The following is a 121,896-nucleotide window of genomic DNA, read 5'->3' on the forward strand; positions in this document are numbered from 1 at the left end:
TAGATCAACTGTCTCTATTATGTTATGACAGACCAGCTAGATCTACTGTGTCTATTATAATATGACACACCAACTAGATCTACTGTCTATATTATAATATGACAGACCAGCTAGATCTACTGTCTCTGTATCTCTATTATATCATGACAGACCAGCTAGATCGACTGTCTCTATTATATTATGACAGACCAGCTAGATCTACTGTCTCTATTATGTTATGACAGACCAGCTAGATCTACTGTGTCTATTATAATATGACAGACCAACTAGATCTACTGTCTATATTATAATATGACAGACCAGCTAGATCTACTGTCTCTGTATCTCTATTATATTATGACAGACCAGCTAGATCGACTGTCTCTATTATATTATGACAGACCAGCTAGATCTACTGTCTCTATTATAATATGACAGACCAGCTAGATCTACCAGCTCTATTATAATTTGACAGACCAGCTAGATCGACTGTCTCTATTATATTATGACAGACCAGGTAGATCTACTGTCTCTATTAAATTATGATAGACCAGCTAGATCTACTGTCTCTGTATCTCTATTATATTATGACAGACCACCTATATCGACTGTCTCTATTATATTATGACAGACCAGCTAGATATACTGTGTATATTATATTATGACAGACCAGCTAGATCTACTGTCCCTATTATAATATGACAGACCAGCTAGATCTACTGTCTCTGTATCTCTATTAAATTATGACAGACCAGCTAGATCTACTGTCTCTATTGTATTATGATAGACCAGCTAGATCTACTGTCTCTAATATATTATGACAGACCAGCTCGATCTGCTGTCTCTATTATATTATGACAGACCACCTAGATCAACTGTTTCTATTATATTATGACAGACCAGCTAGATCTACCGTGTCTATTATAATATGACAGACCAGCTAGATCTACTGTGTCTAATATTTTTTTACAGACCAGCTAGATCTACTGTGTCTATTATATTCTGACAGACCAGCTAGATCTGCTGTGTCTATTATAATATGACAGACCAGCTAGATCTACTGTGTCTATTATATTTTGACAGACCAGCTAGATCTACTGTCTCTATTATATAATGACAGACCAGCTAGATCTAATGTATCTATTATAATACGACATACCAGCTAGATCTACTGTCTATATTATATTATGACAGACCAGCTAGATATACTGTCTCTATTATATTATGACAGACCAGCTAGATCTACTGTCTCTGTGTCTCTATTATATTATGACAGACCACCTAGATCGACTGTCTCTATTATATTATGACAGACCAGCTAGATCTACTGTCTCTATTATAATATGACAGACCAGCTAGATCTACCAGCTCTATTATAATTTGACAGACCAGCTAGATCGACTGTCTCTATTATATTATGACAGACCAGGTAGATCTACTGTCTCTATTAAATTATGATAGACCAGCTAGATCTACTGTCTCTGTATCTCTATTATATTATGACAGACCACCTATATCGACTGTCTCTATTATATTATGACAGACCAGCTAGATATACTGTGTATATTATATTATGACAGACCAGCTAGATCTACTGTCCCTATTATAATATGACAGACCAGCTAGATCTACTGTCTCTGTATCTCTATTAAATTATGACAGACCAGCTAGATCTACTGTCTCTATTGTATTATGATAGACCAGCTAGATCTACTGTCTCTAATATATTATGACAGACCAGCTCGATCTGCTGTCTCTATTATATTATGACAGACCACCTAGATCAACTGTTTCTATTATATTATGACAGACCAGCTAGATCTACCGTGTCTATTATAATATGACAGACCAGCTAGATCTACTGTGTCTAATATTTTTTTACAGACCAGCTAGATCTACTGTGTCTATTATATTCTGACAGACCAGCTAGATCTGCTGTGTCTATTATAATATGACAGACCAGCTAGATCTACTGTGTCTATTATATTTTGACAGACCAGCTAGATCTACTGTCTCTATTATATAATGACAGACCAGCTAGATCTAATGTATCTATTATAATACGACATACCAGCTAGATCTACTGTCTATATTATATTATGACAGACCAGCTAGATATACTGTCTCTATTATATTATGACAGACCAGCTAGATCTACTGTCTCTGTGTCTCTATTATATTATGACAGACCACCTAGATCGACTGTCTCTATTATATTATGACAGACCAGCTAGATCTACTGTCTCTATTATAATATGACAGACCAGCTAGATCTACCAGCTCTATTATAATTTGACAGACCAGCTAGATCGACTGTCTCTATTATATTATGACAGACCAGGTAGATCTACTGTCTCTATTAAATTATGATAGACCAGCTAGATCTACTGTCTCTGTATCTCTATTATATTATGACAGACCACCTATATCGACTGTCTCTATTATATTATGACAGACCAGCTAGATATACTGTGTATATTATATTATGACAGACCAGCTAGATCTACTGTCCCTATTATAATATGACAGACCAGCTAGATCTACTGTCTCTGTATCTCTATTAAATTATGACAGACCAGCTAGATCTACTGTCTCTATTGTATTATGATAGACCAGCTAGATCTACTGTCTCTAATATATTATGACAGACCAGCTCGATCTGCTGTCTCTATTATATTATGACAGACCACCTAGATCAACTGTTTCTATTATATTATGACAGACCAGCTAGATCTACCGTGTCTATTATAATATGACAGACCAGCTAGATCTACTGTGTCTAATATTTTTTTACAGACCAGCTAGGTCTACTGTGTCTATTATATTCTGACAGACCAGCTAGATCTGCTGTGTCTATTATAATATGACAGACCAGCTAGATCTACTGTGTCTATTATATTTTGACAGACCAGCTAGATCTACTGTCTCTATTATATAATGACAGACCAGCTAGATCTAATGTATCTATTATAATACGACATACCAGCTAGATTTACTGTCTATATTATATTATGACAGACCAGCTAGATATACTGTCTCTATTATATTATGACAGACCAGCTAGATCTACTGTCTCTGTGTCTCTATTATATTATGACAGACCACCTAGATCGACTGTCTCTATTATATTATGACAGACCAGCTAGATCTACTGTCTCTATTATGTTATGACAGACCAGCTAGATCTACTGTGTCTATTATAATATGACAGACCAACTAGATCTACTGTCTATATTATAATATGACAGACCAGCTAGATATACTGTCTCTGTATCTCTATTATATTATGACAGACCAGCTAGATCGACTGTCTCTATTATATTATGACAGACCAGCTAGATCTACTGTCTCTATTATAATATGACAGACCAGCTAGATCTACCAGCTCTATTATAATTTGACAGACCAGCTAGATCTACTGTCTCTATTAAATTATGATAGACCAGCTAGATCTACTGTCTCTGTATCTCTATTATATTATGACAGACCACCTAGATCGACTGTCTCTCCTATATTATGACAGACCAGCTAGATATACTGTGTATATTATATTATGACAGACCAGCTAGATCTACTGTCCCCATTATAATATGACAGACCAGCTAGATCTACTGTCTCTGTATCTCTATTAAATTATGACAGACCAGCTAGATCTACTGTCTCTATTGTATTATGATAGACCAGCTAGATCTACTGTCTCTAATATATTATGACAGACCAGCTCGATCTGCTGTCTCTATTATATTATGACAGACCACCTAGATCAACTGTTTCTATTATATTATGACAGACCAGCTAGATCTACCGTGTCTATTATAATATGACAGACCAACTAGATCTACTGTCTATATTATAATATGACAGACCAGCTAGATCTACTGTCTCTGTATCTCTATTATATTATGACAGACCAGCTAGATCGACTGTCTCTATTATATTATGACAGACCAGCTAGATCTACTGTCTCTATTATAATATGACAGACCAGCTAGATCTACCATCTCTATTATAATTTGACAGACCAGCTAGATCGACTGTCTCTATTATATTATGACAGACCAGGTAGATCTACTGTCTCTATTAAATTATGATAGACCAGCTAGATCTACTGTCTCTGTGTCTCTATTATATTATGACAGACCACCTAGATCGACTGTCTCTATTATATTATGACAGACCAGCTAGATATACTGTGTATATTATATTATGACAGACCAGCTAGATCTACTGTCTCTATTATAATATGACAGACCAGCTAGATCTACTGTCTCTGTATCTCTATTAAATTATGACATACCAGCTAGATCTACTGTCTCTATTGTATTATGATAGACCAGCTAGATCTACTGTCTCTATTATAGTATGAAAGACCAGGTAGATCTACTATCTCTAGTATATTATGACAGACCATCTAGATATACTGTCTCTATTATATTTTGACAGACCAGCTAGATCTATTGTCTCTATTATATAATGACAGACGAGATAGATCTACTGTCTCTATTATATTATGACAGACCAGCTCGATCTGTTGTCTCTATTATATTATGACAGACCACCTAGATCAACTGTTTCTATTATATTATGACAGACCAGCTAGATCTACCGTGTCTATTATAATATGACAGACCAGCTAGATCTACTGTGTATAATATTTTTTTACAGACCAGCTAGATCTACTGTGTCTATTATATTCTGACAGACCAGCTAGATCTGCTGTGTCTATTATAATATGACAGACCAGCTAGATCTACTGTGTCTATTATATTTTGACAGACCAGCTAGATCTGCTGTGTCTATTATAATATGACAGACCAGCTAGATCTACTGTGTCTATTATATTTTGACAGACCAGCTAGATCTACTGTCTATATTATATTATGACAGACCAGCTAGATCTACTGTCTATATTATATTATGACAGACCACCTAGATCGACTGTCTCTATTATATTATGACAGACCAGCTAGATCTACTGTCTCTATTATGTTATGACAGACCAGCTAGATCTACTGTGTCTATTATAATATGACACACCAACTAGATCTACTGTCTATATTATAATATGACAGACCAGCTAGATCTACTGTCTCTGTATCTCTATTATATCATGACAGACCAGCTAGATCGACTGTCTCTATTATATTATGACAGACCAGCTAGATCTACTGTCTCTATTATGTTATGACAGACCAGCTAGATCTACTGTGTATATTATAATATGACAGACCAACTAGATCTACTGTCTATATTATAATATGACAGACTAGTATCTCTATTAAATTATGATAGACCAGCTAGATCTACTGTCTCTGTATCTCTATTATATTATGACAGACCACCTATATCGACTGTCTCTATTATATTATGACAGACCAGCTAGATATACTGTGTATATTATATTATGACAGACCAGCTAGATCTACTGTCTCTATTATATAATGACAGACCAGCTAGATCTAATGTATCTATTATAATACGACATACCAGCTAGATCTACTGTCTATATTATATTATGACAGACCAGCTAGATATACTGTCTCTATTATATTATGACAGACCAGCTAGATCTACTGTCTCTTTGTCTCTATTATATTATGACAGACCACCTAGATCGACTGTCTCTATTATATTATGACAGACCAGCTAGATCTACTGTCTCTATTATGTTATGACAGACCAGCTAGATCTACTGTGTCTATTATAATATGACAGACCAGCTAGATCTACCAGCTCTATTATAATTTGACAGACCAGCTAGATCGAATGTCTCTATTATATTATGACAGACCAGGTAGATCTACTGTCTCTATTAAATTATGATAGACCAGCTAGATCTACTGTCTCTGTATCTCTATTATATTATGACAGACCACCTATATCGACTGTCTCTATTATATTATGACAGACCAGCTAGATATACTGTGTATATTATATTTTGACAGACCAGCTAGATCTACTGTCTCTATTATATAATGACAGACCAGCTAGATCTAATGTATCTATTATAATACGACATACCAGCTAGATCTACTGTCTATATTATATTATGACAGACCAGCTAGATCTACTGTCTCTTTGTCTCTATTATATTATGACAGACCACCTAGATCGACTGTCTCTATTATATTATGACAGACCAGCTAGATCTACTGTCTCTATTATGTTATGACAGACCAGCTAGATCTACTGTGTCTATTATAATATGACACACCAACTAGATCTACTGTCTATATTATAATATGACAGACCAGCTAGATCTACTGTCTCTGTATCTCTATTATATCATGACAGACCAGCTAGATCGACTGTCTCTATTATATTATGACAGACCAGCTAGATCTACTGTCTCTATTATGTTATGACAGACCAGCTAGATCTACTGTGTCTATTATAATATGACAGACCAACTAGATCTACTGTCTATATTATAATATGACAGACCAGCTAGATCTACTGTCTCTGTATCTCTATTATATTATGACAGACCAGCTAGATCGACTGTCTCTATTATATTATGACAGACCAGCTAGATCTACTGTCTCTATTATAATATGACAGACCAGCTAGATCTACCAGCTCTATTATAATTTGACAGACCAGCTAGATCGACTGTCTCTATTATATTATGACAGGCCAGGTAGATCTACTGTCTCTATTAAATTATGATAGACCAGCTAGATCTACTGTCTCTGTATCTCTATTATATTATGACAGACCACCTATATCGACTGTCTCTATTATATTATGACAGACCAGCTAGATATACTGTGTATATTATATTATGACTGACCAGCTAGATCTACTGTCCCTATTATAATATGGCAGACCAGCTAGATGTACTGTCTCTGTATCTCTATTAAATTATGACAGACCAGCTAGATCTACTGTCTCTATTGTATTATGATAGACCAGCTAGATCTACTGTCTCTAATATATTATGACAGACCAGCTCGATCTGCTGTCTCTATTATATTATGACAGACCACCTAGATCAACTGTTTCTATTATATTATGACAGACCAGCTAGATCTACCGTGTCTATTATAATATGACAGACCAGCTAGATCTACTGTGTCTAATATTTTTTTACAGACCAGCTAGATCTACTGTGTCTATTATATTCTGACAGACCAGCTAGATCTGCTGTGTCTATTATAATATGACAGACCAGCTAGATCTACTGTGTCTATTATATTTTGACAGACCAGCTAGATCTACTGTCTCTATTATATAATGACAGACCAGCTAGATCTAATGTATCTATTATAATACGACATACCAGCTAGATCTACTGTCTATATTATATTATGACAGACCAGCTAGATCTACTGTCTCTATTGTATTATGATAGACCAGCTAGATCTACTGTCTCTATTATAGTGTGACAGACCAGGTAGATCTACTATCTCTAGTATATTATGACAGACCATCTAGATCTACTGTCTCTATTATATTTTGACAGACCAGCTAGATCTATTGTCTCTATTATATAATGACAGACAAGATAGATCTACTGTCTCTATTATATTATGACAGACCAGCTCGATCTGCTCTCTCTATTATATTATGACAGACCAGCTAGATCGACTGTTTCTATTATATTATGACAGACCAGCTAGATATACTATGTATATTATATTATGACAGACCAGCTAGATCTACTGTCTCTGTATCTCTATTAGATTATGACAGACCAGCTAGATATACTGTGTATATTGTATTATGATAGACCAGCTAGATCTACTGTCTCTATTATATTATGACAGACCAGGTAGATCTACTATCTCTAGTATATTATGTCAGACCAGCTAGATCTACTGTCTCTATTATAGTATGACAGACCAGGTAGATCTACTATCTCTAGTATATTATGACAGACCATCTAGATCTACTGTCTCTATTATATTTTGACAGACCAGCTAGATCTATTGTCTCTATTATATTATGACAGACAAGCTAGATCTAGTGTCTGTATTACATTTTGACAGACCAGCCAGGTCTACTGCTTCTATTATATTAAGACAGACCAGCTAGATCTACTGTCTCTATTACGATTTGTCAGACCAGCTAGATCTACTGTCTCTATTATATTATGAAAGACCAGCTAGATCTACTGTCTCTATTACGATTTGTCAGACCAGCTAGATCTACTGTCTCTATTATATTATGACAGACAAGCAAGATCTACTGTCTATATTACAACATGATATTCCAGCTAGATCTACTGTCTCTATTATAATATGACAATTCAGCTAGATCTACTGTCTCTATTATAATATGACAGGCCAGGTAGATCTACTGGCTCTATTATAATTTGACAGACCAGCTAGATCTACTGGCTCTATTATATTATGACAGACCAGCTATATCTGCTGTCTCTATTATATTATGACATCCCAGCTAGAACTACTGTCTCTATTATATTATGACAGACCAGCTAGATCTACTGTCTCTGTGTCTCTATTATATTATGACAGACCATCTAGATCGACTGTCTCTATTATATTATGACAGACCAGATAGATCTACTGTCTCTATTATATTATGACAGACCAGCTAGATCTACTGTCTCTATTATATTATGACAGACCAGCTAGATCTACTGTCTCTATTGTATTATGATAGACCAGCTAGATCTACTGTCTCTATTATAGTATGACAGTCCAGCTAGATCTACTATCTCTAGTATATTATGACAGACCATCTAGATCTACTGTCTCTATTATAGTATGACAGACCAGCTCGATCTGCTGTCTCTATTATATTATGTCAGACCAGCTAGATCTACTGTCTCTATTATATTATGACAGACCACCTATATCGACTGTTTCTATTATATTATGACAGACCAGCTAGATATACTGTGTATATTATATTATGACAGACCAGCTCGATCTACTGTCCCTATTATAATATGACAGACCAGCTAGATCTACTGTCTCTGTATCTCTATTATATTATGACAGAACAGCTAGATCGACTGTCTCTATTATATTATGACAGACCAGGTAGATCTACTGTCTCTATTAAATGATGATAGACCAGCTAGATCTACTGTCTCTGTGTCTCTATTATATTATGACAGACCACCTAGATCGACTGTCTCTATTATATTATGACAGACCAGCTAGATATACTGTGTATATTATATTATGACAGACCAGCTAGATCTACTGTCTCTATTATATTATGACAGACCAGCTAGATCTACTGTCTCTATTATATTATTACAGACCAGCTGGAGCTACTGTCTTTATTATAATATGACAGACTGTTACGGTTTTCTTTCGGTGAAGGAGAGGCGGATCAAACGCAGCGTGGTAATATTCATACATCTTTAATAATGATGAAAAACGAACAATACAAAAACAATAAACGTAACACGAAAACCTAACAGCCTATACTGGTGCAAAACAAACACAGAGACAGGAACAATCACCCACCAAACACTCAAAGAATATGGCTGCCTAAATATGGTTCCCAATCAGAGACAACGATAAACACCTGCCTCTGATTGAGAACCACTCCAGACAGCCAAAGACTATGCTAGAACACCCCACTAAGCCACAATCCCAATACCTACGAAAACCCCAAGACAAAACACACCACATAAATAAACCCATGTCACACCCTGGCCTGACCAAAATAATAAAGAAAACACAAAATACTAAGACCAGGGCGTGACACAGACCAGCTAGATATACTGTCTCTATTATACAATGACAGACCAGCTAGATCTACTGTCTCTATTATATTATGACAGACCAGCTAGATCTACTGTCTCTATTGTATTATGATAGACCAGCTAGATCTACTGTCTCTATTATATTATGACAGACCAGCTAGATCTACTGTCTCTATTACATTATGACAGACCAGCTAGATCTACTGTCTCTATTATATTATGACAGACCAGCTAGATCTATTGTCTCTATTGTATTATGATAGACCAGCTAGATCTACTGTCTCTATTATAGTATGACAGACCAGGTAGATCTACTATCTCTAGTATCTTATGACAGACCATCTAGATATACTGTCTCTATTTTATTTTGACAGACCTGGTACTCCCTGTATATAGCCATGTTATTACCTGGTACTCCCTGTGTATAGCCAAGTTATTATCTGGCACTCCCTGTATATAGCCATGTTATTACCTGGGACTCCCTGTATATAGCCATGTTATTACCTGGTACTACCTGTAAATAACCATGTTATTACCTGGTACTCCCTGTATATAATCATGTTATTACCTGGTACTCCCTGTATATAACCATGTTATTACCTGGTACTCCCTGTATATAACCATGTTATTACCTGGTACTTCCTGTATACAGCCATGTTATTACCTAATAATCCCTGTATATAGTCATGTAATTACCTCCCTGTATATAGCCATGTTATTACCTCCCTGTATATAGCCATGTTATTACCTCCCTGTATATAGCCATGTTATTACCTCCCTGTATATAGCCATGTTATTACCTCCCTGTATATAGCCATGTTATTACCTGGTACTACCTGTAAATAACCATGTTATTACCTGGTACTCCCTGTATATAATCATGTTATTACCTGGTACTCCCAGTATATAACCATGTTATTACCTGGTACTCCCTGTATATAACCATGTTATTACCTCCCTGTAAATAACCACGTTATTACCTCCCGGTATATATCCATGTTATTACCTCCCTGTATATAGTCATGTTATTACCTGGTACTCCCTGTATATAACCATGTTATTACCTGGTACTTTCTGTATACAGCCATGTTATTACCTAATAATCCCTGTATATAGTCATGTAATTACCTCCCTGTATATAGCCATGTTATTACCTCCCTGTATATAGCCATGTTATTACCTCCCTGTATATAGCCATGTTATTACCTCCCTGTATATAGCCATGTTATTACCTCCCTGTATATGGCCATGTCATTACCTGGTCCTCCCTGTATATGGCCATGTTATTACCTGGTACTCTCTGTATATAGCCATGTTTATACCCGGTACTGGTACTCCCTGTATATAGCCATGTTATTACCTGGTACTCCCTGTATATAACCATGTTATTACCTGGTACTCCCTGTATATAACCATGCTATCACCTCCCTGTATATAACCACGTTATTACCTCCCTGTATATAGCCATGTTATTACCTCCCTGTATATAGTCATGTTATTACCTGGTACTCCCTGTATGTAACCATGTTATTACCTGGTACTTCCTGTATATAGCCATGTTATTACCTGGTACTTCCTGTATATAGTCATGTTATTACCTGGTACTCCCTGTATGTAACAATGTTATTACCTGGTACTCTCTGTATATAGCCATGTTATTACCTAGTAATCCCTGTATATAGTAATGTTATTACCTCCCTGTATATAGCCATGTTATTACCTCCCTGTATATAGCCATGTTATTACCTCCCTGTATATAGCCATGTTATTACCTCCCTGTATATAGCCATGTTATTACCTCCCTGTATATAGCCATGTCATTACCTCCCTGTATATAGCCATGTCATTACCTGGTCCTCCCTGTATATGGCCATGTTATTACCTGGTACTCTCTGTATATAGCCATGTTTATACCCGGTACTGGTACTCCCTGTAAATAGCCATGTTATTACCTGGTACTCCCTGTATATAACCATGTTATTACCTGGTACTCCCTGTATATATGTTATATGTTATATGTTATTACCTCCCTGTATATAACCATGTTATTACCTCCCTGTATATAGCCATGTTATTACCTGGTACTCCCTATATATAACCATGTTTATACCCGGTACTGGTACTCCCTATAGCCATGTTATTACCTGGTACTCCCTGTATATAACCATGTTATTACCTGGTACTTCCTGTATATATGTTATATGTTATATGTTATTACCTCCTTGTATATAACCACGTTATTACCTCCCTGTATATAGCCATGTTATTACCTTCCTGTATATAGCCATGTTATTACCTGGTACTCCCTGTATATAGCCATGTTATTACCTGGTACTCCCTGTATATAGCCATGTTATTACCCGCTACTCCCTGTATACAGCCATGTTATTACGTAGTAATCCCTGTATATAGTAAAGTTATTACCTCCCTGTACATAGCCATGTTATTACCTCCCTGTATATAGCCATGTTATTACCTCCCTGTATATAGCCATGTTATTACCTCCCTGTATATAGCCATGTTATTACCTGGTACTTCCTGTATATAGTCATGTTATTACCTGGTACTCCCTGTATATAGCCATGTTATTACCCGCTACTCCCTGTATACAGCCATGTTATTACGTAGTAATCCCTGTATATAGTAAAGTTATTACCTCCCTGTACATAGCCATGTTATTACCTCCCTGTATATAGCCATGTTATTACCTCCCTGTATATAGCCATGTTATTACCTCCCTGTATATAGCCATGTTATTACCTCCCTGTATACAGCCATGTTATTACGTAGTAATCCCTGTATATAGTAAAGTTATTACCTCCCTGTATATAGCCATGTTATTACCTCCCTGTATATAGCCATGTTATTACCTCCCTGTATATAGCCATGTTATTATCTGGTACTCCCTGTATATAACCATGTTATTACCTGGTACTCCCTATATATAACCATGTTATTACCTCCCTGTATATAGCCATGTTATTACCTCCCTGTATTACCTGGTACTCCCTGTATATAACCATGTTATTACCTGGTACGCCATGTATATAGCCATGTTGTTATCTGGTACTCCCTGTATGTAGCCATGTTATTACCTGGTACTCCCTGTATATAGCCATGTTATTACCTGGTACTCCCTGTATATAGCCATGTTATTACCTGGTACTCCCTGTATATAACCATGTTATTACCTGGTACTCCCTGTATATAACCATGTTATTACCTGATACTCCCTGTATATAGCAATGTTATTACCTGGTACTTCCTGTATATTACCATGTTTTTACCTGGTACTTCCTGTATATAGCCATGTTATTACCTGATACTCCCTGTATATAGCAATGTTATTACCTGGTACTTCCTGTATATTACCATGTTTTTACCTGGTACTCCCTGTATACAGCCATGTTATTACCTAGTAATCCATGTATATAGTCATGTTATTACCTCCATGTATATAGCCATATTATTACCTCCCTGTATATAGTAAAGTTCTTACCTCCCTGTACATAGCCATGTTATTACCTCCCTGTATATAGCCATGTTATTACCTTCCTGTATATAGCCATGTTATTACCTGGTACTCCCTGTATATAGCCATGTTATTACCTGGTACTCCCTGTATATAGCCATGTTATTACCTGGTACTCCCTGTATATAGCCATGTTATTACCTGGTACTCCCTGTATATAACCATGTTATTACCTGGTACTCCCTGTATATAACCATGTTATTACCTGATACTCCCTGTATATAGCAATGTTATTACCTGGTACTTCCTGTATATTACCATGTTTTTACCTGGTACTTCCTGTATATAGCCATGTTATTACCTGGTACTCCCTGTATATAGCCATGTTATTACCCGGTACTCCCTGTATGTAGCCATGTTATTACCCGCAACTCCCTGTATACAGCCATGTTATTACCTAGTAATCCCTGTATATAGTCATGCTATTACCTCCATGTATATAGCCATGTTATTATCTCCATGTATATAGCCATGTTATTACCTCCCTGTATATAGCCATGTTATTACCTCCCTGTATATAGCCATGTTATTACCTCCCTGTATATAGCCATGTCATTACCTGGTACTCTCTGTATATAGCCATGTTATACCCGGTACTGGTACTCCCTGTATATAGCCATGTTATTACCTGGTACTCCCTGTATATAACCATGTTATTACCTGGTACTCCCTATATATAACCATGTTATTACCTCCCTGTATATAGCCATGTTATTACCTCCCTGTATATAGTCATGTTATTACCTGGTACTCCCTGTATATAACCATGTTATTATCTGGTACGCCATGTATATAGCCATGTTATTACCTGGTACTCCCTGTATATAGCCATGTTATTACCTGGTACTCCCTGTATATAGCCATGTTATTACCTGGTACTCCCTGTATATAGCCATGTTATTACCTGGTACTCCCTGTATATAGCCATGTTATTACCTGGTACTCCCTGTATATAACCATGTTATTACCTGGTACTCCCTGTATATAACCATGTTATTACCTCCCTATATATAGCCATGTTATTAATTCCCTGTATATAGTCATGTTATTACCTGGTACTCCCTGTATATAACCATGTTATTACCTGGTACTCCCTGTATGTAGCCATGTTATTATCTGGTACTCCCTGTACATAGCCATGTTATTACCTGGTACTCCCTGTATATAACCATGTTATTACCTGGTACTCCCTGTATATAGTCATATTATTACCTGGTACTCCCTGTATATAACCATGTTATTACCTCCCTGTATATAGCCATGTTATTACCTACCTGTATATAGTCATGTTATTACCTGGTACTCCCTGTATATAGCCATGTTATTACCTGGTACTCCCTGTGTATAACCATGTTATTACCTGGTACTCCCTGTATATAACCATGTTATTACCTCCCTATATATAGCCATGTTATTACCTCCCTGTATATAGCCATGTTATTACCTCCCTGTATATAGCCATGTTATTACCTGGTACTCCCTGTATATAACCATGTTATTACCTCCCTGTATATAGCCATGTTATTACCTGGTACTCCCTGTATATAACCATGTTATTACCTGGTACTCCCTATATATAGCCATGTTATTACCTCCCTGTATATAGCCATGTTATTACCTGGTACTCCCTGTATAGCCATGTTATTACCTCCCTGTATATAGCCATGTTATTACCTGGTACTCCCTGTATATAACCATGTTATTACCTGGTACTCCCTATATATAGCCATGTTATTACCTCCCTGTATATAACCATGTTATTACCTGGTACTCCCTATATATAGCCATGTTATTACCTCCCTGTATATAACCATGTTATTACCTCCCTATATATAGCCATGTTATTACCTCCCTGTATATAGCCATGTTATTACCTGGTACTCCCTGTATAGCCATGTTATTACCTCCCTGTATATAACCATGTTATTACCTCCCTATATATAACCATGTTATTACCTCCCTGTATATAGCCATGTTATTACCTGGTACTCCCTGTATATAACCATATAACCTCTTCTTCAAGAATGGATATTCTGTAGTGGTCATTTCCGAGCTTCATTGTGACTGAATGAAATCACTTCTCCTCTCCACTGGGATAAAGCCACATTTAAAATAGGTAATTTCATTCACAGACAGTCTGGTCATACTATATTTCATTTTTTTTACTTAACCTTTATTTAACTAGGCAAGTCAGTTAAGAACAAATTTTTATTTTACAATGACGGCCAAACACTCCCTTAACCCGGACAAAGATGGGCCAATTGTGCGCCGCCCTATTGGACTCCCGATCACGGCCGATTGTGATTCATGTACAGTAGTCAAAGGAATTTCTCCTAATACCAACCAGTCATCACTCTGCATTATCTAAAGCCACATCAGTGGTATAAAATAACATAGACACTTATATACTGTTGCAGAACGTTAATTCAGCCTGCAGGCTATGACTGGAAGCCCATCTATTTTACAATGACAATACCGCCCTCTGCTGATACAGTTTGGATATAACATTGACCCAGTCATACCAAACATTACTATACAGTAGTGGTTTTCATTTAAGGGGCATTATGAGGTGTTTCGTAGTATGTTACTGGAATCTAATTTACAATTGACCAGTTGGTTTAGTTTTGATAGACTGTTAATCAGTCAGTGAATAAATCCGACCAACTGCTTGTGTCATACAGGATAGGTTGGAAAGCCATAGAAGGCTATTCTAATCTGGGGAATGATATTAATTCTATTAAATAATAATAAACTAATCAAATATATTATAATTATAATACAATTTATTCTCTTCTTTAGTAATGCCATGATACCCTACTGGGTTATATTGGACAAATAAATTGACCTTGAGAAAATATTTAATTAGAAACCAGATAAGTAGAAGATACTAATGTCAACACTGCTTAGATACTTATCTAATTAGATGATTAACCCGTCTGCATTATTATATGAACGCCTGCAGTACATTATTTATCGTAGAGCATGGAGGTACAGTGCCTTGCGAAAGTATTCGCCCCCCTTGAACTTTGCGACCTTTTGCCACATTTCAGGCTTCAAACATAAAGATATAAAACTGTATTTTTTTGTGAAGAATCAACAACGAGTGGGACACAATCATGAAGTGGAACGACATTTATTGGATATTTCAAACTTTTTTAACAAATCAAAAACTGAAAAATCGGGCGTGCAAAATTATTCAGCCCCCTTAAGTTAATACTTTGTAGCGCCACCTTTTGCTGCGATTACAGCTGTAAGTCGCTTGGGATATGTCTCTATCAGTTTTGCACATCGAGAGACTGACATTTTTTCCCATTCCTTCTTGCAAAACAGCTCGAGCTCAGTGAGGTTGGATGGAGAGCATTTGTGAACAGCAGTTTTCAGTTCGTTCCACAGATTCTCGATTGGATTCAGGTCTGGACTTTGACTTGGCCATTCTAACACCTGGATATGTTTATTTTTGAACCATTCCATTGTAGATTTTGCTTTATGTTTTGGATCATTGTCTTGTTGGAAGACAAATCTCCGTCCCAGTCTCAGGTCTTTTGCAGACTCCATCAGGTTTTCTTCCAGAATGGTCCTGTATTTGGCTCCATCCATCTTCCCATCAATTTTAACCATCTTCCCTGTCCCTGCTGAAGAAAAGCAGGCCCAAACCATGATGCTGCCACCACCATGTTTGACAGTGGGGATGGTGTGTTCAGAGTGATGAGCTGTGTTGCTTTTACGCCAAACATAACGTTTTGCATTGTTGCCAAAAAGTTCAATTTTGGTTTCATCTGACCAGAGCACCTTCTTCCACATGTTTGGTGTGTCTCCCAGGTGGCTTGTGGCAAACTTTAAACGACACTTTTTATGGATATCTTTAAGAAATGGCTTTCTTCTTGCCACACTTCCATAAATGCCAGATTTGTGCAATATACGACTGATTGTTGTCCTATGGACAGGGTCTCCCACCTCAGCTGTAGATCTCTGCAGTTCATCCAGAGTGATCATGGGCCTCTTGGCTGCATCTCTGATCAGTCTTCTCCTTGTATGAGCTGAAAGTTTAGAGGGACGGCCAGGTCTTGGTAGATTTGCAGTGGTCTGATACTCCTTAAATTTCAATATTATCGCTTGCACAGTGCTCCTTGGGATGTTTAAAGCTTGGGAAATCTTTTTGTATCCAAATCCGGCTTTAAACTTCTTCACAACAGTATCTCGGACCTGCCTGGTGTGTTCCTTGTTCTTCATGATGCTCTCTGCGCTTTTAACGGACCTCTGAGACTATCACAGTGCAGGTGCATTTATACGGAGACTTGATTACACACAGGTGGATTGTATTTATCATCATTAGTAATTTAGGTCAACATTGGATCATTCAGAGATCCTCACTGAACTTCTGGAGAGAGTTTGCTTCACTGAAAGTAAAGGTGCTGAATAATTTTGCACGCTCAGTTTTTGATTGGTTAAAAAAGTTTGAAATATCCAATAAATGTCGTTCCACTTCATGATTGTGTCCCACTTGTTGTTGATTCTTCTCAAAAAAATACAGTTTTATATCTTTATGTTTGAAGCCTGAAATGTGGCAAAAGGTCGCAGAAGTTCAAGGGGGACGAATACTTTCGCAAGGCACTGTATATTGTCTATCTGCCACCCAATCAAATCAAGATAGGGCTCTAGTGAGAGGATTCTAATAGATACAAGGACAACCATGCACACACGGCAGCAGGTAGCCTAGTGGTTAGAGTATTGGGCCGAAAGGTTGCTGGCTCGAATCCCCGAGCTGACAAGGTAAAAGTCTTGGTTCTGCCACTGAACAAGGTGGTCATGGTAAATAAGAATGTGTTCTTTATTTTTTTTCACCTTTATTTAACCAGGTGAACAAGTTCTCATTTACAAATGCAACCTGGCCAAGATAAAGCAAAGCAGTTCGACACGTATAACAACACACATGGAGTAAAACAAACAAAAGTCAATAATACAGTAGAAAAATAAGTCTATATACAATGTGAGCAAATGAGGTGAGATAAGGGAGGTAAAGGCAACAAATAGGTCATGGTGGCAAAGTAAATACAATATAGCAATTAAAACACTGGGATGGTAGATTTGAAGAATGTGAAAAGTAGAAATAAAAATAATAGGTGCAAAGGAGCAAAATAAATAAATAAATACAGTAGGGGAAAGGGTAGTTGTTTTGGCTATTTATAAGATTAACTATGTACATGTGCAGTGATCTGTGAGCTGCTCTGACAGCTGGTGCTTAAAGCTAGTGAGGGAGAAAAGTGTTTCCAGTTTCAGAGATTTTTGTAGTTTGTTCTAGTCAATGGCAGCAGAGAACTGGAAGGAGAGGCGGCCAAAGGAGGAATTGGCTTCGGGGGTGACAAGTGAGATATACCTGCTGGAACGCGTGCTACGGGTAGGTGCTGCTATGGTGACCAGTGAGCAGAGATAAGGCGGGACTTTACCTAGCAGGGTCTTGTAGATGACCTGGAGCCAGTGGGTTTGGCGACGAGTATGAAGCAAGGGCCAGCCAACGAGAGTGTACAGGTCGCAGTGGTGGGTAGTATATGGGGCATTGGTGACATAACGGATGGCACTGTGATAGACTGTATCCAGTTTGTTGAGTAGGGTATTGGAGGCTATTTTGTAAATGACATCGCCGAAGTCGAGGATCGGTAAGATGGTCAATTTTACGAGGGTATGTTTGGCAGCATGGGTGAAGGATGCTTTGTTGCGAAATAGGAAGCCAATTCTAGATTTAACTTTGGATTGGAGATGTTTTATGTGAGTCTGGAAGGAGAGTTAACAGTCTAACCAGACACCTAGGTATTTGTAGTTGTCCACATTTTCCAAGTCAGAACCGTCCAGAGTAGTGATGCTGGACGGGCGGGCAGGTGCAGGCAGAGATCGGTTGAAGAGCATGCATTTAGTTTTACTTGTATTTAAGAGCAGTTGGAGGCCACGGAGAAGGAGAGTTGTATGGCATTGAAGCTCGTCTGGAGGGTTGTTAACACAGTGTCCAAAGAAGGGCCAGAAGTATACAGAATGGTGTTGTCTGCGTAGAGGTGGATCAGAGACTCACCAGCAGCAAGAGCGACATCATTGATGTATACAGAGAAGAGAGTCGGCCCAAGAATTGAACCCTCTGGCACACCCATAGAGACTGCCAGAGGCCCGGACAACAGGCCCTCAGATTTGACACACTGAACTCTGTCGGAGAAGTAGTTGGTGAACCAGACGAGGCAATAATTTGAGAAACCAAGGCTGTTGAGTCTGCCAATGAGGATGTGGTGATTGACAGAGTCGAAAGCCTTGGCCAGGTCAATGAATACGGCTGCTCAGTATTGTTTCTTACCGATGGCGGTTAAGATATCGTTTAGGACCTTGAGAGTGGCTGAGGTGCACCCATGACCAGCTCTGAAACCAGATTGTATAGCGGAGAAGGTGCGGTTGGATTCTAAATGGTCGGTGATCAGGCAGGGTAGGATAGATATGTCTGTAGCAGTTTGTTTCTGAACTGACTTGCCTAGTTTAAAAAATATATATATGTTTTGATCAACCATGATTCATGCTTTCACATTTTATTTGTTGATCATGAGAGTCTAAAGTTTTTCAACCAATCAGCATCATAGTTGTTGAGACGCGGCAGTACAGAAACACCTCGACGTTTTTCTTAACCACATGTGACGTATGTAAGGGTATAAGTAAGACCATATTTCATATTTCCCTCCTCTAAACCCCAGTTGATAGTGCTGTGTGAACGCCAGCGCTTCCTCGCCACTTATTCCTAGAAAAAATATATATATAAAAAATATATATATTTTTTAAACCTTAACATATATATTTTTTAACCAACTCGTTGAAGCAGGAGTTGATATTCGAACTGAAGTGGAACGACGAGAATGTTACGCTGCGTTTCTCTGGTTACTGTTACCATCTGCAACGGGAAAAGCAAGCAAGGACATGTTGATTTCAAGCTCTATTTTGTCAATTATATAGACATTTTAAACAACATATACGTAACGTACTGGTCGTATTTTAAACGTTTCAAATATTTATCTTCTAAATTGAAACTTCATTAGAACTTGTCAAGCTTGTTAAACTTTGCTAGCCAGCTGGTTTAGATTCAACCCTCGAGTTAGCGTAACCAGACCCTTTTTAAATTACGAACAATTTCGTCTGAAAGGTAACATTTTTTTTGTCGGATTTCGTTACGAAAATGAACCCCGGTGCTCCTACTTACCCCATGGCATCCCTGTATGTCGGTGATCTTCATCAAGATGTGACCGAAGCTCTGCTATACGAAAAATTCAGCCCCGCCGGGGCCATCCTTTCCATCCGGGTCTGCAGGGATATGATCACCCGTCGTTCCCTCGGGTACGCCTATGTCAACTTCCAACAGCCAGCTGATGGTATGTAGCGAACTGTCATGTAAATATTGTATCTATTTTAAAGGTTGTCAAAGCCAGGAAAGATGACACGGCTAGTCTGTTTCTCCTCCATGTGACAGTGAGACAGACATTGTACACGGGCATCGCTGGCTTGGCTAGTCTAGTCACAAACAACTCGCTACCTACACACAGCTGTCTGTATGACTGTTCTACACTCTGATTCCACGTACATTTATCACTAGTCATTGAATCATAATCGAGATGATTAGCTGCCATTCTAGAGACAGGACAATAGTTGGATTGTCCTGTTTGTTTTGGGTGGGGCATCGTGTTTAAACCATATCCCTGGATGGATTTAATATCTGACCAAATGAACTGGCTGTAGTATATATTATAAACCATATCCCTGGATGGATTTAATATCTGACCAAATGAACTGGCTATAGTATAAACCATATCCCTGGATGGATTTAATATCTGACCAAATGAACTGGCTGTAGTATAAACCATATCCCTGGATGGATTTAATATCTGACCAAATGAACTGGCTGTAGTATATATTATAAACCATATCCCTGGATGGATTTAATATCTGACCAAATGAACTGGCTATAGTATAAACCATATCCCTGGATGGATTTAATATCTGACCAAATGAACTGGCTGTAGTATAAACCATATCCCTGGATGGATTTAATATCTGACCAAATGAACTGGCTGTAGTATAAACCATATCCCTGGATGGATTTAATATCTGACCAAATGAACTGGCTGTAGTATAAACCATATCCCTGGATGGATTTAATATCTGACCAAATGAACTGGCTATAGTATAAACCATATCCCTGGATGGATTTTAAGGTCATTTTCAGTTAATTTGGTCAGATATTAAATCCATCCAGGGATATGGTTTATACTACAGCCAGTTCATTTGGTCAGATATTAAATCCATCCAGGGATATGGTTTATACTACAGCCAGTTCATTTGGTCAGATATTAAATCCATCCAGGGATATGGTTTATACTACAGCCAGTTCATTTGGTCAGATCTAAACCAGTTATTTGAAGAAATAGGGAAGTAAATCTAGTATGGGGTCGAAATGTAGCTATCACTGGAGTGGGGGGGCTTATCACTGGAGTGGGGGCTATCACAGGAGGCATAATGTGTTAATATAATTCCTCTTCTCAGCTGAGAGGGCTCTAGACACCATGAACTTTGACGTGATCAAGGGTCGTCCTGTCCGCATCATGTGGTCTCAGCGTGACCCATCCCTGAGGAAGAGCGGGGTGGGCAACATCTTCATCAAGAACCTAGACAAATCTATTGACAACAAGGCCCTCTACGACACCTTTTCTGCCTTCGGCAACATCCTGTCCTGCAAGGTAATAACTCACACAACCTTTCAGCCCCAAGGAGGGTGTTGTATTGGTTAGAAATGTGTTGCATGATGGGATAGTTTTTATCCTCAAGTTGACCTTAATTGTATTGCATATCTAAAACTCGTGCCAACCCTCCTTTCTCCAAGGTGGTTTGTGATGAGAATGGCTCAAAGGGGTATGGCTTTGTGCATTTTGAGACCCAGGAGGCGGCTGAAAGAGCCATTGAGAAAATGAACGGCATGCTGCTCAATGACAGGAAAGTGTAAGTGTGATCAGTAAAGGTTTCTTCTGTCGTGGCTCTTTAATGGTACTAATACAATTGTTTTAATAATAGTGTGGTTGTTTGTTTTTTACAACTTGCGTCTCTGACTGTGAACTTGGTTTCTTGCTGCAATGCCACAGTTCTACCTGGAAGTGTACATTCTGGTAACGAGGTTGTGTCGTACAGGGTTTCCCACACTCGGTCCTGGGGCCCCTGTTTGGTGCACGTTTTGTTTTTTGCCTGATGATGAGATGGTTATTTGAATCATCTGTGTAGTGCTAGGGCAAAAAATGAAACGTGCACCCGGGTGGGGGGGTGGGGGGATAGGACACGACTCAGTAACCAGCTCGTAGCCTACAGCTATGTGACTTGGTTGTAAACGTGTTTCTACGCCTGCATTGCTTGCTGTTTGTGGGTTTAGGCTGGGTTTCTGTACAGCACTTTGAGATATCAGCTGATGTAAGAAGGGCTTATAAATCAATTTGATTTGACAGAGTTTGGGAAAGGGGGGAGGGGTGGTAGGACAGTGTTTGGGAAGTAGGTGGGGGGGGGGGGTTAGGACAGAGTTTGGGAAAGCCTTGTGTAGTAGGCTACGGGGAGCAGGTCTGGACATTTTGGTGAGGGTTTTGTCTGCCAGCTCCAACTAGTTTTTCTATCGCAGGTTTGTGGGACGATTCAAATCTCGCAAAGAACGTGAGGCTGAGCTTGGTGCCCGGGCCAAAGAGTTCACCAACGTTTACATCAAGAACTTTGGTGAAGATATGGATGATGAGAAACTGAGGGAGATCTTCAGCAAGTATGCCGAGTATGGTATGGTTATTACTTTCCACCCACACTCAGAAACCAAGTCACATAGCTGTAGGCCACGAGCTGGTTACTGGGTCGTGTCTCTAACATCTAGGCAGTGCCAGGAGTATCTGAACTGTCTCCTGTAACATCTAGGCAGTGCCATGAGCATTTGAACTGTTTCCTCTAGAGGTCGACCGATTAATCGGAATGGCCGATTTAATTAGGGCCGATTTCAAGTTTTCATAACAATCGGAAATGTGTATTTTTGGGCGCCGATTTCCATTTATTTAAAAAAAGAAAATTATACCTTTTATTTAACTAGGCAAGTCAGTTAAGAACACATTCTTATTTTCAATGACGGCCTAGGAACTGTGGGTTAACTGCCTTGTTCAGGGGCAGAATGACACATTTTCACCTTGTCAGCCTAGGGGTTCCAATCTTGCAACCGCACAGTTAACTAGTCCAACGCTCTAACCATTGCACTCCACGAGTAGCCTGCCTGTTAAGCGAACGCAGTAGAAGCCAAGGTAAATTGCTAGCTAGCATTAAACTTATCTTATAAAAAAACAATCAATCATAATCACTAGTTAGTTATAACTACTAATCCAGTTTAGCAGGCAATATTAACCAGGTGAAATGGTCATTTCTCTTGCGTTCATTGCACGCAGAGTCAGGGTATATGCAACAGTTTGGGCCGCCTGGCTCATTGCAAACTAATTTGCCAGAATTTTACGTTATTATGACGTAACATTGAAGGTTGTGCAATGTAACAAGAATATTTAGACTTAGGGATGCAAACCCGTTAGATAAAATACCGAACGGTTCCGTATTTCACTGAAATAATTAACGTTTTGTTTTCGAAATGATAGTTTCCGGATTCGATCATATTAATGACCAAAGGCTCGTATTTCTGTGTGCTATTATGTTATAATTAAGTCTGATTTGATAGAGCAGTCTGACTGAGCAGCAGCAGGCCCGTAATCATTCATTCAAACAGCACTTTCGTGCGTTTTGCCAGCAGCTCTTCGCAAGCGCAGCGCTGTTTATGACTTCAAGCCTATCAGCCTAATGGCTGGTGTAACCAATGTGAAATGGCTAGCTAGTTAGCTGGGTGTGCGCTAATACTGTTTCAAACATCACTCGCTTTTATATTTGGAGTAGTTATTCCCCTTGCGCTGCAAGGGCTGTGGCTTTTGTGGAGCGATGGGTAACGATGCTTCGAGTGTGGCTGTTGTCGATGTGTTCCTGGTTCGAGCCCAGGTAGGGGCGAGGAGAGGGACTGAAGCTATACTATAGTGCCTATAAAAACATCCAATAGTCAAAGGTATATGAAATACAAATGGTATAGAGAGAAATAGTCCTATAAATACTATATTAACTACAACCTAAAACCTATTACCTTGGAATATTGAAGACTCATGTTAAAAGGAACCAACAACTTTCATATGTTCTCATGTTCTGATCAAGGAACTGAAACGTTAGCTTTTTTACATGGCACACATTTTTACATGGCACACATTACTTTCTTCTCAACACTTTGTTTTTGCATTATTTAAACCAAATTGAACATGTTTAATTTTTTATTTGAGGCTAATTTATATTAAGTTAAAATAAGTGTTACTTCATTATTGTTGTAATTGTCATTGTTACAAATAAATACATTTTTTAAAATTGGCCGATCAATCGGTATCGGCTTTTTTGGTCCTCCAATAATCAGTATCGGCGTTGAAAAATCATAATCTGTCGACCTCTAGTCTCTAACATCTAGGCAGTGCCATGAGTATCTGAACTGTCTCCTGTAACATCTAGGCAGTGCCATGAGTATCTGAACTGGCTCCTGTAACATCTAGGCAGTGCCATGAGTATCTGAACTGTCTCCTGTAACATCTAGGCAGTGCCATGAGTATCTGAACTGGCTCCTCTATCATCTAGGCAGTGCCATGAGTATCTGAACTGTCTCATCTAACATCTAGGCAGTGCCATGAGTATCTGAACTGTCTGCTGTAACATCTAGGCAGTGCCATGAGTATCTGAACTGTCTCATCTAACATCTAGGCAGTGCCATGAGTATCTGAACTGTCTCCTCTAACATCTAGGCAGTGCCATGAGTATCTGAACTGTCTCCTCTAACATCTAGGCAGTGCCATGAGTATCTGAACTGGCTCCTGTAACATGTAGGCAGTGCCATGAGTATCTGAACTGGCTCCTCTATCATCTAGGCAGTGCCATGAGTATCTGAACTGGCTCCTCTATCATCTAGGCAGTGCCATGAGTATCTGAACTGTCTCATCTAACATCTAGGCAGTGCCATGAGTATCTGAACTGTCTGCTGTAACATCTAGGCAGTGCCATGAGTATCTGAACTGGCTCCTCTATCATCTAGGCAGTGCCATGAGTATCTGAACTGGCTCCTCTAACATCTAGGCAGTGCCATGAGTATCTGAACTGTCTCATCTAACATCTAGGCAGTGCCATGAGTATCTGAACTGTCTCCTCTAACATCTAGGCAGTGCCATGAGTATCTGAACTGGCTCCTGTAACATGTAGGCAGTGCCATGAGTATCTGAACTGTCTCATCTAACATCTATGCAGTGCCATGAGTATCTGAACTGTCTCCTCTAACATCTAGGCAGTGCCATGAGTATCTGAACTGGCTCCTCTATCATCTAGGCAGTGCCATGAGTATCTGAACTGGCTCCTCTATCATCTAGGCAGTGCCATGAGTATCTGAACTGGCTCCTCTATCATCTAGGCAGTGCCATGAGTATCTGAACTGGCTCCTCTATCATCTAGGCAGTGCCATGAGTATCTGAACTGGCTCCTGTAACATCTAGGCAGTGCCATGAGTATCTGAACGGTCTCATCTAACATCTAGGCAGTGCCATGAGTATCTGAACTGTCTCCTCTAACATCTAGGCAGTGCCATGAGTATCTGAACTGGCTTCTCTATCTAGGCAGTGCCATGAGTATCTGAAATGTCTCTTGTAACATCTAGGCAGTGCCATGAGTATCTGAACTGTCTCCTCTATCATCTAGGCAGTGCCATGAGTATCCGTGTCATGACTGATGACAGTGGCAAATCCAGAGGCTTTGGCTTTGTGAGCTTCGAGAGGCACGAGGACGCCCAAAAGGTGAGCTTAATGTGTTTGAAATGGTTGGTGGCGTTTCATACGGAGGGTCTCAATCAAGGATGGGAAGGCTGATGGCCATATTGTAAAAGAGGATGTCTGTTCCAGGCTGTTGATGAGATGAATGGGAAGGAGCTGAATGGAAAGCTCATCTACGTGGGCCGCGCCCAGAAGAAGGTGGAGCGTCAGACGGAGCTGAAACGCAAGTTTGAACAGATGAAACAGGATCGCATGACGCGCTACCAGGTCACAGTGAATCAGCACTTTGTGATGTTGTGCAGTTTTTGTTGCAGCATTGTCAAATTCCATGTTTTCTCTACAATGGACTGTACTGGCCAAAATGGCTGCCACAGTGCGTAATTCATGAGCCCCACATCCCTCTGGCATGATTGCTGGGGATAAATGTGTTCTACAGACAATTACCAGTTCATCGACGGTTAATATCTGGTCTATCAATGCAAGGTCAGAATCAAAAGGAATGTTGAATAGTATTGTTTTGTAAAAGTATGTTCTACATGTCTTCTCCAGGGTGTCAATCTCTACGTGAAGAATCTTGACGATGGAATTGATGACGAGCGCTTGCGTAAAGAATTCTCCCCATTCGGCACCATCACCAGTGCCAAGGTAAGGACCAACCTCCTGGCTGTTGGTGTGTTAAAGAGAACCAACCTCCTGGCTGTTGGCGTGTCAAAGAGAACCAACCTCCTGGCTGTTGACGTGTTAAAGAGAACCAACCTCCTGGCTGTTGGCGTGTTAAAGAGAACCAACCTATTGGCTGTTGGCGTGTTAAAGAGAACCAACCTATTGGCTGTTGGCATGTTAAAGAGAACCAACCTCCTGGCTGTTGGCGTGTTAAAGAGAACCAACCTCCTGGCTGTTGGCGTGTTAAAGAGAACCAGCCTATTAGCTGTTGACGTGTTAAAGAGAACCAGCCTATTGGCGTGTTGAAGAGAACCAGCCTATTGGCTGTTGGCGTGTTGAAGAGAACCAGCCTATTGGCTGTTGGCGTGTTGAAGAGAACCAGCCTATTGGCTGTTGGCGTGTTGAAGAGAACCAGCCTATTGGCTGTTGGCGTGTTGAAGAGAACCAGCCTATTGGCTGTTGGCGTGTTGAAGAGAACCAACCTCCTGGCTGTTGACGTTTTAAAGAGAACCAGCCTATTGGCTGTTGACGTGTTAAAGAAAACCAGCCTATTTTTTTATTTTTTATTTCACCTTTATTTAACCAGGTAGGCTAGTTGAGAACAAGTTCTCATTTGCAACTGCGACCTGGCCAAGATAAAGCATAGCAGTGTGAACAGACAACACAGAGTTACACATGGAGTAAACAATAAACAAGTCAGTAACACAGAAAAAAAGGGGAGTCTATATACATTGTGTGCAAAAGGCATGAGGAGGTAGGCAAATAATTAAAATTTTGCAGATTAACACTGGAGTGATAAATGATCAGATGGTCATGTACAGGTTGGTGTGCAAAAGAGCAGAAAAGTAAATAAATAAAAACAGTATGGGGATGAGGTAGGTAAAAATGGGTGGGCTGTTAACTGATAAGACTATGTACAGCTGCAGCGCTCGGTTAGCTGCTCAGATAGCAGATGTTTGAAGTTGGTGAGGGAGATAAAAGTCTCCAACTTCAGCGATTTTTGCAATTCGTTCCAGTCACAGGCAGCAGAGAACTGGAACGAAAGGCGGCCAAATTAGGTGTTGGCTTTAGGGATGATCAGTGAGATACACCTGCTGGAGCGCGTGCTACGGATGGGTGCTGCCATCGTGACCAGTGAACTGAGATAAGGCGGAGCTTTACCTAGCATGGACTTGTAGATGACCTGGAGCTGGATGTCTGGCGACGAATATGTAGCGAGGGCCAGCCGACTAGAGCATACAAGTCGCAGTGGTGGGTGGTATAAAGGTGCTTTAGTGACAAAACGGATGGCACTGTGATAAACTGCATCCAGTTTGCTGAGTAGAGTGTTGGAAGCAATTTTGTAGATGACATCGCCGAAGTCGAGGATCGGTAGGATAGTCAATTTTACTAGGGTAAGTTTGGCGGTGTGAGTGAAGGAGGCTTTGTTGCGGAATAGAAAGCCGACTCTTGATTTGATTTTCGATTGGAGATGTTTGATATGAGTCTGGAAGGAGAGTTTGCAGTCTAGCCAGACACCTAGGTACTTATAGATGTCCACATATTCAAGGTCGGAACCATCCAGGGTGGTGATGCTGGTCAGGCGTGCGGGTGCAGGCAGCGAACGGTTGAAAAGCATGCATTTGGTTTTACTAGCGTTTAAGAGCAGTTGGAGGCCACGGAAGGAGTGTTGTATGGCATTGAAGCTCGTTTGGAGGTTAGATAGCACAGTGTCCAAGGACGGGCCGGAAGTATATAGAATGGTGTCGTCTGCGTAGAGGTGGATCAGGGAATCGCCCGCAGCAAGAGCAATATCATTGATATATACAGAGAAAAGAGTCGGCCCGAGGATTGAACCCTGTGGCACCCCCATAGACTGCCAGAGGACCGGACAGCATGCCCTCCGATTTGACACACTGAACTCTGTCTGCAAAGTAATTGGTGAACCAGGCAAGGCAGTCATCTGAAAAACCGGGGCTACTGAGTCTGCCGATGAGAATATGGTGATTGACAGAGTCGAAAGCCTTGGCGAGGTCGATGAAGATGGCTGCACAGTACTGTCTTTTATCGATGGCGGGTATGATATCGTTTAGTACCTTGAGCGTGGCTGAGGTGCACCCGTGACCGGCTCGGAAACCAGATTGCACAGCAGCGAAGGTACGGTGGGATTCGAGATGGTCAGTGACCTGTTTGTTGACTTGGCTTTCGAAGACCTTAGATAGGCAGGGCAGGATGGATATAGGTCTGTAACAGTTTGGGTCCAGGGTGTCTCCCCCTTTGAAGAGGGGGATGACTGCGGCAGCTTTCCAATCCTTGGGGATCTCAGACGATATGAAAGAGGGGTTGAACAGGCTGGTAATAGGGGTTGCGACAATGGCGGCGGATAGTTTCAGAAATAGAGGGTCCAGATTGTCAAGCCCAGCTGATTTGTACGGGTCCAGGTTTTGCAGCTCTTTCAGAACATCTGCTATCTGGATTTGGGTAAAGGAGAACCTGGAGAGGCTTGAGCGAGTAGCTGCGGGGGGGCGGAGCTGTTGGCCGAGGTTGGAGTAGCCAGGCGGAAGGCATGGCCAGCCGTTGAGAAATGCTTGTTGAAGTTTTCGATAATCATGGATTTATCGGTGGTGACCGTGTTACCTAGCCTCAGTGCAGTGGGCAGCTGGGAGGTGGTGCTCTTTTTCTCCATGGACTTCAGTGTCCCATAACTTTTTGGAGTTGGAGCTACAGGATGCAAACTTCTGTCTGAAGAAGCTGGCCTTAGCTTTCCTGACTGACTGCGTGTATTGGTTCCTGACTTCCCTGAACAGTTGCATATCGCGGGGACTATTCGATGCTATTGCAGTCCGCCACAGGATGTTTTTGTGCTGGTCGAGGGCAGTCAGGTCTGGAGTGAACCAAGGGCTATATCTGTTCTTAGTTCTGCATTTTTTGAACAGAGCATACTTATCTAAAATGGTTAAGAAGTTACTTTAAAAAAATGACCAGGCATCCTTAACTGACGGGATGAGGTCAATGTCCTTCCAGGATACCCGGGCCAGGGTGAGTAAAACAAACTTAGGGAGGAGGCTTCTGATGTTGATATGCATGAAACCAAGGCTTTTTCGATCACAGAAGTCAACAAATGAGGGTGCCTGGGGACATGCAGGGCCTGGGTTTACCTCCACATCACCCGCGGAACAGAGGAGGAGTAGAATGAGGGTGCGGCTAAAGGCTATCAAAACTGGTCGCCTAGAGTGTTGGGGACAGAGAATAAAAGGAGCAGATTTCTGGGCATGGTAGAATATATTCAGGACATAATGCGCAGACGGGTATGGTGGGGTGCGGGTACAGCGGAGGTAAGCCCAGGCACTGGGTGATGATGAGAGAGGTTGTATCACTGGACATGCTGGTTGTAATGGGTGAGGTCACCGCATGTGTGGGAGGTGGGACAAAGGCGGTATCAGGGGTATGAAGAGTGGAACTAGGGGCTCCATTGTGAACTAAAACAATAACTAACCTGAACAACATTATACAAGGCATATTGACATTTGAGAGAGACATACAGTAATCACAGGTGTTGAATTGGGAGAGCTAGCTAAAACAGTAGGTGAGACATCAACCGCTAATCAGCTAGCACAACAACAGCAGGTAAAATGGCGTTGACTAGGCAGGGAGGGTCGGATTAACTACACACAGAGCCTGAGTGCGGCTGGGGCCGACAGATAAAACATAAACAAGCAGAATGGAGTACCGTGATTAATGGACAGTCCAGCATGCATCAGCTATGTAGCCAAGTGATCAGTGTCCAGGGGGCAGCGGTGGATGGGGCAGGGAAGCTGGAATGGCGAATATTATCCAGGTTAAAAAACTGGCTGGCTGTGCAGAAGGTAAAAGGTAAAAGCCGCTAGCAGTGGCTAACAATGACTAAATAGCTTGTAGCTAGTTAGCTGGTTGACGTGTTAAAGAGAACCAACCTCCTGGCTGTTGACGTGTTAAAGAGAACCAGCCTATTGGCTGTTGGCGCGTTAAAGAGAACCAGCCTATTGGCTGTTGGCGTGTTGAAGAGAACCAACCTCCTGGCTGTTGACGTGTTAAAGAGAACCAGCCTATTGGCTGTTGGCGTGTTAGAGAACCAGCCTATTGGCTGTTGGCGTGTTGAAGAGAACCAACCTCCTGGCTGTTGGCATGTTGAAGAGAACCAACCTCCTGGCTGTTGGCGTGTTAAACAGAACCAGCCTATTGGCTGTTGACACATGTTAAAGAGAACTGCTTTGTTCTGTTCAGCTGTGTGCTAAGAACCGTTTCCTCCCCCCTCTCCTCCATTAGGTGATGATGGAGGGTGGTCGCAGCAAGGGCTTCGGCTTTGTGTGCTTCTCCTCCCCGGAGGAGGCCACCAAGGCCGTGACGGAGATGAACGGGCGCATCGTGGCCACCAAGCCGCTGTACGTGGCGCTGGCTCAGAGGAAAGAGGAGCGTCAGGCTCACCTCACCAACCAGTACATGCAGAGGATGGCCACCGTCCGGCCCGTACCCAACCCAGTCCTCAACCCCTACCAGCCTGCCCCTCCTTCTGGGTACTTCATGGCTGCCATCCCACAGGTCACCACTTGGTCAATTCAGTTCATGTCAATCAAACAATCACATTTATGTCAATCAATCGATCTAGCCATTGATATTCATGGTGTTCACAGGATCACAGTTCAGTCCATGGACAAAGTGGAAGTGTGTCAGACTGGATGCTGTTGTATGTAGATAATACCTGCACTGTGTTCTCCATCCCTATAGGCTCATAACAGAGCTGCTTACTACCCTGCCAACCAGATAGCCCAGCTGAGACCCAGCCCTCGCTGGGCCACCCAGGGTGTGAGACCTCAACGTGAGTAGTACGTCCTCATAACCTCTACTACTTTACGATATGACCACTGACTTCTGCAATCATAGTTTAGTGTTAAAAGTATTCCTAAATGACATTGTTGGGACTTCAGACTTCCAGAACATGCCAGGCTCCATACGTCCTTCCACACCCAGACAGCCCAGCTTCAGCCCTATGAGGCCAACCAACCAGGTGCCTCGCATGATGTCCACGCGAAGCGTGGGTGAGTAACCTGGAGAGAAACTCATTTGTGCCCGTCTTTGTAATATGTAGTAGTGCTTCTGCATTATGTACATGCTAATGCAGGATTTATATTGGATTTAGGTGCTTTATGACGTTACATTTGAAATAACGTCAAAATGATCTCTTCTTGCCCCTCTGCAGGCCCCCAGACCATGGGGCCCCGCGCCCCTTCGGCCCCAGTGGGTGGAGCCCCGGTGCGTGGCGTGCCTCAGTATAAGTACGCCACCGGAGTCCGCAACCCACAGAACCACGTTAACTCACAGCCCCAAGTCACTATGCAGCAGGTATGCCTCCTCTCTCCTATCAAATGTCAACTGAAGGCAGTATTAGAAAATAATGTGCCATTTATCAGATATTTTTATCCAAAGTTACTTACATATGTGCATACATTTTGTTTATGGGTGGTCCCGGGATTCGAACCCACTACAAGCACCATGCTCTACCAACTCCGTTAAGGGACCGCGTGGCTTTACAGGGGACCACAAAAATATGATCTACCGTGTCAATATTACCTTGGTGTGTTCTCTCTAACCCTGTGTCTGTGTAGCCTGCTGTCCATGTGCAGGGCCAGGACCCTCTGACTGCCTCCATGCTGGCCGCTGCACCACCTCAGGAACAGAAGCAGATGTTGGGTGAGAGTAAACTCAACCCCAGACTGAACACCAAGCATTCATATCAACACCACTGTTTCCACGGTCATGGGGCCTCAACAATGACGTGCTGAAACATAGTTGTCACTTTATGTAGCATGGTGTTGTAGCAAACGACTTTCATGACATGTTTATTTAACTAGGCAAGTCCAATTAGGAACAAAGTTTTATTTACAATGACGGCCTACCGGGGAACAGTGGGCTAACTGCCTTGTTCAGGGGCAGAACCATTTTTACCTTGTTAGGTCAGGGATTCGATCCAGCAACCTTTCGGTTACTGTCCCAACGCTCTAACCACTAGGCTACCTGCCACCCCTACATGCACCAGAAACAGGGTACGCTTTGTGACTTTCCAGAGAAATATCAGCAAGCTAGGCTAGCTATTACTCAGTGGTAGAAAAAGTACCCAATTGTCATACTTGAGTATAAAAGTAAAGATACCTTAATAGAAAATGACTCAAGTAAAAGTGAGTCACCCAGGAAAATCTGACTTCAGTAAAATTATCTAAAGGAAATGTAATTGCTCAAATATACTTTATCAAAAGTAAAAGTATAAATCATTTCAAATTCCTTATATTAAGCAAACCAGACGGCACCATTTAGTTTTTTTATACATTGCCAGGGCACGCTCCAACACTCAGACGTCATTTAGAAACGAAATATCTGTTTAGTGAGTCCGCTAGATCAGAGGCAGTAGGGACGACCAGGGATGTTCTCTGTTTAGTGAGTCCGCTAGATCAGAGGCAGTAGAGATGACCAGGGATCCCTACTGGGGGACAGATGTTCTCTGTTTAGTGAGTCTGTCAGATCAGAGGCAGTAGGGATGACCAGGCATGTTCTCTGTTTAGTGAGTCCGCTAGATCAGAGGCAGTAGGGATGACCAGGGATGTTCTCTGTTTAGTGAGTCCTCCAGATCAGAGGCAGTAGGGATGACCAGGGATGTTCTCTGTTTAGTGAGTCCTCCAGATCAGAGGCAGTAGGGATGACCAGGGATGTTCTCTGTTTAGTGAGTCTGTCAGATCAGAGGCAGTAGAGATGACCAGGGATCCCTACTGGGGGACAGATGTTCTCTGTTTAGTGAGTCTGTCAGATCAGAGGCAGTAGGGATGACCAGGGATGTTCTCTGTTTAGTGAGTCCTCCAGATCAGAAGCAGTAGGGATGACCAGGGATGTTCTCTTAGGTGTGTGAATTAGACCATTTTCCTGTCCTGCTAAGCATTCAAAATGTACTTTTGAGTGTCATGGAAAAAGTATGGAGTAAAAAGTACATACTTTACTACATTCATAAAGAAAGTTAAAAGTTGTCAAAAATATAAATAGTAAAGTACAGATACCTCAACTACTTCAGTACTTACAAGTATTTTTACTTAACAACTTTACACCACTGCTATTACTGCAGAAAACACAGAATGTCAGCGCACTGTTCTCTTATTGGCTAACGGAATCCGTCTCGTCGCAAGTCTTTCACTAAGATTTGACATGCAGACATTTTAAAGCCGTTCAGATCAAGCAAACTGCGTTATAAAATTGCATAAAATTGGGCTTAACATCCATTCAACCCACCACACTGTCAATCTTCCCTCCTGTTTCTGAGCCAGGACACTAAAACCCTGTTTGTCCCCAGGTGAGCGCTTGTTCCCGTGCATCCAGAACATGCACCCCAGCCTGGCTGGGAAGATCACTGGCATGCTGCTAGAGATAGACAACTCTGAACTGCTTCACATGCTGGAGTCTCCCGAGTCTCTCCGCTCTAAGGTCAGTTCTGCTCCCTGACCAGAATGTGTCATCAGGAGAAATTCCTTGAAGCCAGGCGAGCCCAAGTAGTCAGAGCATTTGAGGAAACTGTGTAACCCTCTGACGGATTTTAAATGTTGTAGTGTACAGATGAGTTTGTAGCTGTGGTAATAGGTGATGCTGTTATTAACCTGGTTGATGTTGCTGGTAGGTGGATGAGGCTGTGGCTGTGCTGCAGGCCCACCAGGCCAAGGAATTAGTCCAGAAGACTGTCCCCAACTCTGCTGGTGGTCCGAGTGTCTGAGCCCAGGTAGGCCGAGTGTCTGAGCCCAGGTAGGCCGGGTGTCTGAGCCCAGGTAGGCCGGGTGTCTGAGCCCAGGTAGGCCTGTTTCAGGTCTAGCATTACACTCAGCATTATACATTGGTCATCTGATGCGCAGATACTTGTTGTATACCTACGATCATGACTGAATGCTTTTTCTGTCTTCACAGGGATGGGGAACCTTGGAACTTCATCTTTTAAAAAATGATAATTCTGATGAAACTTTGGAAAAAGTTAACACCAAAACAATGCAAAAAGAGAACCTGTTCTAAAAAGGCAAGTCTTCTTTCAGCCAGGCCTAGAGAAGAGCACACTGGCTTTAGAAAAAGTTTCAAAATAAACATTTAAAGTGTTTTAGAAGAGAATTCCATATGATGGAATGAGGGCTTCCAGAAAGTGTTCCCTTCTGGTGTTTTATTCCTTTTAGATGTATCAATGTTTGGGGTGTACGTGGCCAGGATGTTGAATAACCAGCGTTGTGAAATGTACCTTTACCTTTGTTTGCTTGAATTAAACTTCTTAAAGGATTGGATGTTGTCATATTGGTTGAAGTTATAAACAATCTAAATAAAGTCACACACTCCGTGTGTAATCTTCCAGCAATGTAATGGGTATTTACCAATGTGTAAATACAGTAAATAGTGCATTTTATTAAGGGAACAATGTTCATCTGTTCCCCACAACATATAAGAGCATGAGAACGGGAACTTGCACTGTAATAAAAAAAAAAAATGTGGAGACCCCTTCAAATTAGTGGATTTGGCTATTTCAGCCATACCTGTTGCTGACGGGTGTATAAATTTGAGCACACAGCCATACAATTTCCATAGACAAACATTGCCAGTAGAATGGCCTTACTGAAGAGCTCAGTGACTTTCAATGTGGCACCGTCATAGGACGCCACCTTTCCAACAAGTCAGTTTGTCAAATTTATGCCCTGCTAGATCTTCCCCGGGTCAACTATAAGTGCTGTTATTGTGAAGTGGAAATGTCTAGGAGAGCAACAGCTCAGCCGTGAAGTGGTAGGCCACACAAGCTCATAGAACGGGACTGCAGAGTGCTGAAGCTCGTAAAAACTTCTGTCCTCGATTGCAACACTCACTACAGAGTTCCAAACTGCCTCTGGACGCAACGTCAGCACAATAACTAACTGTTCATCGGGAGCGTCATGATTTCCATGGCTGAGCAGCCGCACACAAGCCTAAGATCACCGCACAGATCCCTGACCTCAACCCCCATTGAACACCTTTGGGATGAATTGGAACGCCGACTGCGAGCCAGGCCTTATCGCCCAACATCAGTGCCCAAGTCCATGATTTTGGAATTAGATGTTCGTGCAGGTGTCCACATTATTTTGGCTGTGTAGTTTAGTGAACATGCTTGGGCACAGTGGAAGTTACCTGCTGCAGTATGTCTCCTAGTTCTGTGCTCAGTTCTTTTGCTGCCAGTTGTTCTCGGTGTATCATCCAACGTGTCCATATGGCAGAAAGAAACACATTCAGAACTAGTGCAGAGGCCTAATCATCCCCTGTGCCGTTTCCTGCTCCCGAATCGTGAGACAGAACAATATGTCCTCATGAATAGCATCCGGTGACCTGTTTAGCCAACAATAGTCAATGCATGGTCATCTGGGCCCTCACAGCTAATGTCCATTTGGAGAGTATAATCTGGGGAGTTTGAGTCGTTCCGTCCGTTTTCTCTTGATTGCTTTGTGTTTTCTGACAAAGGTATTGGTGTGAGTTTGTCCCTCTGCCTCCACACACATTGTTTTCACCATATCAATTGCAGCCGGTAATATCAAAGTCTCTGCAATAGTGTGTGGTTTCATAGTGTATCATGCCTAGTCATTCAATGATTCAACGTTTCAAGTGCAATGGTCAAGTGCAGCCGTTCCCCATGATCTAAGGGCGCTCATATTTTGGGGCCGCGACCCCTAGCTGCAACAAACACTCAAACTGGACAGTTTTATCTCACTCTCTTAATTCAAAGACATAGACACTCTTACTGACAGTTGTGGCTGCTTTGCGTGATGTATTGTTGTCTCTACCTTCTTGACCTTTGTGCTGTTGTCTGGGCCCAACAATGTTTAACCTGAGCTGCTACCATGTTGTTTTGCTGCCATGTTGTTGTCTTAGGTCTCTCTTTCCTGTGTATCCTGTGCTAATCGTCCTCTGGAATAACAGACATTCTGGAGTAATAATTCCATAACCAACTAGTCCTGTGCGAAATAGGGCTCCTGTCTAATCTGAAATGTAGCAAAGTAGAGCTGCAATATGTCATTAGTTAGTTTTAAAGGGCAACTACACTTCCTGATTTTGAAATGCTCGTAGCCATGACTACATTCAAACACGAGTTGATATCGGTGTGGTTTGATGTGGGTGTCTCCTGTATTTGCAGGTGGGAAGAGTTGGTCAAATTTATTTTGCCATTTAGCTTGAGCCTGGCTGGTTTGTGACCTGACTTTGAACCCTAGCTCAGGGGCTAGTTAGGGACTGTCAATAAATTACACAATGTAAATGTGACAATATTTTCATGTTGCACACCTTTTAGTTCTAATGCTTTTGATATCTGTGTATTAATTTTGGTTGGTTTGAGGTTTTTAAGTCATTGTAATTTGGAGCTATTGGATTTTTAACATATTGTCCCATATACATTGTGTAATTTACAGATGGTCCCTAAATCACGCCATAGGGATATCCAAAGTCAACCCAAGTAATGCCTGTAGTAAATTATCAGGTCATATGCAGCTGCACTCTGAATTGATGAATACTGTCCTGCCAGCTGTGGTCCTGTGGGCAGAATTTATGAATACTGTCCTGCCAGCTGTGACCATGAGGGCAGAATTGATGAATACTGTCCTGCCAGCTGTGACCATGTGGGCAGAATTGATGAATACTGTCCTGCCAGCTGTGATCATGTGGGTAGAATTGATGAATACTGTCCTGCCAGCTGTGATCATGTGGGCAGAATTGATGAATACTGTCCTGCCAGCTGTGACCATGTGGGCAGAATTGATGAATACTGTCCTGCCAGCTGTGACCATGTGGGCAGAATTGATGAATACTGTGCTGCCAGCTGTGACCATGTGGGCAGAATTGATGAATACTGTCCTGCCAGCTGTGGGCAGAATTTATGAATACTGTCCTGCCAGCTGTGGTCATGTGGGCATAATTGATGAATACTGTCCTGCCAGCTGTGATCGTGTGGGCAGAATTGAAACAAACCCAACCTTCATTTACGTTATGATGCAGTCAAGGTCACACGTTTTGAACGAGACTGACTTTATTACCAAAATGATCCTATTTACACTTTGTAGGCAATTTTGACAGTAGAATAGATGTTTCTGGTTCATATCGATGCCACATGGTCCATTTTCTAAATGAAAGTTGATTTTTAGGGGCAGTTGTTCTTTAAAGTTACTGTATACCGACACAAACGGGGCAACTGTAAAGAGAAATTCAAGTGTCCACATAACAGAGCAGCACAACTCCAAATATAACAGATGAGAAGCTACATAGCCCCGAGTCGTCTATATGAATATAAAGAGACATGAGCCCAATAAAAATTACCTGTAGAATGTAATGATTCATTTCATCAGTTCTACCAGCTGTGAGATTTTTACATTACATAACATTTGAGGATTTTTTATTTTCTTTCACCTTTATTTAACCAGGTAGGCTAGTTGAGAACAAGTTCTCATTTGCAACTGCGACTTGGCCAAGATAAAGCATAGCAGTGTGAACAGACAACACAGAGTTACACATGGAGTAAACAATAAACAAGTCAGTAACACAGTAGGGAAAAAAATGATTTACTTATGATTTTTTTTACCTTCGATTTTTCAAAGTTTTGTTCACTTCCAATCTAAGTACAAAGCTGACCCTTTTCCCCGGTCTTTCTGGCTGCCCTGTCCCTTCTAAGTTGAATTTGGTTTGTCATATACACATGAAGTAGATAAATTAATAAAAAGAGTAATACAAATAAAAGCTCAATTAAATAATTTAATCAATTTAATAATGGGCAGTTTTTTTTATTTTTACAAATAGTTTTAATATTTCCTATATGGAAATAACAGACATGATCCAAACATATTGACCTGCAGAATGGATTAGGTTATGACCTCTATAATGAATTGAATGTTGTCAGTTCTCCCACCTCAACACTGGTAATTTGAAACAGGGTTAAATATGTTGTAGTAAAGTTCAGTCCACAGGGGGGCACTGTGTCCCTGTCAGAAAAACTTCTCTCTTTTGGTGCCAGCCAGCCAGTAGAAACGAATCCCATCAAATACACTCGCTAGAAGTAAACACTTGACCTAATATCAACATCCTTAGCTTGCCAATTCACTAAATATATTGTTAAATAACTCTGACACCCAATAGCTTAAGGATGCTGATCGCTAACGCTAGTTTATTTGCGTTATGTTGAGGCAGGCTAGATAAAGTAGTTCTGCCCTCCACCGAATTCACTGCTGCCTCAACCAGCATGCATTTTTTTTGTTGCCTTTCTTTCGTAAGAAGTTGCGTAAGAAATGTGTTTATTTGCTCTGTGCTATACTGCAGACGGAGTCACAGACGTTTTGTTGAGTGAGGACATTGACGTCTAAACGGTGGGAAGGGGTCAAGGGACGTGAGCGGTCCCGTGCGGTGTGAAATTACGACAAATCACAGCAGGCACCGGTCCCGCCAGGGGCTTCTTGCAGCACTGTCACGACTTCCGCCGAAGTAGGGTCCTCTCCTTGTTCGGGCGGTGGTCGGCGTCGCCGGACTTCTAGCCATCATCGATCCACTTTTCATTTTCCATGTGTTGTCTCGTTTTTCTTCACACCTGGTTTCAATCCCCTCAATCACTTGTGTATTTAACCCCCGTCTCCCCCCATGTCTTTGTGTGGGATTGTTTATTGTACGTGATGGGTTTTTGTACCCAATATTTTGATATTTTTATGCTGTTGGTTTTGCTATTAAACTGCTCCGGCTATTACCATGTTCTGCTCTCCTGCGTCTGACTTCCCTGCCACTGGTTACACACCCCTTACAGAATCCCACACCAAGACAGGGGGGTAACAGAGGGTTAAATACACAAGTGATTGAGGGAATTGAAACCAGGTGTGAGGAAAAACAAGACAAAACACATGGAAAATTAAGTGGATCGATGATGGCCGAACAAGGAGACGCCCGAACAAGGAGAGGACCCAATGGAAGTCGTGACGAGCACGCTATATTGTATTGTACATTTTTTTTAAATACTGCATAGCTCAAGTGATGTGTGGTTATGGAAACTAATATTTGACCATCAAAACGTTCAGGGCTGGCCTAATGATGCCACTGTCCCACACCAAGCCCACGCCAGTCCAACACGGCTTAGCCCAAGCCAGTCCAACGCGGCTTAGCCCAAGCCAGTCCAACGTGGATATATGATAGTAACAACTTTGTATCAAAAAATATAATGTAACAGGCAGCTGATCCAAAAGAGTGGACTATATCAGGAGAAGTGAGGGCTGACCATGGGGCCTGATGTACAAAGGCACATCGGCCCAATGTTGGCAGCCTACGTGGTGCCCGTGTGGACATGTTTACTGAGAAGATACACTCAGCATAACATACACACTGAAGTCATGCTTCTGAGGTTTGATTAATGAAATAGAATCAGAAGTAGATGAGGATGCTATAATAATATAATAGTTAGGATTTAGAACATACTGCATTACTGTAGTGGCCTACTGTGCCTTTGGCAGGAATGTCATCATGTGAGTGGTCTTATGTCATAATAAAATAAACATTTCCTGTGTGCTTTGATAAAGTAGAGAGCTGACACGCATTATAGTGTTGTCCATTGCATGCCTGTCATGGACTACTTCAAAACAACAAATCAAGAGTCAAGGTTAGTCGATATTTCTTTATAGCAAAAATTAGAATAGGTCAATTTGTTTTGAACCATAACGATAAGTTAGTTAAACAACACAGACCAGTCCAGTCCAGATTGTACTCAACAGCGAGCAGAAATGGAGCTTTTAGTGCTTTCCACATGAGGGCCAAAATATTTGAGGCAAAACTGGTCCTGCCAAGGCTAGGGCCAGTCTGACATCTTGTAAATGTATTGGCTTAAAAATAGATCTTGGTTAAAAAAAGTCCCTTGTGAATTCCAGGTCAATCCAGGATAGTTAATCCACCGCCTGTGTGGAACTCGATACATGCGGAGAATCTCAAATGTATACTCCTCGCGTTCTCTCGCCTATCCTTCTCAAAACCCATTGGATGAGAAAGCCAAAGATCCATCCCCTCTGACCTCCTCCAATTGGTTTTGAGAAGGAGGCGAGGAAGAAAGGACGCGAGAAGTATTCAATTGAGATTCTCCCAAATTACAACCTATTTCCATTATAGTGAACTTCCTTCTGGTCAAAGGCAGTGCTCTCCAGTGTTTCCAGAAAGTGTTCACACCTTTCCACATTTTGTTGTTACAAAGTGGGATTCAAATGGATTGTTGACAAAAAATGACAATTCAATCTACACAAATACTCTGTCAAAGTGGGAGGACAGTTGTAACATTTGTAAATAAATGAAACAGGAATATATCTTGATTTGACAAGTTTTCAACCCCCTGACTCAATACATGTTAGAAACACCTTTGCTATTCACCTGCTATTCGTTGGGGGTGGAGATCTAATAAATGAAGGTGGGGTGGAGGTGGGTCTACAAACACCACATTAATGAATGTGTGTCGACAGATATGCTTTGTTCTCTTGCACTGCCCTTTCCCACCTGGACAAAAGGAACACCTTCGTGAGAATGCTATTCATTGACTACAGCTCAGCGTTCAACACCATAGTGCCCTCAACGCTCATCACTAAGCTAAGGACCCTGGGACTAAACACCTCCCTCTGCAACTGGATCCTGGACATCCTGACGGGCCACCCCCAGGGGGTAAGAGTAGGCAACAACACGTCTGCCAAGCTGATCCTCAACACGGGAGCCCCTCGGGTACGTGCTTAGTCCCCTCCTGTACTCCCTGTTCACCCATGACTGCGTGGCCAAGCATGACTCCAACATCATTAAGTTTGCAGACAACACAACGGTGGTAGGCCTGATCACCAACAAGAATGCGACAGCCTATGGGAGGAGGGCAGAGACAACAACCTCTCCCTCACCGTGATCAAGACAAAGAAGATGATCTACTGCAGGAAAAAGAGAACTGAGCACGCCCACATTCTCATCGACGGGGCTGCAATGGAGCAGGTTGAGAGCTTCAAGTTCCTTGGTGTCCACATCAACAACAAACTAACATGGTCCAAGCACACCAAGACAGTCGTGAAGAGGGCACGACAAAACCTATTCCCCCTCAGGAGACTGAAAAGATTTGGCATGAGTCCTCAGATCATCAAAAGATTCTACAGCTGCACCATCAAGAGCATCCTGACTGGTTGCATCACTGCCTGGTATGACAACTTCTCGGCCTCCGACTGTAAGGCACTACAGAGGGTAGTGCGTACAGCCCAGTACATCACTGGGGCCAAGCTTCCTGCCATCCAGGACCTCTATATCAGGCAGTGTCAGAGGAAGGCCCTAAATTGGCCAAAGACTCCAGCCACCCTAGTCATAGACTGTTTTCTCTGCAACCGCACGGCAAGCGGTACCACAGCGCCATGTCTAGGTCCAAAAGGCTTCTTCTTAACAGCTTCTACCCCCAAGCCATAAGACTCCTGAACATCTAATCAGATGGCTACCTGGGATATTTGCATTGACCCCCTCCTCCCTTTTTCTTACGCTGATGCTACTCTCGCTGTTAATTATCTATGCATAGGCACTTCATCCCTACCTACATGTACAAATTACCTCAACTAACATGTACCTCCACACATTGACTCAGTACCGGTACCCCCTGTATACAGTGGGGCAAAAAAGTATTTAGTCAGCCACCAATTGTGCAAGTTCTCCCACTTAAAAGATGAGAGGCCTGTAATTTTCATCATAGGTACACTTCAACTATGACAGACAAAATGAGGGGAGAAAATCCAGAAAATCACATTATAGGATTTTTTATGAATTTATTTGCAAATTATGGTGGAAAATAAGTATTTGGTCAATAACAAAAGTTTATCTCAATACTTTGTTATATACCCTTTGTTGGCAATGACAGAGGTCAAATGTTTTCTGCAAGTCTTCACAAGGTTTTCACACACTGTTGCTGGTATTTTGGCCCATTCCTCCATGCAGATCTTACTGACAGCTGTGGATGCTTCGGGTGATGTATTGTTGTTTCTACTGTTACATCCTAAGATGCTGGGTTCTTTTACTGAAGACTCCAAAGCGTACTGATAATAAACAGAACAGATTTATTTAATGTTCTCCTTAACATATTTCAGTCTACTGCTCTCTACAGCCTCTTCAGCCCAACAGTCTACTGCTCTCTACAGCCTCTTCAGCCCAACAGTCTACTGCTCTCTAAAGCCTCTTCAGCCCAACAGTCTACTGCTCTCTACAGCCTCTTCAGCCCAACAGTCTACTGCTCTCTATAGCCTCTTTAGCCCAACAGTCTACTGCTCTCTACAGCCTCTTCAGCCCAACAGTCTACTGCTCTCTACAGCCTCTTCAGCCCAACAGTCTACTGCTCTCTATAGCCTCTTTAGCCCAACAGTCTACTGCTCTCTATAGCCTCTTTAGCCCAACAGTCTACTGCTCTCTACAGCCTCTTCAGCCCAACAGTCTACTGCTCTCTACAGCATCTTCAGCCCAACAGTCTACTGCTCTCTACAGCCTCTTCAGCCCAACAGTCTACTGCTCTCTACAGCGTCTTCAGCCCAACAGTCTACTGCTCTCTACAGCGTCTTCAGCCCAACAGTCTACTGCTCTCTACAGCCTCTTCAGCCCAACAGTCTACTGCTCTCTACAGCCTCTTCAGCCCAACAGTCTACTGCTCTCTACAGCCTCTTCAGCCCAACAGTCTACTGCTCTCTACAGCCTCTTCAGCCCAACAGTCTACTGCTCTCTACAGCCTCTTCAGCCCAACAGTCTACTGCTCTCTACAGCCTCTTCAGCCCAACAGTCTACTGCTCTCTACAGCCTCTTCAGCCCAACAGTCTACTGCTCTCTACAGCGTCTTCATCCCAACAGTCTACTGCTCTCTACAGCCTCTTCAGCCCAACAGTCTACTGCTCTCTACAGCGTCTTCAGCCCAACAGTCTACTGCTCTCTACAGCGTCTTCAGCCCAACAGTCTACTGCTCTCTACAGCCTCTTCAGCCCAACAGTCTACTGCTCTCTACAGCCTCTTCAGCCCAACAGTCTACTGCTCTCTACAACCTCTTCAGCCCAACAGTCTACTGCTCTCTACAGTGTCTTCAGCCCAACAGTCTACTGCTCTCTACAGTGTCTTCAGCCCAACAGTCTACTGCTCTCTACAGACTCTTCAGCCCAACACTCGACTGCTCTCTACAGAGTCTTCAGCCCAACAGTCAACTGCTCTCTACAGCCTCTTCAGCCCAACACTCGACTGCTCTCTACAGTGTCTTCAGCCCAACACTTGACTGCTCTCTACAGCCTCTTCAGCCCAACAGTCTACAGCCTCTTCAGCCCAACAGTCTACAGCCTCTTCAGCCCAACAGTCGACTGCTCTCTACAGCCTCTTCAGCCCAACAGTATACTGCTCTCTACAGCGTCTTCAGCCCAACAGTCGACTGCTCTCTACAGCCTCTTCAGCCCAACACTCGACTGCTCTCTTCAGCCTCTTCAGCCCAACAGTCTACTGCTCTCCACAGCCTTTTCAGCCCAACACTCGACTGCTCTCTACAGCCTCTTCAGCCCAACTCTCCAAAACATTATTGATATTTTCCCTACCTTGCATCTCGTAATCCAATCACTTCAATGCAAGAACGGAAACCCCATTATCATTTGTTAATTCAAATAACTCAACCCCTGCATTTCAAATCCCATTGGCTATTTCTAACCATTTTACAACTAAACTCGTTAGAACATAATACATTTCACAATACACCCTATCTACCTTTGTGCTGATGTCTGTGCCTTGTAGTGCTGCTACCATGTTGTGCTGCTACCATGTTGTGTTGCTACCATGTTGTCATGTTGTGTTGCTGCCATGCTATGTTGTTGTCTTAGGTCTCTCTTTTTGTAGTGTTGTGGTGTCTGTCTTGTCGTGTGTTTTGTCCTATATTTTTAGCCCCCATCTCCGCAGGAGGCCTTTTGCCTTTTGGTAGGCCGTCATTGTAAATAAGAATTTGTTCTTAACTGACTTGCCTAGTTAAATAAAAACATAACATGTATTGCAGCCCCTTTTCCACTGTGAAATAGGCTATAAATAGCTGTGCCATTATTAAAAATTGTAATTGTGTGCCCTCGTAATTGGAGTGGACGAAACTGTGGACACCCAAGCTATAGGCCACTGTAATTGATATATGCACTTTAGAATGTCTCAAATTTAGCCTACTCCCAATTTTTTCTCCGTTTTCTTTTCAATTTGTATCATGTTAAATATTACCCACCATCGGGAGCCACCGTCAGTAATACCCACATACATTTATAACTGTCACTTTAGTGTTTGTTTTCTTCCATTTGTAGCTTAGGTTTTGCATCGTGCCATTCCGTTTACCTTTATTTCCTCTGTCATGTCAGTGTAGTTGTTCCTGAGGGTAGCTAGCATTAGTGGATCACATTCGGCTAACGCAATAATTTGTGACATGTCGTCTATCATCGTTTATTGTGAATCATTATGGGACTCAGACCACATGTAGCAGGTTAAACTTGTTCACGACTGGACCGTTGTCAAACAGTTCCATGATTAGTGAGGATCAGGGGTGAGTGGATGGTAGCGGGGTGAAGAGGTAGTGGCTCGGGTGGTTGTTGTCCTTGATTATCTTGTTGACCTTCCTGTGACATCGGGTGCTGTAGGTGTCCTGGAGGGCCCCGGTGATGCCCCCGGTGATGTATTGTGCAGACCTCACTACCCTCTGGAGAGCCTTGTGGTTGTGCGCGGTGCAGTTGCCGTATTAGGCAGTGATACAGCCCTACAGGATGCTCTCAATTGTGCATCTGTAAAACTTTGTCAGGGTTTTAGGTGCTAAGCCAAATGTCTTCAACCTCTTGAGGTTGAAGAGGCGCTGTTGCGTCTTCACCACATGTTTATGTGGGTGGACCAATTCAGTTTGTCTGTGATGTGTACACCCAGGAATTTAAATCTTTCCACCTTCTCCACTGCAGTCCCGTCGATGTGGATAGGGGGGTGCTCCCTCTGCTGTTTCCACGATCATCTCATTTGGTTGACGTTGAGTGAGAGGTTGTTTTCCTGGGTTCCTCACCTCCTCCCTGTAGGCTGTCTTGTTGTTGGTAATCAGGACAACTACTGTTGTGTCGTATGCAAACTTGATGATTGAGTTGGAGGCGTGCATGGACACGCAGTCATGGATGATCAGGGACTACAGGAGGGGGCTGAGCACACACCCTTGTGGGGCCCCACTGTTGAGGATCAGCCAAGTGGAGATGTTGTTTCCTACCTTCACCAGCTGGGGGCGGCCCATCAGGAAGTCCAGGACCCAATCGCACAGGATGGGGTTCAAACCCAGGGCTTCAAGCTTACTGATGAGCTTGGAGGGTACTATAGTGTTGAATGCTGAGCTGTAGTCAATGAACAGCATTCTTACATAGGTATTCCTCTTGTCCAGATGGGATAGGGCAGTGTGTAGTGTGCATCTGTACCTATTGGGGCGGTATTCAAATTGAGGTGGGTCTTGGGTGGCAGGTAAGGTGGAGGTGATATGATCCTTGACTTGTCTCTCAAAGCACTTCATGATGACAGAAGTGAGTGCTACTAGTCATTTAGTTCAGTTACCTTTGCCTTCTTGGGTACAGGAACAATTGTGGCCATCTTGAAGCATGTGGGGACAGCATGGGATAGGGAGAGATTGAATTTGTCCCCAAACACACCAGCCAGCTGGTCTGTGCATGATCTGAGGACATGGCTAGGAATGATGTCTGGTCCGGCAGCTTGCGAGGGTTAACATGTTTAAATGTATTACTCATGTCAGCCACAGAGAAGGAGAGGGGGGGGCCGCAGTCCTTGTTAGCGGGCCACGTTGGTAGCTCTGTATTATCCTCAAAGTGGGCAAAGAAGGTGTTTATTTTGTCTGGAAGCAAGACGTCGGTGTCCGTGACGGGGCTGGTTTTCTTTTTGTTGTCCATGATTGTCTATAGACCCTGCCACATACGTTGTGTGTCTGAGCCGTTGAATTGCGACTCCACTTTGTCCCTATACCGACATTTCTCTTGTTTGATTGCCTTGCGGAGGGAATAACTACACTTTTTGTATTCCACCATATTCCAAGTCACCTTACCTTGGTTAAACACGGTTCGTGCTTTTCGTTTTGCGCGAATTCCGCCATCTATCCACGGTTTCTGTTTAGGGTAGGTTTTAATAGTGACAGTGGTTACAACATCTCCAATGCACTTCCTTATAAACTCACTCACCGGATCAGCGTATAAATCGATATCCAGCGCAGACAGAGATGGCTGTCTCGCTTCGCGTTCCTAGGAAACTATGCAGTATTTTGTTATTTCTTACATTGTTACCCCAGGAAATCTTAGGTTTTATTACATACAGCCGGGAGGAACTATTGAATATAAGAGCAACGTCAACTCACCAACATTACGACCAGGAAAACAACCTTCCCGAAGTGGATCCTCTGTTTGGCCCACCACCCAGGACAATGGATCGGATCCCAGCCAGCGGCACAAAACAAGGGAGCAGCAGAAGGGGCAGACGGAGCGGTCTTCTGGACGGGCACATCGCGCACTGCTCCCGAGCATACTACTCGCCAATGTCCAGTCTCTTGACAACAAGGTATTCAAAATCCGAACAAGGGTTGCCTTCCAGAGAGACATCAGAGATTGTAACGTTCTTTGTTTCACGGAAACATGGATCACTCGAGACACGCTATTTGGAGTCGGTACAGCCACCTGGTTTCTTCACGCATCGCGCTGACAGAAACAAACATCTCTCTGGAAATAAGAATGGCGGGAGTGTATGCCTTATGATTAACCAGACTTGGTGTGATCATAACAACATACAGGAACTCATGTCCTTTTGTTCACCTGACTTAGAATTCCTCACAATCAAATGCAGACCGCATTATCTACCTAGAGAATTCTCTTCGATCATAATCACAGTCGTGTATATTCCCTAACCAAGCAGACACTTCGACGGCCCTGAATGAACTTCATTTGACTCTATGTAAACTGGAAACCACATACCCTGAGGGTGCATTTATTGTAGCTGGGGATTTTAACAAAGCTAATTTTAGAACAAGGCTACCTAAATTCTACCAGATATCGATTGCGCAACCCGGGCTGGCAAAACCCTGGATCATTGTTATTCTAACTTCCGCGACGCATATAAGGCCCTCCCCTGCCCTCCTTTCGGAAAAGCTGACCACGACTCCATTTTGTTGCTCCTAGCCTATAAACTGAAACTAAAACAGGAAGCACCCGTGCTCAGGTCTGTTCAACGCTGGTCCGACCAATCGGATTCCACGCTTCAAGATTGCTTCGATCACGTTCCGCATAGCGTCGAACAACAACATTGATGAAGCGTGGATTGGGATTACTCAGACCAGCGTGAATGGTTCTTGTCACGGGTACATCCTGTTTGTGTTTCTGCCTATAGGAAGGGAGGAGCAACATGGAGTCGTGGTCAGATTTGCCGAAGGGAGGGCCTTGTATGCATCTCGGAAGTTAGAGAAGCAGTGATCCAGTGTATTACCCACATGAGAGCTGCAATCAATATGCTGATAGAATTTAGGTAGCCTTGTTCTCAAATTTGCTTTGTTAAAATCCCCAGCTACAATAAATGCAGCCTCAGGATATATGGTCTCTAGTTTGCATAGAGTCCAGTGAAGTTAATTGAGGGCCGTTGTGGTATCTGCTTGAGGGGGGGTGGTGTACGCAGCTGTGAGAATAACTGATGCAAATTCTCTTCGGAGATAATATGGTCAGCATTTGATTGTGAGGAATTCTAGGTCAGGTGAACAAAAGGACTTGAGTTCCTATATGTTGTTACGATTACACCATGAGTTGTTAATCATGAAACATACACCCCCGTCCTTCTTCTTCCCGGAGAGATGTTTATTCCTGTAGGTGCGACGCATAAAGAATCCAGGTGGCTGTACCGACTCTGGGTCGGCCTTTGGATTCAGATCAAATGCCCTGGGTGGTGATGTGAACAGAGGATCAGTTTCGGGAAAGTCGTATTCCTGGTCGTAATGTTGGTAAGCTAACGTCGCTCTGATATCTAATAGTTCTTCCCGGCTGTATGTAATAACACTTAAGATTTTCTGGGCTAACAATGTAAGAAATAATACATTTAAAAAAAAACATTGCATAGTTTCCTAAGGACAAGAAGTAAGGTGACCCTCTCTATGAATAAGCCTGTGCTTAGCTCTATTCTGTTTATTTTTATCCTAATAAACTCCCCAGTCCTTAAAAATTACAAGCATACCCATAACATGATGCAGCCACCAGTATGCTTGAAAATATGGAGAGTGTGTAACATGTACTCCGGGAGTCAGAAAGCAGGGACAGAAGGGGACTTTAATACTGAACAGATACAAAATAACAAACATGGGCCGCATACTGAACATGAGACACGAGCAATAACACCTAAGGACTGATGACAAATGAGGGCTAAATAAATGGGGTGTAATCAGGGTAATGATAAAGTCCAGGTGTGCCTAATGATGGGGTGTGAGTAATGATAGGCTGCCAGGACCGGTGGTTAGTAAACCAGTGATGTTGAACGCCGGAGCGGGAGTAGACGTGACAGAAGGGTACTCAGTAATGTGTTGTATTGGATTTGTCCCAAACATAACATTTTGCATTCAGGACAAAAAGTTCATTTCTTTGCCACATTTTTTGCAGTATGACTTTAGTGCCTTGTTGCAAACATGATGCATGTTTTGGAATATTTTTATTCTGTACAGGTTTCCTTATTTTCACTCTGTCATTTAGGTTAGTATTGTGGAGTAACTACAATGTTGTTGATCCATCCTCAGTTTTCTCCTATCACAGCTATTAGACTCTGTAACTGTTTTAAAGTCACCGTTGGCCTTATGGTGAAATCCCTGAGCGGTTTCCTTCCTCTCCGGCAACTGAGTTAGGAGGACGCCTGTATCTTTGTAATTAATAACTTCACCATGCTCAAAGGGATATTCAATGTCTATTTATTTGTGTACCCATCTACCAATAGGTGCCCTTTGAGAGGCATTGTAAAACCTCCCTGGTCTTTGTGGTTTAATCTGTGTTTGAAATTCACTGCTTGACTGAGGGAGCTTACAGATAATTGTATGTGTGGGGTACAGAGATGAGGTCATTCAAAAATCAAGTTAAACACTATTATTGCACACAGAGTGAGTACATGCAACTTATTATGTGACTTGTTAATTACATTTTTACTCCTGAACTTGCTATATCAAAGTGGTGAATACTTAATGACTCAAGAAATTTCAACTTCTCATTTTAAATTACTTTGTATAAGATTCCAAAACCATAATTCCACTTTGACATTATGGGGTATTGTGTGTAGACTAGCGACAAAACAATCTCAATTTAATCCATTTTAAATTCAGGCTGTAACACAACTTTTTTAGGGGGAAAAAGTCAGGGGGTGTGAATACCATCTGAAGGCACTGTAAAAAAAAAATTGATGCACCCATGGACTAATCAGTGCTCAAACTGTGGCAGAATCAGTCCTCATTGGACCTCACCATGTGTTCCAAGTGGGAGAAGGAGAGAGAGCGCCGCCTATGAGGTCTCCACTATAGGTTATTGACCGAGTTGTGACCGAATCCCCATCCATTCAATCACAACTGATGTACTTTAGAATTTCCAAATCTTCTTTTCCTCCTGGTGGCCCCAGCTGACATTCCAGGCTTCCACTGATGAAGGAATGGGGTGAATTCCTCCCTCCTTCAAGCAACCAAAACATCTGTTCAGTTTAGTCATCACAGAACTACAGTCAATCATTTTAAAAGGTGAGTCATTCCTACAATTCATTGGAAGCTTAGTGACATCTTGACGTCACACACAGAGACACTTGTCGTGACGTTGTATTGATTAATGTGACGACTGCTGCTCATCGAGTGATTAACGGTTAAAACAAAGTGATTAAATGAATGAGGTAATTATTAACTCATTAACCTGGGGCACCATGGTAAAGTTTGGTTTTATTGAGTTTCTATTTCCCAAATTAACTCAAAGAATATCAGAATATCGATTTTGCAACTGTTGCTAATCAATCAATTTCCTCTACAGTCTCATTCTGAACTTTGCATAATCTGGGAATCTGCACAAACCCAAGTCTCAACAAATAAGTCCGTACAACACCAATTGAGTTGATGATTTATTTACTAACAAGCTAAAATGATAATATAAGATACAAACACACAGTCTAGGCTATTGATTAGAGCTTAGTACAACGAAACAGCTCCCTAGTGGGCCAACACAATATGACACGTGTTACACAAGATGGGGATTTAAAAGAGAGAAAGCACATTTGGAAACTAGGCCTAGTTTAACCCTAACCTTGAACCGGACTGCCGTCTCTTATGGGTCAGAATATAATAATGTAATTACGTGTCGAAAGTCTCAGACGGGGTGTCTCTTCGTGGACGAGTTTCAGCTTCTCTGATGACACACTTCTCTGGTTACAGGGTGTAACTCTCTGGTTGTCCTCACAATGTCAGTGTCCTTTGTCTTAGTGGTCTATTTCCTCGCCCTTGTTCTGAATGGGGTCTTTTGAGAACAGCCAACCCTGTAGCTCAGGGCTCACAGCGTAGGAATAAAAGCAGTGTAGACACACGATTCGATGGAGAGTGGTGACCGGGTGGTCCCTCTTAAACGCAACTACTCATCCGTAGCATGGATAGATAAAAGGTTCCTTTGTCTTCAACCTCGTGTTGTGTTTTGGGGTTGTTGACTACTCAGACCTTGGCTGAAGCTCAGGTCACTTATTTTAACAGTACTCGTCTTGCGTTGTGTACAATCAGTCATCGACACGGAACTCCAACATGTAGCACCAGTCATGTAGCTTTATTCTGTTAGGAACGGCACAAAGTTGCACGTCATGCAATGCACGTCTCACCATCCAACTCTGCACTCACACACGCTGGTTTGGTGCTTGTTCACTGGGGTAGTTACCAAAATAATACAATTACAATATACAATATAATATATTTAACAATGTACCTGTTAGGAACGGCACAAAGTTGCACGTCATGCAATGCACGTCTCACCATCCAACTCTGCACTCACACACGCTGGTTTGGTGCTTGTTCACTGGGGTAGTTACCAAAATAATACAATTACAATATACAATATAATATATTTAACAATGTACCTGTTAGGAACGGCACAAAGTTGCACGTCATGCAATGCACGTCTCACCATCCAACTCTGCACTCACACACTGTACAAAATATATGAACCCCCCCACCAGACACAGTAAGTTGCTAGCTAATACTGGCGGGAATTCTTTACAACAAATATTCTCCAAAAACCGCTGCATCTTATGTGTGATGTTCGAATAACATTTACAAACAATTTGATATAAATTGTACATTTAAATCATCACTTGAGAGTATAAAAATCACTTGATGTACAGTGCTTTGCAACCAACAACTTACCGCTGGTTTGGTGCTTGTTCACTGGGACGATTCTAACTGGAACATCCCCCCTCGTAAGCAAGCTACGCAAACCAGCCAATAAGATGCCATGTTGAGTAGGTGAAGGCAAGACAAACTCAAACCAAAAACCCATTGGCTTAACAATAAAGTGGCAAGGGGAATCACCAATATAACCCTGTTACACTTAGTCTGCAAGTTTTATACCCTCGGGTCATAAATAGGCGTTTCCGCTTTTATGGCAAGATCGTCTGGGCGTCCCTAGTCACGAGGCAAGGTCTGGATTTGACTCAGATTCGATTTAGACAACTACCTTCACATTTCATCTTTACAGAAACATTCTCTTTGATCTGGACAACGTACAATATGCAAACATCAAGCATATACTGTACTAGGAAAATTCTTAAAATTACAATGTTTTCATTATAACGTTGTCCTTTAACTTGTAATAACATAACAAAAACAACATTAATTTTCCTATATCGTCATTACCACCATTGTGGCTGATGAATCCTATTGTAGGCTATACTCGGCCTTGTCTCAGGATGGTAAGTCGGTGGTTGAAGATATCCCTCTAGTGGTGTGGGGGCTGTGCTTTAGCAAAATGGGTGGGGTTATATCCTGCCTGTTTGGCCCTGTCCGGGGATATCATCGGATGGGGCCACAGTGTCTCCTGACCCCTCCTGTCTCAGCCTCCAGTATTTAAGCTGCAATAGTTTGTGTCGGGAGGCTAGGGTCAGTCTGTTATATCTGGAGTATTTCTCCTGTCTTATCCGGTGTCCTGTGTGAATTTAAGTATGCTCTCTCTAATTCTCTCTTTTGTTCTCTCTCTCAGAGGACCTGAGCCCTAGGACCATGCCTCAGGACTACCTGGCATGATGACTCCTTGCTGTCCCCAATCCACCTGGCCGTGCTGCTGCTCCAGTTTCAACTGTTCTGCCTGCGGCAATGGAACCCTGACCTGTTCACCGGACGTGCTATCTGTCCCAGACCTGCTGTTTTCAACTGTCTAGAGACAGCCGGAGCGGTAGAGATACTCTTAATGATCGGCTATGAAAAGCCAACTGACATTTACTCCTGAGGTGCTGACCTGTTGCACCCTCGACAACCACTGTGATTATTATTATTTGACCATGCTGGTCATTTATGAACATTTGAACATGTTCTGTTATAATCTCCACCCAGCACAGCCAGAAGAGGACTGGCCAACCCTCATAGCCTGGTTCCTCTCTAGGTTTCTTCCTAGGTTCTGGCCTTTCTAGGGAGTTTTTCCTAGGCACCGTGCTTCTACACCTGCATTGCTTGCTGTTTGGGGTTTTAGGCTGCGTTTCTGTACAGCACTTTGAGATTTCAGCTGATGTAAGAAGGGCTTTATAAAGAAATGTGATTTTGTCCCAAAGTCCATTTATTGCATGTTAATGTTCTGAGCCCCGTTCTCCATAGTGAGAGGACAAAGGAATATTGTCTGCTGCCTTAGATTTAAAATGGGCGTGAGGTGTCATAAAACCCCCCATCTCCATCTCTTCCCCTCTGGTGTGAGAGATCTCTCTGTAGGTTTGTGGTCCACGGTAACTTGGCCCAAGCAGGCCAGTCATGACACATTGCTTTATTTAACTAGGCAAGTCAGTTCAGAACAAATTCATATTAACAATGACAGCCTACCCCGGCCACACCCTAACCTGGACGACTCTGGGCCAATTGTGTGCCACCCAATGTGATACAGCCTGGAATTGAACCAGGGTCTGCAGTGACACCTCTAACACTGAAATGCAGTGCCTTAGACTGCTGGGCCACTTGGGAGCACAGCTTTAGGTGGCATATTGAACCGTGTAGTGTTTCCTGCTTTTGGAGGCATATTGAACTGTAATGTTTCCTGCTTTAGGAGAAATATTGAACCTTGTAGTGTGTCCTGCTTTAGGAGGCATATCTCACTGCAATGTTTCCTGCTTTAGGAGAAATATTGAACTATGTAGTGCGTCCTGCTTTAGGAGGCATTGAGCCGTGTAGTGTTTCCTTCTTTAGGAGACACATTGAACTGTAATGTTTCCTGAAAAGGTTTCACTTAATGTTTTCTTGATGGGGCAGCCTGGTCCGTGACCACAATGCAACTTTTGCCTGTACCACAAGGGCCTGTCCAAAGACTTGAACAACTGTGTACGTGTCCTCGCGAGATTCCGTAGTGATCGTTTGAATCCCATCCACAAGGAACCGGTCGGTCGGTGTTTCCAATGGGAAGGGCAGAAGTCTGGAACGGAGAAGTAACCCGTTACAACGAAGAACACAAATGCCATTTTGTGATCAATCCATTTTTATACCGAAGTGACATCGGTGAATCGTTGTAGTTCCATTTCCCCCCCTTTACGGGACAAACCGTGAGGTGGATCTTTGTTTTTGAAACGGTAAGTCGGAATGAAGTAGCTTCCTAAATCAATGCAACGACGGCCTGCAAGCTAACTAGTTAGCTTAGGAAAGACAATACGCTTTCAATATAACCTATTCATTTAGTTATTCGTTTTGTTCTGTAATATGTTACTAAACTCGATCCTCCTGCCTAGATAACTTCGCTAAGCTTCTGTTTTCATAACAGGAACATTTCTTTGGTAAAAACCGCCCCGATGAGTTTCGACTTCCCCGAAGTGTTGGCTGTAGCCCGCTAGCTATCGTTAGCCATCTGGATGACTAACTAGCTAACATGAAAACACCCCCCCCCCCCCCCTCTCCAAATGTTTGAAATAGTTTCAAATTAGATAGCGAATAGGCTCATTATATTTGCTTACAAATATGTTGCGACTGTCCTTTTGACTACTTTATAAATTGTAACGTTATACAGAAAGCCATTTAGTTGACGTTAGCTAGCGAGCAAATTGTACAAAATACATTTCAGCCAGTTTACTAGCAAACTAGACAATGGTGTTGGCATCTGACTAGCTAACTACCCAACATATTTAAATTTTACCCGGAGTTCTGATCAATTACCATTTTTAGCTAACTAGCTAGCTTTCTATTTGCGAGCTAATGTTCATGTTTGGCTTATTTGTGTTATTGTAACTACTAGCTAGCTAGCAATTTGATTTACTTTATTGCGTTTATGTTTACAGGGACAGTGCACATTAATCAACTTTACAGTAAAAGTTCTAGCGAGCCGGGTCATTTTCAACTGCAGTCCCTCAGCAGGTTATTAAAACAATAACCGTTTACACACTAAACAATCAACAGACAACATGGAAAGCGGCTGTACACAGCTAGGGATTATGTTCACAAATCAGATTGGCCTTTAGCCATGTCTTTGTTTTTTTGTGAAAGTGTGATATGTGGTGCAGTTATGTGTGTCTGATGGCAGTGTATTCCAGACATGGGAAGCTCTCACAGAGAAAATGGATTTACTAAAGGTGCTTTTCCTTAAGGGAACTTATACAGTCACTTCTCATGGCAGACCTTGTGGATCTGCCGCAGTGGGTTTGGGATTTCTGTTTGATTTTAAAATATTAAGTGGAGGGTAGCCAGGCCATTTAGGATCTGGAAAGGGGGATACCTAGTCAGTTGTACAACAATGTATTCATCTTCGGCGCCCGGGGAACAGTAGGTTTACTGCCTTGCTCAGGGCCAGAAAGACAGATTTTTTACCTAGTCAGCTAAGGGATTCGATCCACCAACCTTTCGGTTACTGGCTCAGTGCTCCTACCTGCCAGGCTTCCTGCCTCCCAATATAGGAGCTCATGCTTTCTGAGGATTTAAGTGTCTATTGGGCTTTCTATCAAGCACTTTGAGAGCCTGTTTGTAGATGCACTGAATGGGTTTTAATGTTGGTACAGCAAGCTTCCGCCCAACTAGTAAAATCAAATCTTATTTGTCACATGCGCCAAATACAGCAGTTGTAGACCTTACTGTGAAATTCTGAATACAACAGGTGTAGTAGACCTTACAGTGAAATGCTGAATACAGCTGGTGTCGACCTCACAGTGAAATGCTGAATACAACAGGTGTAGTAGACCTTACAGTGAAATGCTGAATACAACAGGTGTAGTAGACCTTACAGTGAAATGCTCAGGACCTCATGCCCGTAACCAACAAAGCAGTTTTAAGAAAAAGTTGTTGTTTTTTAAAACATGATTAAACATCAGCGGTAAAATAACAGTAGCGTGGCTTTATACAGGGGGTCAGAGTCAATGTGTGGAGGCGCAGGATAGACAAGGTCATTTAGGTAATATGTACATCTGGGTAGTGTTAAAGTGACTGCATAGATAATAAACAGAGTAGCGGTAGTGTAAAAGAGGGACAGGGGGGGGGTGCAAATAACCATTTTATTAGCTGTTCAGGAGTCTTATGGCTTGAGGGTAGAATCTGTTAAGAAGCCTCTTGGACCTAGACTTTGCGCTCCGGTTCCGCTTGCCATGTGGTAGCTGCGTGAAGTCTGACTAGAGTGGCTGTAGTCCTTGACAATTTGTAGGGCTTTCCTCTGACACTGCCTGGTATAGAGGTACTGGATGTCAGGAAGCTTTGCCCCAGTGATGTACTGGGCCGCTCACACTACCCTGTAGTGCCTTGCGGTCGGAGGCCGAGCAGTTGCCATACCAGATCGATGGTGCAGCTGTAGAACTTATTGAGGGTCCAAGGACACATGCCAAATCTTTTCAGTCTCCCGAGGGGGAATAGGCTTTGTCATGCCTTCTTCATGACTGTCTTGGTGTGTTTGGATGGCTTGTTGGTGATGTGGACACCAAGGAACTTGAAGCTTTCAACCTGCTCCACTAAATGCCCTGTCAATGAGAATGTGGGCGTGCTCGGTCCTCCTTTTCCTGTAGTCCACGATCAGCTCCTTTGTCTTGATCACGTTGAGGGAGCGGTTGTTGTCCTGGCAGCACCCGGCCAGGTCTCTGACCTCCTCCCTATAGGCTGTCTCGTCGTTGTCGATGATCAGGCCTACCGCTGTTGTCGTCGGCAAATTTAATGATGGTGTTGGAGTTGTGCCTGGCCATGCAGTCATGAGTGAACAGGGAGTACTGGAGGGGACTGAGCACACACCCCTGAGGGGCCCTGTGTTGAGGATCAGCATGGCATATGTATTGTTACCTACTCTTACCACCTGTGGACGGCCCACCAGAAAGTCCAGGATCCAGTTGCTGTAGGAGGTGTTTAGTCCCAGAGTCCTTAGTTTAGTGATAAGCTTTGAGGGCACTATGGTGTTGAACGCTGAGCTGTAGTAAATTAACAGCATTCTCACACAGGTGTTCCTTTTGTCCAGGTGGGAAAGGGCAGTGTGAAGTGCAGTAGAGATTGCATCATCTGTGGATCTGTTGGGGCGGTATGATGATTGGAGTCGGTCTAGGGTTTCGACATCTGGTTCAGTAGCATCGGTTGGCCTCTGTGAAGAACATACAGACTGTTCTTCTCCCCTGACTCAGACATCTGGTTCAGTAGCATCGGTTGTCCTCTTTGTGAAGAACATACAGACTGTTCTTCTCCCCTGACTCAGACATCTGGTTCAGTAGCATCGGTTGTCCTCTTTGTGAAGAACATACAGACTGTTCTTCTCCCCTGACTCATAGACATCTGGTTCAGTAGCATCGGTTGTCCTCTTTGTGAAGAACATACAGACTGTTCTTCTCCCCTGACTCATAGACATCTGGTTCAGTAGCATCGGTTGTCCTCTTTGTGAAGAACATACAGACTGTTCTTCTCCCCTGACTCAGACATCTGGTTCAGTAGCATCGGTTGTCCTCTTTATGAAGAACATACAGACTGTTCTTCTCCCCTGACTCAGACATCTGGTTCAGTAGCATCGGTTGTCCTCTTTGTGAAGAACATACAGACTGTTTTTTACTTCTTACATTGAGATGGAAACATGAGTCACTGAGACCCTTGTAACATTGCTCCATCTTGTACTTCACGTTTTCCAGAAGAAAGTAGTTGGCCATTTCTGTGGAGTGGTTTGTTCTGAAGCCAAACTGCATTGCGTGTAGAATATTTTAAAGATGGGTGTTCTTATGGTTGACCTTTGGACCCTTGGACCCCTCCCTAAGGTAGAGTCCAGTCCAAACATCTTTGGCTTTAGTTCATTAGAGAGCTAATCATCTTGTTCACCTCTGACTCAGAAACCTCCCTTATGGTGATGAACCTGTTGAGTGTCATTCACTGGTGCTGTGCCCGAGAAACCAGTGCAGGGGTTCTGTCCGTAAGACAAGTCACCCTGGTTGGCCTTTTTATGAGCTGTGAAGTCAAAGATATTTATGATCCATTTTAGGATTTTCCTACAAGACTTGTCTTCATAATTCATGTTAAAATCTCCCATTTAAGATGAACAATGTCCTGAAATGACATTCCCTTAATTAAACTGGTCAAAAACAGTGTTTTGGTGTAAAGGGGTCTGTACATTCCTGAAGGCTATTAGGCATTTGAGAAGACAGTGGATTCTTTAGGCCAATACATTCTAGTTCATTATCACGGCCGCTCAATTTGTTTACATCGGATATGTTCTTTAATGTAAATAATCAAACCCACTCTTCCTTCAATCCGGTCTCTCCTGAAAACATTGTAGCCGGGCAGACCCCCTCTTCCTTCCATCCTGTCTCTCCTGAAAACATTGTAGCCGGGCAGACCCCCTCTTCCTTCCATCCGGTCTCTCCTGAAAACATTGTAGCCGGGCACAGAGCAGCAGATGTAGAGTTTTTATGGATCCATGTCTCTGAAAGGCAGTGGAAGTCAAGGTTGGAGTCTGTGAGAAGATGTTGAATTTGATCACTTTTTAGAATGACACAGCAAATGTTCAAGAACCCCCCCCCCCCCCCCCCTTAGTAGTCCCTTGGGCTTAGCTCGTGGGTCTCAGATTACTTGAGTGTGATTGACAGTTTGAAAAAAACGTAACATGTTCTGACTGTTGGGTTGTTTTTGTTTTTATTGGAGGCAGTTTGGTAGTGAATTTACCTCTCTCTTGCACTGGATGCTGGGAACTAATTAAAACAGCTTGCATGCCAAAAGCACAGTCTGGGATCACGTATAGTGACTTGGATATTTTTGGGTAGTCAAAGTTAATCTTGGAGCTTGTAAACTCGAGAGAAATCATGGGACCATAGCAGTCACCCACTGTGGCGGTGGTGATGATTTGACGATGGGGCCATTCACTGCTTTTCATTCCTTTGGGTATCAGGAGCCCAGGGTTGAGGCTGGCTCGGGGGTGTCAGGCCCAGGATTGAAGCTGGCTCGGGGGTGTCAGGCCCAGGGTTGAGGCTGGCTCGGGGGTGTCAGGCCCGGGGTCGAGGCTGGCTCGGCGGTGTCAGGCCCGGGGTCGAGGCTGGCTCGGCGGTGTCAGGCCCGGGGTCGAGGCTGGCTCGGCGGTGTCAGGCCCGGGGTCGAGGCTGGCTCGGCGGTGTCAGGCCCGGGGTCGAGGCTGGCTCGGCGGTGTCAGGCCCGGGGTCGAGGCTGGCTCTGCGGTGTCAGGCCCGGGGTCGAGGCTGGCTCGGCGGTGTCAGGCCCGGGGTCGAGGCTGGCTCGGCGGTGTCAGGCCCGGGGTCGAGGCTGGCTCGGCGGTGTCAGGCCCGGGGTCGAGGCTGGCTCGGCGGTGTCAGGCCCGGGGTCGAGGCTGGCTCGGCGGTGTCAGGCCCAGGGAACAGGAGGGTAGTTTAGCAGTTTTGATAGGTGTTGGAGGACTTGTTTGTTACTACCAAGCGATTCAGTCGAGCAGGGAGAGAAGTAGACTTGGCCATTATTTAGGACCGTATGATATGCTGAGTATTGCCCGCTCCCGTGGAACGGTGAACAAAGGCGTTTGTCTGGGGGGGGTTGGCATTCCCCGACGCCAACAGTAGATTATCATCCCAGGGAGGACATATTGAGATTATCAGTAGAGCAGTTTAGAGCCGATGTGATATATCGAATTAATGCTGTTGTGTGAAATTCCAAATGTCTGAATCGCAACAATCAAGGTTTTATTATGAGCGTTTGTCTACTTGTTCTCATGTCTTTTTGGTTTCGTCTCCTTCACTCTTTATGTGCACCTTCCCAATTACACCAGAGATCTGAATACAATGAGATGCTCATGTCTCCCCCCTAACAGTGGGAGTCTTGTCCCGAAGGAAGGAGGGAAGGCAGGCGACAAGCTTGGGTTCAAAATAAGCGCATAGAAATGCATTGGGCTTATTTTAGACCGTTTTTGGTGAGAGTGAAACCTCTCGCTTCACCTCTTTCTCCCAAGCCCCTTCCCCTACAACTCACAACAACAAAGATGAGCGATCACAGTATACATGAGTCTCACTAGTGACTGATGCAACCTGAAAAAGTGTTAAAGACAGAGTTAATGAGTACTTGAGGTCACTGAGAAAGTCTGGACATGGCCTGCTCTCCCTTATGTAAGGAAGTACTTTACCATGTTTACTATGTACTGTAGGCAGTAGCATAATAAACATTATATATTTTAAAACGTAAAAAAATAAAAAAGTCTAATTCAATAATATACTTGTACCACTGTAGATGCTGTGTTTTTATTTACAGTAGTTATGTACAGCTGGAGGCATTCACAAGTGTTTGAATTCTGCAAACAACATGTCCTTGATGGGCTATCAACAGGACAATGGACTCCTTTGCCAACTTTAGGGACTTTAAATGTACAGTATCAATGGATGTTTGCGAGGCATGTCACTTCTCCCATCTCTTTTGCATAGCCCACCAAATGTTGTCTAACATCTGGATGGATCCATAAGGAATTACTATGGGAATAAATGTCACTGAATGACACAGCATGGGGACTGGTCTTTATAAATCAATCAGATGTTTATGTGGAAATGTAAGGATTATTCTGCACTATACTCACATTTTTGTTTCTCTTGGAAGAGAAAAACCATAATGTTCAAATGAATGAAGCTACATTTCTAAAATCAATCCCATATAGTCTGTTCAATTCAAGGCTCCGTTTGCGTCTTGGAGCTTTAGGCCTATATCATTTCAGTAACTTAGCTTCTCAAAGATGCCCTCTGGTGGGCAAACTAGCACTAACTACCATTAATGGCAACAATAGAATTCTGCGGCAGCCCGCAAGCTGTGCTGCAGTATGACGCAACTTTTAAAGGAAGACCACTGAGTTTTAGGCCATATCGCCTAGCCCCAGAGTAGCTACATAGCTAACAATCATGGCAATGTACTTGAGAGGAACACATTATTGCGCTTTAAATCAGTGGTTCCAAACTGGGGGGCGCTCCCTGTGGGGGGGGGGGGGCAGTGCCATCAGAAAGTATTAAGACCCGGACGTGCTACTGCTGTTTTCAACTCTAGAGACAGCAGGAGTGGTAGAGATACTCTTAATGATCGGCTATGAAAAGTCAACTGACATTTACTCCTGAGGTGCTGACTTGCTGCCCCCTCTATATCCACTGTGATTACTATTTGACCATGCTGGTCATTTATGAACATTTGAACATATTGGCCATGTTCTGTTATAATCTCCACCTGGCACAGCCAGAAGAGGACTGGCCACCCCTCCATAGCCTGGTTCCTCTCTAGGTCTCTTCCTAGGTTTTGGCCTTTCTAGGGAGTTTTTCCTAGCCACCGTGCTTCTACACCTGCATTGCTTGCTTGCTGTTTGAGGTTTTAGTCTGGGTTTCTGTACAGCACTTTGAGATATCAGCTGATGTACAAAGAGCTATATAAATACATTTGATTTGATTGACTTTTTTTTGCTTTGTTACGTTACAGCTTTATTCTAACATTTATTAAATCATTTTTTTCTCTTAAATCTACACCCAATACCCCATAATGACAAAGCAAAAACAGGTTTTTAGAAATATTTGCTAATTTATTATGAATAAAAAAATGTATCACCTTTACATAAGTAATCTTCCTGGGTATGATGCTACAAGCTTGGCACACCTGTATTTGGGGAGTTTCTCCCATTCTTCTCTACAGATCCTCTCAAGCTCTGTCAGGTTGGATGGGGAGCACCGCTGCACAGCTATTCTCAGGTCTCTCCATATTGTTCGTTCGGGTTCAAGTCCGGGCTCTGGCTGGGCCTCAAGGACATTCAGCGACTTGTCCGATAGCCAAGACAACGCAGGAGTGGCTGTGTGCTTAAGGTTGTTGTCCTGTTGGAAGGTGAACCTTCACCCCAGTCTGAGGTCCTGAGAGCTCCAGAGCACTTTTCATCAAGGATCTCTGTACTTTCCTCCATTTGTCTTTCCCTCGATCCAGACTAGGCCAGGCCCTGCCGCTGAAAAACATCCCCACAGCATGATGCTGCCACCACCATGCTTCACCGTAGAGAGGGTGCCAGGTTTCCTCTACCCTTACCAATGGCCCTGGGACGCTACCCCCGACCAATGGCCAGGCCCTGACCTGGGGCCTGTTCAGGAGGGTGTAACATTACTGAATGAAATGTAGCTAGGCGGTTCGCGCCCAGGCTCTGTCGTAACCGGCCGCGACCGGGAGGTCCGTTGGGCGACGCACAATTGGCCTAGCGTCGTCCGGGTTAGGGAGGGCTTGGTCGGTAGGGATGTCCTTGTCTCATCGCACACCAGTGACTCCTGTGGCAGGCCGGGCGCAGTGCGCGCTAACCAAGGTTGCCAGGTGCATGGTGTTTCCTCCGACACATTGGTGCGGCTGGCTTCCGGGTTGGATGCGCGCTGTGTTAAAAAGCAGTGCGGCTCGTTGGGTTGTGTATCGGAGGACACATGACTTTCAACCTTCGTCTCTACCGAGCCCGTACGGGAGTTGTAGCGATGAGACAAGATAGTAGCTACTACAACAATTGGACACTACGAAATTGGGGAGAAAAAGGGGTAAAAAAAAAGAAGGGAAAAATAAATGTAGCTAGGCCTACTTTATAGAATTGATTTTCTCAGAAATGTAGAGTAGGGGATCATGTCAGTTCTATACATTACATAAGCCTACATATACAATACATTTGGAAAGTATTCAGACGCCTTCAGTTTTTCCACATTTTGTTACGGTACAGCCTTATTCTAAAATGTATTAAATATTTTTTTCCCTCTTCAATATACACACAATACCCCATAATGACAAAGCAAAAAAGGTTCACATGTTTTTGCTAATTTATAAAAAAAATAAAAATAAACTGATTGTATTTACAGAAGTAGTCAGACCCTTTACTCAGTACTTTGTTGATGCACCTTTGGCAGCCATTTACAGTCTTGAGTCTTCTTGGTTGTGATGCTAAAAACTTGGCACATCTGTATTTGTAGAGTTTCTCCCATTCTTCTCTGCAGATCCTCTCAAGCTCTCAGGTTGAATGGGAAGCGTTGCTGCACAGCTATTTTAGGTCTCCATAGATGTTCGATCGAGTTCGTCTGGGCTCTGGCTGAGCCACTCAAGGACATTGAGGCTTGTCTCGAAGCCACTTCTGCTTTGCGTTGGCTGTGTGCTTAGGGTCGTTGTCCTGTTGGAAGGTGAACCTTCACCCATCTGAGGTTCTGAGCACTCTGGAGCAGGTTTCATCAAGGATCTCTGTACTTTGCTTCATCTTTCCCTCGATCCTGACTAGTCTCCCAGTCCCTGCAGCTGAAAAACACCCCCAAAGCATGATGCCGCCAACGCCATGCTTCACCGTAGGGATGGTGCCCGGTTTCCTCCAGACGTGATGCTGCCACCACCATGCTTCACCGTAGGGATGTTGCCAGGTTTCCTCCAGACCTGACACTGCATTCAGGCCAAAGAGTTCAGTCTTGGTTTCATCAGACCAGAGAATCTTGTTTCTCATGGTCTGAGAGTCTTTAGGTGGCTTTTGGCAAACTCCAAGTGGACTGTCATGTGCCTTTTAGTGAGGAGTGGCTTCTGTCTGGTTACTCTACCATAAAGACCTGATTGGTGGAGTGTTGCAGAGATTGTTGTCCTTCTGGAAGGTTCTCCCATCTCCACAGAGGAACTCTCGAGCTCTGTCAAGAGTGACCATCGGGTTCTTGTTCACCTCCCTGACCAAGGCCCTTCTATGTGAATTTCATCAGAAGTTGGCAGCCCTGTGAATGCGTAGACAGTGTATCAATAGCCCTGCGTTTTTAGTATTATTAGCCGCTCGTCTATTTCAATATGCAGGAGTATTTCCTCTGGTCACAGGAACATCAGTTTTTGCATGAAGCGGATGCGGTGACACTCCAGTGTCACCATCGGGGAGAAGACGATGTCCCATCTGGTCAGTCTCACAGGAGGAGGAGAGAACCGCAAGAGACTGACCCTCTGCTTTTCTCTCCCTCCCTCCACTGAGACTGATGCCGTGTTCAAAAACCGGGAACTCGGAATACTCCGACTTCAGTGCGTTCAAGACACCTGGCAATTTAGGGGGGAAATGAGCTCCAACTGGGAAATCTTAATGGTCATCCAACTCAGTCAAGCTCTGGCATATTTCTAGAGACCCAACTTTCCGACCAGAACATCACTGATGTCGTGATTTTTCCCAGTTGTCTTGAAAGCAACATGACCATCAGATGCAAGTAGCCTACCATCAGTCCAGTAAAATACAATTATTTGCAAATAATTTTGATTTATACTCAGCTGGCCTCACAAGGCTACACCAACTGATTCAGCGCATTAAATTAACACCTGCCACATGCGGGTAGATTTAGGAATTTGTGGGTAAAATGTTTATTTCACCAGCCACGTTGGCAGTAGCATTTCACTCATATTTACAAATAGAGTTAGAAGTCAAGCATTAACACCTTTTTATAGCAAAATTAATTCAGCAGTAGCTTTTTTTCTAAGTTTGTGTATTTTTGTATCACTCAGACCTACAATAGCCTATATCCCACCTCACCCATTTAAAAAAAATATATATTATTATTATTTGACCTTTTATGTAACTAGGCAAGTCAGTTAAACTCTCTGGGATCGTTCGGGGCGGTAGCGTCCCACCTCGCCACCAGCCAGTGAAATTGCAGGGCGCCAAATTCAAAACAACAAATGTCATAATTAAAATTCCTCAACCATAAAAGTATTTTACACCATTTTAAAGATACACTTCTCGTTAATCAGCAGGGTAGCCTAGTGGTTAGAGCGTTGGACTAGTAACTGAAAGGTTGCAAGTTCAAATCCCCAAGCTGACAAGTTGCAAATCTGTCGTTCTGCCCCTGAACAGGCAGTTAACCCACTGTTCCTAGGCCGTCATTGAAAATAAGAATTTGTTCCCAACTTGCCTAGTTAAATAAAGGTAAAATAAATTTAAAAATAAAAAAAATCCAACAACAGTGTCCGATTTCAAAAAGGCTTTTCGGCGAAAGCAGAACATATTATTGTTAGGTCAGCAACTAGTCACGGAAAGCATTCACCCATTTTCCAACCAAAGAGAGGTGTCACAAAAAGCAGAAATATAGCTAATATTAATCCTAACCTTTGACGATCTTCATCAGATGACACTCCCAGGACTTACACAATACATGTATGTTTTGTTCGATCAAGTTCATATTTATATCCAAAAACCTCAGTTTACATTGGCGCCATGTTCAGAAATGCCTCAAACATCCGGAGAATTTGCAGAGAGCCACATCAAATAACAGAAATACTCATCATGTTGAAAGATACATGTTTTACATAGAATTAAAGATCAACTTGTTCTTAATGCAACCAATGTGTCAGATTTCAAAAAAGCTTTATGGCAAAAGCACAATATTAAATAATCTGAGAACAGCGTTCAGCCACAAAAGCAAGCAATACAGGTACCCGCCAAGTTGTGGAGTCAACAAAAGTCATAAATAGTCATAAATAGCATTATAAATCTTCACTTACCTTTGCTGATCTTCGTCGGAATGCACTCCCAGGACTCCCACAAGAAATGGTAATTTCGATCACGTCCAAATACCTCCGTTTTGTTTGCGTGTTTAGTTCACTATTCCAAAGGCACAATATTGAGCGCAAAATCCAGACGAAAAGTCAAGAGTTCCATTACAGTTTGTAGAAACATGTCAAACGATGTTTACAATCAATCTTTATGGTCTTTTTATAATAAATCTTAAATAATATTCCAACCGGACAATAGCGTATTCATTACAGAGGGAAAAGAAGGCACGTTGCTCCAACTTGTACTTAACCGTAAACATATGCCTTTCTTAAAATCAATACACAGAAGTATATCTTTTTAAACCTGCATATTTAGCTATAAGAAATCCAGGTTACCAGGCAATATTAACCAGGTGAAATTGTGTCACTTCTCTTGCGTTCATTGCACGTAGAGTCAGGGTATATGCAACAGTTTGGGCCGCCTGGCTCTTTGCGAACTAATTTGCCAGAATTTTACGTAATTATGACATAACATTGAAGGTTGTATAATGTAACAGCAATATTTAGACTTAGGGTTAGACTTAGGCCATCTGTTAGATAAAATGTGGAATGGTTCCGTATATCCCTGAAAGAATAAACGTTTTGTTTTCGAAATGATAGTTTCCGGATTCTACCATATTAATGACCTAAGGCTCGTATTTCTGTGTTATGTTATAATTAAGTCTATGATTTGATAGAGCAGTCTGACTGAGCGGTGGTCGGCAGCAGCAGGCTCGTAAGCATTCATTCAAACAGCACTTTCCTGCATTTTGACAGCAGCTCTTCGCAATGCTTCAAGCATTGCGCTATTTATCACTTCAAGTCTATCAACTTCCGAGATTAGGCTGGTGATGTGAAATGACTAGCTAGTTAGCGGGGTGCGTGCTAATAGCGTTTCAAACGTCACTCGCTCTAAGACTTGGAGTAGTTGTTCCCCTTGCTCTGCAATAGTCGCGGCTTTTGTGGAGTGATGGGTAACGATGCTTCGAGGGTGGCTGTTGTCGATGTGTTCCTGGTTCGAGCCCAGGTAGGGGCGAGGAGAGGGACTGAAGCTATACTGTTACACTGGCAATACTAAAGTGCCTATAAGAACATCCAATAGTCAAAGGTATATGAAATACAAATCGTATAGAGAGAGTCCTATAATTCCTACAATAACTACAACCTAAAACTTCTTACCTGGGAATATTGAAGACTCATGTTAAAAGGAACGACCAGCTTTCATATGTTCTCATGTTCTGAGCAAGACCCTTAAACGTTAGCTTTCTTACACGGCACATATTGCACTTTTATTTTCTTCTCCAACACTTTGTTTTTGCATTATTTTAACCAAATTGAAAATGTTTCATTATTTAATTGAGGCTAAATTGATTTGATGTATTATATTAAGTTAAAATAAGTGTTAATTCAGTATTGTTGTAATGGTCATTATTACAAATACATTTTAAAAATCGGCGATCTGCTTTTTTTGGTCCTTCAATAGTCGGTATCGTTATCGAAAAATCATAATCGGTCGACCTCTACTCTACACTAGCTCGTTTTGTCACAAACTATTAGAATTTTAGCAACCAGGAAATGGTGGAGCTATTTCTGCATAGTGCATCTTTATAACGTTTGTCTTCGGAAAGTATTCAGACCCCATGACTTTTTCCACTTTGTTACATTACAGCCTTACTCTAAAAGTGATTTTAAAAAATCTTAACCTACATACAATACCCCATAATGAAGTGAAAACACGTTTTAGAAGATGGTAGAAAATGTGTAAAAAATAAAATACCATATTTACATAACTAGTCAGGCCCTTTGCTATGAGACTTGGAATTGAGCTCAGGTGCATCCTGTTGCTACAACTTGATTGGAGTCCACCTGGGGTAAATTCAATTGATTGGACATGATTTGGAAAGGCACACACCTGTTTATATAAAGTCACACAGTTGACAGTGCATGTCAGAGCAAAAACCAAGCTATGAGGTCAAAGGAATTGTCCTTAGAGCTCCGAGACAGGATTGTGTCGAGGCACAGATCTGGGGAAGGGTACCAACACATGTATGCAGCATTGAAGGTCCCCAAGAACACAGCGACCTCCATCATTCTTCAATGGAAGAAGTTTGGATCCACCAAGACTCTTTTTAGAGCTGGCTTCTGATTTGCTATGTGAATTTCCTTGCCGCCTGGCACAAGCTCTAGATGGAAAATGTTGCTGTTTTAAAGCTAATTTCCTGCATTTCTACCTATTTTTACAAGGCCCGTGACCAGGGTGGAAAATAAACTGATAGAAAACACCGGTCCGGTGAATTCAGATTTGAACATTAACACTCAATTCGACCACTTTGAACATTGAATGCACACTCAATTCGAGCACTTTGAACATTGAATGCACACTCAATTCGACCACTTTGAACATTAAATGCACACTCAATTCGACCACTTTGAACATTAAATGCACACTCAATTCGACCACTTTGATACTTTGAGATTTTTAGCGAGCGAAATTTAAAGTAAAATTGTAATGTTGATGGTTGTGGCAGTGGCTAACCAAATCACAGATTGCGGCCTCCTTGTCCATAGGCAGCTTTCAAGGTAAGAACATCCTGCTTGCACTCCAGGAGGATTGTCCTCCCCTGAAGTTCTGGGTGTTTGAAAATGTTCTTGTTCTAGTAATTAGTTTCTCAGTCTCCCAACCTTCAAAAACATTTAATGAATATCAATATTCAGGTGGTTTGTGCCTACTAGTTGAAGATCCTTGGCATCATCTTAGACACTATGGTGCGTTTCAGTTGAGTCCCCCTTTCATCTCTGCCTAACGTGCACAAGGCTAAAATATAAAATGAAATTTGATTCATGGAGCACTTAATATCCTATGCTTATTTGTATGGCTTATTCAAAACTGTCCATGAATGACTGCAAAAATACATCGCCTGATATCATTCATTTTCAGACACAAGTAGCCATATCAGATTTCAAATATGTGACCCGTTTCAGGAAACTAGGCATGTCATGACTTCACAGGAGAGCCATTTAAACATGCTTTAAATTATTATTATTTTCTTTCTAAATTTGTTTTTGGGCAGAAATTACTTCTGGAACATGTGAACTTTCATGTGCCTTAATAACAAACTTGTATGTCATCTGTAAATATGAATAAAATTGTTAGGGGAGAGGAGTTAGGATTGGTCTGCCATATTAGCAGTCAGTCTGTGTTAATCCTGTTGAATGCTGCTTTTTTAAAATGTGGTGTTGCTCAACTTTCTGCAGGATCAAGTTTTGAAATCAGTGGAATTGGAGTATGATAGCTACAGAGATGGAGAAAGCACCTGTCTCCGGATTCCATCTTCAAATTCAGGGCAACCGTGGCATGGCAGCCATGCATGATATATGCGGATAAGATTGTAGTTAGCTAACGCTATACTTATTTCCAGGTATTACACATTTCTAATTTTGAGTGGTTTCATTTCAAGCTAAAGTGTGCTAAGCCCTCCTTTTCCTGTAATCCATGATCAGCTCCTTTGTCATGCTGACGTTGAGGGAGAGGTTGTTGTCCTGGCACCACACTGCCAGGTCTCTGACCTCCCGATAAGCTGTCTCGTCGTCAGTGATCAGGCCTACCACTGTCATGTCGTCTGCTAACTTGAAGATGGTGTTGGAGTCATGCGCTGCCACGTAGTCTTGGGTGATCCGGGAGTAATCAAATCACATTTTATTAGTCACATGCGCCAAATACAACCGGTATAGACCTTACAGTGAAATGCTTACTTATTCCCTAACCAACAGTGCAGTTTAAAAAAATACAGATAAGAATAAGAGATCAAAGTAACAAGTAATTAAAGAGGAGCAGTGAAATAACAATAGTGAGACTAAATACATGGGGGTGCCGGTACAGAGTCAATATGTGGGGGCACCGGTTAGTTGAGGTAGTATGTACATGTAGGTAGAGTTATTAAAGTAACTATGCATAGATGACGGGGGGATAATCAGAATTAGTTGGGTAACATAGATAAGATGTTTTATTTTCATGATATGCTTATGAGTTACTTCTCATCAGAATGTATCTTGTTGTACTATAGTGGTGGCCATTTGCAGTTATCTGTTCTCTGTCAGTTATTTGGGCCGCAGAGAGGGGAGGGGTCAAGCTTGTCTTCATATGTAAACATATTTGATATATGTCTGTTGATAGGTTTTGTTTTATGGTTCTGAGAGAAAATAACATAGTTTAGGAGACAAAGCTGAACGATAATTTATGGCCAATGCTGTCTGGCTATGTGTCTTTGCTATAAAGGATCTCAGTTGCAATGTGTAAGGACTCTCAGAGAATTCATTTATAGACACTGAATTGATCTGAGAGTCACAGGGTTGTGCATGAGCTCATATAATTAAAGATGGACTTTATGATAACTCTGACTTGTGTGTGGTTTGCTCTCATGATTTGGTAAATACAGGACATTTCCACGACAGGGGCAATGCAAATAGTCAGGGTAGCCATTAGATTAGATGTTCATGAGTCTTATGGCTTGGGGGTAGAAGCTGTTTAGAAGCCTCTTGGACCTAGACTTGGCGCTCTGGTACCGCTTGCAGTGCAGAAGCAGGGAGAACAGTCCATGACTAGGGTGGCTGGAGTCTGACAATTTTTAGTGCCTTCCTCTGACACCACCTGGTATAGAGGTCCTGGATGTCAGGAAGCTTGGCCCCAGTGATGTACTGGGCCATACGCACTACCCTCTGTAGTGCCTTGCGGTCGGAGGCCGAGCAGTTGTCATACTAAGCAGTGATGCAATCATGCTCTTGATGGTGCAGCTGTTTAATCTTTTGAGGATCTGAGGACCCATGACAAATCTTTTCAGGCTCCTGAGGGGGAATAGGTTTTGTCGTGCCCGCTTCACGACTGTCATGGTGTGTTTGGACCATGTTAGTTTGTATCCAACCTGCTCCAATGCAGCCCAGTCAATGAGACCCCATTCTCAGGGGTCCCATTCTTGCATGCTCAGTCCTCTTTTTCCTGTAGTCCACAATCATCTCCTTTGTCTTGATCACATTGAGGGAGAGGTTGTTGTCCTGGCACAACACGGCCAGGTCTCTGACCACCTCCCTATAGGCTGTCTTGTTGTCTGTGATCATGCCTACCACAGTACAGGAGGAGACTAAGCTTGCACCCCTGAGGGTCCCCCGTGTTGAGGGTCAGTGTGGCAGATGTGTTGCCTATCCTCACCACCTGGGGACGGCCAGTAGGTCTAGGCCAATATTATTGGCACAGGAACAAAGGCAAAGGGTCTACTACTCGTGTTTCAAAGTTAGGATTCCAATAGGACTAATGGAAGACTAGATCAAAATCACGTCTGTCTGGTCTGGTCTGGTCTGTCTCGGGCTTGGTTTTAAATTGGGAGCTTTGTGTTTGAGAGAAGGTGTTTGTGTTGACTGACGATTGAAGGTTTCCTAATGCAGTGTTTTCCCCTTACTGACGTGGGCATTAATATGGACTTGGACCCCACTTTTCTGCTTTAACCTCTTGAAACTAGGGGGGCACTATTTTTAAGTTTGGAAAAATAACGTTCCCAAAGTAAACCGCCTGTTTCTCAGGACCACATGCTAGAATATGCATATAATTGACAGCTTAGGATAGAAAACACTACAGTTCCCAAAACTGTAAAAATATTGTCTGTGAGTATAACAGAACTGATATTGCAGGCGAAATCCTGAGAAAAATCCAATCAGGAAGTGACTTTTATTTTGAACCCCCTGTATTCCTATGCATCCCTATTGCCCATTGAAAGGGATATCAACCAGATTCCTTTTTCTGTGGCTTCCCTAATGTGTCTACAGTCACTAGACATAGTTTCAGGCCTTTATTTTGAAGGATGAGCGTAAACGACTACATTGAGTCAGTGGCCAGCTGAGGGCTCTGAGTGATTCTTGCGTAAAAGACAGAGGTAGTCATTTTTCCTCTCGCTCCTACTGAAAAGCCAATTGTCCCAGTTGATATATTATCGAATAGGTATTTGAAAAACACCTTGAGGATTGATTATAAAAAACGTTTGCCATGTTTCTGTCGATATTATGGACATAATTCGGCGGCGTAGTGACCTATGCTAGGCTATCGATAAACTTACACAAACGCTTGTCTTGCTTTGGCTGTAAAGCATAATTTCAAAATCTGAGATGACAGGGTGATTAACAAAAGGCTAAGCTGTGTTTCACTATATTTCACTTGTGATTTCATGAATATGAATATTTTCTAGTAATATTTTTTGACCATTGCGCTATGCTAATTAGTGTAGTTGATGACAATTCTCCCGGATCCGGGATGGATAGTTCTACGAGGATAGCAACCTCTACTCTTCTGGGGAGGCTTTCCACTAGAGCGTTAGCCACGAGCGTTAGTGAGATTGGGTACTGATGTTGGGCGATTAGGCCTGGCTCGCAGTCGACGTTACAATTTATCCCTAAGGTGTTCGATGGGGTTGAGCTCAGGGCTCTTTGCAGACCTGTCAAGTTCTTCCACACCGATCTCGACAAACCATTTCTGTGTGGACCTCGCTTTGTGCACAGGTGCTTGGTCATGCTGAAACAGGAAAGGGCCTTCCCCAAGCTGTTACCACAAAGTTGGATGCACAGAATCGTCTAGAATGTCTTTGTATGCTGTAGCATTAAGATTTCCCTTCAGTGGAACTAAGGGGCATGGCCCTACCCATGAAAAACAGCCCAGACCATTATTCCTCCTCCACCAAACTTTACAGTTGACTCTATGCATTGGGGCAGGTAGTGTTCTCCTGGGATCCACCAAAACTAGATTTGTATGTCAGACTGCCAGATGGTAAAGCGTGATTCATCACTCCAGAGAAAGCCTTTCCACTGCTCCAGAGTCCAATGGTCGGCGATCTTTACACCACTCCAGTCAACCATGCGTAATACCAAGTGTTATGCTCAATTTTTATACCCCTGTCAGCAACGGGTGTGGCTGAAATAGCCTAACCCACTAATTTGAAGTGGTGTCCACATACACTTCAAAAGTGTCTGGATCCAACAGATGCATATCTGTTTTCCCTGTCATGTGAAGTTCATAGATTAGGGCCCAATTCATTATTCAATGTAGTGATTTTCTGAACTGTAACTTTGAATATCTTTGATTTAAATATACATATATACATTTATTTATTTTCCGGTGTAGTTTCCACTTGTAGGTTGTGGTGAGTTTGTCTGTATGGCTGATGGGGTTGTACACTTCCCAGTTCTCAGCCTGGCAATTTGGATATTTGTTCCTCTGCTGACACCCTTAGGCCAGTGTGTGAATCCTTTGACGAAGTGTGTGTCGTGAAGGTGTGTTCGGAAGATATCAATTGCGTAGGTGCTTTCTCTCTATCGTCTCCTTTTCAAAACCTATTGGATTAGAAAGCCAGAGGTCTCTCCTCTCTGACCTTCTCCTCCAATTTGTTTTGAGGGGATGTGAAGACAACACCTGGATTGTACAATATTATTATTCTCTAAGTTCTTCAAGCTCTGTCAGGTTGGTTGTTGATCATTGCTATACAACCATTTTCAGGTCTTGACATAGATTTTTAAACGAACTCGGCCACTCAGGAATATTCAGTTTATTTTTTTATTTCACCTTTATTTAACCAGGTAGGCTAGTTGAGAACAAGTTCTCATTTACAACTGCGACCTGGCCAAGATAAAGCAAAGCAGTTCGAAACATACAACACACATGGAATAAACAAACAATCAATAATATAGTAGAAAAGTCTATAATCAGCATGTATACAGCACTGTGTTCTTGGTTAGCAACTCCATTGTAGATTTGGCCTGTGTCATAGGTTATTGTCCTGCTGAAAGGTGAATTCATCTCCCAGTGTCTGGTTGGAAAAAAGACAACCAGTTTTTTTTCTATGATTTTGCCTGTGCTTATCTCCATTTAATTTTTTATCCTGAAATGCCTCAGTCCTTAATGATCACAAGCATACCCATAACTATGCTTGAAAATATGGAGTGGTACTCAGTGACTTATTTGATTTGTCCCAAACATAACACTTTGTATTCATGACAAAAAGTTAATTGCTTTGCAACATTTTTTGCAGTATGACTTTAGTGCCTTGTTGCAAACAAGAAGCATGTTTTGGAATATTTTTATTCTGTAAAGGTGTCCTTCTTTTCACTGTGTCATTTAGGTTAGTATTGTGGGGTAACTACAATGTTGTTGATCCATCCTCAGTTTTCTCCTATCACAGCCATTAAACTCTGTAACTGTTTTAAAGTCACCATTGGCCTCATGGTGAAATCCCTGAGAAGTTTCCTTCCTCTCCGGCAACTGAGTTAGGAAGGATGCCTGTATCTTTGTAGTGACTGGGTGTATTGATACACCATCCAAAGTGTAATTAGTAACTTCACCATGCTCAAAGGGATATTCAAGTCTGTTTTTAATTTGTACCCATCTACCAATAGGTGCCCTTTGTGAGACATTGTAAAACCTCCCTGGTTGTTGTGGTTTAAGCTGTGTTTGAAATTCACTGCTCAACAGAGGGGCCTTACAGATAATTGTATGTGTGGGGTACAGTGTTGAGGTCATCCAGCTCTCACAAAGTCCCTGCAATTTATGTGACTTGTTAAGAAATGTTTTACTCCTGAACTTATTTAGGTTTGCCTTAACAAAGGGGTTGAATACTTATTGACTCAAGACATTTAAACTTTTCATTTTTAATTAATTGTGGCCTGGAGCCATTACGGCCCCGGGGTGGCCTGGGGTGAACTCTCCCCTTAACATAATGTAGCACTCCTCGGGCAAACATCTGCAGTCATTTATCAGACACGGGGCTCTCCTCTCTGCAGTGTTGTTCATGCCTGAAACTGAAGCCTGCCAGCAGAAAACTCTCCTAATCAGGAGAGAACTTGTCTACATTGTACAGCTGTACTAGTTTAGTATCAAGTTACATTTTATCACATGCTTGGTAAACAGGTGTAGACTAGCAGTGAAATGCTTACCTGCAGGCCTTTCCAAACAATGTAGCGAGAAGGCTAAATAATACAGTAATAATACACAATGAGTGTGCTAGTACAGAGTCCATGTTCTGTTTCTTATCTGTGGGCCGGAGGACCTCAGTATTGTCATAGTGTTTGCTGTCATTAAATGTGAAGACTGTTATTTTATCAAATCAATTCTGTGTAATGGTTCCGTAATTAAACGAATCATGGAATAGTAATTAACTAGGTAGTCGGGGCACCACGGGAAAATGTTGTTTATGGAGTTGCAATTTCCTGAATTTAACTCAGATGTTCATATCTTATCGATTAGTCTTCTATTAATGCATTATTACCTAATCAGTCTCATTCTGAACGTCACCAACCCTAGCATAGATCATGAATCAGCGATATACAAATTGGCTTAATTATTTATTTACCAACTAATCAATCACAGAATTACACACACACACAGTAGGTCATACATTGGTTACTAACATGATACAAATAATAAGTCCCTGGACAAAACCGATATGATGGCTTGGTAGACAAAGGAAAGGGGTGGGGACAGCTCGAGCAGGAAACTCAGTGGACCCGCTGTAATATAGTTGATAACTACACTCATGGAAATGCTAATACTTTGAAAATGAACAGCCGCTCATTCAAAAATAAATAGCATTTTATGTATTTGTGAGCGTATGCCTTTGTTGTCCCTCTGTGATTGCATGTCCGCCTACTGGATGATAGTTCGTTAGTCTCTCGTTGCGTTCCCAAGAAGTCTTTTGTGGTTGTAGTTTTCTCAGTGGGCTGTGTCTGTTGATCTGTTAAAATAGATGCTTCAGTGGTTGTTGGTATCCTCGTCCTAGACTTACGCACATTTTCAGCTGCAGGCGGGTAAGGGGCATCTAGGATTTGCTCCTTTTGTAGTAATCTATTGGTCTCCCTTTTTCTAACCATTCGTGATGTCCGTCTCCTTGGTTTGTAGAGATTTAAATTCCAACCATTTCAATATGTAGCTACCGCTTCATGCTTTCTGGTCGGAAGTTTGTTTTGTATTGGAGTAGAGGGGAGGGGGGGCATTCCATGACGCCGATGTAAATGTCTGTGCTTACGGGGGTGTCGCTACTGACTGATCATCAGTTACTATGAAAAACAATTCTCATTTAGAACACTAACATTACATCTGTAGTTCTTCATCTCAAATGGTGTGTTCTGTAGTTCTGTATCTCCAATGGAGTGTTCCGTATCTCCAATGGAGTGTCCCGTATCTCCAATGGAGTGTCCCGTATCTCCAATGGAGTGTCCCGTATCTCCAATGGAGTGTCCCGTATCTCCAATGGAGTGTCCCGTATCTCCAATGGAGTGTCCCGTATCTCCAATGGAGTGTCCCGTATCTCCAATGGAGTGTCCCGTATCTCCAATGGAGTGTCCCGTATCTCCAATGGAGTGTCCCGTATCTCCCATGGAGTGTCCCGTATCTCCCATGGAGTGTCCCGTATCTCCCATGGAGTGTCCCGTATCTCCCATGGAGTGTCCCGTATCTCCCATGGAGTGTCCCGTATCTCCCATGGAGTGTCCCGTATCTCCCATGGAGTGTCCCGTATCTCACACGGAGTGTTCCGTAGTTCTGTATCTCATACGGTGTGTTCTGTATCGCATATGGTGTGTTCTGTATCTCATACGGTGTGTTCTGTAGTTCTGTGTCTTGATGTGATTACTGGTACTGCACCTTTGACTTGCTCTTTGTTGAACCCAACACACGTGTCATGTTTCACCAGGAAGTAGTATAATTATCTTGTTTCAGTGCTCCAATACTCCTTACTGTATATCTTTTTCAGCACCCACTTAGATGTTTCATGACATTAACTAGCCTATGTCCCAGAACACTTCTCTGACCACACATTAGATAGTATCTATTGATATTAGTAAACTGTTGAGGAATATTTCCAGTGTTGCACATGTTTTCTGTACTAAATGAGGAAATGTCTTCTCTAACTGAAACAGTGAGAACACTTCCCTTGACCGAAACGTCTGTCTCTGACCCTGTTTCTGTGTTCAGTCACTGACCCACTCCTTCTCTCCCTGCAGGTAGTGTGTGGTGTCCAGAACAGATCCAGCCCTGTGGGCCATACGAGACCAGACCTGGAGAGCAGGCCCAGGCCGCCACCAGAGACCACCACCATGTCTTACCAGCCTGCGCCTGCTCCTTAACACCCTGTCCCCCCAGCCCCTCTCACCATCCCCCTCCCTCCCTGTGGATGCCCCCCTGCCTGGTGGAGGAGGAGCCTCCTCTGGTGGGGAGATGAGCCTGCAGCAGCTGAGGGGGGATCGGGGGGGTTCTGGGTCTGAGAGGGACCTCCACTCAGCAGCCTCCTCCATCAGCCTGCCCTCCGTCAGGAAGGCCCCAAAGAAGAGACGCCTCTCCCTGCGCTCGCTGTTCAGCCGGCGCCACCGTGGGGATCGAGACCCCAAGAGGAAATCACAGGACTTACAGGGTGGCGGTGTGGACGGGATCGCCAGTGTGGAGAGCATCCATTCAGAGATATGTCATGGAGACAAGACCTCAACGCTCTCCGCCCCTGTTGTGGCCTCTTCCTCCTCTGAGTTCCTGGAGTGTCCTCTCTGTCTCCTCCGCCACGGCAGAGACCGTTTCCCTGACATCATGACCTGCCACCACCGCTCCTGTGCGGATTGCCTGCGCCAGTACTTACGAATAGAGATCAGTGAGTCGCGCGTCAACATCAGCTGTCCAGAGTGCTCTGAGCGGTTCAACCCCCACGACATCCGCATCATCCTGGGAGACCAGCCCCTCATGGAGAAGTACGAGGAGTTCATGTTGAGACGATGGCTGGTGGCCGACCCTGACTGCCGCTGGTGCCCCGCCCCCGACTGCGGGTAAGAGACACACACCTCACGGCAATAGGCAGAGTTCATTATCAGTCATTACGGTTCATTTGTATTTCTATTTATTATGCCAAGGCGGCAGCAGCTACTCTTCCTGGGGTCCGGCAAAATTAAAACGGTTATATATGATGAAGTCAATCTCTCCTTTACTTTTGAGCCGGGAGAGATTGACATGTATATTATTGTTAGCTCTCTGTGTACATCTATGGGCCAGCCATGCTGCATACATAGACAATTTACTCAAAGCCAGTGGCATGTCTTTAGTAAAGATTGAAAAAAGTAAGGGGCCTAGACAGCTGCCCTGGGGAATTCCTGATTCTACCTGGATTATGTTGGAGAGGCTTCCATTAAAGAACACCCTCTGTGTTCTGTTAGACAGGTAACTCTTTATCCACATTGAATGTCCTTCCCTATAAGCGTGCTGAAAGTCTGTTGTCAATTTTAATTACTGTAAAATAGCATTGTATCTGATCAAACCATTTTTTCCAGAAGTTTACTAAGGGTTGGTAACAGGCTGATTGGTTGTCTATTTGAGCCAGTAAAGGGGGCTTTACTATTCTTAGGTAGTGGAATGACTTTAGCTTCCCTCCAGTTCTGAGGGCACACACTTTCTAATAGGATGAAATTGAAGATATGGCAAATAGTGGCAATATCGTCCACTATTATCCTCAGTAATTTTCCATCCAAGTTGTCAGACCCCGGTGGCTTGTCATTGTTAATAAAGAACAATAATGTTTTTCACCTCTTCCACACTCACTTTATGGAATTGAAAATTACAATTCTTTCATAATTTGGTCAGATGTACTTGAATGTGTAGTGTCAGCGTTTGTTGCTGGCATGCCATGTCTAAGTTTTCTAATGAAAACTTATTTAAAGTAGAAATATCCATCGTTTTTGTGATGAATGAGCCATCTGATTCAATGAATGATGGAACTGAGTTTGCCTTTTTTCCCAAAATGTAATTGAAGGTGCTCCAAAGCTTTTTACTATATTTCGTTGTCACATATCTTTGTTTCATAGTGTAGTTTCTTCTTGGGTGCATGTTTTATTAGTAACTGGGATAAGCAATTTCATAACTGTGTGAAGTTGTTACGTCTAGATGCTCATTACACCACGGACCAACAGATATTCTTTCATCAACATATGAATCACTACAAAACTTATTGTATGACCTCTTATACACTATATTAGGCCCAGCCTGACCACTTATACACTGTATTAGGCCCAGCCTTTGGAACTTTGGTTTTCATAGATATTGCTATACTATATTGTGATCACTACTTCTGATGGATCTGGATACTGCTTTCAATCATATTTCTGCAGTATTAGTAAAGATGTGATCAATACATGATGATTTCCTTCCTGTGCTGTTTGTAACTACCCTGGTAGGTTGACTGACAACCTGAACCAGGTTGCAGCCACTGGTTACAGTTTGAAGGTTTTTCTTGAGTGGGCAGCTTGATGAAAGCCAGTCAATATTTAAGGTACATGTTTTAACAACTTTTCTGGGATGCTTGCTTGTTTTCATAGCAGAAGTAGACATTCTCATGTTATTTATGTTAGTGCAGAGTGAGCTGCACACAGTGGACTTCCTACTAGGGCACACCGCCTCAGTGCTAACAGTATAAATCTGGTTGATATGCACATGATTACTGTATACAATAGCTGTAGGATCAGCAGAGGCATTCAGGGCAGTTAGAGGGACATAAATTAGGTTACTTACATTGTGTCTACCAATGCCACTGGTATAATGTACATTTTACTGAAGCATTATGATGACTCAGCGACACAATGGTAGGGATTAACTGAGCTGGGCTTGGGTCATTGATAAGTCATTGTCTCAACGTTAGGCCAGGTGTACCGAGTAACCAGATCAACAGGTGAAAGTTTTTAAAAATAGGTTGTGTTTCTGATGAGTTTGTGTGATATTAAACTCCAGTGGTAAAATGTATTTTTGTATTTCAGAAGTGCAACACTGGATAATATTAGTGTCCTGCCTGCCCAGCCCTATCCTGTCACATGCTACTCCCATGTTATCACTGAGTTTTTAAACAACATCGCCAGACTTCCCAGAATGCCTGTGAAACAGACCAGGCCGGTGTTGGGAGTTTGAGAAGTCATTGAGAGAATCTGAAGGCACAACCTAGATTCAAGACAATGTCTTACAGCTGTAATATGTACCTTTTCAGACAACCTGACCAAATTCACCTAGAAATGGGAGTCTTTCCATGACATGACCAGGTGACGGCTATGATCCCTTATTGATGTCACTTGTTAAATCCACTCAAATCAGTGTTGATGAAGGTGAGGAGACAAGTTAAAGGATTTTTAAGCCTAGAGAGAATGTAGACTTGGATTGCATATGTGTGTCATTCAGTGGGTGAATGGGCAAGGCAAAATATTTAAGTGCCTTTTGAATGGGTTATGGTAGTAGGTGCACCTGTGTGTCAATGCTGCTGGATTTTTTACGCTTAGGTTTCCTCTGTGTATCAAGAATGGTCCACCACCCAAAGGACATCCAGTCTACTTAACAGAGCTGTGGGAAACGTTGGAGTCAACATGAGCCAGCATCGCTGTGGAGCGCTTTGGACACCTTGTAGAGTCAACATGAGCCAGCATCGCTGTGGAGCGCTTTGGACACCTTGTAGAGTCAACATCAGCCAGCAAGCGGAGAATCTGTTCTATCAATGAGAATGACAGATCTATAACAAATAGCCAGTCTAAGAAGTGGAAATGTCATTCTCATTGATAGAACAGATTCTCCACTTCTTAGACTGGCTTTCAATGAGAATGACAGATTTACACTGAGTGTACAAAACATTAGGAACAAGTTCCTAATATTGAGTTGAACCCCCTTTTGCCCTCAGAACAGCCTCAAATCGTCTGGGATGGACTCTACAAGGTGTCGAAAGCGCTCCACAGGGATGCTGACCCATGTTGTGAAACATCTTTCCACCACTCCCCTGGATAACCACCAAGCCTCGGGGTGATATAGAACATGGTCATGCTCTGATCCCATATCTCTCCTATTGTTCTATACTAGTTGTCTTTATTATCCCAGCAGCACCTATGTTTTTAAGGATCTGCGTATGACCACAAACTTTGGAGATCCCATATCTCCATAGTTTTGTGAACGGGAAATTCCCTGCTGCAGTATATCAGAGTTCTGTGCTCAGCTCTTTTGCTGCCAGTTGTTCTCGGTGTATCATCCAACGTGTCCATATAGCAGAAAGAAACACATTCATAACTAGTGCAGAGGCCTAATCATCCCCTGTGCCGTTTCATGCTCCCGAATCGTGAGACAGAACAATATGTCCTCATGAATAGCATCCGGTGACCTGTTTAGCCAACAAAAGTCAATGCATGGTCATCTGGGCCCTCACAGCTAACGTCCATTTGGAGAGTATAAGCTGGGGAGTTTGAGTCGTTCCGTCCGTTTTCTCTTGATTGCTAGCAATAGCATACATTCTATGTGTTATCTGACAAAGGTATTGGTGTGAGTTTCTGTCCCTCTGCCTCCACACACATTTGTTTTCACCATATCAATTGCGGCTGGTAATAGGTAGGCTGTCATTGTAAATAAGAATGTGTTCTTAACTGTCTTGCTTAGTTAAATAACATTAAAAAAGTCTCTGCAATATCGTGTAGTTTCATAGTGTAGCTAGTGATTCACCATGGGAATGATTTAGTGATTCACCATGGAAATGATTTAGTGATTCACCATGGGAATGATTTAGTGATTCACCATGGGAATGATTTAGTGATTCACCATGGGAATGATTCAAGTGAAATGGTCAAGTGCAGTCTTTTCCCATGATCTCCGGGTTCTCTGTTTGAATTTTATTCAAATGTAAAAGATGATTTAGATTTAAGGTTAACCACGTTACATTGATTTTGAGGTAGAAAGACGATATAGATATAACGTTACACAAAAGTATGTGGACACATCTTGAAATTAGTGGATTTGGCTATTTTAGTCCCCAGCAATATTCCAACACAGTTCTACTTTTCCTGGTTGTCCTGTAAAGGAAATGGTAAAACACTTGATACTGGAGGTCGACCGATTTTATGATTTTTCAACGCCGATACCGATTATTGGAGGACAAAAAAAAGCAGATACCGATTAATCGGCCGATTTTTAAAATGCAGACATTTTTATACTCATTTTTGTAATAATGACAATTGCAACAATATTGAATGAACAATTTTATTTTAACTTAATATAATACATATGGGCTTTTGGATGGGTGTTCTTAAGGTGATTCCACAGGTTGGTGGTATTTTTTGATTTAGCCGTTGCTTACATCTTTATCACAAATAAGACACCTTGCTTTCCCTGGTGCCAATTCCATGTAATAGTCCCACACTGGTGCTCTGCTTTTCTCTGCCATCTGTAGAACACACACACACAGCTCTGAAGTGACAATGGTACTGTTCAAGTTACCTGTGATGAATGTTGAAAACAAAAACTGTCATTTCTATATGCAAGAAATCCTATTTTAATAATGGACATGGTAAGAATTGACGACCAAAGTGCGAGTCATAATTCCCATGACACCTTCTAGCAAAATCTGAAAAGCGCTTCCTTCATTCATTTATTCCATACGATATTTTTTAGATTCACTTAAAATAAGGTCTGTGTTTCGTGTAGGCTTACACCACCTTGCCAATTTAATAACTGTGTAGATATCCATCAATCAATATTGATTGATCAATATTGGCTAAATATAAGCGAAGATCATTTTTTTTGTAGAGTGGATTTATGAAAATATTTTGACAAACGTTACCTTAATAAACGTTACCTTATCCTAGTGATATTTACACGGGTATCAAAACACAGAGGTGGTTTAAACCTGCACCCTAACCTGCACCCTAACCTGCACGAAACCCATACCTTATTTGAAGTAGATCAAGACATTCTCTATGGAAGACATGAATGGTAAAATAACGAAGGAACCCCTTTCAAGTTCAGCTGCAAGTTATTACAGGAATTATAACGTGTCAACTATTTCTCTCTAAACCATATACCTTTTGACTATTACGAGCCTGCTGCTGCCTACCACCCCTCAGTCAGACTGCTATATCAAATACGAGCCTTGGGCTAAATCCGGAAACTATCACCTCGAAAACAAAATGTTTATTCCGTTCCGTATTTTATCGGGTGGCATCCATGAGTCTAAATATTCCTGTTACATTGCACAACCTTCAATGTTATGTCATAATTACGTAAAATTCTGGCAAATTAGTTCGTAAAGAGCCAGGCGGCCCCAACTTTTGCATATACCCTGACTCTACGTGCAATGAACGCAAGAGAAGTGACACAATTTCACCTGGTTAATATTGCCTGCCAACCTGGATTTATTTTAGCTAAATATGCAGGTTTAAAAATATATACTTGTATTGATTTTAAGAGTCATTGATTTTTATGGTTAAGTACATATTGGAGCAACGACAGTCGTTGATTTGGTTTTATAAGATAAGTTTAATGCTAGCTAGCAACTTACCTTGGCTTACTGCATTCGCGTAACAGGCAGCCTCCTCGTGAGGCAGGTGATTAGAGCGTTCGACTAGTTGACTGTAGGGTTGCAAGATTGGATCCCCCGAACTGACACGGTAAAAATCTGTCGTTCTTCCTCATTCCTAGGCCGTGATTGAAAATAAATAAGAATGTGTTAACTGACTTGCCTAAAGATAAAATAGAGGTGTAAAAAAATCGGCCCTAATTAATCGGCCATTACGATTAATCGGTCGACCTCTACTTGATACTCACATAAATGAAGCGATTATTTTTGCTGGGGTCTCGGGACCGATGGGGTTAAGAGGCTGTAAATAGGGTAACTTCAATTTGATGTAAATGGGTAAACCTGTGTGTTTCTCCTCGCCAGATCAATATATTTTTTACCCCCCCCTTTTCTCCCCAATTTCAATCTTGTCGCATTGCTGCAATTCCCCAACGGGCTTAGGAGGCGAAGGTCGAGTCATGCGTCTTCTGTAACATGACCAGCTAAACTGCGCTTATTAACACCCTCTTGCTTAACCCCAAGCCAGCCTCACCAATGTGTCGGAGGAAACACCGTTTACCTGACGACCGAGGTCAGCCCTGCCCGCCACAAGGAGTCGCTAGAGTGCGATGAGCCAAATAAAGCCCCCCCCATCGCCCCTGGTGTCCTTCTGCAGTACTGATTCTAACCGAAACCTCTGGGACTAATGGCTACCATTTTTGTTTTTGTTCTCCTTTCCCCAGGTATGCAGTCATTGCCTTTGGCTGTGCCAGCTGTCCTAAGATCACGTGTGGACGTGAGGGGTGTGGCACAGAGTTCTGTTACCACTGTAAACAGCTGTGGCACCCCAACCAGACGTGTGATGCTGCCCGACAGCAGAGAGCCCAGAGCCTGAGGCTACGCACCTTCCGTTCCTCATCTCTCAATTACAGCCAGGAGAGTGGTGCTGCAGGTAACACACACACACGGCTCATACCGCTTCACAGCTCATACGTCCTCACGGCTCATACGTCCTCACGGCTCATATCAGTTCACACAGAGGATGAATCTGATCTGTCCGTTCCTTCTCTCTCACCGTCACCAGCTGATGACATCAAGCCGTGTCCACGCTGCGCTGCTTACATCATCAAGATGAACGACGGCAGCTGTAACCACATGACCTGTGCCGTGTGCGGCTGTGAGTTCTGCTGGCTCTGCATGAAGGAGATCTCTGACCTGCACTACCTGAGGTGAGGGGCTGACAAACAACAACCATGTCTTCAACTAACTCTCACACTTGTCTTGCCTGTACGGATTGGGTTTTATTTGTAATGCCTGTGATATGTGGTTGTTTTACCTACCTCATAGGCATTACATTCAATTAAGTCACTTTGGATCAGAGCGTTTGATAAATGGCCATTGTTAGAACCACTAAACACGCTGATTGGTACCTATGCTTTTCTGTTGCTCATTTTTTACCAGAATGAGTCCAAGATAACTCCAGACATCTGTAATAAATGTTGAAAATTTTTGTCGGATGTTTTAGTTGAGCAGCTTGACATCTAACTAAGGTGTTTGATGCAGTATTTCTCAACCTGTTGGCTTCCAGAAACAAAGATGGGTGGGTCTGTCTATTGGATCGAGAACAAACACTGCAGCTGCTCTCCCCATGTTAGTGGGCAAATGGACCCAACATTCATTTACATATTGTGTGACGCTCGGATGTTCCAAACTCCATTTTAGACAAGACAGACTTTATGACAAAGGATCCTATTTACACTTTGTAGTACATTTTTACCCTAGAATAACTTTCTGACTCATATTGATGCCACATGGGCTGTTTTCAAAGAGATTTGTTGCTTTTTAAAGACAGCTGCTCTTTAATGTAAATGTCTATAACACATCGCTTTTTTCATTGAGGGAAGGGATATGATTGGTTTGCACACTGCTTTTTTCATTGAGGGAAGGGATATGATTGGTTTGCACACATTGCTTTTCTAACCTGCTCTGACAGTGAAAGTAAAGTAACAAATCTCCCCCCAGCCCGTCAGGATGGTGTTGTAATGTCATCGTCCCCCCCCCCAGCCCGTCAGGATGGTGTTGTAATGTCCCCCCCCCCCCCCCCCCCCCCAGCCCGTCAGGATGGTGTTGTAATGTCCTCCCCCCCCCCCCCCAGCCAGTCAGGATGGTGTTGTAATGTCCTCTCTCTCTCTCCCCCCAGCCCGTCAGGATGGTGTTGTAATGTCCCCTCTCTCTCACCACCCAGCCCGTCAGGATGGTGTTGTAATGTCCTCTCTCTCACCCCCCAGCCCGTCAGGATGGTGTTGTAATGTCCTCTCTCACCCCCCAGCCCATCAGGATGGTGTTGTAATGTTCTCTCTCTCCCCCCCAGCCCGTCAGGATGGTGTTGTAATGTCCTCTCTCTCTCCCCCCAGCCCGTCAGGATGGTGTTGTAATGTTCTCTCTCTCTCCCCCCAGCCCGTCAGGATGGTGTTGTAATGTCCCCCCCCCCCCCCCCCCAGCCCGTCAGGATGGTGTTGTAATGTCCTCTCTCCCCCCAGCCCATCAGGATGGTGTTGTAATGTCCTCTCTCTCTCCCCCCAGCCCATCAGGATGGTGTTGTAATGTCCTCTCTCTCTCACCACCCAGCCCGTCAGGATGGTGTTGTAATGTCCTCTCTCTCCCCCCCCAGCCCATCAGGATGGTGTTGTAATGTCCTCTCTCACCCCCCAGCCCGTCAGGATGGTGTTGTAATGTCCTCTCTCTCCCCCCCCAGCCCATCAGGATGGTGTTGTAATGTCCTCTCTCTCTCCCCCCAGCCCGTCAGGATGGTGTTGTAATGTTCTCTCTCACCCCCCAGCCCATCAGGATGGTGTTGTAATGTCCTCTCTCTCTCTCCGTCCCCCCAGCCCGTCAGGATGGTGTTGTAATGTCCTCTCTCTCTCCCCCCCAGCCCGTCAGGATGGTGTTGTAATGTCCTCTCTCTCCCCCCCAGCCCGTCAGGATGGTGTTGTAATGTCCTCTCTCACCCCCCAGCCCGTCAGGATGGTGTTGTAATGTCCTCTCTCTGTCCCCCAGCCCGTCAGGATGGTGTTGTAATGTCCTCTCTCTGTCCCCCCAGCCCGTCAGGATGGTGTTGTAATGTCCTCTCTCTCTCCCCCCAGCCCGTCAGGATGGTGTTGTAATGTCCTCTCTCTGTCCCCCCAGCCCGTCAGGATGGTGTTGTAATGTCCTCTCTCTCTCCCCCCCAGCCCGTCAGGATGGTGTTGTAATGTCCTCTCTCTCACCCCCCAGCCCGTCAGGATGTACCTTTTGGGGTAAGAAGCCATGGAGCAGGAAGAAGAAGATTCTGTGGCAGCTGGGCACGCTGGTGGGCGCACCGGTGGGCATCGCTCTGATCGCTGGCATCGCCATCCCCGCCATGATCATAGGCATCCCTGTCTACGTGGGGAGGAAGGTGAGTTTGGACACAGGAATAGTTTAGAACCTTTTTTTTTAGGAATGTGTATAGATGACCCTCAAAAGCCACTGACATGCACGGCTACGAACAGTTAAAGGAATCTGATTGTACTAGTAGCACATTGAAAACAGAGGGAAACAGGGAGGTATTTCATACAGCTGTTGCTGCCAATGCTACTGCTGCTTTAAAGAGAATCCTTAATTGCGATGTACATTATTGGACTTATACATTTATTATATACAGTACCTTCAGAAAGTGTTCACACCCCCTAACTTTTTCCACATTTTGTTGTTTCAGCCTGGATTAAAGAGATGTCTCACCCATCTATAACACAATACCCCATAATGAGAAAGTGAAAACATGTTTTTAGACATTTTTGCTAATTTTATTGAAAATGAAATGCAGAAATATCTCATTTACGTAAGTATTCACACGCCTGAGTCAATAATGTTAAAATGACCTTCGGTAGCGATTTAATGAGGAGTTTTTCTGGGTAAGTCTCAGAGCATTGTAGATCTGGGGCCTCATTTATCAATATTGAGTAATGCTACTTACGAAAGATTTTAGAATGGTCGTACGCATAGAAAAAGTGTCCTATGAGAGCCATACGCACACCGGTAGCAGAGAACCATTGAAATACCAATTGTTCTCAGCCTCAGTGCTCATGCACAGCCTTGGCTATTTGCATTTTGAAATGCCCCAAATGTAAGCATATGGTCAAAATCATCCCTTTAAATTATGTTGGGAATATACAACGCCGTTTTATTAATTATTTATTTTATGAAACTGAAATAGAGGCGCTAGTGTCAGAGGTTGAGTCTCGCTCAGTTGTGGCTTGACCAGTAGAAATAAAGCCATAGCTACAACGTAGTTCCACCTGGCCACCACATTCAGCCAAAGCTACAGCGTAGTTCCACCTGGCCACCACATTCAGCCATAGCTACAACGTAGTTCCACCTGGCCACCACATTCAACCAAAGCTACAGCGTAGTTCCACCTGGCCACCACATTCAGCCAAAGCTACAACGTAATTCCACCTGGCCACCACATTCAGCCAAAGCTACAGCGTAGTTCCACCTGGCCACCACATTCAGCCAAAGCTACAACGTAATTCCACCTGGCCACCACATTCAGCCAAAGCTACAGCGTAGTTCCACCTGGCCACCACATTCAGCCAAAGCTACAACGTAATTCCACCTGGCCACCACATTCAGCCAAAGCTACAGCGTAGTTCCACCTGGCCACCACATTCAGCCAAAGCTACAACGTAATTCCACCTGGCCACCACATTCAGCCAAAGCTACAACGTAGTTCCACCTGGCCACCACATTCAACCAAAGCTACAGCGTAGTTCCACCTGGCCACCACATTCAGCCAAAGCTACAACGTAGTTCCACCTGGCCACCACATTCAGCCAAAACTACAACGTAGTTCCACATGATGCAGGCACCACTATGCTTGAAATATGGAGTGTGGTTCTCAGTGACTATGCACCTTCAGTGTTGGATGTGTCCCAAACAGAACACTTTGTATTCAGGACAAAAAGTTTATTGCTTTGCCACATTTTTTTGCAGTGTGACTTTAGTGCCTTGTTGCAAACAGGATTCATATTTTGGAATATTTTTATTCTGTACAGGCTTCCTTTTCACTCTGTCATTTAGGTTAATATTGGGGCGTAACTGTTGTTAATCCATCTTCAGATTTCTCTTATCACTGCCATTAAACTCTGTTTTAAAGTCACCATTGGCCTCATGGTGAAATCCCCAATGGGTTTCCTTCCTCTCCGGCAACTGAGTTAGGAAGGACGCCTGTATCTTTATATTGACTGGGTGTATTGATACACCATCCATTCCCAGTTCTGGGAAGGTCATGTGACTGTCCAACTCCAACTACATCAGTCTCCTGATGGTTCTACTGTCTGCTCAGCCTAAGTCTTTTTTTTGCCATTTTAGGAGATGAGATTAGAACCATTGATTAGATAAAGTATTCTACACCAGGGTTCTGAGACTCAGTCTAGAATCTATGACGTTGAGTAGTGTCATACGGCAGACTGTCTATGGTGGGAGTAATGGCCGACGTGGTGTAGGATGCACCTGCAGAGCACTACGGGGGGGTTTGAAACCGAACCAGTGTATGGGATCCAACCAGGGTTGGTGCTGGACAACGTGACCGGCAAGATTTTTAATTGACCGGACATTTGAGAAATTGACCAGACATCCATATGCATTGGGTAAAACATTAGAGCATCCAGCCACGGTTCTCAATCGCATTTAGGGTTATTGTAAATCATCTTAAAATAATAGAATATAGGGTCATATTGAAAAGCATAACATTGCCCATTGCATCTTCATCCCTGCTATAAATCATAAACGATTATCACTTAAAGGGAAAACATTCAGCTTAGAAGAACAAGTCACCTACACTGTAATAAAACACGACCTAGAAATATATTTGTATAATATAACTTGTGAACGACCTGTCCTATAAACCATCTGTATGAACATTTTAAGAAATAAATAACAAAACAGCTGTTTTCAAATTCAATCTAGGCCTGTCATTTAATTTAGCCTAGGCATGAACATGTTAAATGAGGCCTAATAAATTAAACTGTAAATGAACGCCAGGGCCGGACGGTCATGGCTAGCAGGGATCCAGCTTTTGTCAAATTAACGTCAGATTTGAGTTTTCGTAGCAGGCAAGGAAAAGGGTTAGGTTTAGCTAAATTAATTTGAACTGCCGTGTCATGTGATACACAGTTGAAGTCGGAAGTTGACATACACTTAGGTTGGAGTCATTAAAACTTGTTTTTCAACCACATTTCTTGTTAACAAACTATAGTTTTGGCAAGTCGGTTAGGAGATCTACTTTGTGCATGACACACGTCATTTTTCTAACAATTATTTACAGACAGATTATTTCACCTATAATTCACTGTATCACAATTCCAGTGGGTAAGAAGTTTACATACACTAAGTTGACTGTGCCTTTAAACAGCTTGGAAAATTCCAGGAAATTATGTCATGGCTTTAGAAGCTTCTGATAGGCTAATTGACATCATTTGAGTCAATTGGAGGTGTACCTGTGGATGTATTTCAAGGCCTAACTTCAAAGTCAGTTCCTCTTTGCTTGACATCATGGGAAAATCAAAAGAAATCAGCCAAAACCTTAGAAAATAATTGTAGACCTCCACAAGTCTGGTTCATCCTTGGGAGCAATTTCCAAATGCCTGAAGGTACCACATTCATCTGTACAAACAATAGTATGCAAATATAAACACCATGGGACCACACAGCCGTCATACCGCTCAGGAAGGAGACTGTGTTCTGTCTCTTAGAGATGAGTGATTAACAACTGTTTCCTACTGTAAGACAGTGGGCTGCCTAGTGATTAACAACTGTTTCCTACTGTAAGACAGTACAACTGTTTCCTACTGTAAGACAGTGGGCTGCCTAGTGATTAACTGTTTCCTACTGTAAGGCAGTGGGCTGCCTAGTGATTAACAACATTTTCCTACTGTAAGACAGTGGGCTGTTGTTATGAGAATTATGTTCTCAAGGTTCATAACCCAATTTAATTATACTGCTCAGTCTGTAACCTAGAATTGGTAAGATCCTGGTCGAGTGAAACAGACCGAGGCCCAGCTAAATAGTCAAAAAGGTTCATTCATGAGAGCGCTGGTCTGTTGTACAAAACCATTCATTTTATACTGGCTTCTTACGCGCATACTTTCACACACAAACATTAGGTATCCTACGCACACACTGTCCTGCTACCCAGCCGACAAAGATTAGGGGAGTCAAGTGAGAATCACTCCCCGTCCTTCCTCAAGATAGGGAGACCCTGGGAAGTACTCTGTGGCCCCCAGCCAAGGTCGGCACCGAATCTTTCTCAGACGGTCTGTTTTTAAGATACTACAATAGATATATTGTTATACCCTAATTCTGACTAAAAACTACACTCACGGCTATATAATTCTACTGACTAAAACCACACACATCATTAGAATAATCTCATGATTCTAATCAATTTCATACAATCATATGGTTTCAGGGTGGAATATTCTAATCGTTCATTTAAACATATAAATCCCATTGACAGCTGCCTAGTGATTGATAACATTGTAACTCCGATGTGAATAGTTGGCAACGATATTTCGTTTCCAAGCTCAACTGAAATGCACGATACACATTACTTACGCTAATCTATCAATCCACTCCATCCTACCTAGTGGTTAGAGCGTTGGGCTAGTAACTGAAAGGTTGCAAGTTCAAATCCCCGAGCTGACAAGGTACAAATCTGTGGTTCTGCCCCTGAACAAGGCAGTTAACCCACTGTTCCTATGCCGTCATTGAAAATAAGAATTTGTTCTTAACTGACTTGCCTAGTTAAATAAAGGTAAAATAAAAACCTGGCACATGTTGATCTTATCCAGGGAGGCAACATAACTGCTAGGACGCGCCTGACCAACACAATTTGCCTCTAATTTACTTGCGTTTACTTACGGTGGAACTTTGTCTGCTCAAAGTTGTCCGGGAAGTCAAAACGGGAAACTCCTTGGAGCAGCTTGACACTCATCAGCCTCGCTACATTGTCCTCCAGGAGTGATCTGGAGGCAGTCTTTACTCTGTTTTGGTGAAGAATCCCCTCGGGAGGCACACTGCAAACGGATAATCAGCACAATCTTACCCAGTAGGGGTACACTTAGCTGAAGTCCTTTTATGAGGACCTCACCTAACCTCTTCTGCATGAGTAAAAATAGAAGCACACACACCTGCAGCTTGAAGATTTATCCTATGAAGAATATCATCCACTGCTATTTGGCTGGCAACCATTGTATTTATTGTCAAAAACAGCATTTACCAGTTAACGGAACCCTGCAACAAACATGTTGGCAACATATGATTACAAAAATAATGATCCACTGTCTAACTTTAGCTGAGCTCTAGTTGGAAGTAGGAGCTTAGTTGTTCATTAAGATCAGGGTCATCCTTAATGAGGCTTTTAGTTTGGTTTGGATGGGTTTGGGGGCTGCTGCAGTCCGTAATCCCCCTGTGTTAAAGTCTGTGACGTCCCTGTTACTGACATATCCTCTCTTTCCTCTCCTCCTTTACCCTCACCACCTCCCCCCTCTCCTCCTCTTGTCTCGTCATCCATCTCCTTCCTCTTCATCCCTCTCCTCCTCCTTCATCCCTCTTCTTCCTACCTCTCCACTTTCTCTTCTTCCTCTCTTCCTCCAACTCCTCTTCTCTTCCTCCTCCATCTCCTCTCAGATTCACAATCGCTATGAAGGGAAGGACATCTCCAAACATAAGAGGAACTTGGTGATAGCGGGTGGCGTGACCTTATCTGTCATTGTCTCCCCCGTGGTGGCAGCAGTTACTGTTGGTAAGTCCCTCTCCCTAGTGCTCTTATCATATCTAGAGGTTAGTTTAGTTCAAATGTTAACTGGTCTCTATACAAGACAAGCCATCTTCAATATCCTCTGTCACTCCCAGGGGAACGTTGTATGATACTCTTCTTTAGTATGTCATTCAGATCCACCATTAGCAGGAGCTTCTGTGTTTTCTGATTGTCTCCAGGTATCGGCGTGCCCATCATGCTGGCATACGTCTACGGGGTGGTGCCCATCTCTCTGTGTCGCAGCGGTGGGTGTGGCGTCTCCACCGGTAACGGGAAAGGGGTCCGCATCGATTTTGATGACGAGAATGAGATGAACGTCGGAAGTGCAGCGGCTGCAACTGGTGAGTTATCATAATCACCACTCACCTCCACCACCACTCACCTCCACCACCACTCACCTCCACCACCACTCACCACCACCACCACTCACCAACACTCATCTCCACCACCACTCACCTCCACCACCACTCACCACCACCACCACTCACCACCACCACCACCTACCACCCATCACCACTCACCACCACCACCACTCACCACCACTCACCACCACTCACCACCACCACCACTCACCACCACCACTCACCTCCACTCACCACTCACCACCACTCACCACCACTCACCACCACCACCACTCACCACCACTCACCACCACTCACCACCACCACTCACCACCACCACTCACCACCACCACCACTCACCACCACCACCACTCACCACCACCACCACTCACCTCCACCACCACTCACCTCCACCACCACTCATCTCCACCACCACTCACCACCACTCACCTCCACCACCACTCACCTCCACCACCACTCACCACCACTCACCTCCACCACCACTCACCTCCACCACCACTCACCTCCACCACCACTCACCTCCACCACCACTCATCTCCACCACCACTCACCACCACTCACCTCCACCACCACTCACCTCCACCACCACTCACCTCCACCACCACTCACCTCCACCACCACTCATCTCCACCCACCACCACTCACCACCACCACCACTCACCACCACTCACCTCCACCACCACTCACCACCACCACCACTCACCACCCACCACCACTCACCTCCACCACCACTCACCTCCACCACCACTCACCTTCACCACCACTCACCTCCACCACCACTCACCTCCACCACCACTCACCTCCACCACCACTCACCTCCACCACCACTCACCTCCACCACCACTCACCTCCACCACCACTCACCTCCACCACCACTCACCACCACTCACCTCCACCACCACTCACCTCCACCACCACTCACCTCCACCACCACTCACCTCCACCACCACTCACCACCCACCACCACTCACCTCCACCACCACTCACCTCCACCACCACTCACCTCCACCACCACTCACCTCCACCACCACTCACCTCCACCACTCACCTCCACCACCACTCACCTCCACCACCACTCACCTCCACCACCACTCACCTCCACCACCACTCACCTCCATCACCACTCACCTCCACCACCACTCACCACCCACCACCACTCACCTCCACCACCACTCACCTCCACCACCACTCACCTCCACCACCACTCACCTCCACCACCACTCACCTCCACCACCACTCACCTCCACCACCACTCACCACCACCACCACTCACCTCCACCACCACTCACCTCCACCACCACTCACCTCCATCACCACTCACCTCCACCACCACTCACCTCCACCACCACTCACCACCACCACCACTCACCACCCACCACCACTCACCTCCACCACCACTCACCTCCACCACCACTCACCTTCACCACCACTCACCTCCACCACCACTCACCTCCACCACCACTCACCTCCACCACCACTCACCTCCACCACCACTCACCTCCACCACCACTCACCTCCACCACCACTCACCTCCACCACCACTCACCTCCACCACCACTCACCTCCACCACCACTCACCACCACTCACCTCCACCACCACTCACCTCCACCACCACTCACCTCCACCACCACTCACCTCCACCACCACTCACCACCCACCACCACTCACCTCCACCACCACTCACCTCCACCACCACTCACCTCCACCACTCACCTCCACCACTCACCTCCACCACCACTCACCTCCATCACCACTCACCTCCACCACCACTCACCACCCACCACCACTCACCTCCACCACCACTCACCTCCACCACCACTCACCTCCACCACCACTCACCTCCACCACCACTCACCTCCACCACCACTCACCACCACCACCACTCACCTCCACCACCACTCACCTCCACCACCACTCACCTCCATCACCACTCACCTCCACCACCACTCACCTCCACCACCACTCACCTCCACCACCACTCACCTCCACCACCACTCACCTCCACCACCACTCACCTCCACCACCACTCACCTCCACCACCACTCACCTCCACCACCACTCACCTCCACCACCACTCACCTCCACCACCACTCATCTCCACCCACCACCACTCACCACCACCACCACCACTCACCTCCACCACCACTCACCTCCACCACCACTCACCTCCACCACCACTCACCTCCACCACCACTCACCTCCACCACCACTCACCTCCACCACCACTCACCTCCACCACCACTCAACTCCACCACCACTCACCTCCACCCACCACCACTCACCTCCACTCACCACCACTCACCTCCACCACCACTCACCTCCACCACCACTCATCTCCACCCACCACCACTCACCACCACTCACCTCCACCGCCACTCACCTCCACCGCCACTCACCTCCACCGCCACTCACCTCCCCCGCCACTCACCTCCCCCGCCACTCACCTCCCCCGCCACTCATCACCACTCACACCCACCACCACTCACCACCATCACTCACCACCATCACCCACCACCACTCACCACCATCACCCACCACCACTCACCCACCACCATCCACCTCCACTCACCCACCACCATCCACCTTCACCACCGCCACTCATCATCGGCACCACCACCACCCGTCTCCATTTGTTTCCACTCGCCTCCACCACCACCACTCACCTCCACCCTCACCACCCGTCTCCATTTGTTTCCACTCACCACCACCACCACTCGCCTCCACCACCACCACTCGCCTCCACCACTCGCCTCCACCTCCACCACTCGCCACCACCACTCGCCTCCACCACTCGCCTCCACCACCCCTCGCCTCCACCACCACCCCTCGCCTCCACCACCACCACCACCCCTCGCCTCCACCACCACCACCACCCCTCGCCTCCACCACCACCACCACCCCTCGCCTCCACCACCACCACCACCCCTCGCCTCCACCACCACCACCCCTCGCCTCCACCACCACCACCCCTCGCCTCCACCACCACCACCCCTCGCCTCCACCCCTCGCCTCCATCACTCGCCTCCATCACTCGCGTCCATCACTCGCCTCCACCACTCGCCTCCACCACTCGCCTCCACCACTCGCCTCCACCACTCGCCTCCACCACTCGCCTCCACCACTCGCCTCCACCACTCACCACCACTCGCCTCCACCACTCACCACCACTCGCCTCCACCACTCACCACCACTCGCCGCCACCACTCGCCACCACCACTCGCCTCCACCACCAACCACCACTCGCCTCCACCACCAACCACTCGCCTCATCACCACTCATCTCCTCCACCACCACCTCATCTCCATCGCCACTCACCTCCACCACCACTCATCTCCACCACCACTCACCTCCACCACCACTCACCTCCACCACCACTCACCTCCACCACCACTCACCTCCACCACCACTCACCTCCACCACCACTCACCTCCCACCACCACTCACCTCCACCACCACTCACCACCCACCACCACTCACCACCCACCACCACTCACCTCCACCACCACTCACCTCCACCACCACTCACCTCCACCACCACTCACCTCCACCACCACTCATCTCCACCACCACTCACCTCCACCACCACTCACCTCCACCACCACTCACCTCCACCACCACTCACCTCCACCACCACTCACCACCACCACTCACCACCACCACTCACCACCACCACTCACCTCCACCACCACTCACCTCCACCACCACTCACCTCCACCACCACTCACCTCCACCACCACTCACCTCCACCACCACTCACCTCCACCACCACTCATCTCCTCCACCACCACCTCATCTCCATCGCCACTCACCTCCACCACCACTCATCTCCACCACCACTCACCTCCACCACCACTCACCTCCACCACCACTCACCTCCACCACCACTCACCTCCACCACCACTCACCTCCCACCACCACTCACCACCACTCACCACCCACCACCACTCACCACCCACCACCACTCACCTCCACCACCACTCACCTCCACCACCACTCACCTCCACCACCACTCACCACCACCACTCACCACCACCACCACTCACCACCACCACCACTCACCTCCACCACCACTCACCTCCACCACCACTCACCTCCACCACCACTCACCTCCACCACCACTCACCTCCACCCACCACCACTCAACTCCACCACCACTCACCTCCACCCACCACCACTCACCTCCACCCACAACCACTCACCTCCACCACCACTCATCTCCACTCACCACCACTCACCTCCACCGCCACTCACCTCCCCCGCCACTCACCTCCCCCGCCACTCACCTCCCCCGCCACTCACCTCCCCCGCCACTCACCTCCCCCGCCACTCACCTCCCCCGCCACTCACCTCCCCCGCCACTCACCTCCCCCGCCACTCACCTCCCCCGCCACTCACCTCCCCCGCCACTCATCACCACTCACACCCACCACCACTCACCACCATCACCCACCACCACTCACCACCATCACCCACCACCACTCACCCACCACCATCCACCTCCACTCACCCACCACCATCCACCTTCACCACCGCCACTCATCATCGCCACCACCACCACCCGTCTCCATTTGTTTCCACTCGCCTCCACCACCACCACTCACCTCCAACACCACCACTCACCTCCACCCTCACCACCCGTCTCCATTTGTTTCCACTCGCCTCCACCTCCACCACTCGCCTCCACCACCACCACTCGCCTCCACCACCACCACTCGCCTCCACCACCACCACTCGCCTCCACCACTCGCCACCACCACTCGCCTCCGCCACCACCACTCGCCTCCGCCACCACCACTCGCCTCCGCCACCACCCCTCGCCTCCACCACCACCCCTCGCCTTCACCACCACCCCTCGCCTCCACCACCACCACCACCCCTCGCCTCCACCACCACCACCACCCCTCGCCTCCACCACCACCACCACCCCTCGCCTCCACCACCACCACCACCACCCCTCGCCTCCACCACCACCACCCCTCGCCTCCACCACCACCACCCCTCGCCTCCACCACCACCACCCCTCGCCTCCACCACCACCACCCCTCGCCTCCACCACCACCACCCCTCGCCTCCACCACCACCACCCCTCGCCTCCACCACCACCACCCCTCGCCTCCACCACCACCACCCCTCGCCTCCACCACCACCACCCCTCGCCTCCACCACCACCACCCCTCGCCTCCACCACCACCACCCCTCGCCTCCACCACCACCACCCCTCGCCTCCACCACCACCACCACTCGCCTCACCACTCGCCTCCACCACTCGCCTCCACCACTCGCCTCCACCACTCACCAACACTCGCCTCCACCACTCGCCTCCACCACTCGCCTCCACCACTCGCCTCCACCACTCGCCACCACCACTCGCCTCCACCACCAACCACCACTCGCCTCCACCACCAACCACTCGCCTCATCACCACTCATCTCCTCCACCACCACCTCATCTCCATCGCCACTCACCTCCACCACCACTCATCTCCACCACCACTCACCTCCACCACCACTCACCTCCACCACCACTCACCTCCACCACCACTCACCTCCACCACCACTCACCTCCACCACCACTCACCTCCACCACCACTCACCACCCACCACCACTCACCACCCACCACCACTCACCTCCACCACCACTCACCTCCACCACCACTCACCTCCACCACCACTCACCTCCACCACCACTCATCTCCACCACCACTCACCTCCACCACCACTCACCTCCACCACCACTCACCTCCACCACCACTCACCTCCACCACCACTCACCTCCACCACCACTCACCACCACCACTCACCTCCACCACCACTCACCTCCACCACCACTCACCTCCACCACCACTCACCTCCACCACCACTCACCTCCACCACCACTCACCTCCACCACCACTCATCTCCTCCACCACCACCTCATCTCCATCGCCACTCACCTCCACCACCACTCATCTCCACCACCACTCACCTCCACCACCACTCACCTCCACCACCACTCACCTCCACCACCACTCACCTCCACCACCACTCACCTCCCACCACCACTCACCTCCACCACCACTCACCACCCACCACCACTCACCACCCACCACCACTCACCTCCACCACCACTCACCTCCACCACCACTCACCTCCACCACCACTCACCACCACCACTCACCACCACCACCACCACTCACCACCACCACCACTCACCTCCACCACCACTCACCTCCACCACCACTCACCTCCACCACCACTCACCTCCACCACCACTCACCTCCACCACCACTCACCTCCACCCACCACCACTCACCACCACCACCACTCACCTCCACCACCACTCACCTCCACCACCACTCACCTCCACCACCACTCACCTCCACCACCACTCACCTCCACCACCACTCACCTCCACCCACCACCACTCAACTCCACCACCACTCACCTCCACCCACCACCACTCACCTCCACCCACCACCACTCACCTCCACCACCACTCATCTCCACTCACCACCACTCACCTCCACCGCCACTCACCTCCACCGCCACTCACCTCCCCCGCCACTCACCTCCCCCGCCACTCACCTCCCCCGCCACTCACCTCCCCCGCCACTCACCTCCCCCGCCACTCACCTCCCCCGCCACTCACCTCCCCCGCCACTCACCTCCCCCGCCACTCACCTCCCCCGCCACTCACCTCCCCCGCCACTCACCTCCCCCGCCACTCATCACCACTCACACCCACCACCACTCACCACCATCACCCACCACCACTCACCACCATCACCCACCACCACTCACCCACCACCATCCACCTCCACTCACCCACCACCATCCACCTTCACCACCGCCACTCATCATCGCCACCACCACCACCCGTCTCCATTTGTTTCCACTCGCCTCCACCACCACCACTCACCTCCAACACCACCACTCACCTCCACCCTCACCACCCGTCTCCATTTGTTTCCACTCGCCTCCACCTCCACCACTCGCCTCCACCACCACCACTCGCCTCCACCACCACCACTCGCCTCCACCACCACCACTCGCCTCCACCACTCGCCACCACCACTCGCCACCACCACTCGCCTCCGCCACCACCACTCGCCTCCGCCACCACCACTCGCCTCCGCCACCACCCCTCGCCTCCACCACCACCCCTCGCCTTCACCACCACCCCTCGCCTCCACCACCACCACCACCCCTCGCCTCCACCACCACCACCACCCCTCGCCTCCACCACCACCACCACCCCTCGCCTCCACCACCACCACCACCACCCCTCGCCTCCACCACCACCACCCCTCGCCTCCACCACCACCACCCCTCGCCTCCACCACCACCACCCCTCGCCTCCACCACCACCACCCCTCGCCTCCACCACCACTACCCCTCGCCTCCACCACCACCACCCCTCGCCTCCACCACCACCACCCCTCGCCTCCACCACCACCACCCCTCGCCTCCACCACCACCACCCCTCGCCTCCACCACCACCACCCCTCGCCTCCACCACCACCACCCCTCGCCTCCACCACCACCACCACTCGCCTCACCACTCGCCTCCACCACTCGCCTCCACCACTCGCCTCCACCACTCACCAACACTCGCCTCCACCACTCGCCTCCACCACTCGCCTCCACCACTCGCCTCCACCACTCGCCGCCACCACTCGCCGCCACCACTCGCCTCCACCACCAACCACCACTCGCCTCCACCACCAACCACCACTCGCCTCCACCACCAACCACTCGCCTCATCACCACTCATCTCCTCCACCACCACCTCATCTCCATCGCCACTCACCTCCACCACCACTCCCCTCTCACCTTCTCCACCACTTATCTCCTCCAAAATCAAATGAAATGTGTTTATATAGTCCTTCGTACATCAGCTGATATCTCAAAGTGCTGTACAGAAACCCAGCCTAAAATCCCAAACAGCAAGCAATGCAGGTGTAGAAGCACGGTGGCTAGGAAAAACTCCCTAGAAAGGCCAAAACCTAGGAAGAAACCTAGAGAGGAACCCATCTGTGTGGGGTGGCCAGTCCTCTTCTGGCTGTGCCGGGTGGAGATTATAACAGAACATGGCCAAGATGTTCAAATGTTCATAAATGACCAGCATGGTCAAATAATAATAAGGCAGAACAGTTGAAACTGGAGCAGCAGCACGGCCAGGTGGACTGGGGACAGCAAGGAGTCATCCTGTCAGGTAGTCCTGGGGCATGGTCCTAGGGCTCATGTCCTCCGAGAGAGAGAAAGAAAGAGAATTAGAGAGAGCATACTTAAATTCACACAGGACACCGAATAAGACAGGAGAAGTACTCGAGATATAACAAACTGACCCTAGCCCCCCGACACATAAACTACTACAGCATGAATACTGGAGGCTGAGACAGGAGGGGTCAGGAGACACTGTGGCCCCATCCGAGGACACCCCCGGACAGGGCCAAACAGGAAGGATATAACCCCACCCACTTTGCCAAAGCACAGCCCCCACACCACTAGAGGGATATCTTCAACCACCAACTTACCATCCTGAGACAAGGCTGAGTATAGCCCACCACCACCACCTCATCACCTCCACCACCTCTCACCTTCTCCACCACTTATCTCCTCCACCACCCACCTCCATCGCCACTCACCTCCATCGCCACTCACCTCTCACCTTCTCCACCACCACTCACCACTCATCTTCTCCACCACCACTCACCACTCATCTTCTCCACCACCACTCACCACTCATCTTCTCCACCACCACTCATCTCCTCCACCACCTCATTACCACTCATCTTCTCCACCACCACCCACCACTCATCTCCTCCACCACCTCATCACCACTCATCTCCTCCAACACTCACCATCATCTCCACTCATCTCATCCACCACTCACCTCCATCACCACCATCTCCACTCATCTCATCCACCACTCACCTCCATCACCACCATCTCCACTCATCTCATCCACCACCTCATCACCACTCATCTCATCCACCACCTCATCACCACTCATCTCATCCACCACCTCATCACCACCATCACCACTCATCTCATCCACCACCTCATCACCACTCATCTCCTCCACTACCTCATCACCACCTCATCACCACTCATTTCCTCCTCCACCACCTCATCACCTGATCAGGTGATGGTGAAAAATCTATCTTTCATAATGAATAGAGCAGACGTAATCTCTTATTACATGTCAGAGGAATATGTTACTGAGAACAAACGTCCATCTGAACATTATCCACAATGTTGTGTCCTGCTGAACACGGCCCTGTGTTCTGTGGCATCTGAAGTGACATGTATTATATTATTCTCCTCAGACGCCACATCGGTGGCAGAGACTAGACACAACCCCAGCATCGGAGAGGGCAGTGTGGGGGGCATGACAGGCAGTCTGAGTGCCAGCGGGAGCCACATGGACCGGATGGGCGCCATGAGGGACAACCTGAGTGAGAATGCCTCCACCATGGCTCTGGCTGGGGCCAGCATCACCGGATCTCTGTCTGGCAGCGCCATGGTCAACTGTTATAACAGGTAGGGTACTAGAGTGGAGAAGCCGTTCGGTAGTCATTACTACGCTAGGTGAGTCAGGGTGCCGTTTGGTAGTCATTACTACGCTAGGTGAGTCAGGGTGCCGTTCGGTAGTCATTACTACGCTAGGCAAGCAGGGGACACAGCGTTCAGAAAAGCTAACAGGCTGGGGCTAGTAGATGGTTCTTCGGCGACATTGTTAGAGAATAGCCTGTTGAGACCACATCGGGCGATCATGTCGGCAGTCCAGTCGTGATGGATCGGCGGGGCTCCGTGCCGACAATAAAGGGTCCAGGCCAATTGGCAAAGGAGGTATTGTAGCCCTAGAATTAGTTGGTATATGGGCCTAGCTCGAGGCTCGCTCAAGGCTAACTGGTGCTTGCTTCGGGACAGAAGCGTTAGTGAACAGTAGCCACTCGTTTGCAGCTAGCTAGCTGCGATCCGGTATAATGATCCAGAGCGGCAGGAATCCGGTGATGTGGTAGAGAGAAGCAGTCTGATATGCTCTGGGTTGATATCGCACTGTGCAGACTGGCTGGTGTTTTCCAAGCTAAGGCTGGCTGAGGACGGGGTAAAAAGGAGAGGACTGCTTGCCGTGGCTAACAAAGACTATTAGCTAGTTAGCTGGCTAGAGGACCGCTAGCCATGGCTAACAAAGACTATTAGCTAGTTAGCTGGCTAGAGGACCGCTAGCCATGGCTAATAAAGACTAGGTGCTAGTTAGCTGGCTAGAGGACCGCTAGCCATGGCTAATAAAGACTAGGTGCTAGTTAGCTGGCTAGAGGACCGCTAGCCATGGCTAATAAAGACTAGGTGCTAGTTAGCTGGCTAGAGGACCGCTAGCCATGGCTAATAAAGACTAGGTGCTAGTTAGCTGGCTAGAGGACCGCTAGCCATGGCTAATAAAGACTAGGTGCTAGTTAGCTGGCTAGAGGACCGCTAGCCATGGCTAATAAAGACTAGGTACTAGTTAGCTGGCTAGAGGACCGCTAGCCATGGCTAATAAAGACTAGGTTCTAGTTAGCTGGCTAGCACCTGATGGAAGTTCCAGTTATAAGGAATGAAAATAGCAGATCCGTACCACATTGAGTGAGGAAAGTATAATTAGTTCGTAGATAGAAAGTGAGATTAAGATATATACGCGAAAGACTGGCTATTTACACGGGATAAGACAGACAAACACACACGTCCTACTGCCGCGCCATCTTGGATTTTTTTAAATGTAAACCCGATTTGAGATGTTGTGGCAGGACCTGAAACGAGCAGTTCATGCTCGAAAACCAACATGTTGCTGATTTACAGCAGTTCTGCATGGAAGAGTGGGCCATAATTCCTCCAATGATGTGAGAGACTGATCAACACTACAGGAAGTGTTTGGTTGGAGTCAGTGCAGCTAAAGGAGGCACAACCAGTTAGTGAGAGTAAGGGGACAAATACTTTTTCACACAGGAGCGCTGGTGTTGCATATCTTTATTTGTAAAATAAATGTAATGCGTATTCAAATGTTGTGCCATCTATCTGTCCTTCCTCCTCACAACACTATCTCTGTCCTTCCTCCTCACAACACTATCTCTGTCCTTCCTCCTCACAACACTATCTCTGTTTATCTCCTTCTCTACCCAGGTTGGAGGTCCAGGCTGACGTTCAGAAGGAGCAGGGTAGTCTGAGTGGGGAGTCGGCCAATGTCAGTTTGGGGACCATCAGTGACAACACTAGCACCAAAGCAATGGCTGGATCCATTCTCAACTACATGCCTCTGGACAGGTCAGCACCCTCCGTAGCACTGGTTCAGTTCTGGTAGTTGACATTGTTGTCGTCTTCACCACTAGATGATTTTGCACAGTCACCAAATACTACTGTCCCTATATGATCACCAATCACCAACCTGTTAGCATGTCTTGTTGTCATGGTTACATAGAACCGTCTGGAGGTGGTGTTAACATGTCTTGTTGTCATGGTTACAGAGAGGGTAATCTGGAGGTGGACATGGAGGGGAAGCATGAGAAGAAACTACATCACCATAGCAACAGCAGCAGCCTGGACGACGCCAGCGGCGAGGGAAGAGGGGTTGGAGTGTGTCCCTCCGGCTGCCCCCATGAGTCTCGCTCCTCCAAATGGGTGAAGGACCCCTCTTCCTCGGGGGGCAAGAAGAGCAAGGGCAAGCTGAGGACTAAGAAGACCAGCGGAGGAACTAAGATCCAGGAGACCCGTGAGGACATGGATGCTCAGCTCCTAGAGCAGCGCAGCACTAACTCCTCAGAGTTCGACTCCCTCAGCGGCTCCCTGCCCTCCGTAGCAGACTCCCACTGCAGCCACTTATCAGAGTTCAGCTGCTCTGATCCGGAGACCTCCAGACCTCCTCCTCTCACCCCCTGCTGCATTGACCTCCACCCCCAGTGCCCCCTCACCTCCCTGGGAACAGACCTGGTCACCGTCACCCCCCTGCCGGAGGTGGAGAACGACCATCTGGAGAACTGTCCCGCTGCATCCTCCTCCTCCTCACCTTCCTCCGCGGCCCCCGTCTACACAGAAGGAGGGGTAGGAGGAGGTATGCTCCTCTACATCGCCGAGGAGAGCTTAGGGCTGATGAGGACGACGCAGGAGGAGCTGGACTCCCTCGCGGTGGAGGAGGTCCTGAAGGAGACCAATAACAACATGTTGGACGGAGGTGTCGTATCCCAGCAGCCTTCCAGCCCTGTGAGGAGTGGCTGCATTCAGACTGAGATATAAACTCTCCTGGCTGACTGGCTGGTTGACTGACTGACTGGCTGGCTGTTTACTGAGTGGGCAAGCTCGTTTTACGGAAGAGTAGAGAGAAAGACAGGACAGCAGAGGAGGAAAGGTGTTTTATCCATGTCTGCTAATATGGAAGATAAAATCATGTGATGGTTGAGGGTAGACTGGGTGGTGATACATGTGGAGGGATAAGGTAGACTGGGTGGTGATACATGTGGAGGAATAAGGTAGACTGGGTGGTGATACAGGTGGAGGAATAATGTAGACTGGGTGGTGATACAGGTGGAGGAATAAGGTAGACTGGGTGGTGATACATGTGGAGGAATAAGGTAGACTGGGTGGTGATACAGGTGGAGGAATAAGGTAGACTGGGTGGTGATGCAGGTGGAGGAATAAGGTAGACTGGGTGGTGATACAGGTGGAGGAATAAGGTAGACTGGGTGGTGATACAGGTGGAGGAATAAGGTAGACTGGGTAGTGATACAGGTGGAGGAATAAGGTAGACTGGGACAAGGTAGACTGGGTAGTGATACAGGTGGAGGAATAAGGTAGACTGGGTGGTGATACAGGTGGAGGAATAAGGTAGACTGGGTGGTGATACAGGTGGAGGAATAAGGTAGACTGGAACAAGGTAGACTGGGTGGTGATACAGGTGGAGGGATAAGGTAGTCTGGGTGGTGATACAGGTGGAGGAATAAGGTAGACTGGGTGGTGATACAGGTGGAGGAATAAGGTAGACTGGGTAGTGATACAGGTGGAGGAATAAGGTATAGGGAGGGAGAAAGCTCTCCTACTGGTTTAAGGGTTTTATTCATATAGAAGAGACGTTGGCAGTCTGGATGGGAAGTCTTGATTAAATCTCATGTCCGGAGTGTTTTTGGTCGGTGGTAACATTTAGATGGACCAAGGCCCATGGAAAGTTCCAGTTAAATGTACGAGGACAGAGGACGAGGTGTATGGCCGGTGTATCAGTGGGGTGATGATGTAGCAGTGTTCGATACTAGCCTTCACATGGGGGACAGATTCTCCAGAAGGCCACACGACTGTCCATCCAGGAAGCTCCTATGGATCCGACTCAAAACGAACCCCATCTCAGGTGGCATCATATTCACCATGTATTGCGTTACTAGATGAGTACGGTTCCATTTGAGACACAGACTTCTATGTCTGTGGTGAACAGTCAGCCAGTCAGCCAGCCAGCCAGCCAGCCAGCCAGTCAGTCAGTCAGTCAGTCAGCCAGTCAGTCAGTCAGCCGCATCACACCGCAGCGTAAAGGATTGTCAAGCTTCAGTTATAATATGAACCGGTCAAAGAAAAGATCAAACTGACCTCAGAGGGACCAGTCAATAAGTCATTTTTATTTTTTCCATGATTCTATAAAAAAAAAATGAATATTACTTTTAAGATGTTGATGAATATTGTTCTGTAGTTTTAGTATTTTCCATGTTGAGCCCTGTGGGGTCAGATCCTGTGTTAGGGGAGGCCAGGGGGGGTTGGGGTGAGCAGAGGGAAGGAAGAGTCAACTAATTTAACCCTTTGTCTTCTTAAACAACACAGATTTTAACTGTCAGGATTGGATTTAGAATATAAGTAAATATTCCAGAAAGAATCAGGCCTCAGAGTTGAGCTGGCCCATCATCAGTAGGAGGACAACCGCGGTTGTTTGGTATAAAGGGAGCGATAAGAGGTTGACTCTCTTTTCATTCTGTTATAGATCTACATCACTTCTAATTAAAAGGCTATGGTGATTTAAGCCTGAGTTCATGATCTGTGCTGTCTTCAACTCGTAGGCCATTATCACCAGTTGGAGGGGACAAGCCAGGCTAACGGTGATGCATTCAGGTCGTTTCAAACACCTCTCCATTGGAACCATGCAAATGAGGATTTTTCTACCTATGTTGCCTTTTTGAAAAAGCTGCTTCTGTCTGTTTGCACCTCATCCTGTCTCTTCAATAGATACAGGACTGTGTCCCATTCCCTGTGTAGTGCACTACTATGGGCCCTGGTCACTATATAGAGAATAGGGTGCCATCTGGGACGCAACCAAAGAAATGTAGAGAAAAGCAGAATGTCTAAGTGTTGTTATCGCTACAGATTCTATCTAACCATCCCGTCATTGTGTTTAGCAAGTCAAGAGATGCTAACCATCCCGTTATTGTGTTTAGCAAGTCAAGAGATGCTAACCATCCCGTCATTGTGTTTAGCAAGTCAAGATGCTAACCATCCCGTCATTGTGTTTAGCAAGTCAAGATGCTAATCATCCCGTCATTGTGTTTAACAAGTCGAGAGATGCTAACCATCCCATCATCATTGTGTTTAGCAAGTCAAGATGCTAACCATCCCGTCATCATTGTGTTTAGCAAGTCAAGAGATGCTAACCATCCCGTTATTGTGTTTAGCAAGTCAAGAGATGCTAACCATCCCGTCATTGTGTTTAGCAAGTCAAGAGATGCTAACCATCCCGTCATTGTGTTTAGCAAGTCAAGATGCTAACCATCCCGTCATTGTGTTTAGCAAGTCAAGATGCTAATCATCCCGACATTGTGTTTAACAAGTCGAGAGATGCTAACCATCCCATCATCATTGTGTTTAGCAAGTCAAGATGCTAACCATCCCGTCATCATTGTGTTTAGCAAGTCAAGAGATGCTAACCATCCCGTCATCAATGTGTTTAGCAAGTCAAGATGCTAACCATCCCATCATCATTGTGTTTAACAAGTCCAGAGATGCTAATGGACACACCAATCTGGTAACCACCTAGCCTACCAAAGACAGAACAGGCTACTGTGGTTGAACCCTCACTCCTGAGGACCCCTGATGAGGGGTGTAGTGTTGCTCTGCAGAGCAGCCCGAGTCGGTGTCCAATGGAGCCCTATTCCCTATATAGTGTAGCATTTAAGACCAACCTTCTGCCAAGCGGTCCATGATCTGATTTAATGAGTAACATTCACCTATAGCTTAGTGTTTATTTGAAGGATTTGGGGGGGAAACGCTTCAGCTGTACAGTTCCCTTCCACTTCTTCACTGTAACAAAGGTCTTGTCTTGGGTACAGTCAACACTGTGACAACAGTCTTGGGTACAGTCAACACTGTGACAACAGTCTTGGGTACAGTCAACACTGTGACAACAGTCTTGGGTACAGTCAACACTGTGACAACAGTCTTGGGTACAGTCAACACTGTGACAACAGTCTTGGGTACAGTCAACACTGTGACAACAGTCTTGGGTACAGTCAACACTGTGACAACAGTCTTGGGTACAGTCAACACTGTGACAACAGTCTTGGGTACAGTCAACACTGTGACAACAGTCTTGGGTACAGTCAAGTGTTTCAACGTCAAAGGCTATGGTTTCATCAAGAATGAGACGTCTTCGGGGGGGGGGTATTTTTTGCCGTGTTAGTACATGTTCAAACGAAAGGATTCATCTTTGAACACGGAAAGCGTTAGGGTTGAGGCTACGTTCACGTACCTGTGATTCTCAGAGTGCATGGATGTGTGCTCTAAACCAGGGATATTCAACTCTTACCCTACGAGGTCTGTAGCCTGCTGGTTTCCTGTTCTATCTGATAATTAATTGCACCCATCTGGTGTCCCAGGTCTAAATCAGTCCCTGATTTAGAGGGGAACCACCCACCTGGTGTCCCAGGTCTAAATCAGGCCCTGACTAGAGGGGAATCACCCACCTGGCGTCCCAGGTCTAAACCAGTTCCTGATTGTCAGTCCAGAGTTAAATTCTCTAAACTAAAGGTTGACCCTAAACTGTTCATTTATCTACTGTTGTGGTGCTGTGCAACTATCAGTCTGGATTGATAATATGATTCTGTATGATACTTTGAAGACTAGTGCCAGGCCTCATGTAGAGAGGAGTTTATGCTATTTCTAGTGCTAGAGGCATCACTTCAGACCCTGGTTCAGCGGTCTAAGACACTGCATCTCAGTGCTGGAGGCGTCACTACAGACCCTGGTTCAGCGGTCACTGCATCTCAGTGCTAGAGGCGTCACTACAGACCCTGGTTCAGCGGTCACTGCATCTCAGTGCTAGAGGCGTCACTACAGACCCTGGTTCAGCGGTCTAAGGCACTGCATCTCAGTGCTAGAGGCGTCACTACAGACCCTGGTTCAGAGGTCTAAGACACTGCATCTCAGTGCTAGAGGCGTCACTACAGACCCTGGTTCAATTCCAGGCTGTATCACAACCGCCCGTGATTGGGAGTCCCATAGGGTGGTGCAGAATTGGCCCAGCGTTGTCCAGGTTAGGGTTTGGCCAGGGTGGGCTGTCATTGTAAATAAGAATTTGTTCATAACTGACTTGCCTAATTAAATAAAAAACTGTACACTTATGTTACAATTATATCTGAAAAATCTATCTGTCTTCATTGATTACACATTTTATGGAAATCATAGGTTTCCTGTCAGTTTAGCTGGGTAATCTACAGCAACATAACTCGTGACTTCTAAGGGTGATTTGAAACACGTCTCTTGCGTTGTTTGCTATTGGTTTAACTGATAGTTAAACCGAATACAGTGAAAATATATTATGTTTTGGTGATTTAAACCCATGTTCATTACATTTCACATTAATGGTTCTGTGGGGAGATGTTTACAACCCAAAATGAATGCACAATGACAGATTTTGAATGAAAGACTGGCTGCGTTACAAGTGTGACCAGTTTGGAGTTTTGTGCCGAGTTGTGATAAAAATAAGTAGGCAACAGTGCCCAGTAATGGTTCACATGACTCAATACAGGTCCTCATGTAAAATACTCTGCAGTGTATGTTATATATACACACAAGGATGTTATTTCTCTGAGGTTCAGTTCACAATTCCCCAATATATGGTTGAACTTGAATCTCGATAAGGCACACCACATATCTCCCACATTGTGTTTCTAGAGCCTCTCTGCAGTTTAGTGGAAACAAATCAAATAATTTGGCAAGAAATCTAGTCACTCGCAGCTTCTGAGATTTTGGGAATGCATCCCAAATCACACCCTATCTCTTACTTAGTGCACTACATTTGATTAAAGCCCTATGGACCCTGGTCAATAGTGCAGTTTATGGAGTACCTCCTTTCTCTACAGTGTGTTGCTGCATGGAGTCTGAGCACGCCAAGGTACAGAATTAACTAACCAAGTCGCTCTGGATGAGTCAAATGTAAGTGTAAGAAGCTGCATTGCATCTAGAGTCTCCAGAATGGAAATGAAGGAAGCAGCTGCCTGCCCTGTGTTACTGAACGCTCCGCCGTTGTCCACACAATGCTTTTGATGCTCTTTGGAGTCAGATGGCGTCAGAACCGGCCAGAGCCCAACATCCAGCATAGTTCATGTCAACTCTGTGAGGCCTGAACAGCCTTCCCAGGTCTTCATAAGCCTCCTTCCTATACAGTCTTCTGTGGCATCAAACCTGAGGTGGAGTAGACTTCTCATCTCTGACTGGTTGGTTGGGATCAATCTGGTAGAGGGATGACATCACATCAAACTTTATTTGTCACATGCGGCGAATACAACCTTACCGTGAAATGCTGACTTACAAGCCCTTAACCAACAGTGTAGACTTCACCGTGAAATGCTGACTTACAAGCCCTTAACCAACAGTGTAGACTTCACCGTGAAATGCTGACTTACAAGCCCTTAACCAACAGTGTAGACTTCACCGTGAAATGTTGACTTACAAGCCCTTAACCAACAGTGTAGACTTCACCGTGAAATGCTGACTTACAAGCCCTTAACCAACAGTGTAGACTTCACCGTGAAATGCTGACTAACAAGCCCTTAACCAACAGTGTAGACTTCACCGTGAAATGTTGACTTACAAGCCCTTAACCAACAGTGTAGACTTCACCGTGAAATGCTGACTTACAAGCCCTTAACCAACAGTGTAGACTTCACCGTGAAATGCTGACTTACAAGCCCTTAACCAACAGTGTAGACTTCACCGTGAAATGCTGACTTACAAGCCCTTAACCAACAGTGTAGACTTCACCGTGAAATGCTGACTTACAAGCCCTTAACCAACAGTGCAGTTCAAGAAGAAGAAAATATTTACCAAGTAGACTAAAATAAAGTAACACTAAGAATAACAATAACGAGGTTATATACAGGGGGTACTGGTACAGAGTCAATGTGGAGACTATATACAGGGGGTACCGGTACAGAGTCAATGTGGAGACTATATACAGGGGGTACCGGTACAGAGTCAGTGTGGAGGATATATACAGGGGGTACCGGTACAGAGTCAATGTGGAGGCTATATACAGGGGGTACTGCTACAGAGTCAATGTGGAGGCTATATACAGGGGGTACTGGTACAGAGTCAATGTGGAGGCTATATACAGGGGGTACCGGTACAGAGTCAATGTGGAGGCTATATACAGGGGGTACTGGTACAGAGTCAATGTGGAGGCTATATACAGGGGGTACTGGTACAGAGTCAATGTGGAGGCTATATACAGGGGGTACCGGTACAGAGTCAATGTGGAGGCTATATACAGGGTGTTACGGTACAGAGTCATTGTGGAGGCTATATACAGGGGGTACTGGTACAGAGTCAATGTGGAGGCTATATACAGGGGGTACCGGTACAGAGTCAATGTGGAGGCTATATACAGGGTGTTACGGTACAGAGTCATTGTGGAGGCTATATACAGGGGGTACTGGTACAGAGTCAATGTGGAGGCTATATACAGGGGGTACTGGTACAGAGTCAATGTGGAGGTTATATACAGGGGGTACTGGTACAGAGTCAATGTGGAGGCTATATACAGGGGGTACCGGTACAGAGTCAATGTGGAGGCTATATACAGGGTGTTACGGTACAGAGTCATTGTGGAGGCTATATACAGGGGGTACTGGTACAGAGTCAATGTGGAGGCTATATACAGGGGGTACTGGTACAGAGTCAATGTGGAGGCTATATACAGGGGGTACCGGTACAGAGTCGGTGTGCAGGGGGTACAGGTTAGTTAAGGTAAAGGGTGAAGTGACTATGTATAGATAATAAACAGGGAGTAGCAGCAGTGTACAAACAAAAGGGGAGATGTGTGTCAATGTAAATAGTCCGGGTGGCCATTTGATCAATTGTTCAGCAGTCTTATGGCTTTGGGGGTAGAAGCTGTTAAGGAGCCTTTTGGTCCTAGACTTGGCGCTCCGGTACCACTTGCTGTGCGGTAGCAGAGAAAACAGTCTATAACTTGGGTGACTGGAGTCTCTGACAATTTTATGGGCTTTCCTCTGACACCGCCTATTATATAGGTCCTGGATGGCAGGAAGCTTGTCCCCAGTGATGTACTGGGCTATTCGCAATACCCTCTGTAGCACCTTACGGTGAGATGCCGAGCAGTTGCCATACCAGGCGGTGATGCAACCAGTTGGGATTTTTCATTTATTTATTTCACCTTTACTTCACCAGGTAGGCTAGTTGAGAACAAGTTCTCATTTGCAACCAGGGGCGGCAGGGTAGCCTAGTGGTTAGTGTTGGACTATTAACCGGAGCTGACAAGGTACAAATCTGTCGTTCTGCCCCTGAACAGGCAGTTAACCCACTGTTCCTATGCCGTCATTGAAAATAAGAATTTGTTCTTAACTGACTTGCCTAGTTAAATAAAGGTAAAAATGTTTTAATTGTAACTGCGACCTGGCCAAGATAAAGCATAGCAGTGTGAACAGACAACACAGAGTTACACATGGAGTAAACAATTAACAATAAACAAGTCAATAACACAGTAGAAAAAAAATAGTCTATATACATTGTGTGCAAAAGGCATGAGGAGGTAGGTGAATAATTACAATTTAGCAGATTAACACTGGAGTGATAAATGATCAGATGGTCATGTACAGGTAGAGATATTGGTGTGCAAAAGAGCAGAAAAGTAAATAAATAAAAACAGTATGGGGATGAGGTAGGTAAAAGGGTGGGCTATTTACCGATAGACTATGTACAGCTGCAGCGCTCGGTTAGCTGCTCAGATAGCTGATGTTTGAAGTTGGTGAGGGAGATAAAAGTCTCCAACTTCAGCGATTTTTGCAATTCGTTCCAGTCGCAGGCAGCAGAGAACTGGAAGGAAAGGCAGCCAAATGAGGTTTTGGCTTTAGGGATGACCAGTGAGATACACCTGCTGGAGCGCGTGCTACGGGTGGGTGTTGCCATCGTGACCAGTGAACTGAGATAAGGCGGAGCTTTACCTAGCATAGACTTGTAGATGACCTGGAGCCAGTGGGTCTGGCGGCAAACATGTAGCGAGGGCCAGCCGACTAGAGCATACAGGTCGCAGTGGTGTGTGGTATAAGGTGCTTTAGTAACAAAACGGATGGCACTGTGATAAACTGCATCCAGTTTGCTGAGTAGAGTATTGGAAGCTATTTTGTAGATGACATCGCCGAAGTCGAGGATCGGTAGGATAGTCAGTTTTACTAGGGTAAATTTGGCGGCGTGAGTGAAGGAGGCTTTGTTGCGAAATAGAAAGCCGACTCTAGATTTGATTTTGGATTGGAGATGTTTGATATGAGTCTGGAAGGAGAGTTTACAGTCTAGCCAGACACCTAGGTACTTATAGATGTCCACATATTCTAGGTCGGAACCATCCAGGGTGGTGATGCTAGTCGGGCGTGGGGGTGCAGGCAGCGAACGGTTGAAAAGCATGCATTTGGTTTTACTAGCATTTTAAGAGCAGTTGGAGGCCACGGAAGGAGTGTTGTATGGCATTGAAGCTCGTTTGGACGTTAGATAGCACAGTGTCCAAGGAAGGGCCAGAAGTATACAGAATGGTGTCGTCTGCGTAGAGGTGGATCAGGGAATCGCCCGCAGCAACAGCAACATCATTGATATATATATACAGAGAAAAGAGTTGGCCTGCGAATTGAACCCTGTGGTACCCCCATAGACTGCCAGAGGACCGGACAACATGCCCTCCAATTTGACACACTGAACTCTGTCTGCAAAGTAGTTGGTGAACCAGGCAAGGCAGTCATTAGAAAAACAGAGGCTATAGGTACTACCCCTGAACAAGGCAGTTAACCCACTGTTCCTAGGCCGTCATTGAAAATAAGAATTAGTTCTTAACGGACTTGCCTAGGTAAATAATCACACAACACAATGCACTTGAGTTGCCAATCTGATCTCCCTGGTAAAAATAGTTAGAAGTTGTATTAGTTGTTCAGTATACCATGCGTATCGGGAAAATACATTGTCCAACGAGATACTTACTAGCAGGTTCCTTCAATTACAATAAGAAAATATAAGAAGAAGAACATAAAAAGTAAATGGCTCAGTTTAATAGAATAAACATTTTAACTTAATTATAATATCAGAAGGATCCCCCATCCTGTAAATATTGGACTATAAATTGTGCAGTGTGTTAAGGCTGGTAGCACAGAATAAGTTAGAGGAAAAAGACATGGAGGAACTTAATTTAAAAAAAATCCAGTGTAATATATTATCAAATAAAGCAAACTGGATGGGATATGGGGAAAAATGCATCAAATTATGTTTTGATCTTCAATATAGAAATGCTACAAATGGAGTCATGCATGAATCAACCAAATTATATTTTGAAAGAGGAAGTAAAGTACTTTAAGAATATGTTTTCGTTTCAGTCTCCTCCATCTCCACTAACTGAAACTAATTATCTGGATTTTTTTCCTAATAATAATTTAAAATTAATATCTGTACAGAAAGACTCATGTGAAGGCCAAATTACAGAGGAGGAACTTCTTGATGCAATTGGGGCCTTTAAGGAAAACTGCAGGGCTGGATGGCATACCAGCGGATGTTTACACAACTTGTTTTGATATACTCAGAGGACCGTTTTAACCACTCCTATATAAATGGTAGATTATCGGACACGCAACAAGAAGGTCTGATATTATTACTGAAACAGGACCCGTGTTATTACATATAGTTGAAGTCAGAAGTTTACAAACCCCTTGGGAGAAATACATTTCAACTCAGTTTTTCACAATTCCTGACATTTAATTCTAGTAAAAATTCCCTGTCTTAGGTCAGTTAGGATCACCACTTTATTTTAAGAATGTGAGTTGTCAGAATAATAGTAGAGTGATTTATTTCAGCTTTTATTTATTTCATCACAGTCCCAGTGTGTCAGAATTTTACATACACTCAATTAGTAGTTGGTAGCATTGCCTTTAAATTGTTTAACTTGGGGCAAACATTTTGGGTAGCTTTCCACAAGTGATTTTTCCAATACCTTGACTTTGTTGTCCTTAAGCCATTTTGCCACAACTTTGGAAGTATGCTTGGGATCATTGTCCATTTGGAAGACCCATTTGCGACCAAGATTTAACTTCCTGACTGATGTCTTGAGATGTTGCTTCAATATATTTATATCTATTGTCCTGCCACATGATTCCATCTATTTTGTGAAGTGCACCAGTCCCTCCTGCAGTAAAGCACCCCCACAACATGCTGCTGCCACCCCAGTGCTTCACGGTTGGGATGGTGTTCTTCGGCTTGCAAGCATCCCCCTTTATCCTCCAAACATAATGATGGTCATTATGGCCAAACAGTTCTAATTTTGTTTCATCAGACCAGAGGACATTTCTCCAAAAAGTATGATCTTTGTCCCCATGTCTCATGGTGTTTATATTTGCGTACTATTGTTTGTACACATGAACGTGGTACCTTCAGGCATTTTGAAATTGCTCCCAAGGATGAACCAGACTTGTGGAGGTCTACCATTTTTTTTCTGAGCCCTTGGCTGATTTCTTTAGATTTTCCCATGATGTCAAGCAAAGAGGCACTGAGTTTGAAGGTAGTCCTTGAAATACATCCACAGGTACACCTCCAATTGACTCAAATGATGTCAATTAGCCTATCAGAAGCTTCTAAAGCCACAACATAATTTTCTGGAATTGTCCAAGCTGTTTAAAGGCACAGTCAACTTAGTGTATGTAAACTTCTGACCCACTGGAATTGTGATACAGTGAATTATAAGTGAAATAATCTGTCTGTAAACAATTGTTGGAAAAATTACTTGTCACGCACAAAGTAGATGTCCTAACCGACTTGCCAAAACTATAGTTTGTTAACAAGAAATTTGTGGAGTGGTTGAAAAACGAGTTTTAATGACTCCAACCTAAGTGTATGTAAACTTAAGACTCCAACTGTTTGTGGAACTCTATTCCACATCAAGTAACTGATGCAGGAGAGTCAGATTTTTTAATTACCTTATGGAACAGCGGGGGACTGTGAAGAGACACACGGGCACAGACTCATACACAGACACGGGTACTGTATTGTAGATGTGTGATAGTCGTGGTCTGAGGGAACACCAAGTGTTGTGAAGTGTAATATTTTAAACTGTAGATACAGTGCAGTCGGAAAGAATTCAGACCCATTCACCTATTCCACCTTTTGTTATGTTACAGCCTTATTCTAAAATGGATTAGATAAAGAATTGTCCTCCTCAATCTACAAAATACCCCATAATGACAGAGAAAACAGGAAATGTTTTTTAAAAAATGTAATACTTTATTTACATAATTATTCAGACCCTTTGCTATGAGACTCAGGTGCCTCCTGTTCCCATTGATCATCCTTGAGATGTTTCTACAACTAGGAGTCCACCTGTGGTATATTCAATTGATTTGACATTGTTTGAAAGTGCATGTCAGAGCAAAAACCAAGCCATGAGGTTGAAGGAAGTTCAGGCTCAGATCTGGGGAAGGGTACCAAAAATGTCTGCAGCATTGAAGGTCCTCAAGAACACAGTGGCCTCCATCATTCTGAAATGGAAGAAGTTTGGACCCTGCTGATAAGTTACAAATGATTCTCTAAAGGGGATGACTCCTCACTGCAGAAATAAATAGGGGGGGGGGGGTGCATCAGGACCACAGATGTGGCCAGGGCAATAAATTGCAATGTCCGTACTGTGAGACGCCTAAGACAGAGCTACAGGGAGACAGGACGGACAGTCCTCACGTAACAACACCTGCACAGGATCGGTACATTCGAACATCACACCTGCGGGACAGGTACAGGATGGCAACAACTGCCTGAGTTACACCAGGAATGCACAATCCCTCCATCAGTGTTCAGACTGTCCGCAATAGGCTGAGAGAGGCTGGACTGAGGGCTTGTAGGCCTGTTGTAAGGTAGGTCCTCGCAAGACACCAGACAGGAATGTTAGTGTTCTGCCATAGCCAGCGAAGAGCCCGGATCGCAATCCCATTGAGCACGTCTGGGACCTGTTGGATCGGAGGGTGAGGACTAGGGCCATTCCCCCCCAGAAATGTCTGGGAACTTGCAGGTGCCTTGGTGGAAGAGTGGGGTAACATCTCAAAGCAAGAACTGGCAAATCTGGTGCAGTCCATGAGGAGGAGATACTGTTAGTTTTGACCCTTCCCCCTTTGTTCAGGGACAACTTATTCAATTTCTGTTAGTCACATGTCTGTGAAACTTGTTCAGTTGTTGAATCTTTTGTTAAGTTTGCTGAAAATCAACGCAGTTGACAGAGGACATTTCGATATCGTTTGAAAAAAATATTAAGGCCATATCGCCCAGCCCTACACAATATAAAACTAGAGTCTGCAGGACTTGCTTTTTGGAGTGTGGTGTCAAAAAAGCAGAGGCTCTTTATTACAGACAGACCTCTCCCCATCTGTCCAAGCATTGAATCTGTGTGTTTTGACCATGACAGTTTACAATCTAAGGTAGCACCAAGTAATTTGGTCTGCTAAACTTGTTCAACAGCAACACCATTCATTTCCAGATTCAGCTGAGATCTAGAACTTAAGGAAGGATCTGTACCAAATACAATGCTCTTAGTTTTAGAAATGTTCCAAGACCAGTTTATTACTGGCCACCCATTCCAAAACAGACTGCAACTCTAAGGGTTTCAGTGACTTCATTAGCTGTGGTTGCTGATGGGTATATGGTTGAATTATCAGCATACATGGACACACCTACTTAGTTTAATGCCAGTGGCAGGTCATTGGTAAAAATAGAAAAGAGTAGAGGGCCTAGAGAGCTTCCCTGTGGTACACCACACCCTTCATGTTTGACAGAGAAGCTTCCAGTAACACAAATCCTCAGTTCTATTAGATATATTCCTCTGAAAACAGGTTATGGTCAATAATATCAAAGGCTGCACTGAAATCTAACAGCTCCTAGAATATTTTTTATCCATTTCTGTCAACTAGTCAGTGTCAGTGCAGTACACGTGGAGTGCCCTTCTCTATAAGCCTTCTGAAAGTCTGTTGTATTTGGTCAAAAAGTTTGCAAAGAGCTGATAGGTCATCTGTTAGAACCAGTAAAGGCTGCTTTACCATTCTTGGGTAGCAGAATTACTTTGGCTTTCATTCCAGGCCTGAGGACAAACACTTTCCTCTTGGTTCATATTAAAGCTATGACATACAGTGCATTCGGAAAGTATTCAGACCCCTTCACTTGCCACATTGTTACGTTACAGCCTTATTCTAAAAATGATTAAATACTTTTCCTTCAATCTATACACAATACCCCATAATGACAAAGTGAAAACGGGATTAGACATTTTTGCAAATGTATTAAAAATAACACAGAAATACCTTATTTACATAAGTATTTAGACCCTTTGCTATGGGACTAGAAATTGAGCTCCAGTGCTCCTGTATCATCAAATGAATTATCTAAGTGAGTCTCAGAAATGACTAATATGAATGTTATCTGATGTTAGCAAGTTATTGATTTGATTAACCTTATTTCTAAGGCTGCATATATTAATATGGGCTGTTTTCAGCCCTTTCCTGGGTAGCTTATCAGAGGTAGACATAATACTGAAAAGAGCAAACAAAGCAAGAGAAAAATATGTATTCAGCAGTCCATTAATCAGTTGGTGTGTGTGTGTGCTGTGGGGTTGAAGCTACGAACCCATAGGCTTGGCCCTCTCATCCCACAGCTTCCCAAGCCTGTCAAAGGTGGAATTTCTTAGAAAGAATAAAGAGTTGGTGACTTGTAAATCAAATTTATTTACACTGTGACACCCTAAAAACGAACATAATAAAAATGTGCCTAGCCAATGTTGTCGTCGTCAACTTCACCGAGCGTCAAACACAACCACTGGAGTCAGAGTCAAGGAATGCAGTTTTGGCTTGTGTTCGAATCGGAACGGCTCATAGGAGCAGGAGCCTACATCCTGTTTATGTTGCGTGAGGCAGCTTGAGCCCCTAGACAGGACGCTAGTCTATTTCAGGGCATTTTTCTATAATGTACACTAATGATTCCAGGGATTTGTCTGCCAAAGAAACCATTGGGCTGGCCGCCTAAGCGTTTCTTCGGCCGCCCAAGTCCAAACTGTAAGAAAAGTATTTATACACACTGAACAAAAATATAAAACATGTAAAGTGTTGGTCCCATGTATCATAAACTGAAGAAAATCCCAGACATTTGTGCAAAAATGTGTTTACATCTCTGGTAGTGAGCATTTCTCCTTTGCCAAGATAATCCAGCCACCTAACAGGTGTGGCATATCAAGAAGCTGATTAAGCAGTGTGATCATTACACACGTGCACCTTGTGCTGGCGACAATGAAAGACCACTTTAAAATGCACTGTGTTTTCACAACACACTGCCACAGATGTCTCTAGCTTTGAGTGTGCAATTGGCATGCTAACTGCAGGAATGTCAACCAGAGCTTTCGCCAGAGAATGTAATGTTCGATTCTCTACTCCAACATCGTTTTAGAGAATTCGGCAGTACGTCCAACAGGCCTCACAAAAGCAGACCATGTGTAACCACGCCAGCCCAGAACCTCCACCTGCAGGATTGTATGAGGGTGGGGGGCCTATATATTTTTTGTAATATAATCTTTGAGAACTAACAATCAATCAAATCTAGACAGTCAGGAGAATTGTTAATTCATTTAAAAGTATTGATTTTGATAAGTTTGAGCTAAAGCACAGCATTAGCCATGGCAAACTGCATAGAATTGCAGGAAATTCTCTTTAAAACTGCAATATTTTCTCTCAGCTTCTTGGCAAAATGTGTAGAATAGCAGGAAATTAACTTCACAACTGCAAAAATGTATCTCGGCTCCATTGAAATTTGAATGGCAAGAAATTGGCTTTAAAAAATGCAACCAAACAAAAGATAAGGGTCTTCAGATTCTCTAAAATTCAGCCGCGCCGACCGTGCCCATTGCCAAACCCCCCCACCTTTTGATCCATAAAACCCTGGATTCATTCCTAGAGGTTTCAGCACCTATTTAAAACCTTCATATATTTCAAAGGATACATCTCTTTGTTCTCTTCTTGTACATGATTCTGTATCCACACTCTCTGCATCTGATTGGATCACGGGCCTTAATTTCATTTTCAGTGTGGCATTCTGTTAGGAGAAAAACATTTCAGCAGCTACTACATCACAGACATACTGGTAATCATTCTGTAAGGCAGGAGCTGCAGTAGTACATCAAACATTCTGTAACATGCTGACCACACCGCTTGCGTTACATGCGCGAGCGTTGCAAAATAAATTTACACATGTTATTCAATCACTTCATCCAAACTGCTCGCGCGCATCGACGAGCGTTTGCGTAGCCAGGCGATAAAATAGAACTGTTTTCTTTATTTTTTTAGGCTTGATGTGCTGCAAGTCCCGCCTCTCACATCTCCTCATTGGTTTTTAGGAGCATATACCTACATGGGTGATTGGAAGCTGAAATGAGGTCCACACTACAGTCCAGTTGGTAGTAATGCACCTTAAAGTTGGGTGCCAACCGCCATTTAAAGTCCAAAGAAAAAATAATTAGAAACCTGGAGGACAGAATGCTTAGAAACAAACTCTGTTTAACCTTTTATCTGTGGATTAATTGTCGGAGTAGAGGACCTTGTGCATTTCAGGTAAAATAACAACCCAATGTTTATTTCCCAGGACAAATGACCTAGCAACAGCAAGCTAGCTAAATGGCCATGAATATTTATTGTGTATCGACCTGTCCCCAAATTAAAATAGTTGGTTAAGAGATTGTTTTGATATTTCAACCTGCACGTCCTGGTCGCATCTGGTTTGGATGGACAAAATCAACATGTTTGTGATGGCGCTAAGGAAGCACACACACGTGCCCAGTCTAGTCAGCATGTAAGGCAGGCGCTGCAGTAGTACATCAATCATGTAACTACATATGTAGATATGGGTGAACAAAACAAGGGTACTGAAGGGCATGTTATTAAAAGTCACTAACAGTCTTAGTTACAGTACAAAGACAAAGCATGGATTTTAGAAACAGTAAAATAGCACCTCAAACACACTGTGCCATGTACAATATTACAGCTTCCCGAACAGAAGACATTACCCCCACATATGTAGATCATAGGCTGTTGCTTGGGGGGTTGCACGTCTTTTTGAGTGTCCATGCTTGAATCTGGAGAAAATCAGATAACATTTTCAGTACCGTTTGAGACAGTGTAACCAATTGATGTGCAACACCCGAAACTGCATGGCTTATAAATGATGTTATGACTATCTAACATAACTGGTTTGCTAAGTGACCTAAAAGCATAATTATCTCAGCAATTTAGCCAAATATTACGATATCTAACTCCTGTCATCTGTGATTTAGCCTTAGCTAGCTGCTAACTACATGTGAATGGTTTCCTGGCTAGCGTAAACTACCTAGCTAAAGTTAGCTAAGAGCAGCAAACAGAACAACTACCCACAGATAACCACTTTAAAATACCATGAAAAAATAACTGGGAAATATTATAGCATGTTTAAACCCAATTCAGTATGAAATAGATAACCCACCGGTTAAAAAAAAAAAGTTGCTAAAGATGTGTATTTGTTTCTCTTATGCCAGCGTGCGTCGAAACAACGTGATTCTTCTTCTCTGGGTTTGGGTTGGCGGACCGACCTTTAACATCGCCACCTACTGGACTGAAGTGTTAAGCCAGTCACGGCCTACCGACATTCAATTATTTAATTATTCCTGTTCCTCTGAGAAGGTCAAATAGAGCCCTAGACACCAAAAGATCGAACCCTTTTGCTTGATCAAGGACGTGATTCTTCTTCTTAGGTTAGGGTTTAACCAACGTTTTGGTGCATTATAACGGGGCGGCAGGTGGTTGGAGAATTGGGACAGTAACCTAAAGGTTGGTGTTGTCGAATCCCCAGAGCTGACAAGGTAAACATCT

The 121,896-nt window shown here is 44.5% G+C and overlaps 3 protein-coding genes and 1 non-coding gene across 14 annotated transcripts; 3 read left to right on the forward strand and 1 right to left on the reverse strand.

The window, feature by feature from the left end:
* Positions 1 to 19,894: 19,894 nt before the first annotated feature.
* pabpc1b (poly A binding protein, cytoplasmic 1 b) lies at positions 19,895 to 35,079 on the forward strand. 6 transcript variants are annotated; one of them, XR_005041329.1, is made up of 15 exons: positions 19,896 to 20,590; positions 21,759 to 21,952; positions 22,096 to 22,211; positions 22,873 to 23,021; positions 26,037 to 26,131; positions 26,237 to 26,374; positions 26,657 to 26,752; positions 31,055 to 31,327; positions 31,514 to 31,604; positions 31,714 to 31,824; positions 31,986 to 32,128; positions 32,392 to 32,476; positions 34,119 to 34,249; positions 34,440 to 34,607; positions 34,721 to 35,079. XR_005041329.1 is itself a non-coding variant. In XM_036971330.1 (15 exons), exons 1-14 carry the CDS (start codon positions 20,398 to 20,400, stop codon positions 34,530 to 34,532), a joined length of 1,908 nt encoding a protein of 635 aa, XP_036827225.1. In that variant the 5' UTR covers positions 19,896 to 20,397; the 3' UTR covers positions 34,533 to 34,561; positions 34,721 to 35,079. The 6 variants fall into 6 exon arrangements, 4 of the variants coding, with proteins under 4 accessions (XP_036827227.1, XP_036827225.1, XP_036827224.1 ...); XR_005041330.1 differs by having other exon boundaries at positions 34,440 to 34,584; XM_036971330.1 differs by having other exon boundaries at positions 34,440 to 34,561.
* Positions 26,417 to 26,549, forward strand: LOC118946552. Its single transcript, XR_005041423.1, has one exon. It is a non-coding gene; the product is annotated as a small nucleolar RNA SNORA5 (small nucleolar RNA).
* Positions 35,080 to 54,329: 19,250 nt separating the features above from the next.
* On the forward strand, positions 54,330 to 107,795 carry rnf19a (ring finger protein 19A, RBR E3 ubiquitin protein ligase). Of its 6 annotated transcripts, none has more exons than XR_005041408.1 (11): positions 54,330 to 54,622; positions 76,995 to 77,801; positions 84,055 to 84,263; positions 84,396 to 84,540; positions 86,585 to 86,747; positions 92,021 to 92,135; positions 92,330 to 92,491; positions 101,824 to 102,037; positions 103,658 to 103,798; positions 103,999 to 105,422; positions 105,457 to 107,795. XR_005041408.1 is itself a non-coding variant. In XM_036971765.1 (10 exons), the coding sequence occupies exons 2-10, from the start codon at positions 77,209 to 77,211 to the stop codon at positions 104,762 to 104,764; spliced, it is 2,508 nt and encodes an 835-aa protein (XP_036827660.1). In that variant the 5' UTR covers positions 54,330 to 54,622; positions 76,995 to 77,208; the 3' UTR covers positions 104,765 to 107,795. The 6 variants fall into 6 exon arrangements, 1 of the variants encoding a protein (XP_036827660.1); XR_005041409.1 differs by having other exon boundaries at positions 103,999 to 105,386; positions 105,436 to 107,795; XR_005041410.1 differs by having other exon boundaries at positions 103,999 to 105,386; positions 105,470 to 107,795.
* Positions 107,796 to 118,714: 10,919 nt separating this feature from the next.
* Positions 118,715 to 121,661, reverse strand: LOC118946497 (DNA-directed RNA polymerases I, II, and III subunit RPABC4). Its single transcript, XM_036971562.1, has 4 exons — positions 121,511 to 121,661; positions 121,059 to 121,127; positions 119,999 to 120,091; positions 118,715 to 118,825 (listed from the first exon to the last, which is right to left on the reverse strand). The coding sequence occupies exons 2-4, from the start codon at positions 121,117 to 121,119 to the stop codon at positions 118,803 to 118,805; spliced, it is 177 nt and encodes a 58-aa protein (XP_036827457.1). The 5' UTR covers positions 121,120 to 121,127; positions 121,511 to 121,661; the 3' UTR covers positions 118,715 to 118,802.
* Positions 121,662 to 121,896: the final 235 nt, after the last annotated feature.

The sequence above is a fragment of the Oncorhynchus mykiss genome, chromosome 32, assembly GCF_013265735.2.
Source record: "Oncorhynchus mykiss isolate Arlee chromosome 32, USDA_OmykA_1.1, whole genome shotgun sequence".
In the NCBI taxonomy this organism is placed as follows: Eukaryota; Metazoa; Chordata; class Actinopteri; order Salmoniformes; family Salmonidae; genus Oncorhynchus; species Oncorhynchus mykiss.

Excerpts from the sequence above, each read along its gene's own strand:
- pabpc1b (XM_036971330.1), top strand. The coding sequence starts at position 20,398 with ATGAACCCCGGTGCTCCTACTTACCCCATGGCATCCCTGTATGTCGGT. Across the intron at positions 22,212-22,872 it reads CTGCTCAATGACAGGAAAGT|GTTTGTGGGACGATTCAAAT; the intron begins GTAAGTGTGATC and ends TTTCTATCGCAG. Across the intron at positions 32,477-34,118 it reads GGAACAGAAGCAGATGTTGG|GTGAGCGCTTGTTCCCGTGC; the intron begins GTGAGAGTAAAC and ends GTTTGTCCCCAG.
- rnf19a (XM_036971765.1), top strand. The coding sequence starts at position 77,209 with ATGAGCCTGCAGCAGCTGAGGGGGGATCGGGGGGGTTCTGGGTCTGAG. Across the intron at positions 92,136-92,329 it reads GGTGGCAGCAGTTACTGTTG|GTATCGGCGTGCCCATCATG; the intron begins GTAAGTCCCTCT and ends GATTGTCTCCAG. Across the intron at positions 92,492-101,823 it reads AAGTGCAGCGGCTGCAACTG|ACGCCACATCGGTGGCAGAG; the intron begins GTGAGTTATCAT and ends TATTCTCCTCAG.
- LOC118946497 (XM_036971562.1), bottom strand. The coding sequence starts at position 121,119 with ATGGACACTCAAAAAGACGTGCAACCCCCCAAGCAACAGCCTATGATC. Across the intron at positions 120,092-121,058 it reads TATGATCTACATATGTGGGG|AATGCCACACTGAAAATGAA; the intron begins GTAATGTCTTCT and ends TTCTCCTAACAG. Across the intron at positions 118,826-119,998 it reads CAAGAAGAGAACAAAGAGAT|TGGTTGTGTTTGACGCTCGG; the intron begins GTATCCTTTGAA and ends CTCTGACTCCAG.